Below are 144,179 nucleotides of genomic sequence, written 5' to 3'. Positions count from 1 at the left end.
AATGGAATTTAAATGTTTTATTTTCCTCTTAAGAAGAGAATGTGACTGTGCTGCGCAATCCAACTGTTCATTCAGAGAATCAACTGATCGACTGATTATGAGCTTAAGAAAAGTTTCAGCTCTCTCTTTCTCACGCACACGCACACGCGCACACACACACACACACACACACACACACACACACACACACACACACACACACACACACACACACACACACACGCTGGCAGCCGGCTCGCAGTTGTTTTTCTTCTGTTACAGCCCGATGGTTTGAAATTAGCTTTGATTAGATGCATTACATAAATCTTGCGGGACTAAGTGCTGAATCCAACATAAATATGAGGATTACAGATAAACTGTGCGCTCTCCTGCTGTCCAAAAACATCGCAGTCACTCCAAAATAACTCAGTGACAAAAACAATAATAAGACAAAATATGGTGTAACAAAATAATAATGTGCGTGGTCGCGCAGGGAAGCGTGAAGCTGCACATGTGCGCTGAAAAGTGAGGATGTTACAGATCTGCTCATGTTCTCCATCAGTCCTGGTTTCCTTCTCTCATCATTACATTTGTAAATTGTCAAATCGAATTGTCAGGGGCCATGTGTTCAATAAGCGCTACTTGGTTAATTATAATGAAGTGGAGAGGACAAGAGTTGTTTTTTTATCATGGGGCTATCTCTGAAAATTAAGATTTCTATCAAGAAATTGCTGAATTGAGTGAGTTTTACACGTCGGAGCTGCTGGTTTTACGCATCAGTGAAACTGCGCAATTAAGAGCCTTACAAATGAAAGAGAAAGCGCACAATTTGGCTCAGAATTATATCGTTTGTAATTCTAATGATCTTGACTTAGATAGAAAATTAAAACCTTCATCCTCCTCTGCTGCAGCCTGCAGACACGAGAGGCTGAGCTGGTTGCGGGGTCTGATAAATGTCATAAACGGTCAAGGTTAGACACCGAACCCCGCGACCGTCTCATCATTGTCTATCGCTGTTTATTTATGTCTCCGTGCTGTGGAAGGAGAAATGTGAGCCCACCACGTTACACAATAAATAGTGATAAATAAGAAACAGCGTGAGATAAAAGGTCTAACACACACACACACACACACACACTAACACACACTAACACACACACACACACGGTCGGAGCTATCCTTCAGCACATTTGTTTGATTGTGGCCGGGTCTCTCAGCCAGGGTCTGGCTGCCTTGGTCGGCATGCGGGCCAACGCGCATTGCACCCCGGGCCCCCGGGGGCGACATGTATTTATATCCCCATGCACCCACACACACTGTTAGCCCACATATCAGCGGCTCGGTATCCAAAAACAGAGATGTCATTTGGGGCCCCCGATGATCCATCCACGTTAATACTGTGATTTACTTAACTCCATGGCAGCCAGACATAAAGGTTTGCAAGGTATCTCTGGCAGGAAATGCGCAGGCCGTGTGAAGGGTCTAAAGTTGTGTGTGTGTGTGTGTGTGTGTGTGTGTGTGTGTGTGTGTGTGTGTGTGTGTGTGTGTGTGTGTGTGTGTGTATAAATATGTGTGAGTGAGTGTGTATACGACTTATGTTCAAGTGTCCACATATGGGCAGGCTATTAAAAATCCGCTGCGTTATAACTCTATTAGACATTTTGAAGTAACTGATCAGAAATGCGTTGTGGGCGCCGCAGACGCGCCTCCTGCGCCACCAGCAGATGTTCCCGTAAATCAAGAGGTTGAGCTGATGATAATAATGGTCCGATTGAATGGAAGACTCATAAAAATGACTAGTTGTAAAAGACCAGGCATATGCTAATGAGAATGGGCCTTATGTCTCACAATATGCTCCCTGGTCGACTTAAAAGGGGACAAATATAGAAGTTAACTGTTTAAATATGTAGACCAGATATGGCAGCATGGTTTCCTTGATACCTACACTAGAAATGTTATGAGTGTTCAGACATGCGAGGGGACGTTTTAGCGCCACTGAATTGAAATTAAACGCTCTTTTCCAAATAAAACCAGGTTTGAAAACGAGGAAATATTCAAACTATTTGTAATAAATAATACGATTTAATAAATCAATTTGAAATCTTCGCTTGTTGAGCAACACATCTGCAGCAGTTCCTCACGATGACCTCCTTCACTTCACTTCGGGTCACTGCAGGAGCCCGCCAACCTCCACAGCAACGGTTTTTTAGTGCAATGTTGCCATCTACTGGCCTCAAGGAGACACTGCAGGGCCTGATCTACAGTATTAAACAGCACTCGGGTCAGTTTAATTCTCAAATGTAGCAGTTGCATAGTAAGTAGCAGATGCAGATAAATGCCATCTGTCCAAATTGCTGTGTGTCTGTGCCCATTAATTAACGCGGTCAACAAATGTGGACAAGGTCAACGAGGCCGTAAATTCACGAGAACAAGTTTAGTATGTAATTGATCATGTAAGCTGTTAGAATAAATCACGTGGATTCAGTTTAACCCCCGCAGCTACCAACCACCATCAAATTGAACTCCAAAGCATTAAGAGGAAATCACCAGAGCCTTTATAAATCTTTACATTTTGTTTTTGTTCTGAATAATTTTCTTCCTTCAAGTTGCTAAGTCAGTGATGGGTGTGAAAAGTGATTCCTGTCCGACCCAGTGAAGGCAGAGGTCAACTTCTCTGTAAGTACGAGTTCAGCTAAATAATATAGTTTGAAAGCAACGATAACACGGATCTTTCTCTCGGACCAAATGTCTGATCTTCTGTTTTTGAGTTAGAGAATTCCTCATTCTGATGTTCTATACTTTATGGTGAGGCGTTATTTCTTTGGCCTATGAGCCATGAAGACAAAGTGGTGTTGACTTGCAGCTCCTTCGCACATTTGCTTTCGTCTTATGGTAAATTCAGTGACACTTGTTTTCATTAAAATTAAGAGACCTGTGTTTATCCATTATTGAGGATATTAGTAAATGACCATAGCAGTTATTCTTAATAACAGGATCTGCATAATTTCTTCTATGAAGTGTAATGCCATGTCTGTGATTTGACTGTGCCATAAACCCCTCATGGCTTAGGTTAAATAGGCAAGATACATTTTTTTTATTTATCCCGTAAAAGACCATCCATGTTCACATTTCTCTCATTTGTAAAAATGGTCACATAAAACTCTCCTTTGACTTCATTTAAATAACTCACTGAAATAATTTCTCAAAACAACTTTTCTCTCTAGTTTATCCAGAATTTCCAAGACTGCTTCAGATCAGCGGCTTCCAAAAGTCAAGTTCATTAGTAGAGCACATTTAAAAACAACCCAAGTTGCGGTGCTATAGATTCAAAACATTGTGACGTGAAGTACAAGGATAGAAAAATGGAATGAAATATGAAAGTGGTAAATTGTTCCAAGTTTTGGGAAGTCCACACAGACAACGCAAGATCGCCCAAACCCAGCAGCCTCGACCAAGTCACAGCCAGGAGCAGCCGGTCAGAGGATGTTTTTGTGCAAGTGGATTTTTTTTTGTGCAAGTGAAACTGTGTGGCTCACACAAGAAAAGCTACACACACTATATTTTCAAAGTGATACTGGAGTCAAGGTCAAAGCTGATTCAGCCCCAGTCTATGTTCAATGAATCATCTGCGTCGCTGCTGCTACTGTCTCAGTGTCTTTACCAGCAGAGCTTCATCTGGTTCACAATGTGAAGAGAGGTGAAATACTCATTTCTACTTGTATTAGTTTGTCCCGTTAAACAAACTGTAAACTAGAGCTGAAATGTGTGATTATAAACTGAACATGTTTGACTGTTGATCAGATAAAATGACAATGAAGAATTAGAACTTGTGAACTTAGGTTTTGGGAAATCAGAGCATGTTTAAATGATAAATGATTTGAAATAAATAAATATTTAAAAAAAAATACAATAAATTAATATAACAAAAAATATTGATAGTAAACAGTTTTGATCATAAAAAAATCATTAGTAGCAGCTCTACTGCAAACCTGTCAACACCCATTTTACTATATACTAATTAATATCAGAACTCAACATACAGATAAACGGCCTTATATTGATCAGCTCTATCATTTAAAATGTGATTTATGGACGTACAGATTTAGATATAATGAGCTATAAAGTCAGGAGTTTTACTTTCAGCTATGCCCCACAGCTGCATGACGACTCTTAAAGTAAATCACATTTTTCTTGAGTTTGACCCTATGTACAGGGGTGGGGGGGAACTAAAAGAACTAAATTAGGGACATTTCCCAACAATGAGTCAAGTGCCCTCTGTGATGAAAAGCAATCAACTAAGAATTAAAGGTCAGAGGTGTCAGGTTTAGAATGTGTGGACCCTGAAAGTGCTTACATCTCTTGCCCTCTTCCTCATTCTGGGACAGGGAAGTGAAGAGAAGGTTCACCACAACCTCCATCTGAGTTACAAAACCAGTACTGGGAAGAGTGGTGGCTATTATTCTGTTGGTGTGGAGCTTTTCTCTCATGTGATGTGGAATTTTAGTATAAACTTATCTGAATACTCACTTTGTGAAAAACCGGCTGTTTGGAACTGCTGTGTTTTTTCCCTCTGAAGGGTAATTAGTTATCATAAAGTAATATTACACTGGATTTGGTTTCTCTCCAAAGCACTTATTATGTTTTCATTAGTAGTAGCAGGCACACAGTCAACAACCGAGTGCCCTTTTCCACAGTCTGCATGACATTAGTAATAATCAGTTTGAAATAATAAAAACAACGATACGGATTTAGACCACAATGCAACATTTCTCATATTACTCATGTCTGGCATATTTACTTATACCACTGAATTATATTTAGTTCTGTGAATGCATGATTACATAGATTTCAGAGAGGGGTCAAAAGTAAGGATTGCCATTATTTGTGGTTGAATTTTTTATTTTATTTGTCTGGGTAGATCTTGATAAAGTCTTTTCACTTACAAGACCAAAGGATCCACAAAACTGTCCCCGGTGAAAATGGTCACAATTAATGGGATAATACAAGCGATCACAAGAATTACACACAGAATTACTGCCCTGTGGTTGTATGCCTCCACCAACCAGTGCAGTTTCAGCCTTCATACATTTATTTCAAGACTCATATGTGTGACCTTTGACCTCTGAAATCAGTTATTGTTTCAGTCCAAGTAACAACTGGTCAAAATTTGATTTGAATTTCCCTGAAGACTAACTTGAGATTTCATGTTTAAGAGGCCAGAAACACGTTTTGTGAGGTCACGGCGACCTCGGCCTTTGACCTCTAAATTCTATTTAGGTCATCTTTGAGTCCAAGTGAATGTTTGTGCCAAATTTGAAGAAATTTCCTCGACCCGTTTCTGACGTTATGAATTCACAAGACCTACATTTTTGTGAGGTCACAGTGAGCTTGACCTTTGACCACCAAATTCTAATCAGTTTGTGCGTGAGTCAAACTGAACATTTACAACTAATTTGAATAATTCCCTCAAGCGTTCTTGTGATAACTTTTTCATGCCTTCACAGCTGCTCACAACTCATGTCCACACTATGGCCATAACCTGGGATAAGAGGTCAAAGGTCAACAGCTTTTTCTGAAAAGGTGACCAGTCGAGAATCTTAGCAAGTCGTAGCTACTGAAACTGACCACTGACAACTGAATCAACTAGAATGTCCCTCAGCAGAGCACATATCTCTGACAAGGCCTTACAGTCCCCTTATGAAACCACGTTTAAATTGAATAAATCCAGATTTTTTATTTCGGTCTGCACCAAATTGTCAATGTCAGTTCCCTAAACATGTCATATTTTTTTCATCGAGATCCATGAATTATTCCGTGGGAAATCTGTGCAAATGTCAAAAAACATCACAGTGTCTCCACATTGGAGAAGGTGACCAAAAATCCTTGGATCTGTGCTCAAATTTAATGGAATCTTTCTTGGACCATGTCTCATCCAAAGTTTTGTGGAAATCAGAGGTTCTTTTGAAGAAGTTTGTTGAGTCCCAACTTCCTCTGCTGGAGGAAGAAAAAGTTTCTGGTTGTAGAGATGACTTGTGTTAACCACAAGGTCAATGCCCTGCTATTAACATTTAAATGTCAATATACTGGGTACCTGTTTCCCCTCAGAGGGATATTTAGAGGAAGAACTGTCTCGGAGCTCAGTTTTCATATTACTGTACATTCAGGGAGCATGAGCAGTCTACACCAGTTACTCATTGGCATTGGTTTATAGGCTGCAATTTCAAAGACAGCTTTGTCACCTGATCCACAACAAGAAGTGGTTATGATATAAAAACAGGTGCAGGATGATACTGTTCCTCTAAAGGTGGATTTGGTGGTACATCTGGCAAATGGTAGCAACCGTGTGAATGACAGTGAGAGCAAGATTGAAGGGGATCACAACATGAAATATCAAAGAGGAATTGCTATTGTTGTCGAGTTATTTTTTTTCTTCCACATAAAGCCACACTCTCACTTGACTGTTGAGGGGAAAATTCTGAAAAACTCAGGGACAATTGATGACATTTAAACCTGTTGTTTGTTTGGCGAAATAGAAACAACTGCTCAGGTCTCTGTTCTCTCCATGAGGCCGTTATGAGTGTACAGCAGAACCCTCGTCAAGGGACGAGTGAAAACACATTTGGTGCTATAGAAAACTTTGTAAGTATGAATAAAGTCTCCATGAACAGACGCTCACGTTGGATTTCTTGAATTACTTATGACAGGGACAAGGATTTTGATTGTGAATCAAATGATAACCCGATATTCATTAAAAGGGGTATGTGTCATAGTACATTTATCAAGAAGCAAAATGGTTCTGTTAAATTTCCCTTTATTTCATTGTTTATCATAATTTATAATACATTAAAAACATAATTATGTACTATAGGATAAATAGGAATATATAAAATCATATAAATAAACAAAACTACACAAAGTCAAAAATGTCCAGTGTTTGGATCCTCGCTCTTCTGTTAGGCTTATTCACCGTTTTGCCGACGTTTGTTCTTTTTCTTTCTCCTCAATCTGTAATAGAAGACAAGAAAAGGAAGTTAGTCTGAATCAATTCTTAATGCCCAAACAAAAGCCGAGCAAACAAAATGGAGTTAAAACCCTCTGGCCTATTGCTGTGACTTTACCGGGTACAAAGTCCTACAATGAGAGAAAGATCAGTAAAACAAGTTATAATGGTGTTTTCTTTCGAAGAGCAAGACTCGCTTAAGTTTTACAGAAATTTAACAGAACTATTTACGATCAAACCACAGCAGAGGCAGCAGGGAAACGTCTCTTTATGACACTATGGCAGAGAACGGCAGCTACGTACAGAAGGTATACACAGTAAAGGGGAAGCAAGTGCTGAATGTGCCGTGTTGCACCACTAGGGGCCACTGACCTGAGGTGGCTCCACTCGCTCCACTGGGAGTTACAGAGAGCATCCTTTGCTCGGACACACACAGCCTGGGCCCTGTGCTTGACTTTAAATCGGCAAATGTCTGTGGATTGGACTGTCAGTGTCTACAAAATAAAAATCATACATCAGTCAATTACATGATTCCATATTTACTCTTTCAAATGTGCAATTCAGCTATAAATCCAGGGCTTTTCCTGTCATGTGATGCATTTATGTGCAGTAAGTTTGAAATGCAACCACTTTAACTTCTCTTTTGTAGGCCTGATATCAGAGTCAGTGGGTTCCTCTTACTTTTGCATGTTTTGACTCAGTGCAGGGTTTGTCACACCATTTGCATCCCCGCCTGAGCTGTGCTATCTGGAACGTGAGAGGGAAGTAGGAGTAGGGACTGCTCCAGGAGCTCGGGTAACTCCACTCTATCATCGTAGTGTTGACTTTACTGATCCTCACCATGTCAGGTTTCACTATTGAGGGACACAGCAGAAAAGATTGAGTGAGATGAAAACAGCTCAAAAAGAAAGCATCTTGCAGAAAACGTCTCTCAGAGATGTCTCACCTATCTCTGCCAGGTAAAACCGTTGAGAGTAGATCTCCACCAGGAAGTGCTGGGTCCTAACGTACACAGCGACGTAGATCCGCTGGCTCTCCTCAGCGTAGGGGCAGTGCTGGTCGTCCCGGCAGGAGATCCCGTGTCCATGTTCATCGACTGAGCAGCTGAAGTTCCTCTGACCTGAGGAGCACGTCCAGCGCTGGGTACTGGTGTCCAAAGAACACTGGTTGTCACTGTCGTCAGAAATGCTGCAACAAATAGAAAATGGATGAAACTCTTAATAACTTCTGGTGAAAAACAGATGACTGATAGAGGCACTGACGAAGCAAAACATCTACCATTCAAAATGATTTACAGCTGTATCGTTTCTATATAACATCTTGTTCCCAAGACCTTAAAAATACTTTGTTTTCTTTCATGAGGAGCCAGGGCTGGACGATATGGCCAAAATTATATAAAGATAATTTTTTTTACATCAGTCCATATCGATAATTATCACCATAAATGTCACATTATTATTTCTTTTAAGTTTAAAGAAACCATTTTAGAAATCTGAGGCAGATCCAATGTGTTGTTCCTCTTCACTGTGATTGCACAATGTACATGCAATAAATCGATATATATTCAACTTTTGTTATATAGCTATTGATATAGATGATTAATCATTGATATTGTTTAATTGCCCAGCCCAATGAAGAGGTGATTTTCCTTAATGGCTGTCATTATATAGTCTCGGCTCTGATATGAGTCCCTGTATTAACACCAGAGAGGGAAACAGAAAACATTCACAGAGTTTGCAAACTTACCGCCAAACTTTGATAAATTCTACTTTGCCGACACAACTTGTGTGCCAGGTCCAAGAGCAGTGAAACTCTCCGTTGTAATTTTGAGCCAAGCACTTCAAGTAATTTCCTTAATTAGAAAAAGTCAGACAAAGGCGATTAGTCTGATGAAATATTTTAAAATGTTCTGATCCTAAATAAGATTGTACCTTGATCATTTTTTACAAGAATCGTCCCCCTCTCGGTTTCCTCCTCCTGGATCAGAACCACCGTGTGATTGACCAGTGATCCGTCCTCTCTGTGGCAGGTGTAGTTGCCCCCTCCTAAACTTTCCTCCAGCTGCACCAAGTACGAGTTTCCTCTCTGTTCTTCCACTACTCCATTCTTCTTCCAAATAATGTCCTGACTCTTGTTGTCTTTCCTTGACCCCTCCTGTGGCGAGCCCAAGCAGCTCAGGGGCTGCTGGCCCGGAGAGCCGTTCACCTCCACAACCAGAACTACCAAAGGCCATTAAACAAAAGGTTAATGTTATATTATATGACATTGGGGTAATGTGTTCTAATGGGGGGAAAAAAGCATACTGTTGGGGAGCAGAGTCCAAACGTCCAGAGGATTTTGGCTGGAGACTTTAAGAAATACAGACATGATGATGCTGCAAGTGAAGAACTTCATCTGAATGAGAGGAAGAAGGAGATGTGAAGAGGAGAGGAAATAAAAGAATGGAAAATCAGTTAAGATTTGACCCTCAAATGAAATAAATAAATATTCTGTTATAAAATTCATAAAACTGCTGCTGCAATGAGTTTATTTAAGTCCATAAATTCAACAATGCAAAAACACAAACACTGTCAAAGCAACAGTAAATTATCAAACGAAGCAAAACCAATATAAAAAACACAAAATGTTCATTTCTGAAAGTTACAGCAGATATTATAGCCTATATCAAGGTTAAAGACAAAAAACGAGTTATGCTTTCATCCATGTAGATTTGAAAATGAACTTTAACTAGAACCTGCATATAGGCTACACACCAGAAAAGTAGACATTTTAGGAACGTTTACAGGATACGTTTCATCAAACTATCCTAAAAATACACAAGGATAGAAGTGGAAACAGCTGATGAATAATATCAGCATGAAGCCACATCTACTTCATGATATCACAATGAAGCTATATCTAGCTACTACTCATGAATTTATATTTATTTTTATTTAAATTTATATGAATTTAACTACATGAGGAATTGATTTGAAACACATCTGTATAAACGACTAAAGTTAGAAACAACTGTCTTACCTTGATCACTGATGTCCGGAACCAATGGCGCTTCTGTCAGTTCTGGGTGACTTTTATATGAGTGGCACACTCACACGCAAACTTCCCCACCTCTCCTGGCGTAGAAAAGTTCAGACTTCACTTTCGAACCGCAAACACTGTCCATTGAAGGTATTCAGCAACACTTGTCCTCACTTCCACATTGCGGCGGATGGACGCACAACACGTCCCTTAAAACACCGCGCAACACACTCACGCGTCTGTTACTGGACATTTCAACTGGAGCCTGTTCACAGTCTGTGGTTTCATCTGGATCTCACCTTGTGTGTTTACCTTCATGTTGGCACGGACACGTCTAATTTCACTTTCAGGAGCTCTCGTTACGCAGGTCTATAAACCGGTTCAGACGTGACCTATTTGCGGCTACTACCTGGTTTGGATTCCAAGTCCATCACATTGAGCTGTCCCCATGACACAGATGCTTTTGTCCCCGTGACGGATTGATTTCGTTGTTGCACTTCATTACGAAAACAGAAGTAATAATATTTGTGCTGAAGCCACCTCAGCACAAAGAATTGTGACATTCAGCTGCCTTCAAAAAGTGATCATCTTCCATAAAGTGATTGCACCGGCTCTTAGAGCTGTATTGCCCAGTTTGTATTGCTTTATCAAACAGCCATAATATACTCACACTTAGATGTAGTTAAGTTAAGTAAGTTATGTCGTTGTGAAATCTTACCTGAATGATCACATGTTTGCAGTCCTGAGCGTGATCAGGCACAATATTCAGACTACGATTGCAGCAACTATTGTTTCCAATGGGTTTGGTAACTTATGTCAAATGTCCTTCTTTATATCTGGAAACTAAATAATATAATTAACATGATTTGTGCATGGATAATATATAAAAATGAAGAAATGATCTTTTTGCAATTATTTTTACGACATTATATTATTTGACCTCAGGCCCTAGACTGTAAATCCAGTCACTTTTTACTTTAATATCTAGCTAAACTGTCATTAACACGACACGATGGGAACAGTGATGCCCTATGGAGCCTATTTCATTATTAATGCAAACACCCAATTCCAGAACTTTGGAAGAAACCATTCGAAAAATATAAGCAAGTAGATTTAGATCTAAATAGATTTGACCTTCAATTTAGGCAGTGATGCCACTATATAGATGGTAACTACTGTTTGTTCGTCATGGGTTATTTGGCATTCATAGATTTTAAAGCATCATTTAGATTTTTCCGCAGATCGTCAGATGCTGCCATATAATAACAAAGACTGCACGGCATAAAAGCATCAACACTAATTGTATTGTTTAAGTTTTTTATTTCCCCATTTGTCCCCTGAGCCATTTCCCTACATCACACAGTTCAGTTATGTTTTAACCTCCTCCGTTACTGAACAATGGACAACAACACGTGACGTGTGTGTGTCTGTGTGTGTGTGTGGGTATGTCAGCTGCTTTTCTAATACAAAATAATGATGTCAGTGCATTCCCATTGTTATCTGGAAACATCAGGGTGGTTATTATGTGTATTAAGACACTTGTTTTAAGAAAAATAAGGAAATTTCCCTCACAATAAACAATGTCCTATTTAGGAGTTATCATATTAAATGAAAAGTGTTAGGTGTTAAACAAAAAAAAGTTTGTACATTGAAGTTATTTCTGTGATTTACTGATCCTCTTTGTTTAATTTCTAATTTCTCGTTGATTCCCTATGATTTAAATAGATTAGCATGTCAGATGAAACAGTAAAAGCTATGTGCAGTTCTTTCTCAGTATTCTTTATAGGAACTTTATTTGTGACATCATCCCAATATGTGGTACCATGTTGTTTATCCTTATAGTATCATGATGTCACAGATACCTGTTGGTCCACATGCCATTTAGTGGTGTGTGTGTGTGTGTGTGTCATCACTGAAAGATGAGGTGTGATGATGCCACACAAAACTCTCTCTCTATGAGAACAATAAGGTGATGTGTGGGGTAAAGCACCGTAAAGAAAATAAACACACAAACACAATGATTATGAAAGATGGAACACATCCACACCTGTCATCCTGAGAGTTTCTCAACCTAAAATTGAAACCATTGAACACAGCAGCGGTATGAAGCTGATGGCAAAAGGGGAAATGTACTGAGATAAGAAAAATGAAAGGAGGCGTGAATATGTCAGACGAAGTTTTCAAGCCAAGTAGGTGTTCAGACAAAGCCCTGGATTTCTGATCCTCTACTCCTGTGTGACTTCTTTATAATGGTTAAATAGCAGTTATTTAGAACAGACCAACAATGGAGCCATGACCCAACATACTGTACATTCTACAGCTCTCACAGATTGCAAAGCACATCAACAGACGCAGGTGCACGACAAAACGAAACTAAAAACTGCAAAACTACTGGCACGAATGTCAGTAGCGATTTTAAGCCATGCCCTCGTCTAAGTTTGGAAAACACACACTAACAGCTTTCCTTTAGTAATTATATCCTTATGTGTTTACAAGTCAGAATGAACCACTGTTTGCTTTGTGTCCAACCATTACATCAGGTTTAAAGGTTATACGTTCTTTAGGTTAGAATTTCTCTGTCTGTACTTTCCACTAAAGTATTCATTGTATTATCTGCTAAATAATCAAGAATTACCTTTTGTAGGGCACACTGTTTTTACTGTATATCACTTCTGAATTGTACTGCAGTGCAGTGATGAAACTTTTGGCCTTGGTTTGTGGTGGCTTTTACAGAAAGTCCGAGTCGAGTGGGAACATAAGCTCTCGTTCCCTTTTGTGGAAGATTATCACGTGTATTATTAATTGTGTGATTTGTGTATTATATGAATAGATTTTAAAAAGCACATTGAAAAGGATTTCACATATTTCGCAGAGAAGGAAAGTACAAAAGTACACGCCCTTTAACTGGATGCTTCAGTACCTCTCAAATAAAAACACGAGTAAAAACCCATAAATAATAATATACAAACTAATAAAATCACAGTCATAATAGAATAAAATAATTAAAAACACTAAAGTGTGACAGAAATTTCAGCATAACCACTCATTACAATGATAAAACTAGCATTAGGTATGAAATGCAATAAAATACAAGTATGTTTTCAGCTTTAATTCAAAGGAGACTTGTCACTCAGCCTACCGTATTTCGTTGGGCGGGGTGTTCTTATTTCAAAAGCTCTGTCCCCCTTACTCTTCAGCTGAGATCAATAATTTCAAACAGTCAAGTAAAGCAACTAGTAATGTATAAAATGGGCAAGGAAAGCAATTTGTATTTGGTTAATATGTGTAAATACTATTTTTTTTAAAGTCAGAAAAATGAAATAGCAATAAGTTCATGAAAAAGCGTTAATGATTCATTTGGGGTCCTGAAACACCCCTGGCCCTCAGCTCCAAATACTTAACATTTCATTTCTGAATACCTTATAAACACACAACTTAAACATATTCAATGTTTCAGAAGCCCTTACATTACGCATTACTTTTGTTTGGGATCACATCAGTACTTTGATCTTTAATATGATCTAAGGAAAATATATTTATGGAGACTATTGCATGTATCTGTTCTATGTAGTACTAATTTCTGGCCACAAGATGTCCCCAGAGGATCACAGGCGTTTGAAGTTTCCATTTGAAGTGAAAAAGCTGCCCTGTTGTTCAAGTGATAGTTCAAAGATCACACTTCCTAAATCCTTGTGGTTTGACCAGTCATGCAGTCAGCACAATATCTGAGCAATATTTTCACATCACTCATACTGTGGAACATGTGCACTGTTGCAGAGCACAGATTCACATTTAATTCAGTGCAGCTGATGTCCTTGGTCAAGTGTCATAATTCGATGTTGTGCAGCTGTTGAGAGTTACAGAATTACACGGCTGGGCAGCAGGCTCCACATGAGCCTGTGATCTGTGGCTATTCACTGGAACGTCTCCCAGATGCCCTCAAACCGGAGCAGCTGGAATGAAAACAGCGCCATGATCTCATCTGTGTGAGGGATAGAAAGTAGGGAAAAACGAGAAGATGGTGATGTGTGTGTGTGCACGTCATGTAAAGTGGTGGGGTCTGCACCCTGAGCCACAAGCACGTCTCTCTCTCCCCTATACTGCCTGAGCCAGTTGTGATTCTGAACATCAGCAGATTCAGTACGAACAGACCGCAGTGGCATTTGACTTGATTTGGTTGGACGTCTTGACGCTGAGTTGGTGTGTGTGTGTGTGTGTGTGTGTGTGTGTGTGTGTGTGTGTGTGTGTGTGTGTGTGTGTGTGTGTGTGTGTGTGTGTGTGTGTGTGTGTGTGTGGGTGTGGAATCTCTTGAAATATTTGTAGGAAAGATGGAGATTCATAGATTTATGGTGTTTCTGCCTGTGGAAGTCATACTTTGGTGTAGTTCCCGGGCTTTACATTCCTCCTAGCGGTGAGCCGTCCATCAACACAAATCCAGATTTATTGTGTTAATAACAATGAATTTAAACTCGAGTGAGGAATTTCCCGTGTCGTGCTCGTCTGTAATCCGGAGGTGTCTTGACTGAAGGATCCTGAGGATGAATAGCAGCAGATAATTTCAAGAGCTCTTGTCAGTAAATGATACTGTTCTATTTAATTCCCATTCATTCTTCCTCTACTCTCATGCTACATACAGGATGTTTAGTTCAATGAACGTCTTGTTCTTATTCTGAGCAGAAATGTGTCCTCATCCTCATCCAAGAGGAAAAGGCTGCGGACACGGTAGCAGCTCTGTGAGGCCGATCCTCCTGACAGAAGTGCTAATGAGACGTGTTTTAAGTTTTTAGTACAAACAAATCTTGGTCGACAAGTCTTTAATTTACAACTTATTACACAGAAAAGGGATTTAAGATAACTTGCTCACAATGACGTGCTTAGGAGGTATAAGGTTTATCAATTTCAACATCTTAGGTTAATGGTTAGCAGCTAATATTATGCTAATTAGATCAATCCAATGTTAAGAGTTGTGCAAGTGAACCAAACAATGGAAGAAATGGAAATTTTGACCTCAGGGTGGCACTGGAGGAAAAGTCAGGGCCTCAATAGGAAGTCAGTAAGTTCCATTCTCACTATGGATTTCAAGTATAGACATCATTGCTATCAACTGGTGTGGGACAATATGGTGAACCAATTGGCTGAATGAGAGAGTGTCATTGCCATCCTAACAGCCAGGCTGGTATCTGGGGAAAAAATACAGAAACGAAATTATATGATGATTATTACAATACACCTTTTTTTTTTTTACGTTGCGAGATGGGGTGTTTTTGATTTCTCCGAGAATAATTCATGGATCTTGATGAAAATCAGACATTTAGGAGACTGATATTTCTGATCTAGGGAATTTTAATGTCATGTCATAAGAGGACCGTTGGGCCTTGGCATATGTGCTCTACTGAGTGCCCTTCTAATTATAAGTTATAGTTATAATAATAAAATGAGAAACTATCCTGTCCCGCCAAAACAAAAAAAGGGTTCAAAAATCTATTTCAATTATACAGTATCGCCTCTATGTCCTTTGTTTGACAGATTTGATAAATGGATGCATCCAGCACCTCTATTGAAAGGTCCTATTCACACTGTATTGGACATCCTCAATAAAATACCTGTGTTTCACTTCAGATTCAATCATTAATAGAGCAAGAAAAAAAGAGGGGGACAAACACCTGAAGCCCCGGAATCAGAGTGAATGAGCGAGTTCACCAACTTTTAATGTGAGCCTTGCAGAGGAGTAATTACTGACTGAGTCACAGCCTCTATCATCCTCCTTCAGGTAGAATACAGGCTGGTGCTGCGCAGTTTATCGTCCCCCCTCAGAAGAACAGGGTCAGTGAGGGGTAGCCTGCCGGAGAGAAGGGGTTGGTGGAGGGAATTTCTGAGGCGTTATATCACCTTTCCCCAGACTGCCTGTAAAGTTTCTCACCACACACTGGAGCAAAGTCACTTTCCTTAAGTTACTACAGTTATAGCTGCAAATATACAGTTTTACTTCTTGAGGGGAAGGCTTGAGAAGGATCAATGTGATCAAAGTGTCCGTCACATGGCCCGATAGTGTGGCTACAAAGCGGCCTTTGTGTCTGACAAAGCGTTTTTGTCCCAGGATTCTCAAGGAGAAGTGACGATTTTCTCAACGGACTATAGAGAGAAGGACGAGAACAATCGGGAAGAATACAGAAACACTATAGGAAATGTTTAGGGAATTGATTTTTCTATTGTGCATTTAGAAGCAAGAGGTTTTTAGGGGGAGTCGTGCACACTGAAATCTTTTTCATAAAGACCGGGAGGAGAAGAGTTCATTATTCCATGACTGATATCTTATAACATATTATAAATCATAATTGGTATTTTAGAATTGGCTTGGGGAGGAGGAATGAAGACAAAGTATGTAATAGCCTTCCTCCATTTTCTTGTGGAGTGTCTTTTACTTGACAGGAAATTATATGGCAGGGAGAAATCTATCAACTAATTCCAGGAATCTGTCTGGGTGTGAAATTGATTTCTTGAAAACCGTTCATCTTATCTGCTTCACGCTTGACATGTATATTGTTAAGGGCCCAAGGAAGTGCAGTGTCAAATTTGGTGTGATTTGGGCTTTCAGTGCATTCAAGATTAATAAACTTTGTACAAAAAGGCCACCAGCACTCAGTAGCTGAAGCTGGGACGTGTCAACATCAATGCTGTTGTCGATCATGACAACAGCATTAAAATCGTAATTGGTATTTTGCTAATTGCTTGGAGGAGGAAGAATGAAGCATTAAGGAACCTTCTTCCTTTTTTACTTGCCATAAATTCCAAGAGCCTTGTACTTTACAAGAAATTAAATGGCAGGTAGAAATAATCGGAACAATTATGCACTCAGTGAAGCACATATACCTCAATTTTCTTTTTCATCCAGATCCATTTTTATTCCCTTGGAAATCGGTCAAAACATCGTAAGAAACCTCCCAATGTTATAAATAAGGTGAATTCCTGGAACCGCCCCCTGTTCTGGATCCCCACAAAAATTGAATGGGGTCTTCCCTGACCCATAGCACAAAGAGTTGCATCCATTCAGTAGTTTTTGTGTAATTCTTCTAAGTAACGGGCAGACAAACACAGATGAAAAAGAAAACATAACCTCATTTACATTAACATTATACTTTTTACATTAACCACTATCAGGTTACTCCAGTCCTGCTTTTAGCCAAGACTGGTGATATTAAAAATTGTTGGATAGTTTCAGTGTATCACACATACAGAGCCATTTTATTATAGTCTCAATAACTTCTTGCCCCTTTGTGGATAGTCCCTCCTCCCTCTCTTCTCTCTCTCTCTCTCTCTCGGTTTGGTCTTTTCTGCCTCAGTCTGTGGGTGGTACTGTCGCATTAAGAGGAGCGGGTTCATGCACCACATGTGGTTGTTTCTGTCTGACAACTTTATCAGTCTGTCTCATGAGGTCAGCGACTGTGTGTGTGCATAAAACATGCACACTTAAAATGGAAAGAGGACAAATAATCTAAGCGCCTCACTAATCACTTCCCCGAAAGTGTTATTTTCAGCATCTGCCCATAACAGTGACTTCAGCCGGTCGACGGAGTCATAATTCCAACGACTCCACCTCTGGCCTGGTTGTTATCACCAAGTGTAATAGGCACGAAGCCAAGCTCTACATAACTATCGCTTTTCCTTTTTTTCCCCCCCTGTAATTTTTCTGTGATTAATGTGTTTCTGTCTTTTCGGGTCCTAGTGGCACAAGGCAAATGTCTGGACTCTCTGGAATCCTGGCGCCCTGCCTGGGAACCCTTTTTCAGTGGAAGTCAGGTTAAAGCCAGAGAAATCTGAGACAAAATGGATCTACTCATCCCACTATGTGCAGAATATCATACCACAGCCTTACCATAGCTGATACCAATGTTCTGCTTGTACGAGTCGTGTGGGACACAGAGAGAGAAATGGAACATAAATGTCTTGTCAGGGCTATAAAGTCAGCCTCACAAAAAGGGTTTTCGGTTCATGTCAATGTTGCCTTCAAGGTAATCCTATCTGTAGCCTGGGGTTGTTTCTCCCTATTTGTTCTCTTGTGTATGAGTATGCAGAATCAGGCTTCTACTGAACCCTAGTTTGTGTCTCTCTTAATGTGTAATTTTCAGTGGATGTTGTTTTGATCACATTGTCAGAATCACAAAATACTGTTTCATCCTTCTATTTATGTTCGGAAAACATGCATGTGTTATAACATGTGAAAACATTATAAAAAGATAAGAATAGTGTGGAGAAATTAAAAAAATGTGTTAATGAGACCAATATTGTTTCACATTAAAAATAGATGCCCCAGAGGGGTTGAAAGATGTTTACTTAGGTTGTTCCCCTGATGTTAAGATAGAATGATTCAAATTCTTTATCCGGTTAAAATACACTGTGTAGACAAATACAACCAAGATCGGATAACAACAGTCCATTAATGAACACATCTGGCAGCCACAACCATGACACATGGGCAAAAGGGTAATGACGCCAGAGAGGGGCAACCAAATGCATCGCTCCATAGCCCTGAATAAAATCCCTTATTTCTCAATGTTTGAACATTGTTGGAAATAATTTGGATTATGTACAAACATAAATCAACAAAATGCATTGGTATAGAGTGGATAGAGCGGGTCCTCCACTAATCTAAAGGCGGCTCAATGCTCCTTGGGCAAGATACTGAACCCCAAATTCCCCCTGATAGCTGTTCCATCAGAGTGTGAATGTGTGATAGAAAAGTTGGGCATGTAGTAACGCTGCATGAATATGTGTGAAAGGGTGAATGTTACTTGTAGTGAAAAGCACATTGAGTGGTAAATAAGATGGGAAAATAGGTATATAAGCCAGCTAGCTGTTTTGAGAAATTGAATGTAGAAAAATACATATTATGATTTATACCATGCAGAGGATGTGGTTATGTGTTTTATGTCAGCTGGACCAAAGAAATGAATCCTTAAAGCAGCAATATGTGCTGTTAAACGATATGCTGGGTTTTCCAAAGCCTGAATAAGCATAAAGTGGGACAAGCATGTGTGAAATAAGCAATCCTGTCAGACAGACCTGTTGAGTGATGCCAAACACCCTGCATGTACATGTTTTGAGAGACAGTTTGGTTTGCATGGCAGAAAGAAACACAGTAAGAAGCTGGGTCTATAGAGGACTTTGTGACTCACTACATTTGATTAACGGTAGTATTTCCTATCTTAGATGCAATCAGGTGCAATTTGGGATCAAAGAGGGGGCGGTGTGCAAATGGTGGTAGTGTGAGCGAGCACAATCAATGTAATGGACTATTTTGGTCTGGTCACATTGTATTATCTGAGCTGCAGAGGCTGATATGTGGAGAAGCAGAGCTGTGATGTTGTGCCAGTGGAATGTCGAACGTCCAGCGAGGCAGCCTCTTCAAAGCCAGAGTCATGCCTGGGTATTGTTTTCTTTTTCTTGCCCCGCGAACACTTTGAGCGACGACGGCGAAAGAAAGACTCAACCCGGGGAAATTAGAGGTCCTGGTGGATTATGTCCAAACTATTTGAAAACTCAGGACCTTCCAGGAAAGATTTCACAGTAGTTACATCAGTGACCCTGGACTCAACCAACCATTTCTACACGTGCAGTTTGCTTTTTGATTTAATCTAAAGTAAATGACACATGTTTTTCTTCTTTTGTTCAATCAACTTGAAATAAACAGGGCTTAAAGGGGAAACACTGGTCCAAAACTGAGATAGAAGCACACAAGTGGACATCAAAACAAACAGCATAATTACAGGATCTACTCAATAGACTGGTGAAGTACATGTAATTTGTTTTGTGCATCCAGACCAAACATCAGTAGCTAGGCAACGCTGTCTTCTAGATATGTCACTAATTTTCAATCCCAAATATGTTTTAAAAGAAACAACACCACCAACACATCATCTTTTTTTCTTAACATATTGAAGGATTTTTAAAGATCTCCTGATATAAAAGTAAAGTAAAAAAGTAATTCACATCTGACTTTGCTAAAAAAAACTCCATAAACTGACATCTAACCCAAACGTCTTTATTGGAAGAAATGTGTGTCCGTGTGTGTGTGTGTGTGTCCTCGTCAGGTACAGTGACCTCATGAGGACAAGACGTAAGCATGGTGACGTCATTTCTGAAGACCTGGATAAGGTGAATTGTGATTGGGTTAAGGTTAAGGGTATGGTTTTGGTTAGACTGTACACAATTGGAAGTAAATGCAAAGTCCTAACAAGCATATACAAAATACTGTGGTCCAGGTATTACTCCTACATCTGTTTACACAGTCACATCATGGGGACTTGTCTTCCTTATGGGGACAAAAATCTATTTCTTCTAACGTTTGGGTTAGGGTTAGACAACTGGTAAGTTAAGAGAAGGTGTCCAGGAAATCAATGTAATGTCCCCTTAAGTCATGGAGACATGATTGTGTGTGTGTGTGTGTGTGCGTCCTGGGGGTTTTGATTCACACTTGTGTTGTAACCTGGCCCACGATTGGCCCCAAACTCATGAAGTCATACATCCGGCACGTGTTAAACTTTCTCCCTCAGAACAGACTTCTAATGTCAAACTCTCCAAATACATAATTCTGCTCAGCAAAGGTCAAACATCCCATTGAGGTAACTGTAAAGAAACATATGGAGAGAGGCACTTGAACATGTGACAAGTCCCAAAGTGTTGATACTGACTGTATCTGACAAAGGTTCACCCACCCACCCAGTACATTTCCTTACCTTGCAATGTCCAGCCCTGAAATTAAGTACGTGGTTATGGTGGGCAAATGTGACTCACCATACAACAATTGCTCATCATGTTGACAACAGCAACTAATAGACCTCTGTAGAGTGGATTTGAGTGCTGTACCAAGGCCATAAACATGGGCCTGACATAAACACAGGCCTGACATTTTAGTCCAGTTACATGTTTCCTGCATGTCCACATTTTCCATTTGTCCTGTGATCACGTGGATTTGTGCATTTCCTTTCATGTGATCACATGTAATCCCACATGTTTCACATGGGAAACTACATGGGCTTCACACATTACATCTTCAAAATATCACACTACAATAATGTCCTAAACCTCACCTTATACATGTGTACCACAAATGTCATACTTATCAAATTTTCACATGGAAATCCATTTAGTGTTTATGTCAGGATTAGATTAGATTAAATGCTGAGGGTGAAAAACTAAAATATTTTAAATAAAACTAAATATGTGATGTATTTCAAACAATCAGGACATTGAGACAAAAAAAATCAAATGTTCTCATGGTCATAACTCGTGCAAGTTCTGAGGAACTCACTCACATGAACTCTGCTGCTGGCCGTTTCAGCTAATTACCATGTCAATATTTATTATTCTTCCTCTTTCCTATTGCATTCTTTGTTACTCGAATACATCCAACTGTGATGGGAAATATATTTATTCAGTTACAGAATATGTTGGGGGACCTCTATTTCTTATTTGCTCTGCCAGTTTGTTAATTTATTCTTCCAATAGCGCTCTGCCTCCGAACCCAGATCAACGTACTCTCTGCCCAATCAGGCGTAAGCGCTCCCCACCGAGGGAATATCCATGTCTTCTCCTCTCAGACTGGTCCTGGACTGTTATCTCCAAAACAGACTTTAAACGTGTGATGTTACGTTAGACATGGGGATGCTTCTGCTCTGACTACTTTAACAGCAACCTGGTTCAGACCATTGACTGTATATAAAGATGGATGACATGACAACTCCCAAAAGTGAAGCCAAATCATCTTGAAGGCCCCTGGTTCCTGGCCGCAGTACAAACCCCGCCTCCTCCATGTTAATACACATTCAATAAATGTTTCTTAAAGATGGCTTTTGTCATTTTAGTTAGTTCTAATCACACTGATGTAAGTTCATGTGTTTATTTTTCTGGTAAGTTTGGTTTTAATTAGTCATCTTCAGTCAAACTTCATGATTGAAAGCTTAGACTGACTCATGATTGGTAGAGTGTGTGTACTATGCAATCTCATGACTGTGGCTCCATCCCCTGATACTGTGCAGACTCTGCCTCCAAATATGCAAGATGGTGGAGACACGTCATCCATCTTTATACACAGTCTGTGTGTTGGATGGGGTTCCACTGCTCTGTCAGTCTAATTGATTGCACAGCAACTTTCAGCATGGTTCATATAGAAAGTATATAAAGATGGACAATGGATGATTGGCCACTGATGGCTTGCTGCAGTATAAGTTATAAACCCTGCCTCCTCCATGTTAGCAAATGGGTCATTGGCCAAACTAAAAAGTGAAATTACATGTTAAATAAAATATTCTCAAAGATGGCTTTGACAAATGAGACTGACTCGAGAGTGCGTGTATCGGCAGGCAGGGGCACCACTGGGAGTTTTGGGCCTTGGAATCGTCCTAACCCCTCCCCCCATTCGGCGCCCCTGTTGGCAGGACCTAAATACAGAGGCCAAGATGCAAGATGGCAACACCTGTATCCAGGATATTTTGGCTTCAGTTTTGTACAACACGAGGAGGTGGAGACCTATAATTTAAGTCAAACTTGCCAAACAGAGTCTTGTGGTATAGGATCCTGGCAAATCTGCACCTTCTTCAACACCGGTTGAAACATATCATGACATGCCATAGTCCTGTCCTGGCAGAGACATGAAGATGTAGAATTACTTCTGGTCAATGGCCATTCATTTGCCTCTGACTGCATGGTATATCCATCTGCGTGGAACTTGCATCATGCATCCACTTCCTCCAAAGTTATGACACAATTGGTCCACAGAATGCACCAGGTTCCATTATACGGGCACCTGATAATAGTTGCTTACATGGTCTCTGGTCCACTTTTGATTAGTTGCCTGGATCTGGTATGGTTCACAGCCCTGTTTTAAGCAAGTGCTGAAATGTCCACTTGTCTTGTTCACAGACAAGACGAGGGCTGCACATTGTCAGAGAACTTGGGTCCCATCCAGTGAACAGCTTGGCTGTGCACATACAGCAGCAGTGTCCTTTTTAAGGACAGCAAAATACCTATGACTAATATTTGGTGACGATGGGTGATCTCTTGGATCAAAATTACATAACTGACCAACTATAAACACAGGAAGAGTTTCTGCAAATGTCAAGTGTTGGATGAGCTTGAGTGAGCATGAGTGAGCTTGATGCTAGTTGCTTGCCAGCTGGAATGGTGAAGTGATTGGGCGGTGCATAAATCCAATGTCATGATGCATTATTATTGTGGAAGTGTTTTAAAGAAAATGACGCAATGTTAGTCAAAAAGTTATTTTAATGATGGTGCATATTTGGTGAGATGTAATGTGGGTGTAAGATATTTTGGTATTTAGGCCATCTACTTTTATCTTATTTTACTATTGTCATACATATCAACTGGTATCATTTAACAAGCTTGGAATATATGCCCTGCACTGTCCACTCCTTTTTTGGAAAAACAGATGCAGATATCTGGACTCTGGTATATCATAAAAGGTGTTGCTCTTTACTTAATGTTACTGGAAGATTTGTCTGAGCTGTGTTTGTTTACGCCAACACAGTGCAACATCCAAATATACCAAACTACACTCAGACCTCCTGCTTACTGTCTGATTTCTTGCTCAATCAGTGGACCATTACAGTCAGAGGATCTGGTTGTCTAATTTTTTGTAATTACTGATCAGAACCAGCATTAATTTCCTGTTATATTTGGGTTAGCCCAATATTTGGGTTAGCCCAATTTAGCCCAAATATTACCCATACAGAGATAAAATATATCCTGAGAATAATGCGGTACTTTTATTTTAAATTGTAAACTTTGCTCAGTATTATTCCAGGTCAAATGCTCTAAACGTTATTAGAGAAAGAAAAGGACTTGGTGCATCAACCTCTGTCATTATTGCCACTCACAGGGTCTTTGGGATGCAGTTTTTTCTTCACTAAATATTCCCATTTATATGCAGGTGAGCGAGCAGATGGATTCGGATCTATTATCCCTTTCATTCCTTTTTCATAAACACCACGTCAGAGATGATGGTGGAGATGGGGAGCAACCAGATGCTATAATTATATTAGCTCTCTTCCGGAACACAACGTTAATATTAGAGGTTCTGGCAATGCATCTTCCAGCTGAATTAAGAATTGAAAAGCTGCATTATTTATCACCTGCAATCTGGGCAAAGCGACCTGGGTGAAAAGACGGGGGCTTATCGTTCATTGCTTGATAAAAGCAGATTGCCTAACTTTATACAAAGCGAGATATATTTATGCTTTACTCTTAGATGTTACATTACATAACATTACATTTCGTTTAGCTGACGCTTTTATCCAAAGCGACTTACAATAAGTGCATTCAACCATGAGGGTATAAACCCGGAACAGCAAGAATCAAGTAAGTACAAATTTCTTCAAAAAAGCCAAACTATAAAGTGCTACATGTAAATGCCATATAAGTGCAACTAAAGTGAATATATATATATAATTTTTTTTATATAAACACCAAAGTTGACCGAGGTTTATTAGACATCATCTTCTTAACCAAGGTGTAGTCGGAAGAGATGTGTCTTTCGTCTGCGCTGACGATGTGTTGACTCTCTGCTGTCCTGATGTCAATGAAGAGCTCGTTCCACCATTTGGGAGATAGGACAGCAAACAGTCGTGATTATGTTGAGTGGCTAGCTCGCAGTGAGGGAGCAGCAAGACGATGCAGAGCAGAGTGTAAGGCTGGTGTGTAAGGTTTGACCATGTCCTGGATGTAGACTGGGCCCGATCCCTTCATAGCACGGTACGAAAGTACTAGTGTGTTAGGGAAGGCTTTCATTTAAAATGTTAGGTGACTGGTGGAGCACTACCAAGGCAAAGAGTGGAGGCTGTATATGAAGATGGACGAGATGATTGCTTTTCAAAAGTGAAGGCAATGCATCTTGATCACCACCTGGTGTTGTTATGTGGGATATTTTGGCTTCATTTCTTGATAGTGGGAGGAAGTAAAGATGTGTCATCAAACATTTTAATCAGTCTACATCAGCATTAAACTTTCCTAATAGAGTCAACAGTAATGAAGCGTTCTGTCGGAATGAAATGATTGGTCGGTGTACCTGTGCTCTCACTGAGTCTTCTGCCGGAGAGACATTCCCTGCTGAAGCAGAGAAAATAGCCAGAAGTCAGTGTGCGAGTCACGGTAAAGTCGGCCTTTAGCAGTTGTCAGAGTGTGCAGCTTTGACAAGAGGGCCAATGGGAGTGGCTGTTATGTATCGGTTGCATTTTATTCATAAGTCTAGCTTGCATTTGCTAGCTTTTCCAGGAATAACAACCTAAGCTTTAAGGCTTGCTTGTTTTTATGGTCTGTAAATACCAGGTAATACATTCAGGAGTTTAAATATTTGGCTTCTCGGTAAACTGTAGCTTTCCCCAATAGCTTAAAACTTGTGATGACATGGTTCATCCCATTAGACAGGGTTTTTGATGGAAACTCAGCTAACCTGTCATGTAGGCTGCCCTTCTTATTTTTACATATGCGGCCGTTAGCTAGTGGTAGAGGCAGTTTATTTTTCAATTTGACATTTTAATTTTAAGTACTTCACTTTCTTTGCAGTCAAGACTGGCTATGACAGCCATTTATCTTTAGCTACTTGCACTGCTGCATTTATTGTGGATTTTAATTAAAATTTTAGCCGTAAAAAGAATAAGACTTTTGTAAAGATAAAGCATGTTTAGCATGAGATGGGCTTCACTTATTCAGCTTAAAGTGAATGATAAGAGTGAGTGAGTTAAGAGTTTAAAAAAAGAAGCAGAGCCATAGTTGGAACCTTTAGAGGGTTAAGAGACAGTCAAGATATGGATGATTACCTGCACCTTCCAGCTAAAAGAGGCCGATAGAAGAGAGAAGTTATAATAATAAAATGTTATGTACGGCTTCTGCTTGGGCAATTAGATGACATTAGGGTTTCATCACATGAAGCAAAATGTATGAAAACAAAATACAATATATTATATTTGTTTAAAGCAAACGGTTGTAAATCTGTTACATTGTAAAAATATAACTGCTGAATTGTAAAGGTAAAATCCCCTAACACTGTCTTTGGAGTGGTTTAAAAAGTTAAAATGTTGGTACTCCCATCTCCTTTGTAATATATTTTAACTGAGAATATCATGTGATGACTGAAGAATGATCTAATGTCTACATACCAACTAAATGTGAAGAGAAACAACTTCACAAATGCAACAGCAGATATACGCCACGGACAGATTTCACTGCCAGGTCACTGAACTCATTAATATTTAAGTTGACAAATGAAAGAATTACTAACACTCAAATGGATTAGTGCCTAGATTGTTCAACTTCATGAATGTCAAGCTAAACTTTATTTGACTAATTTCAGAAAATAATACATTAAAAAAGCAATCCTCTTGATTTACATCATGGTATTCACAGTATAAGATTAGAGAATACTTCAGTGCATTTTCATTGAATGGTGCACAGCTGCACACACTGCGGCACCTGGTCCAAGCAGCAAGGTCACATCCATCACATTTAATGTAAAGTGACATGCAGTATAATAAAACAGCTCCTCATCGCTAATAACACACGACTCTGCTTATCTGAACCTTAACACTGAACCTCTTTTTCTCTGTCTCTCTAGCCATACATAGTGTTGCCACATTGTGGCTACAAAAAGTTTCAATCAAGAGCAGAACTAAGAGGTTTTATGATTGTTTTCAAATCATGATCTTTCAATAAATAGGCAGAAAACATGGCAATATATTGTGTTTAAAGAAACACTGACTCAAACCAACTGAAGACCATGAGTTTTAAAACTCCGATAACTCTGATATAGGTCAAACTTGGAATTATGCCAACCAAGATAAGAACGATACGCCATTGCCCAGATCTCATTCCATCCCATCATCTGTTGGATATGTTGGAAAAACAAGTCTGATCCATGGCGGCCCCATTTAGCAATTTAGAGGACTTAAAGGATCTGCTGCTAATGCCTTGGTGCCAGATACCACAGAACACCTGCAGAGCCAGTCCAGGCCCCAGTGGGTCAGAGACATTTTGGTGGCCCAAGTGCTAACCTTAGAATATTAGGAAGGTGCTTTTAATGTTCTGGTAAAGATCAGTGTAAGCCACTAAAACGATGTTCAGATGTACAATTACAGTCAGAAAGTCTGTCTGTCTGCCTGCTCCCCCAAATCAGTCTGACGAACCTGGTTATTTATTTAAATTCATGTGTTCCTTACCCCGTCAGACTTGTTGTTAGCCATGTGTCATAACGTTGGAACATTAGTGTTATTAGCACGAATGAAAACCAAAACTAACAAAATACACATTTTAGACACTCAATTATCCCATAAGTGATCAACAGTGCAGCGTTGGTCGGTGACGCATTCTCTATTGTTGCGACTCTGTACTCCAACACACTGGATGAGGACTCAAACAATGGCCACATCCAGGTGTAGCTATAGGTTACTCCTACGTTACTGTTCCTGCTATTCATCAAACAGATAGGAGCATGGCCTCTTTGATGATGTCCCATTGGTCATGCTTTGTCAGAGATTTATTGACGTCCATTCTGTCCTGAAATGTGCGTTATGCAATTGTTTTAAGTGGCATCACAGTGCACAGGAAATTTAAGAGATCTAGATCTAGACCGGATTTGAAAAGAGCAAAGATTAGACCTTTGTGACTAAACACATATTTATCCCATGTCCTCGTGTTTGTGCTCCGTCCGACTGGTGCATACTAGATATCCTGACTACTTTGTTAGCTCAATAGAAGGGCAGGAAAGAAGGAGACCTCTCTGTCAGGCTTTTTGTGTAAAGTAGTTCCAGATACAGCGTGTTGTACTCAAAGAGCTAACTCGGGGCTTAACCAAAGATGCTCTAAATCCACATTTTGATCTTGATAGATGCTGTTTTGTCAGGTTTACACAGACAAATGGAGGAATGTACTTTTCTAGCACTTTTTACAAATCATCAGATCAGAAGACAGTCAAGCTCTTATCTGCTACATAAATATCCTGTTTCAGGCTGTGTAGCCCCATAGCTTTTGATTTCAAGATAAAGATAAATAAATTAACCTTTCCGGCAAGAAGTTTCAGTACATGTAAAAGGGCCAAATTGACCTCTATCTCACTCAAATAGTAGACTACAGAAAAACTATCTTTGATATTTTTGCAGCAGATATAAAACAATGTGTGCTGTTTTATGTCTTTGGTCCTTTATGTAGCCAGTGTTTATAAAATGATTATAAACTGATTTGATTTGTCCACTGAATTAATTTGTTATTGGACATTTCTCATGAATGTGACTTTCCCCTTTTTTAAAGTTCATTACAGTACAAAGGAGTAATTTCTGAGTACTCTGCTCGTAGGTCATTGCTATGAATTACATTAACCAGGGAAAAGCGACTGGTGCTGGTTGTACATTTTGTTATCGTTTGTCAGTTGTTTTTTTTTATTGGTAAGCAGGATTACACAAAAATACTCAACCGAATTTAATGAAGTTTTGGGGAGGGATGGGGCATGACCCAAAGAAGAACCCATTAGATTTTGTGTGCGGAGCAGGATTTGACTTTGTTTAACATTGTGAGATAGGGCATTTTTCCACATTTAAATAGATTTCTATATATATGTCATAGATAGATAGATAGATGTACATTATTGATCCCAATTTGGGAATTCAAGGGCAATTTCACAAAGAGCAAAGAAAAAGGGCTAAATACAAAAGACGACAAAAAAACAACCGTACAAAATTGCAGTATTTGAAACATGACTAAAATGAATAAATATGACTATAAGATGTGCAGTAAAACATGAATATGAATATAATATGTGCAAACATGTGATGAATCTTAATGGAAATAATCAGACACATTTAGGGGACGGATGTGTATGAATGTGTGCAATTCCATTTTAAGTGGTCTGTTTGGCCTTGGTGGAGATGTGCATGCAACTGAGTGCTATTCTAGTTTCATTTACATTCCATTTCAATCCAAAGCTGCACATTGTGATGAGCAAGAAATCACAGCCTAAATGTGCTGAGTATTACAGTAAATTGTTATAACAGTTGTAACCAAGGTGCATACAATTATATTAATTAAGATTCTCAATCTTAGACTGTATTGGATTTATTATATTGTATTAAGATTTTAACTAGTAGAGAGGTAAAGTCATGTGATTAGGATTTGATGTTTCACTACTGAGTTAACAGTGTTTTGCTGTCTGTAATTGTGGTAATTAAAAGGAGGCGGAGGACCACGGCAGCACAGGTCGTCTGTTCTCTGGTAATTGTTGCTGTCCTGGGCTATGACTTGAAAATGAAAATCATTCTTGGCTTTTATTATTTCTTTGGTGGTGGTTTTTCACCAGTGTCTCATTTAACGTACACATTAAGATGATGAGGCAGTTAGAGAGCTAGATGGTGAATCATGTTGTGCCCCTCATCCTGCTGCTGATTGCAGCATTTAAAAGAATATTACCTTGAGATGTTGGCTGAGCCCCCCTTTTCCTCAACTCTGCACAGACTGTCTTCTCTGCCCAGGGAGTCTTTAATTGTAGCTCTTTTCATTTGGCTTTTTAGGCCCCCCCACTACGTAAAGGACAAAAAGACCGAAGCTGTTCTTCTCTGAACCTCCTGCTCTCTGGGCGCATCTGTGTGAGCATGGCAACCAGACAGCAACTGAGCAGAAAAGGTGAGTGCAAATGAAAAGAGTGAGTCATCTTCATGGGAAAACACACATCCAAATATGTTAAAGAAAGCTTGTGGAAGAGTTGAAGAGATCTCAACACCAGTATAAACCCTTTTAAGACACTTTCCCTAGAAAACAGTATGCTTACACACAGTTTAATAATTTTACTAAAATCAGAGGGTGCAAGTGCACTGTTCTACCTCTCTGAATTCTCCCATGTGTGTCAGTCACCCTGCATAACCTATTTTACTTACCTCCAAATGGCGTATCTGTATTTCCAGTCATTACTGGACTGTTTATACTGTGTCAACAATAATGTCTGCAGAAAGAAAGAATTTCCTGCAGCTGATTCTCATCATTAAACATTCGCTAGAAACACAACGGGGTGTCTAGGAATAAAACACCCCCATTAAACTAACTTCTTCTTTTATGACTCATATCTCACATCTCACATCTTTTAAAGGTCCAGTGTGTAAGATTTAGGTGAAAGGGATCTATTGGCAGAAACTAAATATAAACTAATCCTAGTGATGTTTTCAATAGTGTGTTTCTTCGAAATTATACAAATTGTTGTTTTCTTAACTCTTGAATGGGTCCTTTATATTTAAATACTTTATATTTACATCTGGAGCGGGTCCTCTCTACGGAGGCCGCCATGTTTTCCACAGTAGCCCAAACTGGACAAACTAAACACGTTTTGAGTTTTTATGACGACTGAAGACTACCACCGGTTCTCTTTCATGATTGGAAGGGGAGGGTGAGGTGAGGGGTATTCAGCTGCAACATGCAACTTCACCACTAGATTTCACTAAATTCTACACACTGAACCTTTAAGAAAACCTTTATTTGCAGATGGAGGTTTTCCTAATTCTCATTTGGCAAACTTCTTCCTAGTGACACATGTAAAGAATCCTGGGTCTCTTGAAAGACGCTTTATAAGTTTTTTATTTTTGGGGAATTAAAGTTATTATTATTATAAATTACAATGTTGAATGGAAATGTGAGCAATCTAAAGCTTCCTTGCTTGACACCTGCAGGAAGTCAGATAGCAGGCAGTAAGAGAGCATCTCTGTAACGCAATTACCAGAGCACTCTCCAATTTGAGAGCCTCACTCAAGCATACGTTCAAAGCTGGCTTCATTAAATCAAGTGCAGTTACCAGTGGATTTTTTAAAATTTAACCTCACAGTTGGGAGCTGCAGCTGTTTATGAATTTGTGAGCAATGTCGTGCTTAACACAGTTTAAATTAGTTGACGTTTGGTGGCATTGCATACGGTACATGTGCGCAAATATGTACAGTTTGTACACAAGCCCCTACACATGGCCTCTGCACACCTGTCCCATGTGCACACAGTTGAATGTTCCAGAGATGTACGTTTCCTGAAAGCTTTGTTGTAGTATTTTGGCTCTCGTCAGACCAGCCAGACCTGTTCACACCTTTCTATTCCTGCCTGCTGGCCACTCACATAGTGTTCCAGGTTATAAATACTAAAATGAAGCCTTCAGACAGAGGTGGTGACTGACAGATATATTTTTATCAATAATACACTGATATAAGATGTAAGTCAGACCCTTTCTTGTTAAAAACCTATTAAGGAAAGCAACACTCAAGGCCCCTAGGTCTAAGACAAACAGTAAAAGGTTCTGCCTTTATTTCAAGGTACTTAAGGTTGCAGTAAAAGAAAATGTGTTGTTAAACATTTGTTGTGAAAGTGCACCTTAGACCATGAGCAGATGTCTTCGTGCTGTGCCAAACTTACTTTTAGACATTTCTATTAATATTTCATGGCCATTTTTGCTTTTGTTGCAGGTGGATAAACAAGGACCCCAAGCTAATAAATTGCTTTTAGAAATGGATTCAGGAAGAAAAAAAATATATACATTTCCATAACTGAGCGTCGAGATCTTGTCTATTTTTCACCTCTATCATAAACAAATAAATGATTATAATAAAATAAATATATACACGTGTTTATTTAATATGTGTGTATATACCTATATGTATATATGTATACACGTGTTAATATATATATATATAATATATGCATATATATTAATATATGAACACATGCATACATATTTAAATGTATATACATACAGTATGTATAGAAATATAACTATATATACATGTGTTTGTGTGTGCGCACATGTATATACTGTATATATTATACTATTTAAGTTGATATAATTCTTATCATAACTGTTCAGCTTAACCCTAAACAGTTATGATAAGAATTATAAACTTGACCATTTCATTTGCTCTTCAAAGTGCATAAATTACAGAAAGTATTTAAAAGAGGATACATGCCCAGATTTTCTCCAGTGCTGTCATGTGATAAGGAGGGAAGTAGCCTACGGCATAAATAGTACGGCTTTCTGTCTGTGTCTGTGAGTAATTCTGGCCCCATGCCGTCCTGGACTGAACTGCCAGCTATCAGGAACACTCAGGAGTATACAATGTTTCATTGAAATTCATACGGTATGTGTTAGTGACGGACTAGTATCACGTGCCCAGATATTTGGAGATAAGAAGCTGTACACCACTCAAATGCAGGCGTGTAGACACGTAGACATACCAACACCCAACCAGGAGCCAAGCATGTGTACAGAATTTGCAGTATCAGACACACACACACACACACACACACATGAAACTCTCACACGGCTCAGCCACAGCTCCACATGCAGCATTGCTCCTCAGCCTTGCCTCACAATGCAAACCCTTTTTCACCGACCTCATGTGGGTGTAGCATTGTCTCTGGAACCTAGCTTGACTACCAGATGATGCTTCATCTGTCATATCTGTCATTTTTGTGGGTGTGACTGTGTCTCGTTGATGAAGGCAGGGGCTTGTCAAGCAGGGGAGGAGTCACATTTTTAGGCCTGCACGGTGGAGACAGCCAGTGGCCCCTGGCATTGTGTTTTCAGGTTGTCTGTCTGCCCATATGTCTGTCCCATTCTTGTGAACACGATACCTCAAGAATGCCATGAGGAAATTTCTTAAAATTCCGTACAAATGTTCATTGGGACACACTGATGAACTGATTAGAATTTGGTCAAGCTCAAGAACAAGAGAATCCTTTCACATTTGGCACAATTTTCCCTGAGACTGTTCTAATTAAATTTGGGTGGTCAAAGGTCAATGTCACGGTGGCAACAAAGGATTTACCAATTAAATTTCATCGGTCGGAGGTTAAGGTGACTTTGTATTATTGTGAAAGCTATATGCCACGAACACTGGTCGGGGGAGGCAGGCAAGCGCAAGGCAGTACTTCTAGTTTTGCACTTTTTTGCATGGGCTGATGAGTGACCAGCTTTAGCTAGCTGTAAGACAAGTGTGCTTATCAAGCCACTGCTAAATTATTCCCGCCGCTGCTTCAGGGTGACGGCAGACACACATCGTCGACCCGGTATCCTTGTACTGTGCTGTATTACCCTGCTGCATGTTCTTCCTCCACACTCTCCCTCTGACCTGCACTCACTTTACACATTAACAATAAACACCAACACTAATCAGAAGTTATTAGGACACATACAGTACCTAAAGTTTACTTCATGTATATTTGATTCGATCGAGAGTTTAGGGCCACCTGGATACAGTAAAGGCTACAATCAGAGTTTTTCACCACACGAGCCTTAAGTACATTGATTTGAAACATTCAAAATAATAACATCACTATTGATTTTATATTATCTTATTTATTTTGGGTGGTGGCCACACTGACCCCGCTGGAAAAAAAAAATCCCAGAGGAAACACTGAATGGATTTAAGTTGTCTTCCTAATGAAGGTCGGCAGTTCGATCCCCAGTCTTCCCCATCTGCATGCCGAAGTGTCCTTGGGAAAGATGCTGAACCCCGGATTACCCCTCATAGAACAAAAAAGTGCTGCTAATTGATGCACTGTATGAATGTGTGTATGAATGGGTGAATGTAAGTGTACTGTAAAGAGCTTTGAGTGGTCATCAAGACTAGAAAAGCGCTTTATAAATACAAAACCATTTACCATTTAGAGTTATGGTTGAGGCATATTGAGGCAGGGAAATACAAGATTCTGCATTGTCGTTTGAACTGAGAATTCAATGGTAATCTTCAAAAAACACTCCAATGACACATTCCAAGTATTGACCCTAATACTCTCTCAGCCAGATAGGAGTAGAGAATGGGTTGATTGATGGGGGTTGGTAATTGGTTTCTCTGGTCTACTTGCCTATCTGTAAAATGAACCGCATGCCACTGGGTTCAAGTCATATGGCATTGGCCTAGATTACATGAAAGCTTGCATTGAATATAAAGCAACAGAACTCCTGTAAACCATTTAAAGTTTTTTTGTAAAGAGAGAAACGTTTCTTTATGTTGATTGTACACCGTGTTTCTTTTAGATGCATGGCCCAAACTCATTAGCACACATTTGCTGCTCCAGAGGCATCTGCCAGCAGTAAACGTATAACAGTGCAGTATTGTATCATGCTCATCATGAGGGGCTGATGATGACGGGCTATAAAGAACCAATTTTACTGTTGATCCGTGCAAAACACAAATTAAATGGCTCTATTTCTTATTTCTTATGAACTCTTCTGACCAGCAACATCAGCAGACCTAAGCAAAAAGAAAGCTGTCTACATGAGTTTCTGCTTACTTTAATCCAGTCAGTTGGTACATTATACACAGTATTCACTCCCTCTCTCTTTCCCCAAACTAACTTTCCACAAAGTTCCGACACAAGGCTCCTTCAGGACGCCTGGGACCTGAGAGAGTGATAGTGAAAGCTGCCCATTCTTATGCCTGTTTCCTGTGTATGTTTGTCATGCTTCAATCCAGCTTTCTGACACATTGTTGTCAACAAAACAAAACAAAACAATACAATACTGTATGACTTGCTCTTTTGTTATAGACTTAAGTGAATTGGTCAATAAATCTATTCTTCCCCTTGTAGAAAGTAAAAGACCAGTGTGATGCAGTCATAGCAGCAAATCAGTAAATAAATAAATAAAAAAAGTGACCAGATTCTATCAGTGGCAGATCTTGCACTTGCCAATGTGTAGGTTGACCTTTACTCACCTCCTGTACATTTGTGAGCGGGAGCCATATCTATTTTCTTTCCTATACAAGGTTTTGTTTTTTTCTGTAATGATGGGCGGCCATGGGATACCAGCGTCACACAGGGACCTGGCAAGGTATTCAGGGGCCGATTGAGCCCTTCCACTAACAGCTAGGGCTGCTGTGATAATTATAGCTCCAGCGGGGACAATCTGGAAAGGTTATTTCAATCTGCTGAAAGGCTTGTGGGTGGGCTTCCTCTTGGCCCTCATTGAAATAAAAAATTGTGACAGCCAAGAGAGTTACAGACAAGGCTTGAAGGAAGATTTATGAAGCCATAAAGGGATACTTTTTATATGAATGAGATTAAATTCACACTTTAATAAAGAAAATTGTCAAAATTGATACGTGTTATTTGCCACTTCAACAATGTAATTAGTGTAAAATGTAAAAAAAGAAAAACACTAGATTCATGATCACCTTGATCTCCTAATTGTTAGCATAACAGACTACATTTATCTAAATTTCTAAAAGGTTTAATACACCTGTGGGCATCTCATGATAATAATAATTGTAAATTATATTTACACAACACTTTTTAAGTCATTGGAAAGATGCTTTGACTTGTAATAACTGTTTCTTATGGAGGTTCAGATGCCATTAATTTGCACATGTATTGATCAAGTGTTTCCTGCATCATTGTGAATTGCCGGGCGGTGACATTTGCTGGGAAACTAGTGAAAAGGTTAATGATATATGAAACAAATTGTACAACACTTGAGGAGGTGAGGTTGTACGAGCTGCTGTTTCCCTGCTCCCCCATCACAATAAGTCTATTGGATTCATAAGGTAGAGTTAGAGATAATGATGATTTATATGGACACAAGACGTTAATGAAATGTAATTGTTAATTACAGTCAGGATATGATGAAAGTCATCACGTAACTACAACAGAAGAAGAGACACAGTCCCTTAAGATAAATTCTTTGTGTTAACATGTTAAGACATAATCTGTTTTCTCCTATTTTAGATGAAGATAAACCATCACAGGCTTAAATCAATAATTTTAACAATATTAGTAGTTTAATTTTCATTGTTTCTTTCTGCACTGCTTTTCTCTCAAGTATTAAACTGTCTCTACAATTCCTTAACTCGTTATTATTAATCATATAATATATAATAAGATATCAATGGCTGGATGGATGGGCAATGGGCCCCTGGGCACAGATAAAGAAAGGCGTACATAGGGGCAAGACCAAAGAGATATTACTTGATTCTGTGTCTCCTCAAATCATATCATATAGCATCTCCTTTGGTGGTTTTGTGGTAATTTTTCATCTCTTTTCTAGTTGTTTTCCTGATATGCCTGTTTAATAATACGTCCTTGATCAGATCAAGTGTTATAGCTCATGGATAATTCCTTATCATCAGTTAATTTTGAGCCTAGCTTTACATTGTATAGATAATCACATTGGTGAGAAAGTGAGTCACTACCTGTAACAGATTAATCACATGCATCACCCTCATTTTATCCTCAGCACAATGGCACACTGCCTGAGGAAAATACAGCTCGCAACAAAAAAGGTTTTCAAGTAACCCTGAGAAGAGTTCTGTTGGCATTAGTCCATAATGTTCATACTTTTCAGAATGATAATTAGCTGGCTCGGGGCAAAATCAAATTCATATATGACATGATCACAGAGCGTTAGGAGTTGTTTTATTTTTTGTTTTCAAACAAAGGTTAAGTGGTTGAAACATTGTAATGTGTCGTGATTTAAAAAAAATCTTGTCCAGTCAATGTTTGACCTGTGGATGTGTAGCACAGAGTCAGTAGAGACTCCAGTCGTGTTTCCCATTCACAAGGTCTGACCAGACAGGAACTGTGACCTTACCGGGGGTGTGAATGATGAAGGCCAGAAAACAAGAGAAGAGGGTGGGTCGAGGAACTGAGTGTGGCCTAAAGGAAATAGGGTTATGGAAAAGTTGATGAGAAAATGATGGGGTTAGCAAAAGGGTGGATTCCATTCGCACAGTCAGTAATAGCACATGCAACATAGAATTCTGACCTGAAAGTATCTGACATTGGGAAATAAATGTATGAAAGGTTTTCTCACTAATACTTTATTTCTCCAAATTATACCTTCAACATCTGCAACCTGATGTGATAAATACTCCATTATGGTGATATTCATTTAGTTGGTGGAGGTGGTGCACACATTGCACGTACAGGTATTGACAATCAAGTTCATTTTGAAAAGTCAGTTTAAGATATGCTTTTTGGAATGGAGTTCATTTACTGCTGACGGATGAAGTGTTGACATTTACCTGCTTTTGCAATTTGCAGTGTGTGAAAGACACGCCTATCACGTGAAAAAAAAAAATTCATGTGCTACAAATTGTCATTCTGCAACCTCAAGCACAAGCCTTGTAAAAATCTTAATCCTATTTGACAAGCATAGTTCACTTAGCTCAGTTCAGCATTTAAGAAGAATACATTGGTTTTGCTATGGTGGCCCAAAAAAAAAAAAAAAAGGTTTCACCTAGAATGGAGCAGTTAAGCATTCCTGCTCTATCTTATCTGCTCAGACTGTGAGGCGAAATACCCACATTACTCAACATGAAAAACGATACAGATCAGAAGTAGATTATAACCCAAAGTTTTTTGGTCAAAACCTTTAAGTTGACTAAAAATCATAACTGTGAATATTTTGCATTTACAGTGCAGTGTGTACTACACTATGCAGCATAGTAAACATGTCGTAAGCCTGTGAGCATGCAGACACACCCATGCTTAGATTATGTGCTTCCTCTGGAGCAAACTTGAAAAACAGCTTGAGACAGAATCTATACATGATAATTTACAAAGTTTACAAGCTTACTCCTCAATGTAAAAGCTTTGGTGTAGAGTGCAGACATAAATTATTAAGCTTAACCAGTGCAGCCTTTTTTTTTAAGTTTTAACATTCCACAGATTTGTAGCTGCTGCTATCATCCTGCCATCCACAGTCATGTTTGCACTGTGTGTTCCTGCGTGAGAAACATGCATCTGAAACACTTGAAGAACCTGCTTCAGGTGTCCTACTATGCAACCCTCACATTATATTAGGATAAAAAATGTAAATTCTATATTTTGCTTTATATAACAAGCCCAAAAATATAATATTAAAAAGAAGGCTATGCTAAATAATATGTCACTGTTTTGGTTGCCATTCATTTAATTTAATCTCTTATAAATAGCACTGATGTTGGCAACCCTCATATATTTATGTGAACATATAAAGTAACTAACATCTGTTAATTCAAACCCAGCTCATAAGGGTAAGAGGATACTAAGTGCTTATTTGTTAACAGCTTTCAGTTTCGTCAATAGGAACAATGCTTAGACTAATCGCTGGAAGGTTCAAGCTCATGCAGATAGTGTTTGTAATGAGGAGAGATGAGGTTGGTAATAGGAGAGGGGAGCACAAAAGGCCACAGTATCTGATGCCCGGTTATGATTTGTCTCATAGAGCAGTATTGATCATGTTAGTGTGGTGGTGTACAGGATGGCAGACTCTCTCAGTGGGTAAAACCACGGGGCTCAGCTGTTCCTTGAAATTGGAGCAATCTTTTCCATCTGCAACCTGTGCTAAATGAGGTCCACAGGAGCAAACAAAGTGTAGAGGACCTCTCAGCAGGGCTGTTTGTGATCGAAGCTGTGCTTTCTCCTCGGTGTCCATGATTACAGTTTAGACCTTGATAAAGTCCACAAGCCGAAATGCGTCTTTTAATGAAAATGAAGTTGTTCCGTACATTGTATGTGTTGCTATGGACCTCTCTGGTCCAGGATGACTGCAGAGTGTTTGTTTTGTGTCTCAAATTGTAAACCCAAATCACAGAGCACACTTTTCTCTGAAGTCAGTGGGATGGGCCGAGGTGAGCAGTTAATCTACAAAGTCCCGTGGGACAAGTAATGTTTATTTAGGGAGGGGGTATGTTGTATATCTGACTTCGTCAAGTATATGTTACACAATGAATCCTATTAAAAACACCGTATATACCTTAACCAGATGAACATCTGATACCTCCTATGTGGTGCACATATCATTTTTGCAAAGTAGCTTTAAAAATTGTGTTTCACCATGCAACATTTACAAATCTTACCAATGCATTAGCATCATATACTCTTTCAGAGCACACACCAGATCATTGTGTGTACTGTTTGAGGATGACCGAGCTTAGCTGTCATCTGCAAATGGTTTTAAGCAAAGAAAACAAAGAAACTTCTTGCTATCGAATATGGAGTTCCACAGGAATCTATTCAAGGGCCTGTATCATTTCTGACTTTAATTATTTATCAAAAACTACAGAAACTCTAATATGACGATAACATGTTAGTGAAATCTGATGTAAAGTTAGTCAATTGACCAACACATACTCAATATGGAGTTCAATTTGTAACCTCTACTTTAAATCATTTTAAACGTTATGATGTAGCATGTAAATTCTAGAATTACCTAGACATCCATTTCCTGCAAATCAGTTGCATGTTAAGTATTTGGGTCAAGATTGGGTTGAGAAGGTTTTATTATATATTATATTATACTTCCTTAAAGTATCATTGTCAAAAATGAAATGCTTGAGTGTCTTGAGCCAGTTCAAGCTTTTTTTCTAAACACTCAAGAGAGGATAAGGGAGAGGCTTTAAAGTTGCATGTTGGAACAATTGCATGACGGTACAGTTTCCTGACAGAAACTAGTTTGAACTAACTTAACATAACGCCACAGTTGTCCTTGGGTTATAGATCCTGTGAAGGCAGCATACATTTGTTTTTTACTAATATGTTACTGCATCAAGTGTCCTGTTTTTTTTTAAAAGAACCTTGCATTTCTCTTAAGATGAACACGTACATTAAGTTAATCGTACTGATATGGAGCTGACAGTATCATAACTGTATAATAACATCCCATAATTGTTACTATATATGTGTGTGAAACAGAATGACTGAGGGGAAGTGACATTTTAAAGCCTTGTCTAGGGTCTTAGTCAAGGCACATTTCCATTCACTGCACCAGAGCTAAGATTAGCAGCTAACTGCGATCCTCTGGGAAGCATTTACAACTGTGAGTGTGTGTGAGTGTGTGTGTGTGTGTCTGCCTGCGTGTCATGTGTGAATATTTCCGACTCCCAGGCACATGAGCGTTTGTACTAACTGTTTTACGTCACCATTCTGCTAAATATGGTTTCCAGTTACCGAGGCTGTTGGCTACAGGAAGGAGTTTAATACGAGGCTCCAACTGCACCCTATCTCTCTCCAAACAAGGAGAATAATCAATGCTGTGGTCAGAGTGCAAACCAGATGGTGCTGCACAACAAGAGAAACAGGTTGACGTGTTACCAATGTATGGCAGACCATTGAGATAATGAGTGTTCATTCCCTTTCCCCAGGGAAGGAGGGAATGTTGTCACATGTTGGTTAACTAAAACCTGACATAAGTTATAAGATTGGTCCTTTCTTTCTTCTGTCTCTCTATTCTTCCAATTGTCTTTGTGTTTTTCACACACACACACACACACACACACACACACACACACACACACACACACACACACACACACACACACACACACACACACACACACACACACACACACACACACACACACACACACACACACACACACACACACACACACACACACACACAGAGCTCTATCTCAAAGCCAATACTATCCAGGGTTCTCACTTCTTCATACAATGTTTTTGGCTGACCAGCTGACCAAAGAAAAAATAGTCACGTACAAGAGCTTCTGTAGCAATGGTGTAGATACAAGGAAATGAGAATCTGATCTGAAATCAAGTTACACACACTATGTCAATACACATGCACACACACCATATATAAAGTGATGTGGTGATATTTATCATACAAATGCACCCTGCAAAAAAGTAAGTTAAAGGTCATCTGAAAAATGTACGATGTACACTCACATTTTCCAATCTTGTCCCCAGCTGGCCCCGTACCATACAGCTCAGTTCAAATCAAATGTCTTTCATTTCCCTCTTGAAAAACTGTTTCCCAGTGCTTCTCACTTGTCATGTCAAAATATGATGCTTCCTTCCTGCCTTTAAGTGTACATTTGTATTGGACGTGTTAAGTTTGGGTTAGAAAATCCATCATGGAGGACACAAAAACAATCAAATCATGTGCTGTCATCCAGTGGGAAATATCCCAACAACTGTAGGAAGGATTGACGTGAAATTTTATACAAGACTTTCCTGATTTCCAGATGTTGAATCCTGCTTTTTCTCTATAGTCACCATCAGATGTGTTTTTTTGTGAAATGTCTCAAACTATTGGATGAATTGCATTGAAATTCAATACACACATTCATGTTCCCTTAAAGATGATTTGTTATTATATGAACTTTTCATCTAGTGCCATCAATAGGTCAAATTTTCTAAAACATTCTTCAGTTTATGACTTGCCAATCCAATGACTATCCCATCAGCCTGAGTGCTGCTGTGCATAAGACACCCTCACAGAGCAACTCACATTGCTGTTAACTCTCAGCCTTGTTATTCATTATGTTTAAAAACTGTTTATTGCCCTCAACCCGAACATTGTGAACAGTACGTTCTTGGAACAGATGTTTACTAATCCTCTTCTTAACAAGATGAAAAGCTGGACACAGTACATCACTTTATGTTGCTGGTAATTTACCTTTTTATATGATCATCTGGTCAAATAAAGAAGATGTGACGACAATAAAAAAAAGACACCTGAGTCGGAAGATGGGCTGACCTTGTAACTCTGTTTAAACATTTCATTCTGCTGTCCTCGATGCATCAATGTTTATCAGCTATTCAAACACAATTCTCTCTCTTACCCTTGGCTTTGACAAAGTGGAAGCGGAGGTGACAAGAGATAATATATTTTTAGATATTTTTGGGTGATAAGGGCCGACGTTGCTGCCGATGTGCTATAAACAAAATCACCTGATTTCCACAGTGGAATTTGCATTTCATGTTCTGCCTCCTCTATGGAAATGTTTCTGTTGTTGTGAATGAGTCTGACCCCAACAATCTCCTGCTGTGTTCTTCATATATAAAAGGCAAAACATGTTTGTCTGAAAAATATTAGATTTTACTACAGAACAGAAAGTTAAAGGTCTTCTCAGCACAGCATAATAGAGAAACATTGAGCAAATGCCCAGACTGGAAGACAATGCATGTGTTGTAGATAGCAGATGTTACACATGCTCCATAAATAGGTGATTTGAGAACACTGGGCTTCACTCCACATAATTGCTGTTTCTATGGTTTTGTGTTGCCCAGTAAATCTCCTGTGAGTTACTGAAGAGACGCTTTGCAAGCGAGGTGAGCATGACACTGTGGTATGTATGTTTTGTTCTTTACCAAGCAGCAAGCTGCCAGTGAGCTGACGTAATTTGGGTGAGGAGCATGTGGTCCAGGGGTTATCCGGAGGTTGTGTGGGACAGACTTCAAACACTCAGATTTACCCCATTGTACCTCTGGTCTGGTGTTGAAACACACAGAGCCATATAAATAATACATACCACATTTGCATTAGTTACAGTTTCCTAATATAATTATGCTGCATTGACCTGTCGGATGAATGAAGGAGTTTAAGTATTAATATTGTAAAAAATAGCCACAGTTGATTGACACCAGCCAAACTTTAGCAGCAAGTCACTGACCTCATTCATGGCCCCTAAGTGGTTATGCAACCTCAATTTGCTTCTTCCTCTGGGTGGTATCAGATAAGTGCCGAACAGTCTGTCTCCCTGCAGCAGAAAAGAGGAACTAGAAGTGAAGGCGAGGCAGAAAAAATAAAGAACACCTCCCAGTGGTATGGTTTAGCAGTCTAAGATTAGCAATCAACACTTCCTGTGTGCTTTGAGAGGGAACAAAGTTTGATTTTCTTTAGACACACATGTCAGAGAAGGTCAGTGAAGTCTTTCTTGACAAACGCACATAGGAAGTGAGTGAAAAATGTGATGTTTTAAGATCAGGTTGTACTTTGAACCCTGAAACAAGGGATGAGACATCCCACAAGTTTGAGATGTAGATTTTAGACCATCTTGAGGTGGGATCATTACTACATTATTACATTATGGGTAGGACCACACCCATGTTTGAACACAGGCACAGAACACATCTTGTTCTCAACTTCACACCTGTAAAGTTGTATCTTGCTCATATATGATGCATTGGCATCGACAAAATCTGTCCATAGAAAGTAAGACGACATATACACACTTGATAAAGTGATCCAAAACACCTCTGTGGTACTTCTTGCTTCTGTCGATTTCTTCAGACCACATTGATAAGATAGCACACTGAAAAAATTCTAGCTGTAGCAGTTTGTAAATATAGAACATCAGAGTTACAGTTTTCACTTATTTTAAATATTTATAAAATATTTTTATAACATCAGGATGATAACATTATATATATAATTTTTTTAAACACATTTTCAGCCCAAGTGCACATTTTATGCTTCATCCCAGCCTGATGCATCTTTGTAGAACTCAGTAGCTACGAATGAAAAAATCAAAAAATAGAAATGTCTTGGAGATAAACATAGAATCTGATTGACCAACTTCTGCATTGAGAAGTTGGCAAACAACAAAAAAAATTGTAATGTTGAAAGCAATTTCCTGAACAAGTACACTGCATTTGTTGAAAAGTATATAGAGGAAGTCACAGGATGAAAGAGAGCGGCTTGGAGCTGCTGCAGAAACCATTAACACACATTAAACAACATGCTCATCAGTTTTATCTCCTGCCTCTCTCTGTTTGATAGTGAGTCAGGTCACAGCTGGCTTACAAGGTGGGAGAGAAGACATCTTTACAGAAATGTCAAAAGTTCAGCAGTTGAACCATGAACTGGGAAAGCTCAGTGAAAAGGTAGTCTAAGGATATTTGGTGGTCTGGTGGTCATCAGCTAAGCTCACAGTAAATAAAACGTAAATCTGTGCAGGGACCTGTAGAGCCAGTAGGTTTCCTGGCTGTGATGCTCCACTTGTTTTGAACTCGGTTGCTATTTTCTCTCATTCTTTTTTTTCATTATGGTCCAGACTGTGTTTTTGTCCTAAATATAACAAAATGTGTGTGCATGTGTTTGAGTGTGTCTGCTGTCTTGATGGGTCAAATATTATTTTTGATGAGGAAGACAACATGTTCCCTCTGTTTTGCTCAGATGCTTAAACTAACAAGGAAATTAACAAAGCTGTGTCTTTTTTCAGACAGGAAGCATTAGCATAAATTCACCAGAACGCTTGTCTTTTCTCAGGGATAGACACAAGCCCTCTCTAGTTTTAACCTGTGATGTTGTACAATGAAGTCATTAGGGTGATAATGGCCTCTAATTAGCCTTCTCCTGCAGGCTGGTTGCATCCTTCTCAGGCTAAGATTACAGAGGTTCAGCAGTGGGGGAACAGCTATGTTACATTTATCTCCTTTACGCTGCAGAGGCCAGGTCGTTGAAGTGAGTCGGCTTTTATCAGCTGATAAACCACATCCTCAAAAGCTGCATGGGCTCGTCGACCTGCAAAGTTGGGGTCAGGGTGCTCATTTATGTCTGTTGGCTGCTCAGTCAAATTCTGTCCCTCGTGCACAAACGTGCACGGTAACCGCTGACCTGGAGGACAGACAAGCATCTCAATCGTAGTCGGCGCAGGACTAACAGCGTGGAAACAATACCGATACATAATGTCCCTCTCATTCTCATCTGAAATATAAACCCAGCGGGATGCAAAAACGCAGACGGCAGATGGTTTGTGACGACAGCACATTTGCCTTGCAACCCGACACTAGAGCACACGGTTAAAAATAATCAAACATTCTGGTTACTCAGTGAGTTTTACAATCTTTAAACAGGCATAGAAATCCTCTCTCAATACATCTTAGAATGAATATTCAGGCCTCAGTCAGAAGATTCGGTGCAATTGATTAGTCACCAGATTGAGTGGCTGTACCTGTGCATGGAAAAACCCAGTGACAGAGATGATGATTTGACACATTGTCACCGTTGTTACTGCCTGCTCGCCCAACCACGCAGCACAGAGGACCCTCTGACCCTGTGATGATGTCCATGGTCATTAAGTACATGTGAAAATGTTTTTAAAATTCTGTCTTATGTCGCACTGTTGTTGCTGTCATGTGCTGTCATGTGCTGTCATGTGTGTCTTTGCTACATGTGGGCTTAGACCTCACACATGTGTGTTTCTGTGTTGCTATCGTTGGAAGGGCCTGTAACAGTGATATGATCAAAAGACTCGCTGCAGCCGCTGGCAAATTGCCGTTAGATCTGGTTAACATGGAGAATTTGCATTATGACTCTCACTCATGCTCTCAATATTGTCGACAATGATGTTGAGACTTTCACTCAACACAGTACAAACATCCACAAGGGAAAATATACGAAATTGGGGTTATTAATTTCATCTGTCAGTGTAAAGTGTAGTATTATTTATAGTGTTGTAATGTAGCATTATAGATATAGTATCAAAGTGTAGTGTGTGCAGTATGCACCTTATATATCTCACTCAGATTATCAACTAATCTAACTGTGTTATAATCATTTTTAATCTATGGAATTTCTATATCATATGTGCAATACTGTTTACATTGTATATATTACTTTCTATTTTATTATAGTTCCTTCTACTTATTTGTTACTGTGTATTTTACATCAAGTCTGGCAAATTTCCCTGTAGTAGGACTAATAGAGGATAATCTTTTGTCATTTTAACAGATTTTATCTTGCTGTGATTGACACTAAGAAAATCAATAATACATTTCATAATTTATTGAATGACCAGTTTGTTTTTCAGTTTGTTGAGTTAAACCTTAGTGATGGCTCTGTGTCTGGTCGTGTCGTCTTGGGAATCGATAAATCCATGAAGTCAAAAAGAGAGTGAACATGGTCATTGTTCTCTATGGGTTCCATCTTGAGGGATTCCTGAAAACTTATCCAACCACCTCTTGTGGGAGAAGAGTGTCCTAAACATGTCTTGTTATGGGGCTAATCTCATGGATTTGTTGTCCACTGAAAGATTTACAATTCTTCAACTAAAAACACAACTTATATAATCATATATCCATGATAAAAGTAACATGAAACCAGAGAAGGGACGGAACCTGTTTGAGATGAATACCATGATATCATTGTTCTCTCCTTCTTATTAGAAAAAGTTTACGTAATTCGGATTTCCATGCATATTTTCACAAAGCGCTCTTCACCTACAGTTGTTTGATATATGACCAAACATTGGCTAATCCGGTGCTTCAGTAGCTCAGAGAAACAAATATTTTTTTTTAGTCTTTTGGAGCTTTTAGTGAAAGAATGAAGTTATTCTCATAAAAATACAAGTGTTCTTTACTTTGCCTGTTTAAATATGATTAGTAAATCCATTCTGGATTCCATGGATGTTCTTCAATGCGGCACACACAGCGCTGTGGATGATCCAAGACAGCTGTGCTAGCATGTTTAAAGCCGTCACAACAGCTGCTGAAATGAATAGGCTCGATGTCATAAATGCACACAATGTATCTAGCATGGGGGAGATATTTCAAACTCAATAGTCCACTTGATGTTCACAGTGCTCTGCTCTTTGTATCACGGCGAATATGTGTTTCCACATGCCTGTAATAACTTCCAGATAAGTATAACAATAATAAAATGCAGCTTACTGTAGATCTCATAAGAATGACCGGGCAAAGATAAATCATTTTGAGTTTGATATGTAGCCTGGCCTGTTGGGACCCACTGTCTTTGACCGTCTGGATTTTTGGTGAAGTGTCAAAATACTCAGAAAGCAGCTCTCAGATTAAGCCTGTTTATGTTGGTACCTCACATGTATGGCTGTAAGATGAAAAATGTAGGGATGCAGAAAATAAAAGGCCTGGTGATAGCAGATTCACTACACCTTTTGGCGAAGGGCTCTTTCACACCTACCTTGTTTGGCCTGGACCCTCTGACTTTTCAGTTTAGTCCAAACCAAAATCACATGTATGAATGGTGCCTCTGACCACTGTCAAGACTGACCGACCAAAACTTGGTCCAACTAAAATAGGCGGTCTGGGTCCAGATCAGGCTGAACCATAGTTTTTGGATAGTTAGGACTTTCGGACCAATTGCGGGAAGTTGGGACATCATTAAACAATAGATGAATAAAAAAAGCAGAAGCAGCAGGATTGCTTCACGTTTTCACATCCTATGATATCATATTTGAAAGACAAGGACGTTCATTTGGCGCATTCAAGTTGGTGATACTGTAATACCATACTGAGACTGAGACACAGCCCACATAGGTGATGGTGACTGAGAGGAAGTACATATGTCAAACAAAAGTCTTTAGTGCGCTCGCTAATGTACAATGTGGAACCAAAACTAACCCGATCAAATGTAAATATGGAAACAAAGACATGAACCTTGCTTTGGACTATATAACAATGAATCTTTGAGTATATCTGCCAATCTATATAAGTAATTAGCAGTGAGTAGAATGTCAATAGATGCATAACAGTGGAGTTTAATGTCTTCACACATGCATCTGTAATGCAGACATGTACACCCCCCTAAACACACACACTTTAAAAATTCATTGTTGGTTTTCTCACTTTTTATGGGCTTGTTGATAATCTGAGGCTGTAGACAAAACACGGGCAGGGATGGGGATGGCTGACGCTGCCATCTCAGCTTATTTGCCATGGATATTGACACAGTCCTTCAGAGTTGTGTGTGCGTGTGTCTGTGTGCAAGTGTGCGTGAATCACTGCTGGAGTCAGACTGAGGGGTGATACATTCTAACAGCGTGATAAATTACTGCGCTTGTGCCTCCATTCATCTGTGTTCCGTTTACACACTGCCAAAGGAATGGTGACCCCCTCCACTTGAGTGTGTCACTAAAACATAAAGATCTCATGAAAGCTCTGTCCCCCTCCCTTTCACTGTAAAGGCTCCCTGCTCGCGGCGTCAGTGGACAGAAACCATTCGAGAAAGCGGCTATTAATATAAGATGTATGTACGTTTAAGTTACAGCGAGAAACATCTGTGAGAGGATGGAGTCGTTTCTTTAAGTGGTTAAGCTTCCTTCACACTGACGTAAATCACCGTAGAAGTGGGGAGAACAAAGGACTGTAATTCCGGGGGTCAGCCCTTATTCCCAGTTGTCTTGGTTTTGCAGATTTGCACACTCCTTGAGATACAATAATTCGTAATTCAGCAGTGCACATGAACACAGACAAGTAGTTTGTAGTTTGGCTTTCTTGAAGAAATAGTACTTTCTTGATTCTTGTTGTTCCGGGTTTGTGCCCTCATGGTTGAACGCACTTAGTGTAAGTCGCTTTGGATAAAAGCGTCAGCTAAATGAAAATGAAATGTAAAAGTAACAATTGGTAGGTTACAGTGATGAAGCCATAAAGGATGAAGCATACTCTTAACTCAGATATGTGCAAGGAGCAGCATGGTCTGAGGACTAAAGCAGCAGGTGTGATGAGAAAAATGGTCAAGCATCCTCATTTCCATCCCATGAATACTAATGGTATCAAAAACTCATATAGGCGGCTGATAACATTGGCAGCTCAGTGATTGGTCCACATATGCATATATAGTCCACCACTTTCACTCAGGGAGATAAAAAAGGCAGCTGTTAATTTATTTATATTTCTATTTACTGTACCACCGCCATCGTCTGTCCCCCATCAAGAGTCAAAGGGAAACCACAATCATCTGCATTGAAATGGCACCAAGACGTAAAGGAGTATAAATCCCTCAAGATGCTATAGAAGTGTGTAGGTTTATTAGAGAAATGATAACTCAGGATTTATTACCTTTTACTTGTATTAAAGTAGTTCACGGTGGAATGACTGGTGAATGATGATTATATTTCCCTTTAGTGCTGAGCAGAGGACTACAGGGACTTTTTTGCTGAATGGTACAGATTTGTACGCATTAATTAAATCCTCACAAGGACAGTAATGCATTAGTTTACTTCCCATAAGGGTTAAGCAAATCTAAAAATTCAGCTCAAGCCTTGCACATAAATCTTCAGAATTACCGTCTCGTCCAACAGGAAATTCTGCTAAACCAAAAAGGTCATTGGGTCAATCCCAGCATTTGACCTTTAACCTTCTCAAACGTGTCTGATAATAAGCCTAATTCTGTCTATGAGTGTTTCTCTTTGTGTGTCACAATCAATAAGACAGACAAGTAAAGTGATTCCCACGAGACCAGCCATTTGTCTGTCAAGCCAAGGACTTTGGGATTTTGCCCTCTCTTACTGACTTCATCAGAGTTTATGACCCTTGGCATAGATATTATTTTCAATGTCCTCAATGCCACGCAGGGAACTGTTTATTAGTTTTCCATGCTGAAATATAGCGCTGTTCCTAAAAGAGGAGAGTAGAAGAGGATGATGAAGCAAATTCAACCCTCAAACATTCATACCTTGCGAAACAGTTTGATCTGTTGTGTTAGGACACTAAAACATGGCAGTGTCCTTTGTAACACATGTGTTACATTGGTCACACCCAATACAAATATTTTGTATTTATTTTTTGTATATGTTGAGCTCTTTCTGGAAGCCACAGCCCAGTTTGTTGAATGGTACATTAAAGTATTTTTACAACCTTTTCCTCAGGCTGAACTTTATGAGGGGCAAACTGAGTGAACAATGACTCGTTCACCTGATCCTTAACTGCTTAGTTTCACTTTATTGAAATACACAAAATGGTTTTGTCCTAATCTTTCTGTTTATCATATTACATGCAACACCAACACTACTTTGCACTTGCAACAAGGACGCACTATTGTTGCATCACTCGAGAAACCTTTTGGATCTTTGATGGTCATACACTCATTTGTTTTTGGGCGGACCTCACCCACAGTCCCCCAGGGGCCTGTTTCACAGAACCAATTAGTGGTCCAGGCTCAGCATTAATCCCAAGGGGAATGTCTTTGTTTCAATGAGGCAATGATTTGCCTGGACAATAACTCTTTGAATTGGACAGAGATTAAATGGATAGCTGACAGATCAGTTAGCAGCAGAGAGGTATCTTAAAATTATAATCACAATTCATTTTAAAAGCATTTTCTGATGTTTTTAATAGATTTTTGAAAATGTTATCAATTGTAGAAGAAGATGTTTAGTTGTGAGAGAGTAATGGCATATGCACCAACAAAATCTAGTTTTTTCTTCCGGGGTTTTACTTTAATACCTCAGGATATTTTCACGTCTACTAGTGAACTAAACAGCTGTCGCACAGCTGATATTTTCGGTATTAGTTCATAAATGTGTTTGATCAACTCTTCTGGCATTTAATATAACCGTTTTATTTTTTTTACAGTGTAAGAATGTATTAGTTGTCCTTTTTAATTTACTAGTTTAACAATCTGTGTCTTGTTGAGAGTTTGTCTTTCTTACCCAGAAAAGCTGATGCCACTCTTATGTTTATGTGCTTTTCAAACCAGAGACAAAGACTAAGTGTAACTCTTCTCCCAGGCTTTATGCTAATTTAAGCTAGTTAGCCGCTGGTCCCAGGTTTATATCGACTGCACAGACATGAAAGATCAATACTCTCATCTTGCTCTGCATGAAACTGAGTAAGTATTTTTATTTATTTTTGGGGTTATCTTTATTTGTACAAATGTGGCACTGCAGCAAAGGTTACACCAGCCCTGACATTGGAGAAAACAAGTTTGAGTATTTAGATTTTCTCATTTCCCCTCAGGCTCCTGAAGCCTTTCCCTGGACGAACAATGCCTCCAGGTATTGTTTCTTTCAGATTACAGGAAAAATATACAGAGGGGAGGTGGGAGGTGCTGATGGGTCAACAGGTCAACATCACAGCTGTCTTTTAAGAAGAAAGGGGGGAGTCCAACAGGAGATTTTGTGTAGAGGAGATAGATTTATTGCAGTGTTTGACTAAACAGAGCAATATACAATATCCAAGAGCAGACAGGATCCAAGACAGTGCGAGGGGGGGGGTCATACAAAAGTGAAATGGTTTTGCTCTGGGAGTGACAGGATACAGGAAGACAGATGTCACAGACTGAGGAAGCCAGTCGTGATTCATTGAACATACGGTCTCCCACTTTCCAAAACAGGACACTGTGGAGAAGTTACATTTATATCACTATAAAGGTGCATGCATCATTTTTAGTCGACTGAGGTGTTTTCCAAAAAATACTATTTTCTTTTTTTAAGTAGGTAAATCCTAAATTTTGGTTTGCAAAGCACAACTAAGACCCCACAGCAATCTTTCCAATCCAAGTGTCAGGGTGAGGCTAAGCTTGTTGGGTTTACCCTGTGGGGTTGCACAGGAGAGACTTACACAAGATCAAGGGGGGGCCGCTCAGCGAATACCACATTAATCTTGGCTGCAGTGTTTACATTCTCACCTCACTGATGCAAGAGTAAGCTAAAGGAGTGTTTTAGTTGTGGCCTAAAGGAAAAAGGTCGATTTTGATATTTCTTAGGCACGTGTGAAAATCACAGTCTACTGGTTAGGATACAGGAATAGTCAAGGGGTCATCAAAACATTTGAATTATTTCCGAGGGTTCGAAAGTCACCATCAGTAGGAATCCTTACAATGAATCTCTATAATGCATTTTACAGTGAGACTTTGACTAAAGAGCTTGAAGAATCTGTCTTAAGGGTAAACTAAAGTCACAATTCCCCCCAAATTAGTAGTCTTATGAGAAATCATAACAGGAAGCAATAGATGAATCGCAGCTGTATTTAACAGTTATCTGTTAAAAAGTGCATCATAGAAAATGATCTGCACCGGAACGTGTAACTGACTTCTGAGTACTGAGATCCTATGTGGATTTACTGGTGATATTTGTTGTTGCGTCATTGGTCATATGGACTGTGTGAGAGCTCATTGTGCAGTTACATCGGTGAGGCTCAGTGCCGGTGGCGTCTGCATCCACTGAAGGTCAGAGCTCTGGGAACTATCACTGCCCCCTAGGTGAGGTTAGGACAAGTCTTCACAAACACACACATACACAGTAAAGCCTCCACAGAGAATCTACTTATATATCTCAAAGGCTTGTTTATGATTTAGTCTCGGTACCATAATGAAGACATTATTCTCCAACATCGCTTGATCCCACACAAACTGTATTTCAAATAAAAGTTTGCGACTCGTGATTGTTATCAAAGGGAACGTCACCAAAATCATAACTCAACCAGATGAATAATTAACATGTGTTTATTGGTTGATGACGATTGACGAGTATTGATCATTTTACTGCAGTAGAGTGAGTCACAGTTGTTGCATGGTGTCAGAAGTCAGGGACCTAACTCAGTGGCAGATCTGGGATTTTTCTAAATCAGGGGCCAAAAAGGGGCCATTATTTACCAAGGTGCCAAGTATATGTCAAACATCCCCGCACAAATCCTGATTCAATAAGGTGCACATTGAAGTCATTCCTTGGTAACCGTTAGCTCTGTAACAAAGCCACACATCACTGAATATATGTTGAAATTTGCTTACTTATCAAATTGTCATTTATTGCTTTTAACTAGTTTTAGTAAAAAAAGAAAGAAAATAGGACAAACACACTTCAGTCAGATTCAGCGCCCCAGCCCTGGGTCCGCCCCTGTGTCCAATGTTTGTTTGTGTCAACATAGTAAATCTATGAGTTCAATTTGTGGCATGTGTGAGCCTTTCCACAGGCAGGTTCTCTAGTGAAGTCTGTTATCTCACTTTAAATTAGATGATGTGGTTTTTAGATACACACTCAGTTAATGTTTGCACACAAAAGCCTGTGACCAGACATACTCATAGTGATAGCTATTTAGTGGGGATGCATGTTGCTGACTTAGTAGAAGTAAGAAGTAAAGATGCAGGGACAAAAACAAAACATTTACATCACACAGTGGCTGATCTGTTCTCGTTCCTCTGCCTCTTGCAGTCTGTCAAACAATTTGAATAGGATTTCAGATACATAAACAAATTGAATCCACATGAATAGCTGCATATTGAAGAATTTGCATGGACTATGTATTTATAAAAATGCTAATTTCTCCTCAAAGTGTGTTATCTGGATAAACCTTGAAGGTTATGTTTTTGATTCCATTTACAGCATCTGCAAAGGCTTAACCGTTCTCTATTTGTATGTGTGCTAGAGTACATATTTTACTACTAAACAACATGAATGGTAATAGTTAAATTCTCATTAAAAGATTATAGACTAAAGACGGTTTAACTTGCCAGTTGGATCACTTGTGCATTAAACAGTTTCCTCACAGAGTCAAAGCAAGTCTTTTAATAAGATCCAGACCAACAGACAAGAGCTATACCATTCCCTTGCTTGGGCTGCACAACTGCACATAACACACGCATTCTAAATGAAGACCTTTAAGCATATGTTTGCTTTTTTTAAGATGTGAAGAAAAAGAAGTCAAGAAAAAATACTTTTCTTGTGTTTGCAGTCTTTGTCTCATGCAGCCATGCAGCAGCAACAGCAGCAGCTGCAGGGACAGTGTGTTCAAACTGTCGGGAGCGCTCAGCACCCTCCGCAGGCTGGCTGTGTGATTGGCTGAGCACTGGCCGTGATGTCATCACAGCACATTATAAGGGCTCTGACAAATAGTCTGGGAGACACATTAGAGGAAACACTGCTCTACGGAGGCACTGAGTGAGTGAGGCACCCAGAGATTAAGAAAGGAGAGTAGACCAGCTCAAAGAAAAAGTCATAGTAGAGTGGATAGAAAATAAGGTGAAGTAGAAAGAAGGGACATGTGACATGGAATACTTTACAGGAACGACCTGAACAGTCACATTTCTACTTTATATGGGAGGCACGAGTCAAGACAACCTGTGGAGGTTTGTAGTTTTTTTTAGTTTGGCACGTTTTGTGAACAGGATGTAATTTATTTCTTTTGTGGTGTAATTCTTGTTTTTCTCTATTCTGAAAAATGAAACAGACAGATCACTGCACATTTGTTACTCCTAGCTTTATATGAGCATTTAAGTTCTGTATGAACAGTGTTGATATCTGTTTTCATCAGGCCATTTTTACATTTAGATCTTCACCTCCTTCTGTGTGTGTGTGTGTGTGTGTGTGTGTCTGTGTGTGTTAACACATGGTGTCCTCAGATGGGAAGCACAACCCCCCCAGTGTACCTCAATGTGAGTGCTGAAATGATCAACTCATCGTCGGGGTCTGCTGAGCATGAGGGTGGTTACAGTGAGCCAACAAAGATCCTGCTGGGCATGATCATGTCATTACTCGTCCTGTGCATAGTCTTTGGCAACATCCTGGTCATCACGGCAATCGGCCGCTTCCAGCGTCTCCAAAATGTCACCAACTGTTTCATCACGTCCCTGGCCTGTGCCGACCTGGTCATGGGTCTTATCGTGGTTCCTTTCGGAGCCTGTTACATCATCTTTAACACCTGGCATTTTGGTAGCTTCTGGTGTGAGTTCTGGACAGCGACGGACGTGCTCTGTGTGACGGCAAGCATCGAGACCCTGTGTGTCATTGCCATAGATCGTTATTTAGCCATCACCTCTCCTTTCCGCTACCAGTCCATCCTGACCAAATGCAAAGCTCGCATTGTGGTCGTGCTGGTGTGGGTGATTGCTGCTTTGATATCTTTCCTGCCCATCCACATGAAGTGGTGGATATCCGACGATGACAAAGCTAAGGAGTGCATCAAGCAGAGTGACTGCTGCGAGTTCCATACCAACATGGCCTATGCCATCACCTCCTCCATAATCTCCTTCTACCTCCCTTTGGTTATCATGGTTTTTGTCTACAGCCGGGTTTTCCAGGAGGCCAAGCGCCAGCTGAAGAAGATTGACCAAAGCGTTGGACGTTTTCATAACAGCGACAACAGCACCCTCAAATCTCTGGAGGCCAATAATGGACGTGCCAACAAGAAGGCTAAGTTTTGTCTGCGTGAACACAAAGCTCTGAAGACACTGGGTATCATCATGGGGATCTTCACTCTGTCCTGGCTGCCCTTTTTTCTGCTCAATGTGGTGGTGGCCATATGGAAGGTGGAGGGCATTGACCTCACTTTCAGGATACTCAACTGGATAGGTTACGCAAACTCCGCCTTCAACCCGCTCATTTACTGCCGGAGCCCTGAGTTCAGGTATGCCTTCAAGGAAATCCTCTGCATGAAGAGGAACCGTCTCAGCAGCCCTGGGCCCGTGAATGGATACATCTACAACAGGCACAGTTGGCAGAGCGAGCAACAAGGGAGGAGTAAAGGCAGCTTGGAAGACAGTGACGCAAATGAAGGGTGTGTGGGGCAAGGTGCGGGGGTCTGCAGTGTTATGGACAGAGTGATGGACCCGAATGGGAATTGCAGCAAAAGCCCAACGACTGTTACGACTGTCCTGTAAACTTGGAGCCCTAACTCGTCAGTTGATCCAGACATGTTTACACTGCTTTCATAAACTTTTCCCATTGACCAATGAAGGTAAGGCCAGTCAAAGTAACTGGCAGAGTATGTGGAGCCTGCTCTAAACAGTCCAAACAGAACAACTATGTTCTGCAGAGGAAACTTATTTTCCTCTTTGAACGCAGCAAACAGATACTGTAGGAGATCACATTTTCTTTTGTTACATTTATCAGTTACATTTTACATCTACCTCATCACTTCTTCTTTTTCTTTCTTAACTGACTATATAAACTACTTCACACAACTCCACAGGATTTATACCAGGGCAGTTTTTCAAATGTTCATTTACTCAAATAAATTGGTCTGTGGGTTATGTAATAGCCAATTATCTAGCTTCAATTAAATTAGTATTTTTTTTTATCTCAGATTTCTTGGTGAAAGATCTGACAATTTAGTTACCTTTTAAATATTTTGAAATGATTCTGTAAAATCCATTTGAGGACGCCAAGTAGGCATGGATGGAGGAGTAATGAAGGATCAAATTTAGTACTATTGGTGCTTTTTTCGTTTTTTTGAAGAAATACATTCCGATTCAATTACTATAATTTGGCTTCATTTACTTTCCAAGTAACTTTTTTTGTCATGGGTTTTCTGAGAAAAAGATGATCAACAATAGGTGTGGCAGAACCTGTCTTCTCTCTCTCTCTCTCTCTCTCTCTCTCTCTCTCTCTCTCTCTCTCTCTCTCTCTCCCTCTCTCTCCCCTTCCTCACTGTTCAGTAATGTCGTGAGGCCCGCCTCTGGTGTTTTCCAGCCTGTTGCATGGCGGGAGCATCTGCTGCCAGCAGATAGTACCAGATATATGCATATTCACAGTTATCTACATCTCACTGGTGCAAGCTGAAAACTGCTGCAGGCATTCCCCCCCCTTCTTGAGCATTTGCTTCTGTGCATCAAGTAAAACTAATATTTGGTACATTATAAAGCCATTACATAAGTATAAGGCAAACTAATAGTCACTCCTGTCCTCACTTGGTGCCAGTAACAGTAACAGTTGTTCCTCTTGCTGCACAAACCATTTTTGTTTATTAGATTTTGTGGTTGCTGTGTTTCAGCATCTACAGTGTTTACTGAAACCAGAGTAGCTCCTTCCTTAGCTATGGCACAAGGGTACAAACCACAAACAATAATAAACAGCGTGTCGAATCAGCCAAGAGATAACAAACTTCCAGGCCGAGACACAGTGGCGAAAACATAAAATAAGAAGAGCAGACAAAAACCGGTGCACCTTTTGTCACTGCTCCCTGATATTTCCCAGAGTCTCCTCACTGTAAACGGATGTCTGGATATTTACGAAATTCATCTTAACGTTTGCGTAAGACACTCAGGAGTCCGCTGAGCAGTGTCGCAGCTGTTCCAGTTGTTTCAGTCGCTCTACAGCAGACCCCTCTCTGTGTGCAGTCTTCAGGAAATGCCCCCAATCCAGCTGAGCCCAGACAAATTAACACAAATAAATCCATTATCTCTGCTGTTTAGCTGGAGAATCAGATAAGTCCCCGATTAAAAACAACAATGATTTGCAGGTTGTGATGAGACTTTCTCTCTAATCACCTGGCTTAAGATCTCAGGCTCCGAGGAAGGTGGCTTCTCGACCCCGGCAAACAATGGGTACTTAGCATGCAGGGCTTTATTTGGAGAAGTCATTCTGCTTTTCTCACACTAAATGGTTTGCAGTGACATTACTCTCCAGAGGAGTCATGAAGGTGCTGCTGTAGATGTGACCCCCTTTCCCCCCTGGTCCGTTTGGCAATCTCCAGTATGTTCTGATTAAAGTGACAGCATGCTAAATGTGTACTTGGAGTTGGGGGCTGGGGGGCGGCAGGCAGGGATTCTCTGCAAGTCTAAATCGGTGTTAGTGACCTGTGTTTTTGTCCATGGTGCCTCTGGAGTTAGATCAGCTGACACTGTCAAAACTGTGAACTTAGTTCCCTCAGAGGAATCTCTATTTACTGTATCACTGTTAGTCAGCACTGTTGTCACAGGCCTCAGGGACAGACGTAAATACAGTGTCATCATACGTCAGTGTTTGCTCTGTGAAAAACCATCTTTCCAGCATGTTGATCTTTTTTTTGCATGGATTTACAGCAAAGTAAATGCAGGGGTTGAAAGTCACAGCGAATGTTCTCTGGCTCTTTTTTACCCCTTCCAGCATTTCCACTGTACAGTGAAGCACAAAGCACAAAACAGATTCTAGACCCAGATCCATTGTATTTATTCACACTGAATTAATCGATGCATTGACGCAATATTAACGAGTCACAGGATTAAAAAAAAAGACCTGTATTTAAACCATCCGTCTTTTTTAGAAGCACTTCCCAAGCTATGGTTCGCATGTCTTGCTATATATTTGTGGTGATGTGTTTTTCGTGGATTTTGGTGACACTTCCTTTCAAAAGTGATCTGTGGTCGTCCAAGTGGAACCGGTTGTGAACTATAAATCCACACTGCTCCCTCCTGGCAGTGGCCTCTCCTCGCATCTCAGCTGTCCCACAGTGATTCACGGTTACTGTTTCATCGATACACCTGTATAATAAGGAATGTAACTCATGTCTCTCGCCTCCTCTCGCTGGAGGACACAGCGTAGTTATGTGCAATGAGTCCTGAATTATTAGCTTACACTACGACATTCCAAGTACAGCTGATGGTTTGGTGCCTACAGATGCACTCAACAAAGTCTTGCCCCAGATTAGCCCTTTTTAACAACTGCTCTGCTAAAATAAAATGTTTTTCTAAAGTGGATTCTCTGTTACAGACAAGTCTTAGAGAGTGTATTTAAATGTGGAACATATGTCATTGTAAAAGAATTTGATCTATGTTATTGATGACAGTTTGATATGATGACGGCTCAGGTTGGCTAATGCTAATGCAATCCTCACTTATTCACCTTTGCTCCCATTGAACAGGAACAGCTCCCCCATGACGTAGTTCAGAAGGTTCACTCACTTACAGCAGCACTGTGTAGCACTTTCATGAAACATTTGTGGTATTTCTAAAAAACAATGTTTGAACTATAAATAATGGCTGAAGAGTTACGCCGGTTGACTTGTAACGTAATATTTTTCCCTGTTTGTAACGTGAGAACCGGTCGCTGCGACATCTCAGCGCGGGTGTCGTGGATTCTGGACTGTTCTGATAAATGGATGTATGTAAATGTGAATCTTCTATGAAAGTTAAATATCGCTTCAGCCGTCACATGACAAGTCAAACCTTTAATATGTGAACTTCCTTTTTCCTGGCAAGAGTGAAAAAGTCATCACTCAGCTGAATGTTTACTAAATGTTCGCAAGCTACTTTCGCACAAGTTCTTTTTTTTTTTCACTGTTTGTTAAGGGGATACAAACCTGTTACAACATGTGGTGTCCTGTGGTATTTATGAAAAAGCAAATGTGTATGTGCTGTAACATTTGTATTGAAATAAATTATGTACATGTTGCATGTAATGTCCTCATTCATGTGTCCTTTATGACTGTTAGTGAGGAAAATACAAAGTTGTTTTCAGACATGAACTAAATAAATAAATAATAAAATTAAAAAACAAAATCAGGAAAATGTCCCAAAGAATTGTGTCTGCACATTTGCGGGTGCTTTATTTTTCAAAATCTTACTGACAAGACATTAAATTACAAACAGATACATGTACCCAGAAATATGGAAAATATAAAACAAAATCACTAAAGCTGGTTGCAGACATGAAATCCACATAATGTCGATACATTTCTGGTCGGGTCATTTGCCTTTCACATATGAAGAATGCAGCAGAACCATTCACAACAATGGGAAAATATCCAGAAAATTCAGGCATGGGGTTGTGCCTGTGTAGAGCATGCAGGGGGCAGGACATAACGAATAAATTCCACTGCGTAAATTACATGTTTGATTTTATTTGTTACAGCACTTTGACATCGGCGTCGGCCCTTAACACATGTTCACATTAGAAAATATCATCAACAGACCCACTAGCTCGCTGTGAATTTTCCAAACATTTTCCCGAGTATAATATAAGGATTGGCAGGAGAAGATCCTGAAAATACTAATGCCACTCCGCAAAATCAGTACATATCTGAAAGCAGCTCCATGAAAGCATCAGGCCTGTACAATGCCATCAGGTATCACGGTCCTGTGTTGTTTCCATTCTCCTTTTGAAACTGGAATGCAGTGCTCCAAATAACCATAGATTATGGAGATCACCTCATTCTACCTCAGAAGTGCTGGAGACAGTAGAGATATACAGAGCCATAAAAATCTCCTGATGTTTGGCACTTAGCCGCAGGAGTAAAAAGCTTTTTTAATGTTTATTTCAAGCATAAAATATGAACACCAGCAATCTAAGGATTAACAAGACTAGATCACAGCCTAGTGTGTGGATGGAGCTTGGCTGGGCCCTTTTCATTCAGGTATTAAAGATAAAGGTGTTACTGATAACATTAATGGTGGCTCTTTGTAGTTCAAACATCTCAGTACTTTGTTTCATTTAACACTTGTGGCATGTTAAAATGTGCTGTAAAAAGGCCTTTACACTAAGATCCTCAGGATGTCGTCGCCCTTTGGTTTTGTGTGTTTGCTTGTCAGGGAAATGGCAACGTAAAGTCTGTTTAATGTCTGGTTCACTTGATTCTGACATTTGTGTCACACATGCAGCATTTCCCGGATAATGTCTTGACAAATTCCGTGTTGCAGAGCAGGTCTGACTGCAGTGTGCTCAGGAACGCATTGCGATCAAAGACCACGAGCAGCCAATGACTTTTGCAAGTGAGTTAAAATAATTTTGAACAGACAATAATGAAAGCTCACAGTATTTATTTTCTCTGATCTGCTTCCATCAGCCTCGCTGCTCTTTTCTCTCTCCTCACGTGAAGGACACGGGTCCAAAAATTAGGCCTTTTGGCAAAAATGACTTTATAAGACAAGTGATGACTGTGTGTATGTCGGAGGGCAACATACCTTCTGTAATATTTCTCTGTCTCTTTCTCTTTTTATCTCCCACTCTTCCTACAGTTTCGACACACAAGACTAAACAGAATGTTGTGCATTTAGACCATCAACACTTGCATGTTGCTGTCAGGATAAGTGAGACTCATGTAAAATAGCTTTACTTAGTATTTTCCCATAATGTCAGATAACTTTAGGCATTTTTTGGGGGGATATGAACAGCTAACACTCCAGCAACCTCAGCTACAATTACATTTTCCTACCTGGTACAGCAAGTCCTCATCATAGACTGTAAATAAAGACTGATGCTATGACAGCTCCCCAGAAGTGAAGCCAAAGAGTTCAGATCGCTCCCTGGTCGCTGGCTGCAGTATAGGTCATCAACCTCACCTACTCCGTGTAAGCAGAGGGAACATGGACCAAACTAAAAAGTCCAAGTACACATCAAGCAAATTTTTCTCAAAGATGGTTTACCTCATTTTAGGTTGTTCTTATCACACTGATGTTTGTTCAAGTTAAAATGTTTCCTGTAAGTTTTGTTCCATTTGAAACGCCATGATTGACAGCTGAGACTGACTCGCGAGTGGCCGAGCGTGTGTATCTTCAGTACCTCGGTACTGCAGCTCCATCCCCCTGATCAACACTGTGCTGATTCTGGTTCTGGCTTTATTCAGGATTGGGGGAGGAGGTGGAGACACGCCTTCCATCTTTACATACCGTCTGTAGTCTTCATCCTTAACGCTTGTCGCCTTATAATGTTAAAAGTAAAGCATGTTGTTCTGAAATATAAACGATAAAGCATAGAACTGACCTTTTGAATGCTACAGGAGTCCTGATGTCATCCCTCAAGGATGGAAGTGCATCACAAAGTGCTAGTTAGCGTGTTGGGAGAGGAGGTGCTCTCAGGTTTTAGAAGTTCGAGAGACACCGCAGTTCTGACAGCATTTGGCAGCTCATTCCGCCACCGCGAAACCAAAACAAGAAGTCTGGACTGGGACTGCCTTTATCCGCAGGGATGGCATTGCCAGACAAGAGTTGCGATTTCAGCCAATGAAACTGGCAGCTATTGGCTGAAAAGACTGCTTATTTCGGCCTCTGTCTGAAATCGAAGACGTATTATTTAAAAAATTACTATGAATTTTGACAGATTTCAAAATCTTTCACCGTCATCGCAGCAAGTTTCGCTTTACGAGAGTCGAAAGCTTGATGGACGTAGCAGCCGCAACTGTGAACGGTGAATTAGAGAAAGCAGCCTATGAAAACTGTAAATTGAAGGTTCAGCTTTAAGCCCTTTTTTGATTCTTTACACAGCAAAACAGCAGCTCATTGTTCATGCCTCCCTCCTGCAGTTGAACTTCACATCTGAACATAGCCTTGTTGCAGACGTACCTGCAGTGTGAATGCATCCACTTTTGCAAACAAGAGCTCTTCACTGCCCCTTACACTTTCATCATCTAAAGTGCAAGGTTTCCCATAATGCTGTTTTACTTTTAAAAGTGCACTGAGTCTGATCCAAAGAGCCGTGTGCAGACATAAGTGCGTGAGATCTGTCACATGCTGTCTGCAGCAATACTGACAGAAAATGTTGTACGTAGTATTGAAGAATTAAATAGATTTAAAACAATCAGGGGAGAAAAGAGTACTGGGAAATGGTATCAAAGTTAAAATACATCTTCTGCTGCTAGGAAGATATTTTACCAAAGAATAAGTAACATTACTTGTGTAGATATGTACAGAGATACAGTAAGTATAAGTACATCAGTCAAAATGTGTTCAATATCATATGCTACACTTTTAAAAACATTAAATCAAAGCACATTTGCAGGCTGCAAGGTGCATATGCATCGATTTCTGCTGATCCCAGGTGATAATGACACTAAAAGAAACCAGTCTGGCACTTTTCATTCTGTGTATACAACCAGGATCGTGCCCTCCCCAGAGAGGAGCGGCCCCTCCAGCAGCGACACATCATGATGCTGCAGAACCACCAGCAGCTTCTTCTCTGCTGCTGCTGCTGCTGCTGCTTATGGTTTGTTTTATTATGACAAGGTTAAACAATACTTTCCTTTGTCATACAAGTATTATGGCCTTTCATATTGTATACACATTATAAATATTCCTCCCTGATCTATCTTGTATTATTGTTGTGTCTGATTCAGTACACTTACATAGTAGAAGGGGTTTCATGGGACACCTTGTTGATCTATCTTAAACTATGTTTTTTCCCATTAAATGTAGCTAGTGAGACACATTCTTTGCATATTCAATGTTGTAACCTATTTCCTGTAATCTTCTGCATCAAGGGTTTATAGGCAATTCTCCTTAACCCTCCCTCAGAAACTTTGATTTGCATCTTTTGAATTTATTTTACATGTGGAAATATATCAAACTGAAAAAGATCTAAATCGAATACTTAACTACCTAAATCTAACTATGTCCTTTAGTTTTTTTACTCTAAAGACTTCGACTTAAATGTATCAAAGTGAAATACTTCATCCACAAGTTAAAAAACCCTTATATTAAGAGAGTGAAATAAATTTGAAATGTACTCCAGAAATATGTTATTACACTAACAAGAGGGAGTGGCATCCCTGCAAATAAGCCCGTGCATGGTAACATCTATCATGAAACTTTAAGGAGTACCATTTATGGGAGCATGATTAACAGGCAATAACTCCTTCACAGCGTGCTAAAATCCCTGTAAACTGCAACCTCTCTGGGCTCATGGCTTTATATTCTCGTACACCTAACATGTTGACTCAAACATAGTAAAAGTAATTTAAAAGCACCAAATAGGGGGACGCTATCTGGAATGAAGGGGCCTGTTTTGGTAGTATGTTCTCAGATATGCGAAGCATGGCAGTGACATGCTGCATACAGGGTGTGAGCATGTGAAAATGTCGTCTCTGCTAAGTCACTAAGTCCCTTTAGTGACTCACTAAGTCCCTTTAGTGACTACACGGACCAAGGCACCACAATGTCTGCAGTCCCCTCACTCCCTAGGGCCTAATATCATGTGTATGCGTCTGTGGATTTAAGCGCACGCATATGCGCATCTCAAATCGTAGCTTGGCCCATCTGAAAAACTAGCTCCACCCGACCTGAGGTTATCAAAGCAACTATGTACTCCAGAGATGTGCTCACGTCAGTTTTTAAGGCCAAAGAAAATGTCTTCACTTCTTCAAAAATATTTTACTTCTCACACATGCAACGCTGATGCTATTCGTCGCTACCACAAACCAATCGCAATTATCCCAAAGTTCGCATTTATCATTGTGTCAACCTTGTCAGTTGATTTATGCTCTGTTTTGTAGGACTTGAAGATTGCTGAGTGAATTGTGCAGTGTCAGTTCTTTGCCCTGACGTCCTTCTCAAAATAATGGCAATGAAATACATTATTGTTAAAGAAACACATCTATGGTCATATGACATGCAGTGAGAATCAATTCACCGAATATCAAGATATCAATAAGATAAATCTGACTTTAGTGATTTGAACCCAATATGGGATGGAGGGATCAAGGGTTAATCATATAATAAATGAGGCCTCTGGGACAAAAGCAGGATAAACTCATTCCACACATTCCTTTTTTTCCCCTCCTCTTCTTAAGCATCATAAGACCCAGTCACAACAGTAAGTGACATCTAATTTGAGCTGAGTCGTCTAAAGGCAGGACTGTACTGCTGCTGAACAGGTGAACTCTATAGCTGCGTCTGTATTCAGGGACTGCGTCCTTCAGAGGACGCGGCCTGTCCGGCCCAAGAAGACGGCCTCCTTCGTAGGCCACGTAGGCCGCAAAGGCTGAACCGAAATTAGACAGCCTTGTCTACAGAGGCTTTCCGTGATCAGCGTCACTAGCTCGTCCCACCCTTATTGTTGTTGCCTAGCAACAGAGCTGACATTGGACACAATGAGAAAGTTTTAATGCCACTTGTTAACTTTTAACATGTGTACCGCTGTGTGGTTGAGTTGAAACGTGATACTGAAGCATCGGACGTCTCCTCACTTGCCGTCACCCTTACCTCTTTGGAAATCGATTTGTCACAGTAGCACATTGACTCATGGGATAGGTTGAGCCGGGAAGGATCCATTCCTCAAGGATGGAAGGATGCCTTTGTCGGACACATTTCAAGGAGCCTTTGAAATGGGCCTAGTTGCACTGCTGTGATGCAATTGGTTTTCAAATGCAGCCCCTGAATTGAGACCTGGCTCATAGCTTTCCATCTAACATTTCACATGCCAGCATTACAGGAATGTGTTATCACTAATTAGTCTTGGCTAGAAAGGAGCCTGTGACCCAAGCATTTCATTGCCAGCGACTGCTGAATGTAATTGTTGTGCACATGACAATAAGGTCTTGAATCTTGAATCTAGTCAGTCACAATAACTCTCTGAGCTTCTCTCTTTTTTCTGCCATTTGTTCCCTCTTTGTATTTTGTTTTCTAGATTTTACATCATTTTATTCAACAACCTTTGTTTCCATGGTTACAATAATACACACATGGTTAACGATCGTGGTCATGGTAAAAGTTTATCATTGACTGGTGGAAATGGGAATTGAACAGCGGTCTCCCAAAAAACACAACAATCCCAATACATCCATCCAACCTGACCCTTTGTTGCTGTATAACAATGATGGAGAACATCTGTCCTACAACCCACGAGGCAATTCATAAATACAAAAAAATAAACTCTAATATGAATTTCTTTTAACAGTAGTTCTTTTGGGTGATAAAATGAAATAACAGACTGTCAGTAGACTGACATGTCCTTCAGGGTGGTCCCTTCAGGCTATATCCCTGTCAGAGAGAGTCAGGGTGAATGAAATACTCCCTAGTAGATGTGGAATGACGTGGTTTCCAAGAGAAATGGACAAATGATTATTTATTTTTTGGTAGAAAAGTCGATGTTTGCAGTTTGCGGGACGCACTAACAGTGATGAAAAAGCAAATATACTGGATGAGTTACAAGCACAAATGTGTCATAACATGTCCAACAAGCAGCTTTCACAAGTCTTCATTCTAACAGAGATAATGTTACACAGGCAAGGTTGGTTTCGAGTGAGATGATGACTCGAAACCTCAGTCACGGAATATGTTATGCCTGATTTGTTGATGCTTCGGAGCAGCTAAACCACACAAAAGAAAATTGTTCCAAAGCTTCAGTTTATCCCAGAGAACTGTTGAGGAGGACACACATGACACAGATAAGGACACCACAAGGAATTTCCAGTTTTCCCGCTGGCCTGCAGTGAAACAACAGACCGCCCAACTAATCATAGATTGCTATTAGTGTTTATGGCCCTGATAGGGAGAAGGTAGTCCTGTTATATAACAGTGTCACCTGACCTCCTCCTTTGCTCCTGTCACAATTACTATGGCTACAAAAGGGCTTCATTACTTATTTTCCAACATTGTTTTGGGGTATTTACTAAAAAGACAGATGATGGCTCAAATGGAACTTCCGTAGAACTTTCCGACTCAGGCACTTTTTTTCAAGAAACTAAAAAGCACATGTTTGCTCTGTGAACATAATATCCCAAGAACACCTTGAGGGAATTTCTTCAAACTTGGTAAACATGTTCAGTTAGACTCAAAGATAAACTGATTGATTTTGGTTGTTGAATGTTGAAGGTCAAGGTCATAGTGACCTCATGTTCTTGTGAATGTGATATATCAGGAACTCCAATAGGGAATTCCATTATATCTGGCACAAGCATTCACTTGGACTCAATGATGACCTGATTAGAATTTGGAGGTCAAAGGGTAAGGTAAGCTGTGACCTTACCGACTCTTTTGCGTTATCTTAAGCACGCCTCTTGAGAATCCTTTCAAATTTTGCACAAATGTTCATTTAGACTCACAAATGAACTGATTCGATTGTGGGAGGTCAAAGGTCATGGTGGCATCATAAACATGTATAAACCTCTTGATCCTGATATCTCAGGTCTGCCTTTAGGGAAATTCTACACATTTTGACCAGTTGTCACTTGGACTCGAAGATGAAGTGATTCGATTTAGGTCGTCGAAGGTCAAAGGTCACGGTGACCTCATATGAATCCGGCAAAGAAATGTAGTTAGACAGAGCCTGCACTGGTTGGCAGAGGCATGTAACCACAGGGCAGTAATTCTAGTTGGGTTTATTACTTACTTTTCTACTTATCTCATACCCACTTGTTCCTGCTGCATTTTTAGAAGTTAATGAGGTCTAAGTGGTTCCTGATGTTTGAGACCAAAGGAGGATAACACATTGGCTGTCCAGTGTATTTGTGTAGAGTGTGTACAGCTACTCAGAACAGACTCACACTCATAACTGCATACATCTGTTGGTGGTTTTCTATGATGAAAAATGCATTCTGGCTTTGATTTACACGAGGTCAAGACGATTTGTGACGAGAGTGTAAGGGTGGTCACAGAATACGCTAAGTACGGACAGTCAGCAGGGACTGTTGTGAGCTACTGCTTAATTTCAAGTGTCAACCTTCATATTTCTAAAAGTATTCATTTATTTTCTCCATGTTGCTGCTGCCAGTGGAGGACTTTTGTTTAAGTCTCAATAAATGGGCACGTCAACACAGATGAGACAACGAGTTTGCAGTGTAATAACACCATTTAGAATGTGCCTGTAAGCTCTGTCATCTTCTTTCTTTCCTATAATGGCTCAATTATCTGACAAAATAACTGATGTAATTTGCCTACAAGTAATCAGTGACTCTTAGCCAGCTCCAGTGTATTGTATTCTTAATGGTGAACAATTTTATTTGTTGATGGCTTTGTCATTTTTGCACCTTTCTTTAGCCAACCTAGTGCCTTATGTAATACTGCAGTATAGGGCTGTTTGGTTTAAGGTGTGATTACTACTTGATGCATATTGTGCACAAAGAGTCAGGAATTGACTTTTGACGAATTTATCAACCGACACCATCGCTGCTTTAAAGTACTGTAACCAATGAGAGTCTTTAAATGGAAAGCTTACATTAACCGTGCCCTTCTTTGTTCTCGCAACTCCAAACACTGCTGGACTACGACGGGAACAGTTTGGGTCCTCACTTCCTCATAAATAAACATACATGGGCTGGTTCAATCAGAAAAATCTACCCTTTGTTATGTGACTGGAAATTGTACAGTTTTTAATTGAAAAGAAACACAAATGCAGAGATTAACGATAGTCCCATTTTTTGCAGTGTCCCATCAAGGGCGGAAATTCCTCGTCCTGACCCGTCACAGCCAGACTTGTCAGGCCTCGTCACTGCTCGCGACCACCATGTAAATGCTCTTTATCTCTTTGACACCACAGTCCTTTCCCCCAGAATTCCTTGTCATGCTCTCGCTGTTTGCCAAATAGGAGACAGAGATGCTTGTCGGTTGAGTAAATGAAAACCTAATATGGCGCCTCGGATATGGATGTAGGGAGGCTGGAGGGCAGAGGAAACCAACAACAAATGTGTCTAAGTAGGTGTGTGTGGTCTCACTGTGGGCTTATGGTTAATGTCCGGTGAGAAAAGAAGTATACAACAGTGAAGTCCTGACTGAACACAGGAGCGCAGCATGAGAAATGGAAGCTATGAGTTGTGTTTAAAACATATCTTACTCCAGCGTGGCCGGTGCTTTCCATCAGACTCATGTCAGCAGCTGCCGCCGTATCAGACAAATGGACACAAATTACTCCATATACGATGAGGTGTTTCCTCATACTTGTCATGACACCATTTATCATTATTAGTTTTCCAATAGAAAGCCAGACTGCAGTATTTTTGCAACGCCTGTGGTTCAAACAGGATCAAATTTGATCAAAGAAAATTTGATTAAATTTAATAAGCATTAATAACCACTTTTTAGATAAAATATAAAGGTTAACTACTTAAAAGAGCCATTATCAAACCCATATAACAGCTCTGACTTTTACAGCTTCATATTTAGGTCAAGGCTGTTGAGTAGAGACATATGCTGTCAACGTGAACCTCTCCTGGTGAAGATCTGTACAGTTAATACTGCCATCAAACATTAATCACAAGCCCCCTGAAGTTGTTCACCTCCATCTGATGGAGGTTATACAAGGGCTTGGCCAGCGTATATATACTGTTTAGACATTAACCTTTCCTTAATATTACAGAGCACACACACTCTCCAATCACCCATGACAGGATGAACTAAAAACGAAGCAGTGTGTGTTGGCCAGGGTGGATGTGATAAATCATTTATGTACTAACACAGTGAAGGATGAAGAAGCCAGTTATTATTGTCAGGGAATGAGAGCAGTGATGGAGAAGGGCAGGGCAGAGTGTGGCAGAGCGTGTCTCCTAAACAGATGGGATATAAAGATGGACGACATGACGGCCCCAATAAAGTGAAGCCAAATCATCTCCATCTCCCCGGCTGCCTGCAGTAGAGGCTGTAAACTCTGCCTCCTTCATGTTAGGGGATGGGACATGGACCAAACTAAAAAGTCAAAGTATTCATTTATTAAAGTTTTTCAAAGACGGATTATGTCATTTTAGGTCGTTCTTGTTCAAATGTTTTCTGATGTGTTTGGTTTTATTCAGTTATTTGATGCTATAAAAATGGGGTGAAATGTCTTGGTTGAAAGGTGAGACTGACTTGCGATTGGTCGAGCATGTGTATTGGCACCACCTCGATACTGCTGCTCCACACAACGATGACTACAACGCAGACTCTATCAGAGACATTTGGGCTTCATTTTTGTACATCAGGAGAAAGTGGAGATGCTTTGTCCATATTTATATACCCTCTATGGTCCTAAACTGTGCAGCAAAGCATTTGTCTTGCAATCCCAAACATCAGTCACAGGACACTTCAACACAGTAACCGAAGCATTGTAGAAGTCAGTATTAGTATCTTGCACATTCCATTTTCGAGTCCATCCAGACAGCCAGCTGTGGCTTTGATTCTTTCCATCATGTTGTTGTTGCTGGATCAAAGGTTATTCTTTTTTTCCTCTGTCATTTGTCTCTTTCCTTTTTGAACCTCTTCACCCCGTGCTGATATTACTCTCCTTCTGTCACGCTCCAGACAGTAGTGGCTAAAAAATGTGGTGTGATCACTGTCTTTTTGTAATTTGTTTTTATATTGTTGGCAAACTATGCAGTGAAGCACTGTTGTAACTCACTGATGTCACCAGGTCTTTGCTTTCGTGTTGGAACCTTCGTTGCACCTCGTTGCTTGGTGGGGGGAAAAAACAAGGGGCATTTAAACTTTCTCATCGTGTCCAACTGCAGGTCTGTTGCCAAGCGACAGCAACAAGCTGATGACATGATCGCGGAAAACCTCTGTAGACGAGAATGTCTCATTTCAGCTCTGCCTGTGCTTCCCCTGAATGAAGCAGCCACTGAATTGGGACATAGCTCCGGAAAATTTACATGATTAAGTCCCAGTGTGGAGACTTCTTGGACCTTTTTTGTAAACTTGCGAGTCTTTGTTTGGAATTGTGTTTCTGTTCTGGAACTTTCAGAAAGACTTTCTACCTTATGGGCTTTTTATTTTGTGGCCTTTTTTACTTGTTTTCCTTGTGTTTAGTTTTTGCATTCATATCTTTGTTGGCTCTTTGAGTTCTTTACCTGAGTACCTGTTTTACTCTAAAGCTTTATTTCCCTGTGTGTCCTTCTCACTTTACTTGCTGTCCTTATCTGGTTTCATTCCCTTGTTGATCACCTTCCTCAATCGTGTTAGTTTCACCTGAGTCTTGTCAAGTAGTGTATCCATGTGTTTCCTCTTCCTGTTCGCCAGTTGGCCTCATCAGTTTTTCTGAGTGTTCCAGTGTGTGTTTTTCCCCCTTATTTGTTTTGTGTTTTTGACCTTGCTTTTTCATGTTTTGGAACCTTTGCCTTTTTTGTCTGCCTTACTCTTACGCCCACTTGCCAAGTCCAAATTGAAAACTTTGTCTCCTGTCCTTCTGAGTTATCTGCATTTGGGTTCTGACCTGTTCTTGGATGTGACAGAAAATGGTCTCACTCTGCCATTTTTGTAGGATTAGAAGGTTTACACAGCCAAAATGAAAAAGTTGTAATACATGAATTGTTTTTGTGTACAGTTAAAAGTTACATAACTTTTTTTTAAAAAGCTGGTACAGTTATGCTGATGACTTCCCTGTATCCTTAGTTGCTTTGGACGCAATAGTCAATGAGCTTTACAAGTGAATTCACATTAAAACACATTGTACCCCAGGCTGAAATAGTCTCTTGGCTTCAGTAATTACTTTCCTCTGTACTCTTTCAAACACTCTTTATAACTTTTTGTCACAAGAGCTCAACGTGTTTTTTGCACGAAAGAGGAATAAAGAGAAAGTAAAGTTCCTCATGTACTTTCATGAAATATATTTTAAGCCTTACATGCTCCCTCCTTGCTTGTAGCTCTCTCGCATGTGGTGCTGTTTTCAAAATTTGTTTATCTGACAATGTTATCTCAGAGAAAAGGGCACAAACCATCCCTTTGTTTTAGAAGGAAGTCATAGGAAAAACTGTCATGAAACAGACCATTCATGAAGTTACTTAACTATTAGGTTTCCTGGCTGTTAACAGTTGCTCTCTCCTATACTAAAACACATGGGACAGGTAAAGTGTAGCTGTATGCACTCTGGGTTTCACACATAGTGTTTATTGGAGTCGCTTTTGGGATCACGAGAGAGAATTTCCCGTTTTTAGCTACTGATGTTAATGAGCTTCTGTGGCTCCATGCAAGTATTCAACAGAGAGCAGAGCATGAACCTGTCTCCACACATCGTTTAACAGTAACCATGTGAAGACTTACAAAGGAAGAATAATTCAGTGCTTGTTTTGGCACAGCCTGACTTTTCAGCCTGTGTTAAACTAACGCCTGTGGGCTGAAAGCAGGAGCCCTTCAACATTAACATGCAGATCATGCATGCAAACATTCCTTCCTTTGGCTCATTGGGTTACAACAATCTAATCCTCAGCAGTCTCTCTCTTTTCGCCCCCGCCTGAACTCTCACTTTTACTTCCTTGCTCTTCTCTGCCATTTCTAATCGTGATATCCCAGCATAAATTTTGACGTTGAGGGACTGTTGTTTGTACATCCTATGAAGACGTCACATAGACCTGTGGTTCAAAAAGAGTTCCAATGTGAAAGTTTCCTTCCCGGACGTTCTGGTGATGTCAAAATATGACATTACTGTGAGTGATATATTCTGCTGGTTTATGTTCACAGTGTGATTTAATCTGTAAAATGTTCTGGAATGGTGTAACACACGTCCTGTTTGATCTGGACGTTTATGCTAACGTTTAGTTTTCAAGGTAATCATGTAAAAACGTCTGACTGGATCACAACCATTTTACAACCCAAATAAATTGTCAATCAAAAGTCATTTTCCCCCAAAAAGAAGCACACATTTGTTATTTTCTTTCTTTCTTTTTAAACGATAAATGTTTTGAAAGAGAGGGTCTGATTGGATCATTATTGGACGTGAAAACAACATCACAGTCGTGACCGTTGTTTGCTGCGTATTGTCTATATTCTAAAATCACCCACGTCAGGAAATTTGTGAAACATTTTAATAAAAACTGCATCTAACAGTGTCATACAAAGAGCTTTCTGCACAATGGAAAGCTCTGCGTCATTGTTGATGTTGATGTGAACCCAGGAACAAAATGTGACTGTCCACATCGTTTCCTCTTTACTCCTCTCTCTCTCTCTCTCTCTCACCTGTTGTAAGAGGCCGCTGCAGCTTGTGTAATGCAGGCCGCAGCCAGATGTTGTCTTTCACTGCCCACCTCTGGCTCAAATGAGGAACAACACCACATTAGGGCTTTTACAGCAAAGCACAAAATCAATGTAATGGCTCTCTCATGTGGTGCTTTGAAGAAATGACCAAACTAACCTGGCTCTGCCTGAAGGTTCATGTCAGACAAATCTAAACTAATGACTCCTTAATGTCTCTGCTTCACAGTCTGGGAGATCAGATTTCTAACAACGTCCTCCACATCAAAATCCCCCTGTTCAAACAGAAACAAAAACATGATCTCTACTGCTCTGCTCATTTCATTAGAGGCAGGTTGATGTGACACAAGCAGACGTCAGGGTGTGGTGCTGGAGTGTTTGTGTCTCAGTAACTCAGTGTTCTCTCAGTGTTCTTTTGCTCTTCTCCAAAATGAGGTTGATCAAGTCTGCATCAGTCGCCTGAGAGGGCGTTTTTCTGCTGAAGCTTATCTGGCAGTTTGCAGTGATGTGGGCTGTAGTCATGCATGACTACAGCATTCTCATCTGCAGAAAGTCTGCAGATCCTGATCATATATTGGTGTATCAAACATCACTTTTGACCTAATAAAAGATAATGTTGTTGATTTGGTTTTTTTTTGTCTTAAAAAAATTAAAAATACTTAGTTACAGTACTGCAGTAAAACAACTCAACCTTCCATGATGGGTCTGTAGACTCCGGTGCTTCCTTCAAGAAACTGTTATTTAATGTGTATCACAACTGAAGAGTGTGTGACTTTAAAAGTACCACTCATATCATATTCTGATTTGTCACCAAGGAAACGCATGTTAAATGTGTGTCAAGTATAAAATGACTTTTAATTGACTACTAGTGGTCAACACATCTCAATCGCGACATATACAGCTATTAATTACATTTTAAAACATTGTTACTGTAGATTGTATGTAAATTATTTAATATAAATCTCTTTATTTCCAGTCTATGGTTATATATTATTATATGTAATATATCATTTTAATTAAACATTGAATTGATCTCAATAGCATATATTTCCTCTGAAGTCAGAGTCTGGTATAGCTCATGCCTCTGTGTCATAGATTGCCATTGTTGTCCAATATGATTCAAAACACAGTAGTGAACAGGTGACATCTTCCTTTATTACTCTGAATGTGGGATGTGACTTTACTTTTTTAAGTCGAGCCCGCATACACCATCCTGCTGCCGTAAACACTGGCTCACACACCGAACGGGTATGAATCCTCAGAAGAATACAGTCCCCAACAAATGAACCAGTTTTAGTAAAATCCATTTAAAACTACACAAAGTTGAAACACTATTAATTATATTAGCTGCCAGTAAGATTGTTTTTGATTGACTGTGTGGTCTTATTTGTTTAGTGAGTGTCGTCAAGGCCACTATATTTGTGTCACATTCAAATCAACAAAGAGCATTCAGTTTGAGTCATATCTTCCAGAGATACAAATAAAATAGAGAAATCATATATTAACAGCACAGTGCACTGTCATAACCACAGTACATCTCATACAAAAAGGCACATGCTTTGAATCGACTAAATCTCTGACAGGTTTACAGTATTGACATCATCTTGAATCCTACAATAAGTGCCATGTGGCTGGAACGTTGCAGTAAGGTCGCTGGTCAGGGGTACGTGTGACCAGACGAAGGAAATGTCAGCGAAGAAGAGAAAGTGCAGTTAAATGTAGATGACATCTAAGCCCTTGTGTTTGTGTCTCCAGTCTCAGGATGATCTTTCTCTGTGCAGTCGTCCACACTTACAGTCAGATCTGGTTTCATGCTGACAGTCTCCGTGTGGTCAGCATCAGGCTGCATGTCTGTCACGCTGACATCTTTTTGAACAGGATCTGCACAAGCATGTGTGTTTTGTTCATCCTGAATGTCAGGATCGGTGTCTCTTGCATCCATGTGTCCCGTGATGTCATCGGTGGAATTAGCAGGCATTTGACTGGTCGTGCTGTGGTCAGTATCAAAGTTCTGAGTTTGTAGTGTGTCGGTGGAGCTGCTGGAGTCAGAGATCTGCTCCTTCGCCGTATCAAACGACTCAGTGAAGGTGCTGTCGCTGTACGACTGACTGGCGATGGTGTCTGTCTCACACCCGTCCAGGTTAGGGCCGTCTGTGTCAGGGAGATTTTGATTGTGATCGTCTTTCCCATGAGCATCTCCGATATTAGTGTCTATACAACTGATCTTTCTGTCCACATGCCTCATGCAAGTTCTTGGGGCCGAGCTTAGTTCATACGTTTCATCTTCAGGTATAGAATCGAAGATGTAGTTTCTCTTATTCAAACTGTCTGTATGTCCCAAGTCCTGCTCCCTCTGTTGGCCGGCCTCGGTGTCTGCATGGTCTCCCCCTCCCCCCTCTCCGGCCAGCACTCTCTTCAGACTCTGGGCTCTGTCTCTGTAAACTTGGCACAGCTGAGCGTCGGGCATGTGGTTGCCGTGGATCTCCGCCAACTTCATGTACACCACATACAGGGCCTCGGGGTGAGCGCCGTCCTCCAGGGCTGCTGCCAGAGCCAAATGGAAGTAGCCCACTGCGTCAAAAGCATCCTGGACAGAGAGCACAGTGCAGTGGTCAGAACAGGTCCCATTGAAATCAAATGCTCATCTTCACATTTGAAGGTTTAGGTTTTGATCCCTAATGGTTTCTGTTAAAAGAACCAGATGAAGGTAAAGACAATGACACTGTTTCTCTGCCAAGATCTGAAGCATTTTATTAGAACATGTGAACAAAGGGTTTTCTTTCTTTTTGGCAAACAAAGAAAAGTTCATGAATGCATCAATAAGGAAAAGAACCCTTAAAACAAAAAACAGCTCACAGTTTAGTGATAATTTATTCAGTACCTCCACCAAGGAGGTTATATTTTTGTGTGTGTTTGTTAGTTTTTTTGCAGAATTATGAAAAAACTACTCAACCAATTTCCATGGAGGGGTGAAGAATAACCCTAAGAAGAATCCAGAAAATGTTGTTTCTGATCAGGGGGCGGATTGCAGATTTCTTTAACATTGCAGGATTGGGCAATTTCACAGAGAATAATTTATCGTAATAATTTTAAATTTAATTAAAATCGTGTGCAATTTGGTGCAGATCCCCAAAAAATGTGGATCTAGTGAATTTAAATGTGATTTCATAACAGGACTGTTGGACCTTGGCGTAGGTATATGCTATTTGAGTGCCATTGTAATTCATTCATAGTTTTGTGTTGTGATAATAAAAAAGGAAATATTTTTAGTGGTATAAACTATATTTTTCTTTTAATCATATGAATTAAATGTATTTACTTTTAGTCACTTACACTGTTACTGAATAGTTTGACTTGAAGAATTATCATGAATATTTTACATCTGATCATTTTAGTTTTACTGAGCCACCGTATCAGAAAGCATTTTCTAAAGATTGTATTAGATCACTGACATTGAATTAAAGGCATCTAATGCCTGAGATAAATTACATTTAGTTGATTTCTCAAATATGAATTCTTGTGTTTATATTGGTGCAACAACAGGAATGTATTTCGCACGTATTCTGTTTGCTCATACACTTCTAGCTCAGAAATATAATGGACCCCTGTACCTTCAGTTTGTGCAGGGTGATATTTCCCAGTCTGCAGTAGACCTTGGTGTAATAGTGAGCCTGTGTGGGGTGCTGCAGGACCGGGGGGCAGAGGGACAGGGACTTGAGGTAGTAGTTTTCTGCCATCTCATACTGCTGCAGGCTGTAGTAGACTGTGGCCAGTCGGTGGTAGGCTGTCCTCTCATTCACAGGCACACCTAAGGAAAAACAACAATAGGCCTATATCAGCTACACCAGGTGGCTTCACATCTTCTTTTTACTAACAGACATAAGGTGCTGACTCTTCTTGAGGCCATGCTTCTGTTCTGTACCTGTGTTGCTGGCGACCTGAACGGCCAAGGTGGCGTACTGCAGAGCCTCCTCCTGCTCCCCCTGGTTCATCAGCAGCTCAGTCAGTTTACTCAGCAGACGAAACTCTGAGTGGATGTCCTTGATGCTGCGTGCGAATGGCAGACTGCCGTCCTGAATGATATATGAATAATTTGTTGAACCAGATCAGCCGTGTCAAGAGGCATTTGACATTGCAGGTTTCAGATAAATATGTCGCGTCCTCTTACCCTGAAGAAAGGCAGGGAAGCCATGTGATTTCTGTGGCCTTTAAAGTAAACGTCTCCCGCCTCCTCGTAGATGCTCATGGCAAAGTGAGGGTCGTTCATCCTCAGGGCTGTTTTCACTGCTGCCTGTCAATCACATTACACTGTCAATCAATACAGATTGGATGTCTATTGTTAGAATTTGACACTTGTTTGTATGAACAATGCTCCCATCCTTCATGTAACTTCATTCAAAGAGTGTGTATATATATAAATGGACGACATGACAGCTCACAAAAGTGTAGCCAAATCTTCACAATGGCCCTCTAGTGGCTGGCTGCAGTATAGATCATGAGCCCTGCCTCCTCCATGTTAGCATATGGGACATGGGACAGCCAAATTTTTCTGATAAATTTGGTTTTAATTTGTCATTTGATGCTATTAAATTGGGTGAAACATCATGATTGACAGCTAAGACTAAGTGAACGTTCGTATCTGCAGGACCTCGTTGCAGATACACTACACTACGATCACTATTGTGCAGACTCTGGCTCCAAGTGAGCTCAAAAGTGCAAGATGGCAGCACTCACCTGAGATATTTTAGCTTTATTTTTGTACAATGAGAGGAATTGGAGACCTGTCATCCACCTTTAAATACAGACTGTCATCTATTCCCTACTCCTCACCTGCAGGTACATGTCAGCCAGCTCGTCCTCGTGGATGAGATAATATATACGTCCCACTTGTAACCAGGTCTCTGACTCCTCCTCTCTCTTGCCCAAATCAATAGAAATCCGCAGGCTCTGCTTGGTGTAGTCCAGCGACTTACGTGATGATCTGCAACACACAAAACAAAACAAAACAAAAATTAGATAAAAATCTAAGATAAAAGGATGAGTGAGGAGAGGCAGACACTCACCTCTCTGTGTTGAGTGACAGGTAGAGGCTGCTGAGGATTTCCAGGTACTCCCCCTCCAGTCTCTTGTCCTTCAGCTGCCTGGACACGGACACACAGTGCTCGTAGTAGACGATGCTCTGACCGTACAGCAGCATGTCGGCATACAGCCGACTCAGCACCTTGGCCACCAACATCTGACCTATGAGACGTACAGAAAACGTGTCATCATTGGTACCTGAGAATTGCATCATCATCAGCGTACAAAGCACATGAGTCCATAGTTAACAAGTAAGAGGAGTGTGCGGTCGTTACACTCAAAAGTCAACTCGATGCTTAAAATGGAATTGCAGTAAAGAAAATTTAGTTTGAGAGCTTTTGGAAATGGTGTCACAGTCACATTGTTACATTCCACCAGAAACCAAAAATTTCCTTCAAAGGGTTTAAGGGGAGGCCACTGTTTACGTCAGATTTAAAAGGAGAAATAACGTTCAGTAAGATCATTTTAATATAACTTTACATGTACAGTACTTACTGTGCAGGTTTCTGGCTTGTAGTGCAATTAGCAGTCCCATTTCATAGCACGCCCTGATGTCCTGTCTCCTCCCCCTGTCTTTGTAGCTCCGCCCCAGCCAGAGGTAGGTCTGAACGTGCTCCTCGTCTGTGGGGCTCTCCCACAGCCCATGAAAAAGGTGCAGTGATCTGGTGATACAATTACCATCACAGTAAATAAGTGTTTTTGCGCCCTCTGTCTACATTTACTCACACAAACAGTAAGACAGATATCTGACCTGACGAGGAAACGCTCTGCTACCCATGATGCCCCTACATCCAGCGCCAGGCAGCCCAGGTTGGCCAAAGCCAGGGCCTGGTTCCTCTGATTCCCACTCTCCCTGGAGATCATCAGGGCTGAGTGCAGATGCCATCCTGCCTCCGGGACACGACCCTGTCGCCTCAGACACAAAGCCAGGAGGTTGTGGATCACTCCGCGCTGCGTGGGGCTGTCTGTACCCTGTAGAGGGACGCACACACAGAGACACTCGTCACACATGACGTTCATTTGAGAAACAGATAGAGACGACTTTTTCTCCAATGTTTGTGTTCGTCAGCTGTACCTGAAGTGATGAGAGCAGTGGCTGCAGGACACTCTGGGCCCTCTCAGCCTGTCCCGTCAACACCAGCAGCGACCCAAGCAGCACAGAGGCCTCAAAGCCCTCCTCCTCATTAATGTGGCCGCCCATCTCCACAGCTTGATGAGCACAGCGTACCGCCTTGTCCAGAGCATTATACTGCTGATAGACTGAGGCCAAGCCCAAACACAGGTCCCTCTGGGTCTTCATGTCCTCTCCTTGCTCAGCTAGAGCCAAGGCTTGCTGAAGGTAAACCACAATCTGGGCGGGGAGCAATGAGGTTCCTTCCTTCCAGCACGGATTCAGGCGAACAGAGTTCCTGATAAACAACTCAATCCTCTGGAAGGCATCGTGGAGGGAGTGGTCTTTTCTGGAGTCCAGGCTCAGAGAGGCCAGCGCCAAGTAAGGCATGTATTTACGATGATAGAGCCGGCTCAAGAGCCAATTGAGGTCCAGGGGAACTATGGGTTGCCCCTCAGCAGCAGAAACAGTCACCGAGAGAAACTGGAGTCTCTCAATGAAGGGAAGAGCGTCGTCTGACTTCTTGAGGAGCAGGAAGAGGCTCGAGGTGAGGTAGCAGACACGAGCCTCCAGGCTCTTGTCCCCCATCACCACAGATCTCCTCAGGAGCAGCATTAGCAGCTCCACCTCGTCCATGGAGGTGAAGGTGTGGCCGGGGAGACAGAGGAGCAGAGCACTGGCCTTCTCCAGAGTTTGGGGCAGTTTGTCTGTCATGCGCTGCTTCAGGTAGATGGAGGTGAGGTTTGTGAAGAGGGCGACGAGGAGTGGCGTGTCAGAGAAACTGTCCACGCAAACGCTCAGAGCCTCCTCGTAGTACACCCGTGCCTGAGGGAAACACATGTAGGGTCTATGATGAAAAAAGTCTCAAATCGATTGAATTCCATTTGAATTCCAGGAAAATATGTGTTTATGTGATGTGGACCAGTGTGTAGATGAAGATGTGAATATGCAGGCCTGAGTTCATTTCACGTTATTGTCGCTTAAAGGTAAAATAACCTGCAGTAGTCATTAAAATACACTACACATCCACTTAAATACTATGACCTCAGTGATATGAATCACAATCTATTGCATATTGATCACTTACATAACATCAAGCCAGAAGTAAGTGTGTAAATATAACACCTATTAATACAAGAGATGAAGTTCAAACCTGTGAGAGCTTTAGTTTCCTGGCACAGAGCCTTCCCAGGAGGAAGCATGCCCGGCGATGTGCCCAGTGCATGCCCATCCTCTTGGCGCACTCCCTGACACTCTCGAGGTGACCCGAGAGCTCGTCCTCCGTCTTACCACTGAAGGTCACCCACAGGAAGGAATACTGCAGGTCATACAGAGGCAGGAAGTCCTCCTGGAAAAATAACAAAAAGGCAGTGACTTACTTTCGTGCAATTATACCTATACTTAAATAGTGGTTGATTTCCGTGGTGAAGCTGAGGTTTTCTTTTTAAGATTGTGAAAATGTGATCTGGTTGACAAACAGGAAAAGTAACTAGATAGTTGTTTGATGACTTTGTTAGATTAATAGAAGTGGGCTTTCCACTGCACAATTCAATTACACATTAAAGGGAAATGCTTTTATTTGATTAGAAGCTGAATTATTTCACTCAAATTTTCCACATAATATTCTAGCACCCTTTTAGGACCTAAATAACTTTGGAAAATAATTTTGGAAATTGAAAAGGTTCAGGAGTTACAGGCCATAAAATTATGAATTAGCTGAAAATTATGACTGAAGGTGGTGCTAGAGAGGCTGTTGCAAATGTGCACACATTTTTACTTAGTGATCATTAATTTTGATAATGTAGTCATAACAAAGCAAGAAGGAGAAGTTGTTCATGTCCTAATTTTCATAAGCCACCATATTTATCTGCCATAGAATCAAGGTTACGTGAGCTGTTTTCAGACATGAACTCCAGAATACTGGGTCTGGACCTTTTCTGGAGTTTGTCTTTCACTTATGAAGAATGCAGCAGGAGACGTAAAATTAGAGAGCAAGAAAGAAAAGTCTTTGGGCCTCAATGATTAATGAAGTGATGAACTGAGAGTCTGCTGACCTGGAAGTGTTCACGATTGAGCAGGGTCAGCGTGGGGTCACTGATCTCAGACTCCTCCCCCTCCCAGCTGTTCTCCTCCGAGAAGAGAGGTGGATCCTCCTGGAACTCATCCAGCTCCCTGAACGTGTCCTCCAGGGCGAAGCATAGGTGCTCGCCCTCATGGGGCAGAGGAGTCTGGGAGCGGTAGAGGGACAAGCGGGGGGAGGAGAGAGACAGAGAGGCACGTGGGGAGGATTGGGACGGGGGCGTCCCTCCACTTCTCTCGCTTTGCTCTGAAAAGACACTCTGACGCGTGCTCGAAGAAACCTTATGTTCTGTGAGAAGAGGACAGAAACAGTAGATATGAATATCAGCGCAGAGCAAAGACGTCCAGTGAGGTTTTTACTAACCGCTATGATTTTAAAAGCATTACCGTGTTTTGGCTGATTCCTGATGTACAGGAAGTCAGTCTCGTCCAGTCTGTCTGGAGGCACACAAGGTAAATCAATTTAAGCATCACTTTTCCAGTTGGCAGTAGGGCTGGAAACACTGTCCTGTTTCAGTTACTCACAGAATAAATGCAGCAGCTATGTAAGAAACAAACATCAGCTGCCCATCAAATACAAAACATGACCTATAATTCAGTTAAGGTTCTGGCACAAGCCCCTTGAGTATCTCTTGATCAGCGCAGTTGTCGTTTTTACCTAGCCTGTACACAGAGCTGATGTCAGAGGAGAAGAGTCGTTCCAGCAGGCCGCAGTCCCTTGACTCAGAGCTGCATGGGTTAACCTGAGCCAGGCTGGCCCTCTCCTCCGCCGTCAGAAAGACCAATTGTCCGTCTCTGTGCAGGAAAGACAAAGACAGCATTATCATCTCAGCTGTCTCCCCCGACTTCCTCGCCTGTTCCACCATGTACAGACTGCAGCTACAGTAAATGGGATTTCATCAAAGATTTGTGGGAGACAATAACCAAGTGGTAGCCAATGTGGTTTCGATCAAGATAAAGCGCTTCAGAGTTAAAATGACGCACAACCTCATCAAATCACTGTGTTCAAGCCGCATCATGTATTATACAACAAAAAAAAGGAACTTCTTACAGGGCCATGGTGTCCAGAGGCTTGACGTGGGCCTTCTGTATAAAACCAATGCGTCCTGTGGATGTGTGCGTTCCTATGAACACGCCCAGACCTCGGACCAGCAGACCCTGGACCTCCACGATGTCACCTTGGTTCAGCTGGAGTTCATCCGGCCCCAGTGGACAGTAGTCAACCACTGCCACACAGGAGCCTGTGACTGAGATATATGATGAGGAGACAGAGATGAGGACAAACACAAGCTATGAGACTTTCGAAATCATCATGTAAAAAGATTGTCTGATCATAAATATGTGGACACGATTCAATGCCTTCATACTGTGCCACATTTATATGATTGAGGGGAACCGCAAAGGTTCTGTGACATTCTTACCATCTGTGAGTTTGTCACATAGACTGTATATAAAGATGGACTTTGTGTCTCCTCTTCCTCCCTCTATCCAGAAATGAAACCCAAACATCCCAGATACAAGCACTGCCATCTTGCAGATTTGGAGCCAGAGGGTGTTTCCGAAATCTAATCTAATCACTATAGTGTATAGTGTAAATGTATATTTATGTATTTATAAATGTAAATAGAAGCAGTTGTTGTTGTACGTCATAATCCTGCGACAATGACGTCATTAACGGCACAGAGAAAATCAGCCAGATGAGTGGGTGATTTCGGACACAACCAGATTCTCCACAGCAGTGATCACGGGATGGAGCTGCAGTCGCGAGGTCCCACTGATACACACGTTTGACCCATAATGAGTCAGTCTCAGCTGTCAATCATGAAGTTTCAACCCATTTTTATGGAGTCAAAAAACATATTAAAACCAAAATTGTGATAAGAACTACAGAAAGTGACAAAATCCATCTTTGAAAAAAGTAATTTGCTTTTTAGTTTGGTCCATGTCCCAGCTTACATTGCAGTGCCTGTCCAGTACAGTGAGTCTTCTATGTAAACATATAGTTCTGTATGTGTGTGTGTGACCTTACCGATTGGATGTTCAAATTGTTCCTTTTCTGTTGGCGAGCATCCAGCAGAGCCTGGGTACTTCCTCAGGAACCACCTGGCCAAACAGGAAGTACAGATTAACACATCTGTGCCGATTGAAGTGTATACATCCCTCTTGAGCTCAGTTCAATCACCCTAACGTTTTGACAGGAGAACGTGTTAGTCTTACTGTTTCTAAATCAAGTAATGCAAGGAACACAGTGACTCACTGGTAGAAGGGGTAGGGCAGTGGCTGCATGGCATCGACTGGCACCAGGCCGTGGTTTCCTGTAGAGAGCATGGTGCCCTCCCGCATGTTGTCCTGCCCTGTGTCCCTTACCATGAGCAAGTCATTCTTTTTGAACGACAGCTGTTCTTCCTCTTCTTCATACTCCTCGCTTCTCGTAAATAGCGCCTTTGCAAAGAAGGATCCTGCGAAGCGAATCACGTGAACACGCATCAGCAGAGAGACAGCCACATGCAAGCAAACACGTGCTTACCCAGACACCTGAAGTATTTTCAGAAAGTGGTTTTGTGTTGATAAAAGTCGCCGCACTTAAGTTAAAGATCAGCAAAACGGCAACAGCCAAACTGCTGCGCCCTCATTCCGTCACTTGCAAATGATGGATGTTTTATAACCTCCCTTAATGTAATTCCCATCACTATTTGCCAGCACTGCAGTCCTTTATACCTTTCCATGAAGCTTTTTGCCTGGGGGAAATGCTCAGGTGAAATAAGCCATGTCTGTGTAGACCAAGCAGGAGGAAATCAATACACATTCCAGGAGGCAAAGTGGTATAATAGTTTTGCTTTAGCTGCTAATTTTATAGAACAGAAAACAGAACAAATTACTCAAATTCAGTGACATCCCGTTCTAACTTTTAATTTAATCATCCAACCATAGAAATAAAATAAAAATTGAATCGCATACCTTACTTGTAATTAGAAGTTTATAGTAGAGTAAAATAAAGCACATTTCATTAAAGCATGGGCTATACATTAAAGCTCTTACAAGGAACTTTTTCCGTTGATTTTTGCACCTCTGTGGACAAAAGCGGTAGTGTTTCCAATGTCCCCTGTTGTAAAAACATACATGTAGGGAGCCTAGCTTTTAGCCTAGCCTTTAGCCTAGCGTGTAGCCCGGCTCGCTTCCTCCACTTCTGTTTCCTCCCCCTCCACCTAAACATAGGCTTTTCTAGCTTGACTGCTTTAAATCGTTCTCTGACCTCACGGATAATCCGACCCGACTAAAGACATTCAAAATAGTTTATAGAAAAAGCAGTGTTAATTGGGGTCAGTGAAAAACTATTTAATAGTAATGGGATCACAGCAGCAGCTGGTTTCTGTTAAATGCTGGAGTGTCCCTGTCGTCAGTTGTCTGCATTTAAAGCCAAGGCAAAAGGAGACACTGTTCAGATTTGAGTCAGAGAGATTATAACATGTTTGGATTACAGATTCAGTGACAATAATTCATTCAAACTGTCCATATAAAGCTCATTGATCTTCAATTTATTATCTGAACCAGTATTACTGACCTTCCTGCAGTAAAAGTCCCAGGTACAGAGTAGCCAGATGTTCCTCATCCACGCTCACATTGATCTCCAGGTCGCTGAGCAGCTCTGGGTCCAGCCAGAAGGACTGATCACTCAAGAAGTTCTCCAAGCAGCGAGCCACATAACCTGAGAAAGAGCACACACAACTCACCAATAAATATAACAACCAATGTGATGATTAATATGTCAGAAATAAGACAATAAATGCAAATGGGAATTTGTACCAGGTGCTTAAAGGTCCTGAAAACTTTTGAACGCTGTCTTTTCCTTTACAACACTTAATAGTGATCAAATAAGCATCGATCAAAGTTAAGGTGAAAGTTTATCACAAGATACACAGATTTGAGTGACAGTGGCTTTCTGAATACTTATTTGCCAAAAGTATGTCACCTTTTCTCAACGCACTTCCAATCTTCGAGAACAGCAGAGACAAAGCTTTCTTACCCAATGCTAGGTACGTTGAAAACTTCCAGATTTCCTCCACAGTCTTGAATGTGAGCACAAAGCTGTCTTTCTCAGCGTGGACAGACACCAGACGTGCAGACAAGTCCTGCAGAGACAAATCCTCATTTCTCAAGTACTGAAGAACAATCCATCTCCATAAAGAGCACAATACACACACAGTATATACAGTATATCACATGGTGTTATATAGGCTCTTATCAAATCATAGTGCACCTGCTTCTTTATTATGACATCAGAAACTAGTGCAGCTTGGTTAAGCTAGTCAGCACTCACCTTAAAGAGCTGGATCACGTCCTGGCTGTTGCTCTCCACCACTCGCAGTCGTGTGCGTAGCGCCTCCTGTAGGGTTCGGTCAGGATCTACGCTGGAGCGCCTCCGCCCAGTGAACAACAGCACAATTTCTAAGGAAAAAGACAAGAACACCTCTGGTAATCATACTTTTTATGTGAATAATCTTTGATGAAAAAAGAAATATCATAGATAACAAGACAGAGGGCTGCATCATCCACTGTGTGAAGATTACGAGAATACATGATTCTAATCATATTTTTAATTAATTCAATACAATTGTACAAATAAGTTATTGTATTTTCTCTGTCTGTCATTACAGAGAAATAATGAAATATTTTCTTCTTTTAAAACAAGAGACAAAACTTTTAAGAGTTCATAAAGATTTCCTACGAGCACTCATGTTTCCTTGAGATGCTTTGTGAGCACAATGTTGGTCCCTGGAGGAAGAACGTTGCTATTAGGCTCTAACTGGACTCTCAGTGTGGCCAATTAAATCCATTTGAGAGGAAGAACCTGGGGGGACGTGATGGATGGAGCTAAACTGCTGAGTGAGTAAAACATTAGTAGACAGAGCAATGTGCTTCATCATTATGCAAAAAAATTATATGCATGGGGAATAGTTCCGGGTATAAAGTGTATATAGTTTAGACTGGCTGATGTATGTACGCTATAGATGAGGCTATGGACTGTGGTGAGAGCGTCATTAGATGTACCTGAGGAGAACTTATCTCCCAGTGACACAGTACTTCCTCTAAAGAAGGCTTCTTTCTTCTTCCAGTAGCTCTCAGGCTCCACCTCTCCTTCCCCTGACTCCACCACGACACCATCCTCCTCCTCACCTCCACCTGAAGGACGACAGATTCAAGAGGAAAGACAGTGGATCCAGTTAAGATTGTCATCTTTTCTGACTCAAGGGCAAGAGGAGAACATACAGTACATGCTGAGGTAGAAAACTCACACTCTTAGTTAGTTAAGCCAGTGTTTCCTAAACAGCAAACTGTATTTAGTTTTTTTTGATAGACAGGTGTGCATAGCGTTGAAACAATTTAATCAAAATGGTCATCTCAAGGGCTGTTCAAAGCAGGCTGCAATCACAGTGAAAGTCCGCGACTGGTGAAGAGATTTAACTGGAAATGTTACCAGATGACACAAAGTGGAAATCGTTGTTTTTGCATTTATGAAAACATACAAATCTGTGGTCTGTATTTAGTTGGATGGAACAGGTTGAACATATGAATTAGATCAGTGGTTCCCAACTTTCCTCGTCTAATGTACCTACCTAAGTATTCTTTCACTGAATCCACCGATGCTATATTCACAAGGTTCTCATTTAATTCTATTTTAACCTGAATGTTTTTTAACACTATTGAATGTATAAAGAAACCAGACTGGCACTCAGTAGAGCACATACCTCCTCCCAGGCCCAACTGTATGAAACCATGTGTAAATTCGCTAGATCGTGATTTTTATTTAGATCTGCATCAAAAAATGCAACCATGATTTAGTGGATTCTTCCCTGACTGGAAGCGTATCCTTCCACCAAGTTTTGGGATAAACCTTCCAGTGTGTAATGTTGTGTAATCTTGCTCAGTGACAAAGAAACAAATGCAGATGAAAACATCACCTCCCAGGCAGAGGTCAAGATAGTTGCACTACTTAGTTTAATTTAACTACTTTGTCACTGTGGTTTTGTTGAATCTCATCAATTATTGATTTTTACCTCAGCACTTGATCATAATAGTTAGAAATCTATAAATAACAGTCAGGTGGATGCCTATAATATGGTTACAGCTGTAAAGAGGCGATGAACTTCCCCAATTGTTCCATTGTGCAGGGAGGATGTCCCAAACACTTCCTCGGTTTGTGACAACAACACAGCTCAGACCTAAATCAGCCTCAAAATATTGTTTGTGATCCAAACTAACTAATGAGTCGTCTGTGATAATATGATTTCAAAGTGACAGAGGTTCCACAATAACCTTACTGTGCAACCCACGTTACCTTGAGTCATGATGTCATTCCCTGAGAAGGGATCATTTGTTCCCCCAAGAGTGTACGGTGGTTCCCTCCAGAGAGCGTCCAGCTCAGCAGGAGAGATGTCTGTCAGAAGGAAAGCAAATCAGTTTTGGACCTGGACAAAGAGAGCGCATTTACTCCCTTTTAATCAGTACATCATGACATACATCAAATTTCATACGGTTCAAATATTGTGTAAATATGGTAAAGGAATAGTTCAATATTTGGGGAAATATTCACTGTCTTGCAGATATTTAAATGAGGAGATTGACACCATTGCAACGTTTGTACTTTAAAACAAAACTAAAGCTGCTTTACTCCAACCGGTTGGCTTGGCGTAGTTTTAGTCAGAAGGAACCTAACTGGGTCCAAAGGTCACAGAACTTCCGAAGCTCATTAAAGCCATGTAGTTTAAAAACACAGTGTCAAAATGTCACTCGATGGGAGTTAGCCTATATGCTGGACTGTTTCTTTGCTGAATGCAGAAACGTTTCACAACTAAGGATACATAAATGTAGGATATATAAACCTACTCATTGTAACTTCAGTTGCTAGAGAACTTTCAATCAAAGCTATAACAAAAGACCTAGTTCGATGATGTCACGAAGCAGCGCAGGATAATGCGAGTAGTCTTCACAACCATCGCCTATGAGAAACTTTGAAAACCGGACACAACTCGGCACAAATCATGTTCATAGATTTGGTAATTTGTTTAAGTTTTATTAATTTAATGCAGCTAACGGCAATGAATAATCATGATCCATTACGAGTGACTAATAGCTAGCACTAACTAACTAGCTAGCATCATGTTTTTCCTTGCGTCGTTTGTCCAAAGTTATAGCAGACAAGAGCAACGTCCTGTTACCTTGAATAAAACTTGAGATTTCTATGGGTTAGAAAACATTCGGAAACATTTTGGATAATGTAAATACACATATCAACAAAATATATAATGTAGGTGAAGTAATTTTTTGACATTTTTAATAAAGAATTGTTACATATTATATCTTTAACTTGTGGTATTTATCGGTTCTTGTATCGGGTGTAGCTGGCTGTTTCCAGTCTTTAGCTAAACTATGCTAGCAGAGCTAGAGTAAAGCTCCTATTCAAAGCTTTAGCCCACATTGTCTTAAAGTGGCATTAATCTCCTCATGTTCTTTAAAACACTTAAATGTTGAACTATTCTTTTTAAGAAAAATAAATATCCAGGTAGGGGAGAGAGAGTTAATGTCACTGGGGGAGATGGGTGTAGCAGTTTATACTGGAGGTCTGAGCCACTGGTTAGTGTGAGTGTTATTGGGGTAAAGGGGGGTAAAACAGTGACGTTGAACACACACGCACAGACACACACACACCCACAACTGCAATGACATCAGAAAACCGTCCAGGCTCAAACAGCTGTCCTGCCCCTGACTCCTGAGAGCATAGTCACATGTTTTCAGAAATACAGTTTCATATGAAAAGGCAACATTGTCCATCAAATGATGCCAATCATAATAATAATTTTCATTTAAATGGCACATTTCTCTATTGTCAACATGCTTTGTAAGTGCAAAACCACAACAGAACAGTGTTATCTCGAGGCAAAGCATTCACAACAAGACAATGGGGTGTACAACTTGGCCACACAGTGCAACATGACATTAGGGCTGGAGAAGACAACAGCCTATTCTTGTCCATCCTACTACACAGAGCACAGTTAGCACCAACAGGACTGCTTGGGTCAACACGAGCACAGTTATGCTGCTACGGTACAGTTACACACCATGCCCTGTTTACCTTCTTGGCTAAATGTGTTACCCATGTTGTATATACACACAGACCTACGCTCCTGTCTATCTGAGCGCAGGGGTCCGTGTCATGACAGTACTGTGGTAGCACAGAGAGCAGGCTGGGACCGACCTGTGAAGGAGGAGAGGCAGACTTTGATGAGCGGTCCACAGCAGGAAGAGTTGAGCAGCGGTCTGCAGCAACAAGACGCCATCTGGCTCAAGAGCCGGCAGCTCCCAGAGATCAATGCCATCCCATCAGTCCCCCCCCAGCCTCTTTAACAACAATTCACTCTCTTCCTCTCTGCTGGACAAGCCCTGTTTCCCTTCCTATTTCTGCATTCCCTTTCCTGCCCTGCTCACTCCACCAGTTAGTGTTTACTGAATGAGTCTCCTCTTCTGTCCCTCTGCAAGCCTTATCTCTTCTTCTTCTATATCGGCCTGAGTCTGCTTCTATCTGTAATCCCTCTGTCTCTCACTGTCTGCATCTCCCTCCTCCCACCAGCATCTCTCTCCTCAGTAGCTGCCCAGTTAGTCAGTCAATGCATAAAGCACTCTCTGCGACTGGTATGAGTGTGTGTGTGTGTGTGTGTGGGGGGCAGGCCTCGTTGAGAGTTGTGTTGTGTGTGTGTATGCGGGTCAGGGAAAATATGCACAGAATGTGTGTCACAAAGACAATGAGTGAGTCTTTTGCTGGTAGAATGTATTGCTGATCCACTGTAAGGCAATGCCACGCAGGGACAGGCTGCAAGGTCACAGGGAGGCGGGGGGGGTGAGAGTTGTGGCACAGATCAAGGATCAATTTATCCACATCACACACTTCAACACAACTCTGCCCTCTGCCAGGAGAGGGGAAACATACAGAGAGATGATAAGACATCAGCACACCAGGAGACCATCCCCATGACTAAAAGGAGTATGGATCCTTTATGCTGTAGATGACGAAGGTCAGCACCTTCACATGACTGCAAAATGTGCCGTCGCTTCTCTTATGTGACCCTTCGCTCTCAAAAGAAACAGCCTTATCAACAATGGCTCCTTTCAGATAGTAAATGAGTATTATTTAAGAGAGATAAAAACAGCTGATATTAGCATGTTCTCTTCGATACACACAGTGTAGGCCTGTGGTTTGATGGCAGTACACTGTAATTGGCCTGTACTGCTCCAGCACAATGTGTTCACTCAGGCAGTAACAAATCATCTGGTTAGTGATAGCACATTGCGAGCAGTGTGTTATGTTCTGGCTGTGTCATTATAATAAATTACAGACTGTATCCATGTTTAGCTAATGTATTACAACCCATACCCATAACGTATTACAACCCAGGCAATTTGAATTTCACTTTTTTGCACAGCAATGACACATCATCACCTTTGAAATTGTCATTTAGAACTTGGAAACAGTTGCTTGTTTACACATCCCTACAGACACAGAGAAGTCTTGTTCCTGATCATTTACCACATGTAAATCTAACATTCACTCTCTTTTTGCTCTGTTTTTGGTCCCTACCCTCTCATGAAGGAAATCCCTGGCCCTTTAGCTGCCCATGGTCACAAACTAGTCGCAAAATTTGTCAATGCGCAGTGTCATCCTGAACTAGATGTGTCCAGTGAATGTTGACTGCTGCTGCGGCCGAAAAAACCCGCTATGAGTGCAGTAAGAAAAAGACAAGCAGTTAAGTTGGCAGTTAAACAACTGAGCTGAAAATCACTAAAGTTCCCTAAAGCGGAAAGGAACTGCAGTTTCAGGTGATTAATCTTTATAGATTCATCACCAGGAATTAGCCCCTCACACTTTCACTTAATTTATTCGTATGATAAGATTATCGGTTACAGCCATTTTAAAGAAGATCTGGATGTGCAGACGAGTGCAGTTGAAAATTATTATACTATGTTATTTTATCAAAGAATAAAAATAGTTAATAGTATTTAAACAATACTGGGTGATTCACCTTGTACTGTATACTTAGTGGCTTTATTCTAGGATTATTTTAACCTATATGAAATGTTGTTTTCTTTTAGCCTTGTCTACTTTGTCACTGCATTTTACCACTTTGTAGGAATGTAGGTATTTTGACTTAAAGTCATAAACTAGCTGATTGTGCTCTAGAGGAAACAATTTTATTAAATATTTCAATACATCGTCCAGTCAAGTTATTTCCCTCAATCATAATTCTGGCATCTAACACACAAATTTAACCAGTAGACTATCAGGTGAAGCTTATTTGCTTTGTATGTAATGTGGATGGACAGAAGGAAGCTGCATCTTTGCTGCTGTATCAGAGAAAACATCTCCCTCTGATTTGCACACAGAATTAAATATTGAACATAAAGCTGTATTATTTTAGCTGTAAGAAAAAAGTGGAATAGAATGAATACGTCACTTTGATTTCTCTTGATACTACTGATGAGCCAGCTTTAAGGTTAAACAGACCTTGTTTAATCAGATTAAGTAGTTGAGTGTTTTCTTACATTTTTCTGTTAAGGAGATGTATAATTAGTTGTTTCTTTTGTTAAGTTTAGTCATTCTCAGTGGTGGACCGATACTTAAATGATCTGAAAAACTCTTAATGAGGTTTGTGTATGAGTCAAGCAACAGAAACACTGTATCCTAGAGGTCCTATAATGCAGCCTGCCTAATGAAAGGCCACTTCTTTCAAATGTCAAACCCTAGGTTTGCAGCACTTTGCCTATAAAATCTAATCTTCCAACAAAAGGTCAAAACATTTTAGAGAGTTCCATCACTTTTAAGGAATTTTACATGCTCATCCAAAATCAGTTGACCTCATGAATCAATACAAACCAACTGATTTGATGCGGTGTTAGAAACAACATCCTTTAACCCTGAGACAGAGAAGCTCTACGCATGAGGCTTTTTGCATCCCCGCCCACTGCATGATAATCACTGAGCATGCTGGGAAACAAAATGCATTAAGTTTCTCCCTCATCCGTCTCCTGGCCGTTCTGCTGCTTTAGCGCGGCGGGAACAAAGTGGCTCAAATCATGTCTGAGACCAGTCTCTTCATCTTGTTTATTTGTCGGCTGGATGGCCATGACTGAATCTGAGCTGTAAATAGGCCGGAGGCGTGTCGGAGTGTTTCCCCACACTCTGCCAGACTCCCCTGCTTGTTTTCTCATAGTGAAAAACAGATTCTGTCTAATCTAATAAACACAGACCGCTCAAGGCTGATATGTGTGGTCACATGCTTCTCCAGTGACGACCACTTTCAAACATGCAGATATTGTTGAGCGAACAGTGCAGTCTGATTTGTGGTGATGCAGTGTAAGTCTCAGTAACTTCTTGGCTGAACACCTGTGGCTCTACCTGTTGGTTCCCTGCTGCTAGAGCATCGAAACCTTTCCTCTCTAGGACTGATGCTTTCCTAAAGTCTCACAGAAACCCTAGATGGGATTACAGACATGTGAAGCCACAGTACGGGTTGACCAGTTCCTGCCACCACATACCACAACTGACCTCCACACAGTCTGAAACCACAGCAAAAAGCCTGCACTGGAGTTGTGACACTCGGCCGTCCATGACAATAACATTCAACCCTAATAAGAAACACATGGTGTCAGCAGTATCCGCCTGTGTTCACACGCATGGATTGTTTGAGGTGTTTGTGACTCTGTAAGTGTGTATGTGTGGGTCTGTGTGTGTGTTTGTGCAGTCTATTCTTTTTTTCGATTTGGAATATGCAGTGCAGGACTTAGTGGAGAGTAATATGAGACTGGGGTTTGGGGCTCTAAGTTTAGACGAACCTCCTGTTAGCTCACTCACATGCCTGTGTGTCCAGGGCTGAGCTCCCTGCAGGGAGATTCCCACACTGTTGCTTACCGGCATTCGTGCAAAACTGAGAGAAACATTTTAGAACCATAGCTAAGGAGCCTTCGAGACATTTACACAAATTAACAGGTCCCTGATGAGGAAACTACATGATGTCTTCCATCCTGTAACCTGTTGCCTGACAGCAACTTTATGGTTATGTGACTAAGTACAAAGTACAGCAGTGTTAAACCATATAGAAGAAAGTTCATGTGTTAAAAGGAGCAAAAAACAAACAACACTTACCTCTGTGTTGCCTTCGGCTCTCCCTTCTCAAGTCATTCCTCAAGTGTGCGGCAGAATGTGTGTGTCATCTGTGTATCTCTGTGTATGTGTGTGTGGGTGTGTGTGTGTGTGTGTGTGTCACCATTTAACTGGTGAATATCTCATGACAGCTGCTGAAACTGTCGCCATTCTCCACTGTCAGCCAAAAGAGCACAGGAGGGGAAAAGCAGAACCAGAAAAATACGAGTGTAAGGCAGTGAGAGTGTGTGAGTGTGTGTGAATGTGTGTGTGTGTGTGTGTGTGTGTATGCCCCTTTGAGCGCTTCAGAGTCTATCCCAGACAGCATGTCACTGACTGAGGAAGTTTTGCAGTTAACTCCTCCCATCATTTCTTTGGGACTAGGGTATAGCCTCCTCCTCCTCTCCCCCCTCTCTCTCTCTCTGTTTTTCTCACTCCACACACACACACACACACACACACACACACACACACACACACACACACACACACACACACACACACACACACACACACACACACACACTGTCAAAATGTGGAAACGTATGAGTCTATTGGACTGAAGTGGTGCAAAAAGGTCAGGTTATTGTTACCTTTTTGTTCTGCCTCATAAAAGCTATTAAACCCAGGTAAGCATGTGACACCTCTTCCCATTTAGAATCAAAAGCACCATAAGTGTATTTCCTCATTCTACAACACCAGTCACACCAGTTTTTTCTGACGCACTGCAGGGGAGGGCAGCAGATCACTGCTAGGCCACAAACAATCAGCTGGTTCCTATAATTGTTCAGTCCATACCTGAGGAACCACACTTCTTCATTCCTAAGGTGCAGAGCCTGTTCAGCCTCAGTCCTGCCCAGAGAGTCACACTCACAGCACTAGCATTCCACTACATGTATTAAAAGAGTTTAACCCTATGTGCTAAATGACAGCACAAAACAACAGGATATGGCAGTGACCCCATTTTTTCGATCTTTGACACTCTTTCTGGGACAAGTTCATCCCTATCTGGGGGGAGATAAAAATCCCAAGGCCAGCGGTGTTTTGGTTTCTGGTAGGGTTCCCCCCCCCTCTACTTAGTTAAATATAAACTCTGGAACTGATTGTGTATCCCCAGCCTCCAGTGCACCGTGACAAAGTCACCCTGAACGCAGAATACCAGCCCCGCGCTGCACATGTGATCATGCAATTGGCCATGCAAGGCTGCCGGACACAGACCAGTTACTTTTGCTCTGTTTGCAAAAGTGTGTGTTGGTGTGTGTCTGTGTGTGTGACGTAGAGAAAGCCAGGGGAATGTGGTTATATTGAATGGCTACAAATTACATCTAGACAGGAATGGGTGGAGATAGCAGTCTAGCATTACAGGGTGGACGGTAGATTTGTGCGTGTGTGTGTACCTCCCCAGGCCATGTGGCAGGACAAAGGGCATGGATTGAGAGGGTTAGTGAAGAATGCAGCCTATTGCTGATCGCTGCAACAGATAGTGGACACACGGCCTGAGCGCGAATCAAAAAGACACTTTAACAATTCACAGAGCAGAAAAACACAGAGCGGAAGATTGGGCCGCACAGTGTGGCAGTAACATCATCGTATCATGTGCTCAGCGGGTCAAAAAAAAAAAGGCTGTTATTTGTCCTGAGTGTTGCTGTTTTATAATGTTTGTTGTCAGTGTTAATCAGACAGTTTCCATTGGGAGGAGATGGGGTGATGTCAACACTGTGCCATGCAGCTCATTCCAGTAATAACACACACACCAGGAGATGTTTGCCTCTTTTGTCGATCAGGGGGCACTGGCACCCCCGCAGACGGCGACAACACTGCGTTGACCCGGCGGCCTCCTGCCTCCAGTGCACAGGAAAGCCAGCTTCCTGTTTTTCTGCCCCATCAGTTTCAGAGGACAAAAGCACAACGCAGGGCTGACACAAGAGCACAATCAGCACCCGGCGCACGTCAGCCCCACAGGGCACCCACCTACATGCACACTGTCTCTCTCACGCACACCTGCCCACACCCAGGTGAAGAAAGTTGAAGAAAGCGGTCAATCATTATTCATATTGACCATAATCATCTTTGACCAGGGCACCGCTCAGTAAACATACACTCAATACCATTTAGTTTTTCATGAAGGTGACTGTGTCATTTGTTCACAGAACAGAACACAAATCCTCCCATACTTAATGTTTACTTGGCGGCATGATTAATAGATGAGAGAATGATGACTTGATCTTGAGACTATCAAGGGCAATGATGTTTGCTGTGATGAAAGAATTCATAAATACGCTTTTCCTATGTAACATCCACACCTTATCCTCACAGGTCTCCATGCTGAAGCTGAGTATGAAACCGTGAGGGGGGAAATCAGATTAAAGAACAAACAGAGGTCATCTTGATCCACGACGCTGCAGAAGTCAGGAGGTAAGACTGAGCAGGGCAGCAGAGAGAGGGAGGGAGAGAGAGGGACAGAGAGGGACAGAGAGGGAGAGAGTGAGGCGGCCATCACATCCCGCCATTGTCCAGCTTCCTCCAAGCTTCAAAACCAGGGCTTCCTCAGGACACGGGACAAGGTATTTGGTTAGCTTATTAAAATAGTACACGTGCACATACACACACACACAAAAGTTTGCACAGATATCCTTATTAGAACATTGCATTAACTTCCATTTATTTTGAACAACAATTCACATTTTTAACCCTAACTTTAAACCTAAGTCCTTAAGAGGTTAGAACAAATTGCAGACACACACGCAGAGTATATTTATATTACTTACTATGTATATTTTATTTCCTTTATTCCAATATTATTATTATCATTAAAATTGATTGAACTGAGAGAGAGAAAAATAATTAAACAGCCGTAACAGTGCAAATAAAGGCTACTAAACTGCATTTCATCATCCTTATTTTAACATAAAACATAAATATGTACATAAATATAAAAATGAGACTCCACAATATTCAGTTAAAAATCTTTTCTTTCGTTTTTCAAATGTTCTTCTTAATATTTGTTCTTCTGGTTTCTGCTCCTCTCATCTGTCAGGTTCTCGTCCTCCTGAACAAACGTGGACTGACAGCAGCTGCGTGTTTGACCATTAGATGGAGATCTTTCCACACTGATGCCACTGAGCTCCTCCACTACACACTACAGCCCGGACTTGTGTTCGTCACAGGGTCAGAGTGACGGTGTGATTCCCTGTTGAAGAACAGCGGAGCGTGTCCGTTAACACTTTCTGACTTCACCTCCTCTGCTCTCCAAGCACCCCCTCTGCTGCTCCCATAATCCAATTAACTAATTTGCTTACGCTGATTTTCCTGAAGGGGGCGGTGTCATGATAGTTTTAGCAACAAGCCGAGTCAAGCACCACAGCAGAAACACATTGTCCAGTCAGAAAAGACTGCCCACACTCACACAATCTATATCTTTAAAGGTTCCCAGTGTAGTCAGTATTTTTATGCTGACATATCAAATGACGGTGTCTTTACTCGTTTTAAATGAAGTTAGAATGCTGCGGATATTGTGAAACATGTGTCTCAGCTCTCACCTCATGTCAAATATGAATTAACACTGAGACTAATGACTTTTGAGCACTTCCCACTTCTTGCAGTGTGATGTAGGCCATAGTGTCCTCAGAGCGTTCAGCAGCCCAGAGTGACGTCGCTTACTCTAGGATTTAGAGAGAGTAGTCAAGGTAACCACAGATATACACAGCCCTACCGGAAGTAGAGCAGCCTTACTTTCACAATATAATCCGTCTATCTTTTCAAAGTACTTTCACTCTGGAGCCGCTTGACATCAAGTAGATTACTTTTTGTCACTTTTATGGAAGGACATATTTCATGATGAGTACAAGCGTTTACTTGACTTGTCTGCTGTCACCAGTGGCTGGTGTTGCAATGCAGACTCGAGTTGTGGACAGAAATAAGACATCAAAAGTGTAAAGATAAGATAAGATCAGATCAGATCAAATAAGATAAGATAAGATATGATAAGATAAGATAATTTAGGATAAGATTCACTGATCCAATGCTGGGGATATCCACTTGTTACAGCAGCAGACAGTCATAAAATCAAGTTGACAAGAAAACATGTTAAAGTATAAAATAGAATAAAAACAGGCAATGAAATGAAATGAAAATCAAGCAATTCAATTTAATATAAGTACAGAGAATATGTACATGATGTACACCTTTAACTATAAATGAAAAAAATATTTGCAGAGAAACATAGCCAACTTCTTTACTAGGCTACTTAACATTGCATTTTTTAGTCACAATTTGTAAACTAAATAGACAAATGTCATGCAACCTAAATCTATATATAAAATGAGTATAAATTGCTATTTATGTATTTTAAGTGGGGTGTTTTGAGTTAGTTATGTAACCATTTTTGTAACCAAATAATCAATTGTAGATGTCTAGATATTTCAAATATAAATGTAAAGTAAAAAGCATGGGCTTGTGAGTATCCATACATTGGGCTTAACCTATATAATGACAACTGATGATAAATATTTATGAATGTATCAACTATTTAAAACCTAATCTGTAAATTATGGAACATTAATGTATCAATTAAATTGAATCAAATCATATAAATGGGGGGTATTCAAACTAATAAATTTCGGTTTGGCCTTTTCAAAATAATGCACAAATCTGGGATATCTACTGAACATAGCTATCTTGATTGAGGTAAAGGTGTTTATTTCAGGGTACTATTCGCTGTTTTATGTACACATATTACACATACTAAGGTTGTATATTTTCAGGGTTAAAGTCGACTATGTGATCGACTTGAGCGTGTTTTATTTTGAAAGGGGAGGCCGCGGAGCGTTTCCTGTGAGTGTGTTGACGGCGCGTGCGGGGCGCGCGGTGACAGCGCACACGGTCAGGGAGAGCGCGCGCGCGGCGGAGCTGGCATGAGCCCGGAGCGAAGAAGGTGGAAGTGAGCGGCGCTGTGAGCTGGTGTGTTGTGTTGTGATGTGTGGATCCGCACCTCTGGACCAAAACACCACAACTGGAGCTTTATCTGGATTTTACCACCTCTGGAAATATCCCTTCATTCTTTTCTTTTATATATATATTAGTAAACCGTGTGCGTGGCTGCATGCGTGCACCTCCTCACAAAAAGACTGGGAGCAGAGTGAGGAGCATCATCTGCGTTTTGCTGGATGTCCCCTTTATAATTAGCCTCCTTGTTATTTGCGAGGAGCAAAGTGCTCCGCGAGGATCTGCTCCTGCTTTATGGGATTATTTCCACCTGAGCCGCTTTGTTTGAGATAAGAATCATCATGAGTTCCAGAGGTAAGTCCATCCGTGCGCGCTTTCCTCTCTCCACCTGACGCGCAGGGACAATACAGTGTAGGTGAGAGCAGAGGGGAGAACTACTACAGAACAATAGACGCCTATTATCCAGTGTGCAACGACAGGCTAGAGATGATGAACCTTTTTAAAAGAAAAATGTAATTATTGGGTTTCACAATCTTATAGAATTTACCAGTTTATCCAAAAACAAATCCACGAGGCTGATGTGAGAATCCGTGTGTGCCGAGTGGAGCAGGGTTAGTGAGGAGACAGGGGGTGGGGGGGGGGCTAAGAATATCTGGAGGTCAAAGTAGCATTTGAGTCCAGGTGAGATTTTTGGGATTCCTCATCCACATATGACAGCTGTTGCTCAGGCCCTCTAAATGTCTCTTTCTTCTTCTCCATCACTCCTCTTTCATCTTCGTCCCTCCTTCCTCACCCTCTCTCTCTCTTGGTGAAACCACCCAGACTTTTAGGCGCTGCCTCTGCATAATAGTCCACCTGTCTGTCCCGTCCTCTCATGGAGTTTTGGCACATGGCAGCCCAGAGGGCCCCTGTCATAGAGGGCCCCTGTCATACTCTACCCTATACCGGCCTGGGGTTGGGTGGGTGGTGGGTGGGGGCTGTAGTGATGCTAAGCTGACCTTGTATCAGCTGACTGTGACCCTGATCCTCTGTCCGCTGAATCAGGGCTTTCCCCCTGCAGGCCTGTCTGGCTCAGCTGTGTGTGTGCGCTCACATGCACGCCTCCACTCTCACTTGTGCTTACAACTTATCACCGGTTGGTTCACGTCAGAGTGCTTGGATCTCGCCAGGTTGACTTTTTAAGAACCATCCTCCTCTCCGTACCCCCCCCAACTCTGTCCCTCAGCTGTCAAGAGGCAAGTTAGGAGTTGACGTCTTCCAGGTTCTCAAGGAACTGATGGTGTCAGGGCGCTTCCCATCCTCCCCCCTCCTTGTCCTTCGTGTCTCTGTCAACAGGAGAGAACTCTGGGATCACTGCATCATTCATAATCTCGCCTGTCATTGTTTGGCACTACATTATTCATCTGCTGCTCTTAACCCTCTGGTACAGAGGCCTCGCCTGACTGCCGGGTCCTCGTGCCACGCTGTGCGTGCCACCGGGGACTAGTGGTGTGGCGTCGCAGCTCCAGGATTGTTAGGGAAAATGTGTAGAATTCTTTTGTTAAGCCTTAGAACGCTTTTCTCAGCTGACACCCGACGGAGGAGGAGGAGGAGGAGCACATGGAGCCATGTGTGTGGAGAGCACTCACACGCTCATGATTTAAAAGCATGTGCTCAAACAGGATTCCACACAAACACACACGCCCCGCACATCAATAACATAGCGTCAACCTGTGGTTTACAGTGTGTGTGAAGCTGTGTGTGTGTCACAGCAGGCAGATGGTGGTGTGACATGTGTCCATACTCTGGCTAGAGGCAACACAGCTGAGGAAAGAACATCCTCCTCTCCTCTTCCTCTCCTCTTCCTCTCCTCTTCCTCTCCTCTTCCTCTCCTCTCAGGCAAACATATGTTCCCCTCAGATGCTCTCAAGGTTTGGACATGAATTGGCCTGTTAGGCTGTAGTGTGTGCCGCGTTTTCCGCTGCATTGGGTGTGATAGCCCAGAGGCCACCGACATGCACAGAGTAATTACAGACAGCACTGACTGTCTGTCTTCATCTTCTGGGCCTTCTATCTCTCATGGTCACTGGGTTTTCTCTGTGTGTTTCCGTGTGTGTGTCTGGTCACTCTCTCTTTTTCCGCCCGGCTGGCAAACAAGACAGAACAGATTGAAAGGACCTTGGTTTAACATCCTCATATATTCCCACACTAAGAAACACTGAAAGACACTGTTTCACAAAATTTGGCCAAACTGATGAATCAGAGTGTTTCCGTGATACAGTGAAAGTACAGAAAGTGTGGTTCAGGGGACTGATAAAACACATGTTGATCAATATACTGATAATTGGGCTCAGGGACCTAAGGAGAAATCCAGAGCCATAGATCAGAGGCAGCACCGACACCTCTCTCCTCCTGTCTCCTTCTCACTGTAGAGCACAGAGTTCTGTGTCACAGAGATTTAAAGCAGTAAGTCAAGAGTTTAAAGGTTCTTACAAGAAAAGCCATATCGCCATTAAGATTGATACCTAGACTCAAACCATGCTTCCTTTCTATTTCCACCATTTAAATCACAACATAGTAAAAATACAACATGTAAAACTTCTTCATTAAAATGTCTCAGAACAACAAGACCTCTGTTTTATTTTTTGTTGACTTGTGTACTGACATTATTTAAAATATTTCCACTAATGTTCAAACCCAGAGAAATCCACAATTGTATCCAAGGTAATGGAACGTTTCATTTTAGTCGCCTTTTACTTGTGTCACATCCTCGTCCGTAAAGGTAGATTTCATTCAGAAATGATGTGGAAAACCACACATCCCATGATCCAACGCTGCTTCATGACATCATCAAACCATGTCTTGTGTTATTGTTTTGATTGAGAGACCCCTAGCAACTGAAGTAACATGTGACCCCCTCTATCACCTCTGTATATTGTTTGCTGGTGTTACTATAAATTGTTTGTGTTACTAAGTGATCACAAACTGATTTTTGGTTTTACCTCCAAAGGTGCAGACAGTTGCCTGAAAAAGTTTACATATAAATTGAGAAATGTCTAATTTGTGATGGCCCAGCACTGCCACACATTGAGTCCTGTTTTGGCACCAGCTCCTTCTCCACCAGCTCCTTCTCCACCATGCTGCTATTCACTGTGTTTCAGATGCGTCCTGCATGAAAGAGACCCTTTGATAGAGACATGTGATATGAAAGAGAGTTTTGTTCTCCACTGTTGCCAATTGGCCTGCTCATTGAGGGAACTGTTGGGTTTATCCATAATGTTATAAGGTCTTGGTCTTACGATGCAAAGCACCTTGAGATGTTTTAATGTTGGAATTTGACGCGTAAAATTAAATTGAATTGATATAATGTAATATAATTTGACCTATCTGCACAGCCATCTAGTACAATATTATTTTAGTATTATGCTACTGGTTGGAGGCTGTAGCATTGATCCATGTTTTAGGGTAGACCAAGTTTAAATGTCATAAAATGTCATGAACTCTTGCAAAGTAGATTGTGGATCTCTTCAAGATTGATCACCAGCACTTTTCCTTAAATGCCACCTTGAGGTTGATATGTAATTTCCCCAGAGATGTTCATGACCAAATACCTGCAAAACTAGACCCATCAGCCTGAGCTGTGCTCAATGTTTAGAGCTATTTAGCAAATGTTAGCACACCAAAGCCGTTTTCAGACATGATCTCCAGAAAATGTCTGGACAATTGAATCTGGACATTCTCCAGAGTTTGCCTTTTACATATGGAGAAGACAGCAGGAGATTTTGCGAGTCAGCCGTGTTCACAACCACAGGAAAATGTCAGGAACATTCATGTGGTTGGGTAGAGGTTTTGAATTCGTTGCGTGTTGGAAACGTCATCAAGCTGCCCAGTCGATCACTGTGAAATTTTCTGCACATTTTCCTGCTGTATTGTCACATGAGCTCACTCGGACATTCTCTGAGTGGCTGTATGTGAGAATGCAGATGTCACTGTGACCTTTGACCTTTGACTAACATGTTGATGGAAAAGACACCAAAAGTGGAAGGATTCTCTGCCTACTATAAGTATACAAATTGAAAGTTGGTGGAAATCCGGCCTTTGGTTTTCCTGGTCATTAACCAAAGTGATTGTCAAGGATAAAATCTTTTTTTATGATGGTGCTGGACAAGATGTCAGGGAGTCCAGTAAATCACCAGAGAAGGTCTTCTGGGTACCATGAATATTCATTTTGAATATCATGGAAATCTAGTAGGAGTAGTTGGGGATGTGAGTGAATGGACAGATGACCCACTAACAAACAGCTGCAGCACCATGTATCACTCCTCCGGCCTGACGCCATTGTTCAAAAACACAGAGAGAAAAGGTGGGAGATGCACAGATGTAAACACAGATGCTGGGATGAATATTCATGCCGGCTCGTACCAGTGGTTATGTATTTACACACCATCATAAAATCTGTTTTTATGTTATTCAGTTGCAGCTACAGGCCTGTGGTAACTAAACGGGTGTTCAGTTAGATTTTTGTCCAAAGTTATGGAAATTTAATTTTGGAGAGTGCATCGAAATATCATTGGCAGTTTCATCTTCAAGGATTTGTTTTTATTCTAGTGAATCGCACAAACTATAGCCGCCATTCATCATATACTGTATGTTGTGTCCTCGAGGTTGCTGTCTCCATGACCTTGGCTTCTGGTCGGATTGAGTGATCATTCTGACTGTCAGCAGCAGTCTGACCCTTCTCTCTCGCCGTAGAGTGACAGTATGTTTGTGATGCCGCTGGACACTACCAGCGCTCTGATGAATGTTCCTGCCCAAGGTCCTGACAGAGATGAAGGGAGATAAAGAGAGGAGAAGGGACAGGGGGAAGTGCAGCGGGAGAGCTGATCTTTGGCTTTGTTAGATTGCACACAGGGAGGACATGTTGTTGTGCAGCAGATCTCATGCTCCTGCTCTGGTTCAGGCTGCCTGTCAGTGTCTGAGTAGTATTTGATCAGCCAAAATTTAGGGGATTCTCGTCTAAAATACAAAAAACATATGTCCTTCTTAGCCCAATTGACCCCATAGATGTAGCATCAGTGGTGTCGTCCATGATTCTCTGAAGGAATGTTGACTGAATCTCTCAGTCACTGGAGACAATAAACCTCAAGGTTTGTTGTCACAGGCGGTTGTGTTGAGTCATCCATCTTCGTATGACTAATCAAATACACTTGTGTGTTCGAATCAATCTTGCAGTCTACACAGGCTACTTGTATTTTATGTTTACTTTTCACACGTAGTAATGCTAAAGTCTGCTTTGGTCCATTTTATACTTCAAGTTATTACAGTGATTGTGTACTGAGCTCTGAACACTGCCTACACACCTATACGGTGACTGAACTTATCCTGTGTGCAGACACAGATGGAGGAATGATGATGCTGTTGCTGATCTGTTATTGTTGTGCTTTCACTTTGTGGGTTGTGGAGACAAAGTGTGAACTTTGACATTAAGCTTGACCCTGGGTGGGTCAGGTTATTATGTGATCCTTCATGTTTTTAACTTGGTACCGAGACACATTTTTATAAGATGCATATTTCAGAGAGGTATTTTGAATAGTAAAATGTGCACTTACAGCAATGAATGAGATTGTGACAGTTTGTACAAGATTCGATTCGATTTGATCCCAGCCTTCCCCATTCTGCATGCCAGAGGGTCCTCGGGCAAGATACTAAACCCCAAATTGCCCTTTCTCTTTCCCTTTGTGTAGTCATCAAGACTAGAAAAATGCTAGATCATTTACCATTTACAAGAGTACTGCACGGGTCCATTTTTCAAACCTGCAAAGTTCCATACGTTTTGGGGTGTTTCCCATTGGGTATCAGTGGTATGTTGCCAAAACTACAGCCCTACTGCTGAACATGTGTTGTCACAAAATAGTCTTTAAATAAGTCACATCTTTGTAATAGTCTTATGAATAAGCAGCCTTTATGGCAGAACTGCTCCACTTTGGATTGTCGACATTAGATTAGGAAAATGTAAGTTCTTTATTCCTATTGAGCTTAATAACTGTGACTATAGGTGTAAAAGACATTATTTAAACCTGGTGAAATCTTTCCACATGAGATCCCTGTGTCTAGAATTCATACAATTAATTATTATAACTGATGATGTGTGGACATGTGAGTAGAAACAACACAAAACTTGAGAAAAGCAAACCTGGGTTAGAAAGCAACACATTTTTCCCTCTGATAATTCATGGCCTTTGCCTTGCTTCCCCTTTGAGTCTTTGCCCTTCTCATCTCACTCGTCACCACCAATCTCCCAGCATCCCTTGTGACTGCAGCTCCCGGCGTGCTCTTCCCCAGGGCTGTCAGATCAGGGGCAGAAATAGCAGCAAACCCTCTCAGTCCCGAGAGGGACGCTGGCGGCCCCTCTGACCCCGGCCCTGTTCTTATCCCCTGTCTGCTGGAGGCTGTATTCTCTCGGGGCAATCGCCACTGATTTGGAGTCAGTGGATAACACCTGTAGTCTGGTGGCTAACATTTGAGGAATGACTTAACACTTCAGCATTGGGCCGGGGATGGAGGGTTCGTTCGAGAGCTCCCTAATAGGATGGCGAGAGCTTGGCTGCGTTCAATGAGAACAACCACACTGACACAATTAGACAGAGTTATGTAATGCTTCAGCTCCTGAGCTGTTTGTGTACCTGGATTCTCTGCTTAGTCATGGCCTTTTGTCATGTGGGTTCAACAAGTTACATAAGCATCTCATTAATTAGAAGTTACTTGTTGGAAAATAGAAAAATAGCTTTGCTTTGAAGACTGCACTCCTGTATAATTGAACCATGTGTTCATAATCTACATTCAACACTTCGGCCAGTTTTGATGAATGTTTCTTCCCAATACAAGTTTGCCCGGCCATGAAAATGGAAGAAAATGGAAGAGTTTTTTTTATTTTTTTACCCACTTGTATTTGACATGTATTTACAGCATTGTAAATACATGTCATGTGTGTTTCCACTAGGTGTTGGCACACAGGAAGTCAGTCATACATGATGGGATCAGTATTGCTCATTTGGTTTTAAAAGACTGCTTTCCTTTAACACACATAGAGAAACACGCAGTTTGAAGGGAGTGTCATTATTGGGACCAGTGGTCGGGCACTTATCAGGCGGGGCAGTGTGTCCCAGCGGTGCTGCCAGCATTGTGGGTGAAACAATGAACCAACAGAGACTTGAGTGTAGGAGATTGGAAGTGGGAATTAATCATGCCTGCATATTTCCATTGCCCACAGTTCTGTCTTGTACAGGAAAGTAAACAAGTACACTCATGCACACATTTTCCCCTGCTCTCATGGATGTATGCCCACACTCAGCCTACACCGTGCGTATAATGTGGTCGAGCTCGGAGCATGCAAAGGCTGCTCAGACTTTTTTTAAGTGCAGAGAGTCCTTTGAGATTAGTCCAGTGAAAGGGAATCAGAAGGATGAAGCAGGATATGTCATTACACCCCTTCCTCCATGTGTAGGACCACTCAGATGCTCCTTCAAGTAGAAGGGGCTGAATAAGAGACGTTGGGAGCCTGGTTGTCTCTGCTGGTTTATTCAGGAGAATCGGTTTCTTGCCATGAGGAGAAGATGAACTATTAAAGAGCCTGTAACAGCCCAAGAAGTCTTAGATACATTTCCCCTCACTCGTTCAAGATCAAATGAATCACTTTGACCTTCACACCTTGTGATCGCATTTATACCATTAGCCTACTGATAAAGCTGCACGTGAGAACTTCCCTTCCGGACAATGTGAAATCAATGAAATGCAGGAGTCTGACATGTAGTCTAATGCATGATGAGGTAAGTGGATCCATCCACTCTCTGACATGATGCAGCAGTGTGTGTGTGTGTGTATGTGTGTTAGTGTAATTGTGTTAGCCCAAATGAGTATGCGATGAATAGAGAAAGTGCGAGCGAAAGCCTGGAGCTTACCCAGCTTACGTACTGCAGGTGTTAGACCTCCGCTTCAGAAGTGTCCACAGAGCTATTCACTGATCCCAGTGTGTGAACTGCACACGGTCTATAGTGTATTGTACGGCTGCGTTCATTGGAGAAAAGTTGTGAAATGAAACTCAGTTTTGTTAAGCTTAATGAATCCATTCTGTCTTTTGAGAATAGATGATGTGTTTATTTCTTTTGGAAACACGCTGTTGTTTTATCAGGTTCACATCTGTTTAATTAACAGATGTTCTTATCACACTGATGTTTTTTCAAGTGCTCATGTTTCTAATAAGTTTGGTTTTAAATAGTTGTTTGATGCTATAAAAACTAGGATCAACGTTATGATTGACAGCTGAGACTGACTCGTGATTGGTTGAGCACATGCATCGACGGGGGCCTGGTTACCACTGCTCCATCCCTCGTTGGCTACTGAGCAGACTCTGACTCCAAATGCACAAGACGTCAGCGTTCATGTGCTGGATGTTTTGGCCTCACTTCTGGATGGTGGGAGGAAGTGGAGACGTGTCATCCATCTTTATATACAGTCTATGTTACAGACTAATGTTCATAGCTCTGTCCATGTCAATTTATTTAGGAGAACTTCGCTTTTCAACAACACAACTTGTTGCCAGACACACGAATAAGTCCTCATCGTAAAAGTGAAACCTTGTGTTCAAAAATACAAACAATGAAGCATAACTCTAACTTCTGTCTTTGTAAGATCTCTTAGTAAGCTGAACACAAAGCAGCTTATAATGTATGTTGTTTTTTTTTCTTTGTAGAAAATTAAATGTCTTTTTTTTCTCTCATCACCAAGGGTCGACGGGCGGTGAGCGGAGCTCTGGGCCGATCCGGTGCCAACGGTGTCGGGAAATCTGTAAAGGAGAAGTGGTGCGAGTACAAGAGACCCACTTTCACGTCAGGTGTTTCACCTGCACCGGTAAGAAACAGCAACTCGATCCCGGACACCACAACACAGCAAAGGCTAGAGTTGACAAACAGCTGTAGTGATCAGACAAAACAGGTGTTGTCTCGCTAAGTCCTCAGGCCTGGGTGGCTCTGGTCAGACATGTTAAACATGGTACTCAGGTTCCAGTAGTAGAATGCAAACTAACTACCTTGGTCTTTACAAATACTACACACTGACAGATATACTCAGCGTGCCCTCATTCAACCGTCTCCTACTGTACACGCTGAGTGCTACTATTAGCCCACAGTGGGGATTGGAGAGGATCAGAGGTGCGTTGCAGGGGACTTAGGCTCCTGCTAGGTTAGCTTGTTATTGCCCTGCCAGCTCACAGCGGATTTTCCCTTGTATGCTATGGTCTAATGAGACTGTCTTTGCAGCTCTACAGGTGAGCAGGGGACAGTGGTGTCATAGGGGTACATCCTCTGATGACAGGAACAGTGCAGGATGTGGATGTGTGTATCTGTTTAACACTGTAGGAAATACATGTCCGAGAAATAAAACTTGACTAGAAATAACGATGGACGTCTGTGACCAAGATGGCAAAGGTTAAAATAACTTGAACTTTAAATCAAGCTTTGCTCACATTTGTGGACTTTGTAGGCCAGATGTATTTCATGCTGCGATTATGGTAAGTTAGTATGACTGTTGGAGTAAATTATAGGAAGCTTGTGATCTGGTGGATGAGATGCTCTTTTGTTTTGGTACAGCGAGGAAAAACTTTTGAAATAATAACTTGGGGTCCTTTGTGAGCACAGAGCTAACGTGCAAAATTGCTGACATTTGCACAGAGTTAACTGCCGGTCTGAAAGGGGCTCATGACAGTCATGTATCTGTGCATTTCCAAATTGTGAATCAAAGAATCGAGAAATGTTATTTGTCATGCTGCTGTGCGGCCCGAGGCAAGTGTTCTCATGCTATTTCTAAAGGAAGGAGAGTCATGGGGTACTTTTCAGATGAGTTTGAAAAAAACATGAGGACATGTGGACTCAACAGGCGTCTTTGAAGAATGGTTGGTTTGTTCTCAGTGAACCATATTTTTGCTTGAAATGTATCATCCCTAACACACGTGTGTCAAAATAACCCTAGTGCATACATACAAATAAACAGGTTTACAGCTTTAAATCAAACCGATACTACAGACTTAAATGTGTTTTTGAGCTGTTAACTAAATAGCGTGTCTGTTTTTCGATGAAATACATTGATTTCTCGTTTTAACATCGCATTTATTTCCAAAGGTATTAAAATCAACATTTATGGGTTAAACATAAACATAGCAGTTTTAAACCGTTTTGAACCTTTCAGGGCCAATTCTTATGCAGAGGCAAACATTTGGGATGTCGCTATATAACCATAAAATGTATCTGTATTTAAAGAAGTTAACACTGTCTAATGAAAGATGCACCTTCGACCCGCCACCAGCGACCACTCATGAGTGGGAATCCTCATTTTCCCATCGTGTACCATTCACGGACGTCCACCATCCTATCCTGCTGTCTCGGCTGTCTCTCACACACAACACACACACACACACAAACACACACACACACACACACACACACACACACACACACACACACACACACACACACACACACACACACACACACACACGTGGTTTGAACCGCTGGCTGAGACAGGTGCCTGTGCCAGCGGGTCGAATGGTTCGAGACCACCGCTCCACTTAAACACTTTAGCCCCAGCGCTCTCGGCACTTGCTGCCTGTGTAGTGTTTCAAATTGCTCAGGACGGCCGTGGAATGACATTTCTGTCGCAAAGGTGTGTGTGCTGCTACTGGAGTCCTCGCTCGACACCTTAGACAACTTAGCTCTAGCAAGCTGTTTACGATGTCTGTGTGTGTGTCTGCGCTGCCTCCCAGCACTGTGTTCTAAAGGCATTTATTGAATTTCCAGGGAGAGGCACAAAACTAATTTTTTTGTTAAAGAAAACTTATTGTAGATAAAACTTAAAATGACTCAGTTATTGTGGGCTATTTTTCAAAGCTGTTTTTTTTTTTATATAAGTCATGTCTTCAGCAGCTTTTGTTGGAGGAGAAGAAGCTGAGTGAGTTGTGTTTGTCATTGTATGAGCATCATTCCACTAAGCTGTTCTACAGTCAAACTCACTGAAGTCTGTTCATTGGAGGGTTGTTGTTGTTACATGCTCCCTACGTGTCGCCGCAACACATGAAAACACAAGCTCGTAGTGCGCACATACACACATGCACCCATGCATACGAGCGTGCGCATCCATACGTACATGCACGCTCACTGGGAGTTGTGAGGGGTTGCTGTGGTAACGGTGTGAAGGGGGCACCCGGGCCCTGGTTGGTGGATATTCTCAGCATCTCTATGGTGCTATTACCCAATCAGAAGGCTGTATTCTGTGCCCTGGAGGAAAAGGGTGTGTGCGTGGGGGACACAGGAAGCGAGCAGACATGAGGAGAAGAAGAGGGGGGATGGGGGTGCTGTTTGTCGCCTAAACATTACATCATCACTCGAATGTAACACCAGTCTGACTCTCCTCTTCCTCTCAGCCTCTTTGCTCGCAGCCTTGTTAAAGTAATGGAAAACTGTCATCGACGAGCATCACGTTAAACACACCTATCAGACAGCCCTCCCCCCTCTCATCTTCCAGAGAGCTCTCCTCGTCCCGTGAGGCAACGGGGCGTTATTGTGCGGCCAGGCTCTGCCACATCCCTGCCCATAATGTGCTCTCCGGCATGGGCCTCTGCACAGCCAGCAGTTTTCCAAAGCTTTTATTGTAAACCCACGCTCACGCACACAAACGTGTTGCATGTTGTTTTGAACTTCAGAAACTCCATCCACTCTGTATTGTCTGTGTCACTATTGTCTGCTTATAATCAGCTCCTCTTGTATATTTTCTGAGGCTGAGTAGCAGGATTACTCTCTTTTCTATCTCTCTTTTTTGCTTTTCTTTCAGTTTTTCTCCCTCTCCCTCAGCTTTTTTTTTCTGTCGCTCCCTCCCCTCCTTCTTTTCCTGGTGACAGTCACCCAAGCATGAAATCAATTTCTCATCTCAGGACAGGATGACATTGGCATGCAGGGTGTGCGATTTGGAGGCTAATGGCTAAACTGTATTATACACTCGCACCAGAGTGACAATCTGCTGTCAGCCGTCAATTGCCTTATCTGTCTGATGTGTTTATGAACTCTGTGATTGGGGTGTGTTTCAGCATTTGATTTCGTTCTTGGGGATCAGCATTTCTACCCGGGTTATTGACCTTGACCAATGATATTGTGTCCGCCACAGTTCATTCATGCATGGTTTTTCCACCATGGTGTAAAATCGTAGTTATTTCCCCCTTTTTCCTCCCTCTCCTCTTTTTTCTTTCCCTTATTTCTGTCTCCTTTTTTCTCAAAAGGGCTGACTCTGCCCCACAGGATACATCATGATCACTCTGCCTAAAACAGATACTCTGTGAGCGCACACATTCACTTAGCAAGTAAAAAACACCTACATCCATCGCGCGCGCTCTTTCTAAAGCCACATCGCCTTCCGGATGCCACATTATCATAATTTCCCTCTCATGCATTAGTCAGAAGAAGAACAGATCACTAATCATGTGCGTTTAACCTCCCATTTGAACCCATTATACAGCAGCTGATCATAGCACGAAGAAAAAAAAAAAGCAGCCGCGCAATCAACTCAGAAGTCTGTGGAAAAAGCTGTGAGACAGAAGCCGTCTCACAGCTTGATGCATCAACTCCAGACACAGAGAAGGCAGTGGGGGTGTATTTTGTGGATTATGTAGACCCCGTAGCACTTTCTCAGTGAAGCAACGGGCGCGTGGCGTACGGACAATGTGGTGTTGTATTACCGGCAGACGGGCTGACTCGTGCATACTGGCCCAATGACATAGTGACCACACTTACCCCGGCCTCTGAAGCATAATAGGAGCTTGAGGATTCCAGCAGACGCGGTGAGGTCTGTCAGTGGCTAATTCGCTTAAACCGAAGGCAATATAGACACGTGTCCCCTGTGCAAGTTGCCTCACATGCTCCAACAAAAAAAAAAGAAAACACAGAGGCAGAGATATGTAAACCTCCAAGCACCCTAGACAGAAAAGATCATGTCTTATAAAACAGTTCTAAGGGGAATCACAGATTTGCACAGAGGTCAGATAAATATTTGACTGCTCCGCCAATGCTATATGTTGAGCTGAGTTCTCCCACCAGGGCTGTTGTAGCAGCTTTGTCTCTTCCTCCGTGGACCTGTTTCAGTCAGTCCAGCCTCCCTTTGGATGCCATTAGCCCCATCACTCATCCTCAGTGTTAATAACATGAACCCACTGTGCTTTACAGCATCTCTGAAGGCAGGGGGGTTGGATAGAGAAGAAGCCAGTGGGAAGAAGGGAGGGAGAAGACAAATAGTATGAAGAATAAAGAGAAAAAAGAAAGACAGAGAGGTTATGAGGAGAAACAGAAAGAAAGACACAGCACAGAGAGAAAAAGTGGGGGGTTACAGGGAAAGGGGAGCTTCCTGTAGCTATAGCAACCGCTGGTGCGCTGGTCCAATCACCACACCAGCGCCTGGTTGCTAGGGAGAGATTCCGACAGACAGAGAAGGGAGCGCGGAGGGCAGCGGTGCTTTTACCCGACAACTCTCCGGGATCCAAGACAGATGACAGGGATTATTCCTCCGCTTGTCTCTCTGAAGCACCACCGTCCTCAGGGGTTTTCAGACGCCGATGCACTGCCTATTGTCTTTAAGTGTGTGTGTGTGTGTGTGTGTGTGTGTGTGTGTGTGTGTGTGTGTGTGTGTGTGTGTGTGTGTGGGCCACGGTGAGTTGCAGCCGCTTAAGTGTCTGGCTCAGCGAAGGAGTGATTTCTGAATGATAAAGAGGATCATTAAGTGACAAACCGTGCAGTGTTGAACAAATACACAGTGCATGTGTACACAGCAGATCCAGAGCTGCACAAGGCCCCATCTCTCACAGTTTGGTTATCTCTGTGTGTCTGTGATCTCATTCACGCCTGTTTCTCCCTCAGCTGAGTCTCTTATCAGCCCTCAGAGGGTTAAAAGCCGAAGGCCTCAGCAGCAGGGCTGGTCTGCTGGTATGAAGGGACTCCACTGGGCAACCATCTGTCTCCATCAGCCACCACAGCCAAATGCTGGGGTAACCCTGTCACTCATGCACTACTTCTCTCTGCTTTAGCCTTTAGCTGCCTCGCTCCCCCGCTCTCTCTCCTCTTGCTCTTTTCTACGGTCACATCTCCTTATGCCTTGTGTCACTGTTCAGCTGTGCAAGGGTAGTGTCAGTAACTCCACCACTTTGGTCCAAACGATCTCAACAACTATCGGTCCCCAGAGGATGAACTCTACCACCTAGTAAAACCATGATGTTGACCTTTTTAGTTTTGATTGAAATATTGAAATGTTTATACTAAATATTTGAAAATATATTTGAAATAAAAAATACAATATACAGTATAATAAGCATGAAGTTGGTTGCAATGAAATCTGGTGCACATTTTAATAATTCTAATTACTTTGTTATGTTTGCTGTAGTTCCGGCACCATGTCAAACTTTCCAGTAATTCAGTAAAATAGGTTCACATAGATGTGAGGGATTGACACAATCATGACATTCATGGTCCCCAGACAATATATCCAACTGACTTTCATCAATCCTTTGACCCTTCCTCTGGCGACAACAGCAAGTAAACATTTATGATTCAAAGCAAAATGTCTTTATAGGTATTACGTGGATTTCCATGAAATTTAGGGCATACCATCTTGTTCCCCTGAGGATTAATTCTTATTACTTTGTTGAACCTCTGACTTTTGCTGTAGCACCATCACCAAGTCAAACTTTCCAATAATTCTGTATATTAGCTTGACATATACACCATGAAATGACAATGGCACACAGCCATGGCATTCATGGTCCCCAGAAGATGTATCCCACTGACTTCATTGATACTTTGACTTTTCCCTCTGGCACCACCAGCAAGTTCATAATTTGGATTCATTATAAAATGCATTTATATCTAGCTTTTTGGCTAAACTACACTTAACTAATGAAATTTAAATCTTCCATTGTAGTGCTCATTGTCAAATGTTACTATGCTAACATGCTAAACTAAATTGGTGACATGATAATATAATACCAACATGTTAGTATCAGGGTCAAAGCACTATGTCAGCTTGAACAGGTTCACAGGGCTGCTGCAGTGTGGACTGTAGGACTTTTGTTTCTCTCCTCTTCCTGTCGGTCTGACCACTTCTTATCCCACCCTGCGATTTGGCACAACTTGAGAAAACACATTATTTACTCTTGGAGTGTTTCCTCCTGTCGGAGGGGATCAGAACCGGGGGGGCAGGGGGAGCTCAGAGGAGCCCGGGCCCCATGTTGGTAGTGCAGATGTGGGGGTGAATAGGTGAGCACCTCCCCTGCTGAAACTTGTCACTGCTCTGCTACATACATGTCCCCTCTGTTAAATTGTATGTACCATCCTCTATTACCCTGAAAACACTAAACATTAGCATAATGTCGACAGCAGCACTAAAACCACGAGGATATGCAGCAGTGCTACGCTGACGAACTATACAAAGCATGTCCATTTACCTAATAGCACATGATGAAGACCTAACAGCATCATAATGAGCTGAGGGAGAGAGGGGAGACTGTGGAAGAAAGGGGAGGTTGCATGGAGGTGCGCGCTGTGATAGTGAGAACAGACGGTGCAAATTAAGATTAAGTGGACATCTTTTGCTTCAGAGCCACAGAGACTTGGAAGGCGTCTTGAAACGGAAGGACAGAGAAAGAGAAGGGGAGGAGGGGACAGGGGTGTCAGGACTATTTTGGGGTTCCGGCCCAGGCCGACTTTGAGATGGGAATTTTAATTGCGTCTGTTGGCTGGAGATAAATACCCAATCATGCAGACCCCCTGTGGGTGTCTAATCAGTGTGGTTCTAATGACCACAGCTGCAGGCACCAGCCTACATGCTAGCCTCTAATCACCAGATTTATAATCTTTAGATGTTAACTTCCTGCGTTGCCAAAAAAAAAAAAAATCCCAATATGATGGAGAATCAGCATCTTTTCATTTCTCTCATTAGAGCGGCATTCAGGGAAAGATCATAAAATGAGCAAACAGATGAAATGAAGTCTTTCAGTTTAGTCTTTTAAAGCTGATTATGTTTAGTTTAGGATGATGTGTCTCTGTAACATTCATTTCTCATGCAAACAAAACTTTTCATTATTGAAATTCCACATAACTATGATTTGTGTACGCTTTCCCACGAGTAGCAACAGTATAAATCCCTGAAAGCCAATCATGGGACAGTGAAACCGACTCTTCTGACTCTACATCGGTTGCATCGGGCTGTTGTTTTTATGGGCGGGTGTCCGCATCATGTGGTGCTGGTTGTGCGGCTGCAACCAAAACCTTTCTTCTCAGAGCCAAGCCAAACCACATCTCTGGAGCAGCGGAGGAGACACCGAGCTTCAACCCGACTCCACCCTCTGCACTGGCAACTGCAACATGTGGAGGGATTAGTTTAAAGCTTCTGCTTGATGCTTGGGACTGAAGGGAGACAAGCAGAAAACTAGAGGGCGTGTTTGAAAGCAGGATTCAAAAAGTGGAGGCTCTTTGAGGGAGGTTGGAAGAATGTAATGTTAAAGTTTGCTCAGTAAATCTTCAAAGGGTGCAAATATAGATTCCTTACTTCCTTTATTATTACTTAATTAATATTGCACTATTATTTTTTCTGGCACATAAATTACAAGTCACTTTGCAATTGTTCAGTTAAATGTAATTCACCTTCATTATCATTCATATTGGTGCACAACAAAATATACATTACGTAATGAATAACTGTTCAAGTTATATGGAAATTGATCCACTCGGTTTCAGTAGTCGCACACACAGCAGATTTAAACTTGTACATAACCTAAGATGAATACTGTTGTTCTCTAGATTGTGATGATGTCTTTTTTTTGTTATGAATGAGATCTTTTTTTCCAATTATTTATATTAATCTTATTCTTTAATTTTACTGAAATGGTCAAAACTACTGAATTTGGAAATCTGTTCAGGTGCGGGGGTGGTGCAGCAGGCAGAGGCAGGATTTATATCTTGATATCTTCATCTGTGTCTTCTTCGGGTGTGGCCCCGCTTTTTAATCCGAAGATATGATAGGGTTCGTTTTTTCCCCCACTTGCTTGTGGTGAATCCAGCGGGGGATCCCCTGCTGTGCGCTCACATTGGATTCTGCTGACTTTATACTAGGGGGCCTGGTGGAGAAAGTCCACAGAAAGTCTGCAGGCTCTCCCTCAGACATGTGTGATCACACATACACCTCTGGAGAAACTCCAGAAGATCCCCAGAGTTCAATGCATGTCTGAAACCAGCTTACTATACATATACCTTAATATTTAGGAATAAACTTCATAGGGTAATATTATGTACTCAGATGTGAGAATTTTTTGTGTTTGACCCACATTATTTCTTATCAAATGAGTCATATGTAGATATACTGTAGATGACATATTCATTTTCAAGTAAAAACTTGACTGTAGTGCTTCTCACAAACACATGAAACATTTGAAGTTATCATCCCTGAAAACATTTGGTTTTTACAGCTGCCAGTTTAATCACACCACCACCCCATCATTCATAGTGGGACCTGGCTGTCTCTAGGGCAACTGTGGAAGGTTTACGTCTCCTATAGCAACTGAGGAAGGGGGACGTCCTTTGCGATGCATCCATCCAATCATCCGGTCAAAAGCAAACAATGCGATTAGCCGTAACAGGTGAACCATCCAGCCGGAGCAGGTCCAGTCGGTCGGCTACGATGTGGTCAGGCATCCGAATGCTAATGAAGTGCATTAGGCTAATTGAGCCAGATTGTCATTTGAAAATCAATTCGAGTGCAGATTGAAAAGTAATTCTGAGAGAGAGAGAGAGAGAGAGAGAGAGAGAGAGAGAGAGAGAGACAGAGACAGGAAAGAGAAAAAAGACACCAGAGAAAATCATAGTGGTAAATCTGACCACAATTTAGTTTTCAACAAATTATTGTTTTCGTTTAAAGAACACTATGGAGCATTTCAAGTCATAGGATTTTTTTTATCATCGCAAAAAGCTCAGTATATGTGGAAATAATTAGTCCTCCATTCCCCTTTTCCATGAAAGCATCAGATAGCATGTGATTTGGGTTTCTGGTTAGAGCCTGAGTTAGTCTGGTTCAAACTGCAGCGGAGCCACTTTTTCAAACTCTGTGCCATTGTTCAGCAGATCTGGAAATGTGGTCGGCACACATGCACACACTCACATGCATGTGCACAAACACACCCACTTTTATAAACAAGCTATTTTAATCTATCGTCTTTCACATTCCCACCTACTCCTGCACTCCTGCAGCCGCCTCGCCTCGATGCCAATGACCCGTCACAATGATAAAGATCCATCATCATATCTCACCGTACACACACTGTCTCATTTCATCATCCAATCTCTGCGTACGCTCGGTGCCATCTCATCGGGGATGGATTTATGTGTCTCCGTCCTCCTGTGGGAGCTGAGATTGTTTTGTTTTTAAGTGATGGCCCATTGATCTTTTATTACGCCATTAAGTCAATATGCTCCACTCATAAACAGCTTGAGATTAAATGAGCTCCTTTGAAGGGTTTATGTGCGTGTGTCTGTTTCTGTGTGCGTGCGTGTGTGTCTTTAAACTCGGCCTGCCAGCGAACACTGAAATCTGGTGGCCGTAGGGAGCCAAGTATCGCCTGTAGCAGCAGCAGCTCCATTCAAACGTGACCAGTATGAAGCCATGTATCAGCAGTCTGTTGTTGATATCCGAGGTTATTCATTCCACGACAAGCAGAATGATGATTTGTGTTTATTTACTAATTTCATTAACTGGTGGTGTGTTGAGTGTGAATCTGGTGTTAATCTCAATAATAACATTTTTTTCTCTGTCTATTATATTCCCATTTTTAATACTTTGGATTCAGTGAAGAGACAGTTTTCAGGATTTGTTTGTTGCCATATAGGATGTGAGATTTTATTAGAGTCCAACTTTTTGGAAACAAGAAAAAGATGAAATCAGTTGAGGAAATTCAAGCAGATTCAGGCTACATCCCTACTACTACATTTTATTTTGAAAACTGTTTCAAACTTAAGCGATCTCTGTCCACAAGAGCGTTTTACTAATGTGACTGAAAACACATATCACATGACCACTCACACACTGGGCATGCCTGTAGCAGATTAATCTAAACAATAGCTCATCTCCTATGCATGTAAGCAGTTGTATAAAACGCTGAATTAAACAAAACAACATCTGTTATCAAAGACAACAAGGTCAGCAGGGCTAGTAATGGATTTTCCATGTTGTGTTCTACACTGTAAGCCGGAGAGGAGGAGATTTACTTATCTTCAAATGGAAGCAGGGTGAACCAGCTCAAATCTAATAGCATCTTTAAAGTCCCCTAGTTTGCACATATCTACGATCTAGATCCAACAAATCTAGATCCGTGGGCTATATTGTATCCCCATGTTTACGGTATGTATGCTAAGCGAAGCTAAGCCAGCCAACTTTTTGGCTCAATTAAAGCTGGCCCACTCTGCTGTGATTGGTCAACCGCTTCCAGTGCGCAAAGGAAATGTCGGCCTCCGCTCTCTCTTTACCTGGCCTTGTAATTAAACAAACTAGCAGCTCAACGTGCATTATGCAGATGATGTCCCATGATTTCACGTTAATGCCCAGACTTTGGGCTTTTTAACTTTGCTGAACTACTAAATACACAAACACCTAAAACACACCAGAGGAAGGAGAAAAACTGAAAAATTATCATAGGTCTCCTTTTGAGACTTGGATGGTTATTGCATGCAGACACGGAAATCTGGATTTGTTTAACACAGTATATGACCTTCATCAGGGCAGTGTGTGTGTGTCAGCTCACAGCCTTTTCTCCAGCTGGAGGTCACAATAACTGTCAACTCTTCCTCTTGGTAACCGCAGCGTGTAGGTAGAAACCAGAGACCAGAAACCACACTGGCCAGTGATCCGTGAAAATGCCTTTTAGCTATACTGTTACTGTCACTGGAATCCACTCTCAATTACACGGCAAAGTGCTGTAGCGCACATTGTCTGCTTAGGGTATACAATAAAGAGACACACACACAAGTACACAAACTACACGCTCACCTTTCACGTACACAGCAAATGATTTCAGTGCCTCTCCCATTGCTGCGTAATGAGCCTGGTGTCGATGTTCTGATGATGCCGGGAACTTGTGTTTTGTTGTTTTGTCTCTTTCTCCACATTGTTTAGCACAAAATGACTTTTCCACTGATTATATCATTATATTCTCATCAGAGCAAATTGGCTCACCACTGTCTGCTGGAGCTGAATAACTTCCCCAGCAGCTAGCGTGTGACGTCAAACACACACACACACACACACACGAAAAAGCACCAGTGCACACACAAACAGGTTAAAAGGAAGGTGTTCATGCTGAAAAAACACAAGACATATGGTCTGAGACAGAATATAAAAAACTGAAAAAACGTTAAGTAAGACACTTATATTACTGAGTGTTCTGTTATTAAACTTTATTTTAAGAGCACGACAGAAAATCTTGATGTGTTTTGACATTTTAATGCCTTAAAAATACCATTTCTGATGCCCACAGATTGTCCATATGTTTCAACTTTCCTGCTCTCTCACTCTCTCTCCCCTCTTCTCTCCACAGTGTGTAACTGTGATCTTGCACAATCTGGCTTCTTCCAGAAGAAGGGCGAGTACATCTGCACAGCAGACTATCAGCGTCTGTACGGTACACGCTGCGACAGCTGTGACAGCTTCATCACAGGGGAGGTGGTCTCGGCACTGGGACGCACGTACCACCCCAAGTGCTTTGTTTGCAGTGTTTGCAGGTATACACTCACACACACATATACACATGCACCCGTCTTCCTCGTGCTCTACCTCCCTGTCTGTCTGTGGTTTTGTCTCATGAGGTTTACATAAGAGTGATCTTATCCTCCCTCCCTCGCCCCAGGAGACTAGTGTTCGTCTGTTGTCGTGTATCTGCTCAACATTGGCTGATAAACACACAGTCATGCTCAGCAGCCGTGGGCAGAGAAAACTGAACAGACACCAACTGGCCGGAGACAGTCAGTGTGTGTGTGTGTGTGTGTGTGTGTGTGTGTGTGTGTGTGTGTGTGTGTGTGTGTGTGTGTGTGTGTGTGTGTGTGTGTGTGTGTGTGTGTGTGTGTGTGTGTGTGTGTGTGTGTGTGTGTGTGTGTGTGTGTGTGTGTGTGTGTGTGTGTGTGTGTGTGTGTGTGCGTGCGTGCGTGCGTGTATGTGTGTGTGTGTGTGTGTGTCAGCTTATGTGGAAGAGACAGCAAGGTGCCGAAGGGTGAATCTCCTCTTTCCTGCTCCGACTGCCCCCCCGTCACATCCCTCACAGCCCTTTCTTGTGCAGCCTCTTTTCCTTTTTATCCCTTCATCCTCCCCTCCTGTCTTTCTTCTCCTCCCCTTCCTCATCCTACTCATTATTCCTGTCATCGTCTTCCTGCTCTTAATCATCATCATCATCCCATCGCCTTCCCTTTACGTCTCCATCATCGTCCCCCTTTTCTCTTTGTCATCACGGCCTCAGCTCCTAACGAAGGCAGAAAGCGCGTCTTACTTTTCCTTTTGTGTTTATGAGAAGCAGCTGTGATCAAAGCCATGGGGCATATCTCCAAACCCAGAAATAGCTTCACTCCTGTGAACAGTTTAAAAAAAAAAGCATGCATTAAATATGTAAACAGTGTGAATTTTTAAAGAGCTGAGAAAGGCTGACAAGGCAAGAGGGTCTTGAGGGAGTGAGAGCAGCACACAGGTAAAGACGAGTTCAAATACAGACCTTACTCACTTTTCTGCACCATCGTGGTGTTTTGTGTCCTCAGTTTGAGCTGTAGGCTGCGATAGCTACGATCAGGCACTCAGACATGTACAAGATTTAGCATGTCATGGTCGAAAGTGCACACAGATACAAACCTCAAAAATAAACTCAGACTGCTCTGGTTTTTCTATGTTTAGCTTTTTTTACAAACAACTGAAGGGTGATGATCGGATGAGAGTTTGGTGGTCAAAGGTCAAAGGTCAAGGTTACTGGTACCTCATCAGTCTAGATAACAAATATGTAGACTGTAGTTTATGTGATGTATGGTTTTATGATCAAATATTCATTATCATTTTCGAAAGGGTTAAAGGGTTAAATAAATAAAAAAATTGCTAAGGAAAAAAAAGGAAACCCCAAAAAGGTCCTTGAGATTCATTAAAAGTGAAACCAGGCCTCTAGAGCTGATTCCTTCACTTCAGGAACCCAAGCATTGACAACTAAAAGTTTACAATGTCCAAGTACGTCAGAACCCAACAACGAAAAGAGAGGGAGTTGGGAGTCTTCCAATGTATGGCAACCAATTTTTTCGGTACTGCAAGGCCAGCTTACACTGCTCGCTTTTTTTTGTTCAAGTAAGGCCCAGATTTGACAAGTTATTCCGAATGAGTGTAACAGGTGAGCAGGGCAGCTCCATTGCAAACAGCTTGCAGAGGTAAGAGGCGACCGTCTTCCAGAATCTAAACAAACATATGAAGATAACTACCATTGACTTTCAATGGACAAAGAGTACAAGTAGGGTCAGCAGTTGTTTTCATTGAGCAAACATTCATACGACGTACGTATATATTCACTCTGTGTATGAAATTGTAATGACTTTGCTGGTGGTCGGAGTCTCTGGATGCTCAGCATATGTTAACTCAAACGTTGGCTCAGATTTGGGACATCTGTCCTCCACAGAGCATCTGAAGCCCGGGGTCTGTAAGAGTGTTCTGACAAGAAGCAGTAAAACCAGAGCTTTATTTGTTGTATAATTTGTGAGCTGCTGAAATGTCTCTCTTGTCCCAAACACTATCTTACCTTACCTAACCCTCAATTTAACCTAACCTTAGCTTTACCTAACCCAAACCCTAACCTTAACTTAAACCTAAACCTTAACCAAAACCTTACCTAACCTAACCTAACCTAACCCTAACCTTAACCTTAATCTTAACCTCAACCTTGACCTTAACCACAACCTAACCTAACCTAACCTAACCTAACCTAACCTAACCTAAACCTAAACCTAAGCCTAACCCTAGCCTTAAACACATTGTCACCTTTTGCATTATAGTTGATTTTGTCATTTAATCTTGATTTATGTCCCAACAACATTAGTAATACTGGGACCACACACATTTAGACAGAGACAGTTGTTCTAAGGCCTCCACAGTTGCCTGCACTGTATATATTGCCCAAGCCTTTAACCCTGCGTGCGTATGTACATCTCTCAGTGTGTACACGTCTGTACTGCTCTCCTGTGAGCTCTGCTGGAGACTTCAGCCTCCCTCTGGACCTTGGGTCCAGCTCCAGGCCTCAGCAGGGGAATAAAAGGATTACTGCCATCTATGTCTTTTAAACAGCCTTCCCTAAGCCTTTTAGCTCCACATTCATTCCCACATCCTCCCCCGGTCGTAAAGAAATCAATCTGTCGTCGCGAAAAAGCAGAGGGAGGAGAGAGGCAAAACAGTGTACCACGAAGTGGTAAATTAAATGTTTGCTTCGCTGTCGTGTTGTCTGCCTGTGTGTGTGTGTAAGCGATGAGGAAAACGGTGCCCTGGTCGCAACAGCTGTGTGAGGAGTGAGCTGGGCGGACAGACGGATAGAAAAAGAGGCAGTTAGGATCAGTATGCATGCCACACAGTCTTCCTAATAAGTTATCATTCTCAATGAGAGAGCAGTTTTCCTTTCAGGAGCCCGTGGCAGCGTCACATTATCGTCTCTTTAATCACAGAGCAGCCAGGTGCTCCTGCGACAGTCAACGTCCTATTAACCCGTCGACTCAAATGTTTGCAAATAGATTTTCATGTTAATAGAGGGAGTCAGACTGTGTGCAGCCTGTGTCAGCAGGATTGTGGCCTGTCTGTCACCCAATCATGTTTCTGCCAGTACCCATTTGTTATTTCCATGTGTGCACTTCTATTTAATGTAAACACGCAGAATGGCCGCGGGAATTCTACATCCTATTGTGTACAGTTTTTCTAATTCTCTCTCTCTCTCTCTTTCTCTCTTGATTTGTTTTTCCCCTCCTCAGTAAACCCTTCCCCATTGGAGACCGGGTGACGTTCAGTGGAAAGAACTGCGTGTGCCAGCAGTGCTCGCACAAACTCGTCAAGCCAAATGAACCGATCAAGATCCACGGGCCCAGCCGTAAGTCCCACGTCCGCCTTGCTCTGTCCGCTCTGTTTAGGGCCACCAGGCGTTGCAGTGCGCCGAGTCTAATGCGATGTGTCCGCGGGGCCCATTTAGTACATTTAGCTTAATCAAGTGTCTGTCAGATCAGTGGTCGGACCCGTCGAGCTGATGTGCCAGCTGACAATTACGCAACACAAACAGACACATCATTCATTCATTACTGTCAACACTAAACATGCAGATGATCTGATGCACAACTGGTCACATAATGAAGCAAACAATCCTTATAATACCGGTATGTGCAGCACAGACGTCTCCTATTCAGTGCGAAGCAGGAAAAATGACAAAGTATTATCCCATAAAAGAGCTATAGTGATTAATCGTGAATCATTTGTGAAGTGCTGCACACAGACAGGAGGCTGCCGCTCACTAGCTGTGCAGTAATAACAGATGGCAGAGAGACGGTGAGTAACTGTCCTTCCACGATCGCTCCATTCAGGAGAATAAAATCCAAACAGCTCCCCAGGTACATGTTCAGCACTCTGACTTATGAGGAGGCAGTCGATGAGACGGGACACAGAGTGCAGACACTTAATGTAATGCACCGGCTGGCACTGCCTGCTCCTCCATAATTTTGTGAAACAAGCAGAATGCAAATAGACGCCGAGGATAGAAAAGTGGTGGAAATGCACTTTGCCAAGTGCAAAGTTATTATTTGAAGGGATTTGAAGGGAAGGAACATATTGAAATTGATTTTTGTCCTGGTGGAAAAGATTACAAAATCGAAGTTTGCTCATTTATGCACTGATGAAGCAGAGGAATTACATTTTATAACCCTAATCAAGTTTCATGTCCCATTCATGTGCTCGTACTAAGGATGACTCTCATCTCAATTCGAAATGAATGCAAAAATATATGGATTTTTGAAATTATGGATAATGACTTTCTAAATGTAGTAAATCTGTAAAAATGTACGGAATGCTTCTCATTCCACATCATACATTTTATATTAGGGGCATCATTGTGGCATTAACTGCAACATGTTTGAATTCAACTACCTGTATCCACCTACCAACATCTTTAAAGCCTTTAAAGCTAAGCTAACCAGCTGTTTGCTAGACTTTCCCTAAATGTTCCATGTTTGAAAAGCAGGAAGTTACTGCTGTTGCAAAGACATGTGCAGGTTAAACCTTTACAGAGCAACTTGCAGGTTTGATAAAGCTGTGAACCAGTGAGTAGGAAAAGGATATTGAAACTATATTTTAAAACAATACACTTATATCTGCACTACTGTGACTTCTGAGATCTCTTTTTGGGAAAATGTTGTTTCCGCATCTGAAAACAGTGTTGGAAAGGACGTTGCATAAGGGAGACCAACCAAATTAGTTTTTGCATTAATACACGGAGTCTTATTGGTTATTAGTAATATTTATTAATATTTTTTATATTTATAAATAAAACAAATGAATAAATATGGATCCCAATGCTAATTTTGAAAGTTAAGAGGTTGAACATGCTCCACATCTGGCCACGCCTCTTACCAAAGGAAAACAGCTGATGTAACATCACAGATTAAGGACCCTGTGAAATAGATATCAGGGTGCAATATGATTCTGAATATTTATGTGTGTTCGGAAGAAAAAAGAAGCTTTCGGGAATTGTCACAGATATTGATTGGCATTCACAGCAGCAACCAATAGTGCTGGATGTGTGTCAGAGTTGACAATTACTAGCAGTTTGATAGTGGAAGTCATTACGACCTGTTTTCTCGCTGCCACCTTTGCCTGCAGATTTAATCAATGAATGGGACAGTGTAGGAGTGCCAGGGGATCAGGATTTATAATCATAGGGAGGGAGGATTATCATTGTACACCCCTGAGAACAGGATGAGTCATAAAACATTTTATTGTGTTTAATAAAGGAAGAATACAGGGATTTTGATGTCAAAATACTTTATCATTTGTTTTTTTTCGTTTTTTTCTTCACATATTTGACATATAACAGATAAATGAACAATAAACACATGGACACAAGAGTAAAACTGAGGGAACGTTATTTTTCATGTCATGGGGCCTTTAGGGTGTGGCCAGCAGTTTTCTGTCCTCTCTCCTTCAATGTGAATCTTTATGTACCAAAGCCAATAATGTCTGGTCACAAGCTCTGTTGCATAACTGCAGTTGATCGAATACTGATATCATTCTGTGGCTAAAATAGGAACTGAATACTGACTCAATAGTGTCTCTCAGTCTGGAGCTGAATCCCTCGTCCCCATAGACTCAGCACCGTCACCTCAGAGTGACACTTAGATTTATTTAGACTGCGCAAACTTTACTCAATACACTGCAGTTTTTTTTTTTACTGCAAACACAGTTTGTCTTGGCTGACAGCGCAGAGTGATGGGCTGCCTCCCTTGTGGCCCCAGGCTTCTCACAGGGGCAGTGGACCGGGTCAGAAAAGGTTGAGCTGTGCCAAACATCTTCCAAATAGAAACAAATGGACTCTTCTTTTCAGCATTTTGACACCCTGAAGCCGAGCATCATTTTCAGCCTCGTCGCTGTCCTCGGTCAATAAATCTTGCCGGGGCGGCGTTCTGAGGGAAATGGAATGTGGAGTGTACTTGTATACAGTAAGCCTCTGTGTGTCCACTTTTTGTTAAATCTTTATGACTTTCAGCATAAATACTGATCTTGTCAGGACCAGTACACCTCATGGGGACCAAAGCCTGGTCCTAATGACGCAAAACATCATTTATAAGCTCGTGGTTAAGGTTAGTGGTCAGATTTGAAATGTGATTAGGTTAAAGATAGGGTTATACATTAATTGGTCATGAATAAGTTTGTGGTTATGCTGTCCACAATGAATCGAAGTCAATGCAATGTCCTAACAAGGATAGCTGCACAAACCTGTGTGTACTTATAATTAGGTAATTTTGAGCATAGGCCTTGTGACGTGAGGACATTTTGGCCGGTCCTCGCATTTTCAAAGCATTGTTTGAAGTTTAAGACTTGCTTTTAGGGTTGAGGCTAGAATTTGGGTTAGGGCACAAATTATTTCATATATAACAATTCATTGTTTTGTTTTAAGTCTAAATTATATTTATTCTTTCTAGTTTTCTAAAATTATATGAGAGCCCATAAAAGGAAAACACGAATGATAAAACAGTGAGGGGTGGGGGTATAATTTGGGAAGGGATTAGGGTTAGAAAAAAATGACATGGTGTATATGTAAAAAAAAATAGGTAACCCAACTGAATGGTTAAGATTAGGGAAAGTAGGGGAAATAATTTGTGGCCTGTTCCTCGGGGCTGTTTGAGGGTTAAGACTTACTTTTAGGGTCAGAATAAGGTTTAGTTTAGGGTAAGACATTTAGTTGTAATGTTGGGGTAAGGGAGTATTAAGTTATCTTGATGATTCCCCCCTGTCTCGTCCATTGACTGTTGAAATGGGGAGCCGAAGGCACCACACTGGCCGACGCCCGACGGTCAATAGCTCTCAAACCCCATATCACCAACATACAAAATCATATCTCTGATATTCAGGCTCAGCTTCTCAGGTTGGAGTCACCGTGAGTTCTACAAGTTTGTGGTTTCAGTTTTTTGGATTGTCTCTCTCTGATTTGTATTCCTGTATTTGAAGTGCCATCTTGATTCAACTTTTAGATGAGATATGTCTGACTTGAAGCTTTTTCTTGTTGGGTAGGGTTGCTCAAAGTACAGTCCAGGGACCCCAAAGGGTCCTTGTGGCCAAAAGGGGATTCATCCATTAGTAACACACTGACAGAATATATGTCTATTTTGGTCCTGAATTCCATGCACTTTCTATATAACACATTTAAAGCAAAACTCTAGTCAAATGGTCTAATTTGTGTCACTTTAGGGGTCCTTGATATAGAGGATGAGGATCTATAGGTTCCAGACCAAGACGGTTAGGTTTAGGCACACCGATGAAAGTCCTCACTAAGAGAAAGGTGCAAGAATTTGTGTGTGTCTGTGTGTGTGTGTGTAGACACAGAGACACACTCATACATGAGGGGGAATTCATGCGACTGTTTAGCCCTGAAGCTGTTCCAGTGATATCTGCTTCCTGCCTGCACTCAGTCATGTTTAACGGTGCTTACCGTGGAGAGAACACACAGCTCAGCAATCTCCAGCATTAGACCGGCTATTGATTAAGGGGCTGGTTGTGCCAAAGGGGAAGAAAACTACACTTCGGAGCACAGGGGCTGTTTGAAGATGTACAATTACACCGTGGCACACTCAATTTCTCTCTTTCTACTGCTTCTATATTTCCTCTTTTCTCTTGGCCCCCTTCCCCTTTACCTCTCTGAACTCATTCCTCCTTTGGCAGAGGTGGGAAGTAAAGAAGTACAAATACTTTGTTACCTTACTTAAGTCGATTTTTCAGGAATTACATATTATTTTCGACTTTCTACTTTTACTCCCTATATTTTAACACAAATATCTGTACTTTCTACATTTTCATTACCAAAATGAAAAAGACAAGGTGAGACTCAACTGCGGAGACGAGGCGTGGCTCTTATGTCTGTGACCAGGAGTAACAACATGGAAGAAAGTGAAGAAACCCTGTTTTAAGTTATTGTTTTTAATTTTATTTGAAGTGAGAGCACTGTAAGTTAAACAGTGTTCGAACATATTAATGTGACATGAGTCTCAGCTTGCGTTGCACACATGCAGCCGGTAGAAAGGGGAATTTTTTACTTTTACAATTGGTGTACATTTCAGATCCTCTACGTTTATCATTTTACTTGAGTCGTTTTCAACACAAGTATCTGTACTTCTACTTGAGTAAAGAATTGTGTACTTTTGCCACCTCTCTCTGTTGGTCGCTATTTTTTTTATGGAACCCTCATCTTTGTTCTCTCCAGACTGTGCTGGATGTGGAGCCGAGATCAAGCAGGGTCAGTCTCTCCTGGCGTTGGAGAAACAGTGGCACGTCAGCTGCTTCCGATGTCGGACCTGCAACATGGTCCTCACAGGAGAATACATCAGCAAGTGAGTTGTTAAAATGATTGTCTTTGATATTCTTCATCTCTAGTTTTTTCTCCAGAATAGGTAAACTGTGCGTTAGACACGCTACAGCAGCCTCATTCATATTTTCTACATTACAGAGATGGAGTGCCATACTGCGAGGCAGATTACCACGCCCAGTACGGGGTGAAATGTGAGACCTGCAGCAGATACATCAGTGGAAGGGTTCTGGAGGTGAGCGTGGATTCCTACATGAGATCGTGCTAACAGAGATTTAGCAGCACAAAAATATAGGAATCCAAACTGCATGGACTGTGGTAACTGAGTGTAAATAGTGTTATCAGAAATGAGCAGTCGCATTTCATCCTCAGCTCAGTCTAATGCTCGCTGTGCTTTGGGGAGGGAGCGACTTAAGATTAGGGGGTGATAAAAAAACGTCTGTCCCACTTTTCTAAACCAAAACAAGTTCAGCTAGTGTGTTGGCGTGATCAAGCAGAGGCCCACAACCACAATTTCACTGTTATGGTAAATGGACTACAGTCTTAAAGCACAAGTTGCGGTCCAGTATCTTGCCCAAGGACACTACAGAATGCAGGAGCCGGGGATCAAACTACCGACCTTCTGGTTAGTGGACAACCTTCTCTACCTCCTGAGCCACGGCCGCCCTATTGCTTCGAACACCACGGTCGACCTTCAGTAACAGGAGGCAAAAAGATGTGAAAGAGGTTGAGAGGAAAAGAAAAGTCAAAAAAAGAATTAAGAGGAAAGAGTGAAGGGGAAACTGTAGGAAAAGGGAGGACGCTGATAAAAACAAATCACATTTGCACGTTGCATGCTGTTACGCTGAAGCAATTTTAAATGGAAGATTCAGGAAGAGGCTGAGATGGACGAAAGGGAAGAAGTGAAGGGGAAATAATGAGTGGAGGGATAAAGTGCAGATGCTAATTAAATGTTTTGGAAGAGTCTCTGGAGGGAGTCTTATGTCAACTGGGTCCTGAGAATAGGGAGCGGACATAGTAAAACTTACTAGACAGACAGGAACACACGCACACGCACACGCACACGCACATGCACACGCACACACACACACACACACACACACACCGGGCCTTGTTGTCCCTGTGCTGCTCTAGCTTGTCAGAATGTCTGGTGTAAAGTGCTTTGTTCCTGACTGTCAGCCTCTCTGACTATTTATAGACATGGGACATTTCAGCCTTTATCTCTCTCTCTCGCTCTTTTTGCTCTCTCTCTCTCTCTCTCTCTCTCTCTCTCTCTCTCTCGCTCTCCCTCTCTCACTCAACGTGCAAACGCTTGAGTGCTTGGCGTTCATTTTTTTTCGCCTGTCAATTTGTGATATCATAATGATATCACTTCTTTAAGAGCCAGCGTGCGATTGATTTGACACGCTCCCGCCCCAGACATTTACATTTAGGATAAGAACAATATTTAGATTTCATGGGTTGGCACTTTCACAGCTGCATATTTTAACTAAAAACATTTTTTGACTTATTTTCATCAGTCAAACCCCATAAATATAAAAAATACATTTCACTTATTGAAACAAGAATGGCACTCAGAGAACGCATATCTCCGCCAAATCCCCCCTATGAAACTTAATAAATTTACTAGATCCAGGTTTTTGTTTGGATCCATACCTAATTTCACACACTCATAAATATCAGTCCCCTAAACATGTCAGACATTTTATTATAAAAATCCATGAATTATTCTCTAAGATCAACAAAAATTCAGAAAAACGCCCCTCAATGTTAAAGAAAGTGAAAAAGAAATCCTGAGTCGGTTCCAAAATTTAATGGATTCTTCTCTGACCCGTACTGCATCCTTACACCAAGTTCTGAGGTAAATATTCGTAATCCTGCTAAATAACAGACAAACTAAACTAACAAAAACGAACGCAGACGAAAGCAAAACCTCCTTGGCAGAAGTCAAAATCCAATGTGAAGAAGGGGATTCTCCTCTATTAAGTATTTTGCGTTTTGCTTGAAAAATAAAACAAACCATTGTCAAAACAGTTGTCAGTCAAATCAATAAATCAACTTATTGTTTTAGCTCTACATGTATATTGTTACATGAAGTGACAGTACTTTAAATCGTGGCATTTTTTTAAGCTTTTCATGTTTTAGGTGAAAAAAAACTTAAAATGTAAAGTCACTTCTCAAATTATCAAAGTTGTACCTGCGTTGTACTAAAGTACAGTACTTCAGTAAATGCTCTCAGTTACTTTGCATCACTGAAAACCAGACTAATCTGTCTGTGTCTGTGACTGTGTCTGTGTTGATGATTAGACTTGTTCCCTCTTCTGTCCAACTTTCCTGAGCCAAAGGTTGTTAGTGTAACGAGCTGTTTGAGAGAAGGCGGAGACAGGGAGACAAAAAGAGAGGAAGCAGAAGGCAGAACAGCACAGAACCGTTCTTTCTTTTAGTTTCTCTTCTTTTCTCCTCCTCCTCCTCCTCACTCCTTCATTGCCAATAAATATAGCAGCCTATTAATGTCACCGGGGAGAATGGGCGCCTCATTAGAAATGGTAACAGCAGTCGCCGAGCTGATACCTATGCGACCACAGTCGGTAAACGCGCTGCTGCTCGGAAGACAGGAGACGGAAATGCTGCATCCTCTGCTGGTTTTTCCTTTCATGGTAACCTGAGACAGACAGAGGGAAGCGGTGCTTGTTTAAAATGCAGCTGAGACACAGTATTAGGAAACATACTTTGAAAATGACATAACACCACCGCACACACTCAGACTCACACGCTGGGTGTGTTTCGGATGAAGCCGCTCAGGTCCCCTTGACGCGGGCCTCTTGTCAGCGGTGCGTCTATAAATAGAAAATCTCTAATGGTGTGTCAGGGAAGGTAGAGGTGATGGGACGGGGGCCACGCCTCAGTTGTCGGACACGTGTGAGACATCTCGACAGGGAAGCAGATTAATGGACAGGCACGTCTCCGTGACATCACACTGCCTCATTTCATGTGTCCATTTCCCCTGTGTCCGTTGTTTTTGGCTTGTGGTCCCTCGGGGTCCCGCTGAATGTCCAAGGACATGCATCAGACTGTTGTGTCCTTCACTTACATGGCCACCTACATCCCTCTGTCTCTCCCACACACACTCTTACATACGCTCCAGCACTCTTCTTCATGTGACTGACCTACAGGGATCTTTGCTCTAATTATGGCGTGGGGGAGAAAGGATGGTGGGTGCAATCATGTGATTGCTGCATGCTGATGAAACAGCTACAGGCTACACAATGATGTCTGTATATATAATGAGGCCAATGGTGGTCAGGTGATATACGGAAGAAAAGATATATAGATGCTGGCCTGCTGTTTACAATGATAATACTTGTTCAGTCCTATGGTTCAGTCACACCTCTTCTTCTCTTCTTCTGTTCTGTTCTGTTCTCTTCTCTTCTCTTCTCTTCTCTTCTCATCTCATCTCTTTTTTTGTCTTTCAGGCTGGAGGGAAACAGTACCATCCGACCTGCGCCCGCTGTGTCCGCTGTAACATGATGTTTAAAGAGGGAGAGGAAATGTACCTGACAGGTGAAACTCGATGCCAATACATCCATGCTCTGACACATACACACACACACACGTGCCGGTGTAGATGAATGTGTGGTATTTAGGAACACCCAACACCAATAAGTCTCTCTCTTTTTCAGGATTTGAGGTGTGGCACCCATTATGCAAGCAACTAGCCAGAGCAGAGAGGAGACTGAGGGTGAGACAGAATTTGAAATTAAAATGTTAGAATAAAATTCAAAGCCGTGCCCCCACCTCTACTTTTGTTTGTTTGTATCTCACAGCACAGGCGCCTGTCGGAGACGTCCATCTCTCCACCGGGCTCGTCAGTGGGCTCTCCCAGCAGGGTTATATGTGTAAGTAACCTGTGAGTCTGCAGCTTTCAGCCCTCTGTACAGCTGCTACCAGCACGAGCCTCCCCTTAAAAGCGCAACTGCTCCACCAGAGACACGAGCACTACCCATAGGCCAGAGTGGTTAGGCACCAACTGGAAACACTGCTCACTCCCTTGGCCTGTTCACTTGTCTGTGTCCTCCCTGCTCTGTTGTCATCGGTGATGTGGCGGGAGTTCAAAACATGTGGGAAAATTTCAAACACACCAACACATATTGGTCTCCTTCTTTTTACCATTTTTTCACCAAATCAAGAATAACACAATATTCATGTGTTATTCACTAACTGATGATCATCAATGCCTTTAAAAGTATTGATATTTGCAAGTCGTAAAACATTCAGACATGTAGATTCAAACTCGGCTCAATTTGGATACAAATTTAAAGTTCTGATTGCATGGTTTTAGACTGAGAATTCTCTACAACTATTGTTCTACCAAAACTCAGAGTCCCCAGAGGATGACTCTATTAACTCTGTTAAACCCTTTAGTTTGCAATCAGTGAAATTGATCATACACCAAGCTGGAACAGTAGGCACTCCCAATGCACTTGTAGTTTAAACACTGTCCATAAGGAAGGGAATGAAATCACATTAGGGTGCTTCATTAAAGTGCAAGAAATAAATAAATACTAACACACTACCAATTCTACCAGACCAACATGTGTTGTCTACAGTGATCTTCCTCAGGGTTTTGGTCCTGTGCTGAAGAACTCTGTGGAATTGTTTTTAATTATAAAGCTTCAGTGATAAAGGCCTTTTATTTTTTTATTTAACTTTCATATGTCATCAAATTTTCCCAGTTTTAACCATCTCCTAGACATCGTGTGCATGCGCGCGTGTGTCTGTGTGAAAAGGAAAATGCCAGGTTTATGAGAAGATTATCACTCCACAGTTAGACCAGTTCCATTTCAAAAACTAGAATGCAACTCGGTGGAGTCCGTACCTCCGCCAATGCTCAAAAGTCCACTTTTGAAACTACATTCAAATACAATAGATCAGAATTTGTATTTGGATCCGCACCAAATTACTGAATTATTGGGAAAGCAACAAACATTTTAAAAAAGTGTTAAAGAAAGTGAAAAATAAAATCCTAGACCTGCTCCCTGGTTTGAATCTGTACCAAAACTGAATGGGTTCTTTCTTGGCCCATGTCCCATCCTTCCAACGTGTTTCATGGAAATTCATTCAGTAGTTTTTTCATAATCCTGCTGACAAACAAACAAACCAACCAACACACAAACAAACACACAAACAAACAAACAGACAGGGGTGGAAACATAACCTCCTTGGCGGCGGTAACAAAGCTTCAGTCAGAAGTGGAACACGGTCTAATTGTCTTCTGCTGGATGAGTGTTGCTGCACGTCTCCAGTATTAGCATGTCAAGTGTTGTCTGCATGCGGGCAGGAGTCGGCGCTCTCTGCCTCGCCCTGCCCTGCTCTCGTCTCATAATCAATGACCTTTCTGTTTAAGGTGATGGATGAGGGAGGAATGCAGTGTAAGCATGCTCTCACCCTCTCCTCACTCTGCTTTGCTATAGTACATGTTCATACATGCTGAGCCCCCGAAGGTCAACAGCTTACACTGCTGTCAGGTTCTGCAGCATACATGTGCAATTGTGATGAGTGCACACACATGCCAATTTGGCATGCGCATGTGCAGACGTGCGTGCGCTTCATCACTATCTCATCTTACTGCTGCATGATCGGGCCACTGCTGGAGTTTCCATTGTACTTTGTTACTGTGCATTGTCCATGTGGTTGATGTTGGGTCTTGTTGCTGTGGTTTATGTCTGTGGTGGGTGTATGTATGTGTGTATTTGTCCTCTCTCCAGGCCAGAGTGGAGAATGAGATCCTAAATTATAAGGACCTAGCTGCCCTGCCAAAGATCAAGGCCATATACGAGGTCCAACAGCCAGACCTCATATCCTCCTCATACCAGCCCTACCACAGATACACGTCTGATGACAGGCTAGACACTTACAGCTATGGGGAGGTACTACTGTCACACACTCCAGGCCAAACATTGGTCTTGTCACTGCAGAAGAAACGGTTTTTAGGTGCAGTTGAAGTGTATGTGTTCATAGCACACAATCATGTGATATTTGTTATTTATTGAGAAGAAAATCTAAGAACTTTTTGTTTTTTTGTTTGTTTGCTTTTTTATTTGGTAAATTGCGATTCAGACAAACTGGAAATTTTGATGGAAAACTGGATTGAAAGCATATGATTTGCTCAGGTACAACTGTTACTGAAAGTATTTAGTCAGCTGCAAACTTGAGGATCTTGTTGTCCATAAATCATGGTGAACCTGGTGCTTTTGCTATAGTGGACATAATTATAGGGACATAAAATCAAGACGACTGTTTATCCAAACTTCTGTTAATATTCTGGGTATTTCTAAGAGAGGTCTGTTAAATAAATATAAATAATGTGCTTGACATTTTAGTGTACATTTTCTAGTCTTTGTTCGTATTTACAGATGGTGGACTTTGCTGCCAATATGCAGACGATAAAAACAAACGGGATAATTTGACATTTTCGGGAAAAATACTGCTAAATAAAAAAATGTATATTTGCCCACCATCACCTCTAAATCTCCCTAACGAAGCCCAAACAAGAAATATTTTTACCACCTAGCATGAGGTGAAATATACTTGTTGGTTTATGCACTGATTAAACCAAGGAGATTTAAATAGTTAAGTAGTAACTTAACACAGACCTTAGAATAATATATCTTTGTTCCATGCAGCAAACTCCATCACAAATGATATATTGAAGACTGTGTTTTTTTCTTTTTCTCCTGTTAATAAAGATGACACATGATGTATAATATTTCATCCCCTCCTTTGCTACAGAACAAATAACAATTCTCTTCTCTCTGCTGGTTCTCCAGTCGCTCGGGACGCTCTCTCCCTATTCTCAGGTAAGCATTCTTCCTCCCTGGGTAATTAACAGAGCACTTACAGGACGAGTTTAAACAAGTGAGCTCATTTTGACCTGTCACTAAGCTATTTGTCTCCCCGCTGCCCCTTGCTTTTTCTCTCCCCTCTCATATATCTTCTTTGTCTTTGTAGGACTATGACAGCCTGGATATCAAGCAGAGGCGGTGCTCCAGTCCAGGTTACATAGACTCGCCGACATTTAGTCGTCAAGGCATGTCACCCATCATGCCTCGCTCTCCGCAGCACTATGTCTACCCTGGTGAGTCGAGGAACATTTCTGCTTGTAACTTCTGAGCTTAGCATGGGTCTGTTGAATAAACATGCTAAATCAACTGGATCGTGACATTTGTAATGTGAAATGTACAACAGCACTCACCACGTTTCTGAGCTGATAATTGTCTTTTGAATTTTAGGAATTCTTTTTTGTAAAAGAGGTCAATTAAAGGATTATTTAACATTTTGCTTGAGAATTAGATGAGCTGATTGATACCACTCTAAAATCTGTCTCATGGACATGAAATAGTTTTCATGTCCATGAGTTTGCCCCTTTTATATATAGTCAACAAGTATGCCCTTACATCAGTATCAACAAATCTGCCACATTAGTGTTGTTTCACTTCTCCTTAAAATACTAACGCATCTGCTCAGTTGCTGTCATTTCATATAACTCTTGCACATGTGCACTGACACTGTAATAACCACAGGCAAGTCAATAACCTTTGTCATTACACAAGTGGAAAAGTTCCCTTCTATAATATGAATGAATGTTTTCGGCTGTTTAGTTTTCATCTGCATGTGTCGAGGTCCTCTCTTTCACGCTCACGTTTCCTTTGCTGTGATTGGCTGTGGCTGGCTGCAGGCTCTGAGAGTGGCAGGAGTTCACCTTATTACAGCCAAGAGGGCCGGTCAAGCACACCCACCACAAACCAGCCCCCTAAACATTTTCATGTACCAGGTAGGAACTCCTCATCCCCTCATCGCCTTACACACTCTCATGTAGACTTTTCTTTTTACTGCCCTGGGAAGATTACATCAGCCATTACTCACTAATGCAAATTATTCAGAAAGGTCACTTTTAGTTTTGTGGGAAGGCGGGGGTGTGCAAATGTGACTATGTCGTATTTTTATAGCGTTCATAATTGCTCTGGCATATTCTTCCCCTTACACTGCGTCTTTAACTTCCTTTACAACCATAGACCTCCACCGCCTCTCCTTCTTTGGTCCCATCACCACGCCAAAAACTCCCATCACTTCCTCCTCTCACTCCTCCCCGTTTCACCTCTTCATCTCCTCTTTCTCTCCTCAGGGGACCCCAACATCTACGGGAAGCCTCCTATCTATAAAAGAACGGGTACAGTGCAGTTAGCCCCGCCTTAGCCTGCCTGTCCTGCTGTCAGTTTAGTCCTGCTGTGTTTGAGTTCTCCGTGTAGATGTGTTCACAGACCTGTCGATGTTCTTCAACAGCCCCTCGTGCTTCAGCATTGATTAGTATTGATGTCCCAGTTATGGTTCAAAATGAAGCCGCCAAACAAGTGATCAATGGAAACGATCTAAAATGCACAAAGGAAATAGAGTTCGACTCGTACGACTTGTTCTAAAATTGATGATTAAATGGACTTGTTGCACTAGTAATGTAAAGGAGCGACGTTTAGCGTGCATGCCACAAGCACACACGTGCTTGCCTGCTGCTGCGTGCAGACCCCACACAGCACGACAGGTTCTTGTCAGCAAATAGGGCTGGAAGAGGCCGTGAATGAAGGAAGGGTTGCTCAGGCGTGACAAGTGTTGAGTACTACGGGCTCTGAGGACACACAATTCTGCAGAATAGAACAAAGCAGTGCAACAAAGCACAGTGGAAAAATGCATTACCACTTGAATTTATATTTACTGTGGAGACTTCTCTTTATTTTCTCAGTCTAACCTGGTTAGCCAGCGACCAGTGTGTGTTTTACTGGATAGTGTGGTTGTGTGGATTTTGCAGACAACTGTTGTGCTCACTTTTGTAGAAAACAAACGAGAGTGTGCGAAAGGGGAAGTCTGATTCCTTAATTGTGTGGATTTATGTTGTCGCTCAGTCAGTTAGCATGGCAGCGCTGCTAACACAAGACGCTATTTTTGCCTCTCTCCTTTTTACAAGTCATTAAACTTAAATGCAGTTCGGCAGTCTGGATCGCGTGCTCTGAGTATAAACATTTATAAGAAAATCTTCACTATCTCCTCGTCACATTACAGTGGGAATTTCAGCTCCGAGTCACAAGACTTCAGATCCCCTGATGGAGGATAGTTTATCTTTCCTGTTGTCCTGCATGTTACTCTGTACCGTGTGTGTTGGTATTTGTGGGTCAGTTACCCTCGACACCCTCACCCTTCGTTGTTAGTCAGCTACAATTAGTACATCACCGGCCATAATGTGTCACAGGAAGTAATGAACCTTCAGCATCTGCTGTACACAGCAAGTTCAGCAAACCTTGTTAAAACACTTCTCCATCAGTCATATTGATCCCTGCTCGTACTTAATGTCTTCCTGAACCAATCCTGATTATTATTTCCTCTTGTTTCAGCACTAAACATGATTGATCTAAATTCACAACAGACATGTGGAGTTGCTGTGCGCATCAATGGCCCGTTGCATACTAATCAGTTAACAAGTTTGCTACCTGTATAGAAAAGAGTCTGTATAACACCACCACTGTTTTGCTGAGTGTGTCCTTGAGCTCCGTACAGGTAGCAAATCTTTCACATTGTCACATCTCCCTCTGGGATGCTCCAATAATATTTCCCTTTTTCTTTTTCACCTCTTTTTTTATTGCGCCCAATCCCTTTATTCACTTCCCTTCACCTTCTGCTCCACTTTACCCGGTGACCTTGCCGCTGTAAGTATCTCCCTCCTCTCGCTGTTTCACTCACTGTCCGTGGAATAGACATCTCATATGTCCGTCTGTGCGTGTTCGGTGTTTGTGATCCCATGTGTCAGGATATTGTATAACCATACGTCCAGTGACAGAGGAAGATGAGAACATCTGCCGTTGGTGTCATGGTGCATCATGTGTATAGGAATTCAATGGATCATGGACTGGGGCCCGCATGGCTAATGGCTAACAGAGTGAAGAGCGATCTATCTGACATTACACTGCATGTTACCCCCATTGACTTCCATTGACTGTGCTTTAGTGAAAAGAGGCATCAATATCATCGCCTCACACCACTCATGAAGCCACCTTGTGCCGCGGGCCGAGCAGTAACTGAACTCATGTTAATACTGACTATTTTCATGCTGCTGGCTGAAATATTGATCTTCTCTGACAGGAATGGTGGAATGATGACTGTGGATTGGTCGAGTGAATGTAATTCTCTCGCTGTTGTGATGTTCATTGACACATTTTCCTCCTGAACACACTACGGTGACAGTCTTGTGGCAATAGTATGGTATTTTGGGAAATACACGGATTCGATTTCTTGCTGAGAGCTTTGTGAGAAGATCAATACCACTCTCGTGTCTCTCCATTAATATGAAGTAATATGGAGTCAAGATACGTTGAGTTTAGGTTCGCATAAAGGCTGGAAGCAAGGGAAAACAGCTTGTGTAGCCCTTTTAAATAGTAACTAAATCCATGTTGCAATACCTGTGATGCTTGCTGGTTGACATTTTATATCTTGTTATACAAAACCAGGGCGACTGGAAATATTATGCTGCATAAATCTTTTCATTTTTCAACTTCACCATTTTTGTACAAGTTAAACCAACGAGATATAAACTTGTTGGTAAGAGTTAGACGAGAAGATCGATGCCACTCTCATCTCTCTCCATTTATAGGAACTAATAATGAGTCAGAATAAGGTTAGAATAAAGACTGGAGACAAGAGAGTACAACTAATCCGGCCCTGTAACAAGAACCACTTAGCAATACTTGTAATGCTCACTGATTAATCTTGTTTGTTTAATCCATACAAAAAACAGGATAATTTGTGATGATTAATAACCTGGATTATTTGAAATAGTCTGGCACATAAGCACCAGTAAAACTGTATCTCACGTCTGTCCGTTAGCATGAAAACTAGGAGCATGTGGAAACAGCTAGCATGCCCTTATTTAACTTTGTTTTCAAACAAAAAATCTTTTCAAACATCGAGCACAGCGACTTCATGTAACTTTCTCACTGTGACGTTGTCAGTTATCAGAGAAGGGACCGCTACTCCCCCCCTGTTTTTTATTATTCTTATATTCAGGTTCATTATATTAATTTCGGTCATTACTTGAAAAGGTTTGTGTGCTCTAATGCTCAGAAAACACATCGCTGTCCTCATACTGTCCATTGCTGCAGCTCCTCCTTTCAGCCTCTGTCTGAAACGCTTGGGTTTTGTACGAAATCCCCCACTCACTCACTTTTCCCTACTTTAACTATATAGTGACTATTATATAGAGGACTATATAGTGAGCTCATCAGGAAAAGAAAAAACTGCTTTCAGACTCTTCTCTGCGCATTTTTCTCTGCGCCGGTAATGACATCATCGACGCAGGATTATGACGTTCAACAACAACAACGTCGGTCAGTGGAAAATCCCACAGTAAATTTGACATGTTTATTTTACACTATTAATACTTTAAGGTAAAAAAACATATTGAATGACCATCTGTTAAAGCCCAGTCTGCTCTGATTGGCCAGCTGGCCCACGCGTGCGAATTGTTCGACTCCTTTCCTGCTTTACCTGTCTTTGTTTGAAAGAATGACAGACGTGCTAATTGGCCTACATTTTTCTAATACTTTTCAGACCATTTACCTACTCAAGAACCTACATGACGCACAGGAGGAAAGAAAAACTGAAAAAGCATCATATGTCTACTTTACTCAAACATGATGACATTATGACGTTATTTATAGCGCTTCAGATGTGCTGGTATCGGCTAATTTTATTTTTACCTGTACAGCAACAGGCTAGTTGTTTCCCTGTTTCCTTTTACAGTAGCCTTCCCCTTGCTCCAGCTTCCTCATCATATTTCCCAAAAGCCCAGCTATTCTTTTCCAGAATTTGGTCCTCCTGTCTGCTTTTCTTTTCTTTCCTAACTCATCCCTTTCTTCGCAGACAATCACTTGGACGCAGCCACCAAAAGCAGGACCAGCGAGGACATCCTCAGATCCTCCAGGCTGTCCACCTACTCTCCTGAGCCATACACCCAGTCAGAGTGTGACTACTACCCCTACAGCAGCTCCCCCAGGGGTAGGAAGGATCGTTTCACAGAGTTTAGAGCGACAAGCTGCGTAGTTATCTCCCATTTATTTGTTTGCATTTTCCACTGGACCAAACAAAGACATATACTGTAGGAGTGCAGTTGATTTTGTACATCTGTGTTGTCATATTTATTCACTCGCCCACTCTGTTACTGCGTTCCACTATGAGCTCTATATTCAAACAAGGGAATCTCTTTCATCTCTTTGCTCGCTCAGCCTATCGGGTGCCGAGAAGACGCTTCTCGACAGGAGGAGATGAAGAGAGTTGGAGTCACAGTCTTCAAAGAGTAAGAGTTTCATTATTTTATGTCTCACTTTCTCCAACATGAAGAAGAGCCCCTCCGCAGAAACACCCATAAGTAACGCACTTCCTATTCTTCGTATGATGCTTAAACTACCCTCCTTTTCTTTATTTGCTTCTCTCACCATCTTTGCAATCACCGTACATTAAATTAGCAGTTTTCCCTAATGTCTCCCTCCATTTTTCTCCCCCCTCCGTCTGCTTCTTTTCCTTGTTCCCTTTGCTCCCAGATTGGGAGTGGCATCGGGAGGCTGATCCTCAAGGAGGAGATGAAAGCCAGATCTGGTTCCTATGACAATGACCCCTGGGGCAGCGCGAGGAATTCTCGTTGCGGGAGCAAGGAAGCGCTCAACACCACAGGCTACGGCACCACGGCATACAACAACACTGTCAACGGCTGTAAGGATCCACCCTGCCCCCTATGCCTCTCCCTCTTTTGTCTGTTCCTGCAAGTTGATGAACACCACGTCTTAATGTGCAGCCTTTTTATGAGCCTCTACGTATACTGTCATCTGGGTTTGAGGCAAGGGCGTCGGGTTGTGGATGCAGGTCAGAGAGGGTCATGGCTGCTGCAGGCCGGGTGGTTTATTGACGTGGAAAGATGCTGTGAGGGGAGAACAGCTGCTGCCAAACCTGTTGTGGCCCCGGCAGCGGCAGCAGCACCAGATGTGTCCCGTCATCGTTTTGAGGATATCTGATCATTCTGAGCATTTTAAGCGACACAGTGTTCAACCAGGTGTTCACACATGCCAGATGTGAATCCACCAGAGTTGTTTCTGTTCGTAAGCTCCGCTGCTCTCGCAGCGTAGTGGCGGAGTTATTTCTTCCTCTGACGCTCAGACACCGGTCTATCTTCATCTCCATCCAACTGTCCCCACCTTTACATACTTCGTTGCTCCATCTCTTTCCCCCATGTCTCATCTTTTTCTCTCCTTCCACCCTCTCCTGAAATTGCCCACTTTCTTACCTCTCCATCTATGCATCCGTCTATCCGTGTAGCTACGTGTTCCTCGCTCTCTCGCTCTCACAGCTGGTGTCCCACATCCTGTTTTATTTATGAGCGGTAAGATCTCTCATTAAAGCTGTTTCTCAGATGGGAGGGAACACAACCGAACCAGGACTCTGCTGGCTGCGGTTGAAAGGCAACAAAGGCTTGTAACCAGACAAGCTGTGTGGTGCGATTAGATGGTGGGAGTGTGTGGTCTGTTTTTTTTTGTGCTGGTGTGATTGTATGTTTTTCTGTTTTTTCCCCCTGAACCAGTCTTGGCCTCTTTCTGCCTTATTGCCACTTTGATGTTTTGTATTCCTCCCAGGCCTTGACGGGAGCCCAACTTGCTCCTCTCCTGTTTCTTTGTTAAGCCTCAAACTCGACAGATGGCTGTCAAATCTCTTCAGCAATTTTCTGAATATATTTTAGGGAGTTTAATCACAATTACAGAGTAAGATGGGGAGAGCGGGGAAGATTAGAGATGCTGCAGCTTTTGTGTTGTTGTGCAATAAGGAAGATGCCATATATACATAACTGTATGATTTCTTTATGTCACAGCGCCACGCTCTCAGTACAGCACTGACACTGGTGAGTTTATCATTTATATTAATATTCTACAGCTGCTTTTAAATGTTTGATGAATTTGTTACCACAGTATTGTGTGCACACATCTGGAACATTGGGATTTTTGTATTAGTCATGAGCGCCATCTTCTGGCATTGTCAAGTCACTGTTATCTGATTTTAATGAACCAAACTGGATGAAGATTTTAGCAACTGCTTTGGTATTATTTTATATCTGTTTTCTGTGTTTTAGATTTCGTTAGTAAGTCGGCCTCACTACCAGGATATAGACGCAATGGCCTCCAGAGGGTAAGACTGCAGCGTGTAACACATGACATGACTTTAGCTTTTTATGTGTCTTACATGGTCTTAATGTATTTCTGATTCAACTTTTACTTTTAAAACTGAATGTTTTGTCCTACATCTGGCTGTTCTTAACTGTCCCTTTTTGCTTGTGCAGCCTCAGAGTGCAGACTGCTACCAGTACCAGTACGACAGTGGCAGTGAGGTCAACTGGGGAAGCCGAGGTAATTTAATATACATTTAAATCGCTTAACACTTATTAGATTGAAGCAATTAATTCAAAGCTGCTTTTCTTCTCTTGTACTGACTTGACTCTGTTTTTTTCTCTCCCAGCAGAGTACAAGGTGAGGTTTTAACATAATTACCCCACTAATAAATTCCATGCGAGCATGTCAGCCTCTATGTTGAATAATCCAAGTCTTATTGTAACCTTGTCCCTGAAATCTGATGAAGCATCGCTGCCTCTCCTTCCCTGCAGATTTACCCCTATGAAGCCCTCATTGTCACCACCAGGGGGCGCAACAGGCTGCCCAAAGACGCGGACAGAGCCAGACTGGAGGTGAGTTATGAATGGGTCCTCAGGCTCAACTGTGCTGAGAAGTCGTTGGCCCGGGTCCAGTTTCAAACTGGTTGCCAAGGTTTTAGAGACCCTGAAGTCCCCAGCAGAACCGCACCCATGTAATAAAGGGCTGACAAGCCCAAGCCAAAGTCTCTCAAAAGAAAACAGAAACGTTCAAATTTAACTCATATATTTATTAATATTTGTTGTAGATTTTGTACATACAGACACCTTTATATATTCTCTTTTTTATCTTAATTTAGTTTTTGGCCTAAGACAACTGACTTAAAACATTCAGTTAATTACTCCTTACCCATATAAAAAGATATTACATTACTGTACTCAGTGTGCAGCAATGGAATTAAATTAAATTAAATCAACTTTCTTTACTCAGCCGTCAGCCCCGGTCAAATTCTCCACATGTTTAGACACATGGAGAAAAACTATGTAGAATGACTCTCAGTAGAGGACATACCTTCAGTCCCCTTATGAAACCACATTTAAATTCACTAGATCCAGATTTTTTTATGGGTCTGCCTCAAATTGCACAAACTCATAAATATCAGTCTTCTAAATATCCCAATTCACACCAAAATTGAAATGGTTCTTCCCTGACCCACACTTTATCCTTCCACCTTAGTGATGGTCCTTTCAGCGTTTTTTGTAGAATCCTGCTAAATAACCGACAGAGAGCCAAGGTAACACAAATGAAATCATAACCTCGTTGGGGTAATGACTATTTACCTTAGGTAATTTATTGCAGTTTAACTAGTAGGCCGCCGCACAATATGGACGATTGACCATCCAGACAGTAGCAGAACTCCAGACAGCCCCGTATGGAGAAACACCCTCTATCTTTAAAAGATAAGTGAGTCATGTGGCAACGTTTGCAAATCGACCAACTTTGAAATTAACACAGTGAACAAGTCGAGCCCCAAATGTAGCATGACTGGGATGAGCAACTGTTGTGTTATTACTGGACTTCAAATTGTACTCCCTCACACTAAACATTAACGTATTAAAGTCATCAGTTATTGCCCGACACTGGTGATATGTGTGAATGTATCACTGAATGTTAACAAATATTAACAAGGATTTAACCTTGATGTTCTCAATAGTGTCTACAGACCTGTTGATAAAAGAGTGTATAATAGATAAATGTTGGACCTATAACTGTGTGTTGTCCCTGTGTTCTCAGCGTCACCTGTCCCCAGAGGAGTTTGTACAAGTGTTTGGAATGACAGTGGAGGATTTCGACCGCCTGGCTCTGTGGAAGAGGAACGAGCTGAAGAAACAGGCTCGGCTCTTCTAGCGATGTACGCACATCCACTGAACGCCGCCATAAGCAGAGCCGCAGACTTTACTAACTGTAGGAAGGAGCGAGAAGAAGACTTCTACTCACTGTCACTGCCATGGCTGAGAACCTGTTCTAGATCTCCTCATACGACGAACCAAATTCTGGTCACAGCAGCGTGGACTTGTGGGATGCCGAGGGAGGGCCACAGAGACCTGATGCACAGACTGTTAGGTGGTGCAACTGTGGCTGTGTGCCGGGGGTGGAGTGTTTGCAATAGAGACTGTAGTGTTGTGCTTTTTCCTGAGCCTGCAGGATGAAGGAAGGCGTCGCGAGGGGACGTCTGTGACCAGAGCCGCAGTACCTAAAACACATTGAGGAGAATTTTGGTTTTGCCTTATTTGTAATGCTCTCTTAGTTATGAGTGTGCAGCACCAGCAATCTGAATGAGTAGAATGTAGATACAGCATATCATTTCTGACACTTTATCAGTGCGAATGATTAGATGAGAGGAATGAGTATGTGAGCCTACAGCATCACTTTGCTTTGGTTTATAAGGATGCGTTTTGTTTACCTATTCCCCCGCTTTCGCTCTCCCACATTTAATACTGTGTACTTCTGGTTTAGACTAATTGATACACACACACACACACAAAATACACAAAGCAATCTGAGGTGAACGTATACAAATGTTTGTGTGACCTCCATAGATTTGTGTGAAAAAAATAAATAAAAAAAACAAAGTTAGGATGCAAATAAATGGATTAGCAGATCACTTCCACGTAACGTTCTGGTCCAGTAGTGAAGGGTCATGAGTAGATGCAGTTCACTGTGCAGCTGTGTGGTTAAAAGAATGTGCAAATCCATTTGATGTAATAGATGAAGGAAACATCAGTTCAGTCCTGTTCCACATTCTCCAGCTCATTGCAATACAATTCTGGCTCAATGTTTTATAGGATGAGGACTGTAGTCATTCATACATTTGAATTCACTATTATTTATATTCTGTTAGGATGATGATAATCCAATAATTGTGTAACTTCAGAGATTATATTCACTCACATTAAAAAACGCTCTGCAAGGTATTTAACACACTGACGAAGATCCAGGGTTGTTGAAGACTTTACTTCCTTTGAATACTGTTATTTTTGATTTTGTCACTAAAAATTAAACTTTGAATCAGAATCTGTCTCCTCTCATTCATATTTGTGAGCCATTCATTTATACTATATTTATATAGACCACTCTCATGTCAAGGTAAATTAATCCATATTTCATGGATAGAGAGATGGATTTATGGACGGACGGATAGACAGAGATAAACAGATAGATGGAAGATTCTCAACTATAAGAAGTGGTGAAAAATGACTCTGTGTGTGTGTGTGCGTGTGTGTGTGTGTGTGTGTGTGTGTGCCTGAAGAGCCTCCCTAACCCACCATAAGGTGACAGACTCTTCTGTGCAGAATAAATTTAAAAGTTGTCTTACCTGCCTGGTTTTTCTCCAACTCCTGGGTGACTCCCCTGAGATGTTCCTCCAGGTTCAGTTTTCTCCTGTGGTCAATTTTCAAATTCCACAGCTACACCACAAATACGCTCACAAAATAAATACATTATATTATATTATATATGTATAATATTATAAATTATTTCACTATCTGTATCCCTCTTTAAATTGTCAAATTATAGTAATACTCATTTTGTCAATTAATTACATGACCTGAGCTTAAAAGTTAAAGATTTA

At 41.5% G+C, this 144,179-nt stretch overlaps 4 protein-coding genes across 13 annotated transcripts; 2 read left to right on the top strand and 2 right to left on the bottom strand.

The window, feature by feature from the left end:
- Window positions 1-6,812: 6,812 nt before the first annotated feature.
- Window positions 6,813-10,418, bottom strand: il12ba (interleukin 12Ba). Its single transcript, XM_035161603.2, has 8 exons — window positions 9,998-10,418; window positions 9,283-9,373; window positions 8,911-9,198; window positions 8,726-8,831; window positions 7,926-8,167; window positions 7,661-7,833; window positions 7,352-7,473; window positions 6,813-6,984 (listed from the first exon to the last, which is right to left on the bottom strand). The coding sequence occupies exons 2-8, from the start codon at window positions 9,371-9,373 to the stop codon at window positions 6,939-6,941; spliced, it is 1,068 nt and encodes a 355-aa protein (XP_035017494.1). The 5' UTR covers window positions 9,998-10,418; the 3' UTR covers window positions 6,813-6,938.
- A 42,930-nt stretch (window positions 10,419-53,348) lies between these two features.
- Window positions 53,349-58,578, top strand: adrb2a (adrenoceptor beta 2, surface a). The gene is made up of 2 exons (XM_035162098.2): window positions 53,349-53,558; window positions 53,832-58,578. The coding sequence occupies exon 2, from the start codon at window positions 53,832-53,834 to the stop codon at window positions 55,086-55,088; it is 1,257 nt and encodes a 418-aa protein (XP_035017989.1). The 5' UTR covers window positions 53,349-53,558; the 3' UTR covers window positions 55,089-58,578.
- Window positions 58,579-72,601: 14,023 nt separating this feature from the next.
- Window positions 72,602-92,565, bottom strand: sh3tc2 (SH3 domain and tetratricopeptide repeats 2). 4 transcript variants are annotated; one of them, XM_047340504.1, is made up of 24 exons: window positions 92,228-92,239; window positions 88,166-88,288; window positions 87,742-87,802; window positions 86,372-86,470; window positions 85,084-85,215; window positions 84,353-84,480; window positions 84,059-84,164; window positions 83,597-83,740; window positions 82,292-82,493; window positions 82,064-82,137; window positions 81,086-81,281; window positions 80,693-80,829; window positions 80,422-80,472; window positions 80,010-80,323; window positions 79,109-79,303; window positions 77,920-78,780; window positions 77,596-77,816; window positions 77,340-77,506; window positions 76,829-77,006; window positions 76,596-76,746; window positions 75,934-76,056; window positions 75,688-75,838; window positions 75,377-75,573; window positions 72,602-74,352 (listed from the first exon to the last, which is right to left on the bottom strand). In XM_047340504.1, the coding sequence occupies exons 4-24, from the start codon at window positions 86,379-86,381 to the stop codon at window positions 73,495-73,497; spliced, it is 4,596 nt and encodes a 1,531-aa protein (XP_047196460.1). In that variant the 5' UTR covers window positions 86,382-86,470; window positions 87,742-87,802; window positions 88,166-88,288; window positions 92,228-92,239; the 3' UTR covers window positions 72,602-73,494. The 4 variants fall into 4 exon arrangements, with proteins under 4 accessions (XP_047196460.1, XP_047196458.1, XP_047196459.1 ...); XM_047340502.1 differs by lacking the exon at window positions 87,742-87,802 and having other exon boundaries at window positions 92,228-92,565; XM_047340503.1 differs by lacking the exons at window positions 87,742-87,802; window positions 88,166-88,288 and having other exon boundaries at window positions 92,228-92,564.
- Window positions 92,566-97,102: 4,537 nt separating this feature from the next.
- Window positions 97,103-143,623, top strand: ablim3 (actin binding LIM protein family, member 3). 7 transcript variants are annotated; one of them, XM_035162039.2, is made up of 23 exons: window positions 97,103-97,522; window positions 105,932-106,054; window positions 117,810-117,993; window positions 121,240-121,355; window positions 126,225-126,351; window positions 126,468-126,561; window positions 129,800-129,887; window positions 130,007-130,065; window positions 130,151-130,222; window positions 132,092-132,253; window positions 133,154-133,183; window positions 133,335-133,461; window positions 134,062-134,157; window positions 134,509-134,553; window positions 138,303-138,419; window positions 138,647-138,717; window positions 138,962-139,130; window positions 140,278-140,307; window positions 140,536-140,591; window positions 140,743-140,809; window positions 140,919-140,929; window positions 141,064-141,144; window positions 142,343-143,623. In XM_035162039.2, exons 1-23 carry the CDS (start codon window positions 97,510-97,512, stop codon window positions 142,454-142,456), a joined length of 2,052 nt encoding a protein of 683 aa, XP_035017930.1. In that variant the 5' UTR covers window positions 97,103-97,509; the 3' UTR covers window positions 142,457-143,623. The 7 variants fall into 7 exon arrangements, with proteins under 7 accessions (XP_035017930.1, XP_035017929.1, XP_035017936.1 ...); XM_035162038.2 differs by having other exon boundaries at window positions 138,285-138,419; XM_035162045.2 differs by lacking the exon at window positions 132,092-132,253.
- Window positions 143,624-144,179: the final 556 nt, after the last annotated feature.

Source organism: Hippoglossus stenolepis, chromosome 7 (genome assembly GCF_022539355.2).
Source record: "Hippoglossus stenolepis isolate QCI-W04-F060 chromosome 7, HSTE1.2, whole genome shotgun sequence".
NCBI classification, from domain to species: Eukaryota; Metazoa; Chordata; class Actinopteri; order Pleuronectiformes; family Pleuronectidae; genus Hippoglossus; species Hippoglossus stenolepis.
This window is presented reverse-complemented; position numbering and strand designations above follow the sequence as displayed.

What these genes read in the sequence shown, in the direction of transcription:
- il12ba (XM_035161603.2), bottom strand. Translation starts at nt 9,373, where the DNA reads ATGAAGTTCTTCACTTGCAGCATCATCATGTCTGTATTTCTTAAAGTC. An exon ending in TCTTGTAAAAAATGATCAAG is followed by an intron (nt 8,832 to 8,910) that starts GTACAATCTTAT and finishes TTTCTAATTAAG; the next exon opens with GAAATTACTTGAAGTGCTTG. An exon ending in GAATTTATCAAAGTTTGGCG is followed by an intron (nt 8,168 to 8,725) that starts GTAAGTTTGCAA and finishes TATTTGTTGCAG; the next exon opens with CATTTCTGACGACAGTGACA.
- adrb2a (XM_035162098.2), top strand. Translation starts at nt 53,832, where the DNA reads ATGGGAAGCACAACCCCCCCAGTGTACCTCAATGTGAGTGCTGAAATG.
- sh3tc2 (XM_047340501.1), bottom strand. Translation starts at nt 88,409, where the DNA reads ATGGCATTGATCTCTGGGAGCTGCCGGCTCTTGAGCCAGATGGCGTCT. An exon ending in CAGGAATCAGCCAAAACACG is followed by an intron (nt 80,324 to 80,421) that starts GTAATGCTTTTA and finishes CTCTTCTCACAG; the next exon opens with AACATAAGGTTTCTTCGAGC. An exon ending in TCACCCTGCACAAACTGAAG is followed by an intron (nt 74,353 to 75,376) that starts GTACAGGGGTCC and finishes CTCTCTGTCCAG; the next exon opens with GATGCTTTTGACGCAGTGGG.
- ablim3 (XM_035162038.2), top strand. An exon ending in TAAACATTTTCATGTACCAG is followed by an intron (nt 134,158 to 134,508) that starts GTAGGAACTCCT and finishes TTCTCTCCTCAG; the next exon opens with GGGACCCCAACATCTACGGG. An exon ending in TCCTATCTATAAAAGAACGG is followed by an intron (nt 134,554 to 138,284) that starts GTACAGTGCAGT and finishes CTTTCTTCGCAG; the next exon opens with ACAATCACTTGGACGCAGCC.